Source organism: Chlamydotis macqueenii, chromosome 24 (genome assembly GCF_036417535.1).
Source record: "Chlamydotis macqueenii isolate bChlMac1 chromosome 24, bChlMac1.mat, whole genome shotgun sequence".
In the NCBI taxonomy this organism is placed as follows: Eukaryota; Metazoa; Chordata; class Aves; order Otidiformes; family Otididae; genus Chlamydotis; species Chlamydotis macqueenii.
Window position 1 is genome coordinate 1,191,262 of NC_141579.1, and position 142,044 is coordinate 1,333,305.

Below are 142,044 nucleotides of genomic sequence, written 5' to 3' on the forward strand. Positions count from 1 at the left end.
CACCCAGAGCCTCTTGGATGTCCCCTTAGATGACAGTGCCACCAAGAAGGAGCAGCTGATGAGGCTTTTCCAACTCAGTTGAGGTTTTTTCCTCTCATGGAAAAAACATACAAGAAATATAGCTTTTCCATCATGCTGATAACCTCCTGACCCCCTGCTAGTTTGCTGGCAGTGCCCAGCAAGCCCTTGGTAATTCCTCTAATCCTCCGTACATCCCGATCCCCACTAAAACAGTCCATCCCTTCTGCACGAAGCTGAGACACCCGGGAGACGGGATGCAGCGACCTGTCGCGGCAGCCGAAACCCTCGGTGGCTCCACGTTTCTTCCGTGACTCCTTAAAAGCACCATCCACAGTGGCCGGTGAGACACGGCATCCCTCAAAACCTTTCTCTAAAATGAGATCCAGCAGTCCTGATTCACAGCTCTACCCGCTCCCCTGGAGATGGGGAGATGGGAGAATTAACACATTTGTTTTTATAAAAATTTATTTTTTTTTCCCTTCTGGCTTTTTTCCTGGATCTTCTTTCCCACACAAAAAATTGAAGAAAATTGAAGTAAAAAAATATAAATCCCCTTTCGCTTTCAGATCAGCCAGCTGGTTTGGAGCTTTATTATTAAGACCACAACACGGGAGGACAATTTGATTTGGGAACACGCCTTTGCGATCGTTCAATTCCTCGCCTCGCTGCGGCAAACCTGTACCGATGTCAGCAGAGCAACCTCAATTTTCACGGCCCCGAGCCCAGGCCAAGGACTTCTGTACCTCGAAATAATTTTTACGCTTTCCAGTCTTCCAGCATCCCGCTTGCCGCGGCTCCGCAGAGGTGTTAGATAAATTTCCTGTTTCGCTTTATCAGTGAATATTTAGCGAGACAGCCCCTGCTTCCAGACAATACTGTCTCCATAAAAGAGAGCCGTGAAAACGGCGCTGGAGAGTAATTACTTTCCTGCTCGCCGCAGGCCGGCAGTTCAAAACCACAGCTGGAGAGCCGACAGCGCGTGCTCTCTTGCGACAGACTGGGGATGCTCATAAACGGAGCGCGGCCAGAACGTGTGCACGGCTTTTTTTCCTCACACACACAGATATAAAATGGATTTCTCAGCTCAAAAGTGGAAAAACAAATGTTTTACCTTATGCCCCCAATTTATTTTTGTTACAGATTATCTCTTTTCTTTAAATAACGAAAAAAATATTGATTTGTCGTTTCCTAATAATATTTCCGTTCTGCAGTTGAGGCAAGTCTGTGAAATCTTTTCACTCAGAAAATAAGACAGTATTTTATCATTGCCTTTCTTCGGGGAAAACTTCCAGCCAAAATTTTACGTGTGACTTATTACCTGGCACTTAAAGCGCGTCAGAGAGGCATTTTCCCTAGGTCACGAAGCAAAGCCCTACCAAAGCCAAACCTCAGACTTAGCCCCGCTGATTATTCATCTCTTTCCACACCACGCCTCAAATTTAGTCTTCCTGGCACTGGGAAATACTGGAGGCTGCCCAGTTTAACTGGGCAGGAGACACAGGGGACAGTCTCCCAGTCACTGGGTGCCACTGGGCAGTGGAGGACCAGCAGCAAAGATGCCGAAACATCTGGGTGGCGCGGCAGAAGATGTGACGGAGACGTTCCTGCTCCTTTCTCCGCTGCTGTGTCACTAACATAAGGCAGAGGAGTCTAAAAAATAAACATGCTGCGGCCAGATGTTTAGAACATCTGGTCAGGCCAATAAAGCGAAAAAACAACAACAAAAAATAAATGTGGAAAAAAAAAAAAAGGGAAAGAAGGCATATTCATGAAGCCTGCAGGTCACAGCTTTCTTTTTGACGTGATGTGATGGGGCTTTCTGTGAAATCCTCGTGGCACGCTGACAGCGCAGATGTAAGCAACGTCCCTGCTCCCAGGGAAAAACACTCACATCCCTGGTCAGCAAGCCGTGAAAGCCGAGGGGATTTGGACACTCGCCTGCCAAGGGCAACCTCCTGGAGATCTGCAGCTCTCCTGCTGTACGGGTGTCTCTGATGGACATTTACGGCCCGTTTCATCTGCACGTGACATAATCTTGACTGTATTTATAGCATCCCTGGGTGGTAAGGAAATGTTCTCATCCCTCTTCTGCAAACTCATCCCAAAGTGCAAACAGGCACCACCATGGGCTGTGACCGCAGCTCCACGGAGATGAAATTTGGGAAGTCAGCAGGAGCAAGGCGCCGCAGGGTGTTCGTGGCTCCCAATGCAGCGCCCTGCACAAGATCACCCACGAAGAGCAGGCAGGAAGAGAAACCCAAGTCTTTCAAGCCAAGACTTGAGACCTTGCTTGGATGATCTTCTCTTGGTGGTCTAAGTGTAAGTCAATGTCATGGGGTGTCCTTGGGTCTGCAGGCAGCCCGGCCAGGAAACGCCGCTCCGTTAGCATACCTAAAAAGGACAAATGCCCATTTCGGAGGGCAGGACGACATGTCCCCGCAGAAAGGGAAGCTCGTGGGGTTACACCAGTGCCCTTAGGTTGGTGCAATCCTGTATGGGGACATCCTGATCTGTTTTTCTGCTCTAGTTAACCTCAGCCATACCGAAGTGGGGTCAGTTCTCAGCTTACACCTGGCGCTGCAGCCCACCTTCTGCATTAATGTCATTGATTTAAGCTCAGACACTGAGCTCTCCAGGTGTAAGTCCATGCAAAACCACCCATCTTTTCCCTAGCTTGACCTTGCAAGTCAACAACAGGTCCAAGGACATCAGATCTCAACCTGGCCCATGCCTCCAAGCGCTCACAGCAGCCCTGGCCACGTGATAGGCCTGACTCTGCTTACAATTTTCACATCAGGGCATGCGGTTGCTTCAAGAAAGCCCAGAAATCACAGCTGAAAGGTTGTGACTGGGTCTGGATCATCTTGCGTGACGTTTGTACCTTCGTTGAGCTTTCAGATCTGCTCATCTGTGCGCCACGCTGCGACGCCGGAGGGAGACAGCGGAATATTTTTTCTTGCTCGGTCTAAGCCTTGCTGCCGCTGAGAGCTGAACGCAGTCCTGCAGCTCTGCTCAAAGCTGCTGCATCCCACCAAGAGCGTGAATCCCATCCTGCATGCTCCTGGCTGGGGACAGGGATCCCTGGGAGCAAAGCCAGGGGACGGCATGCCAGAAGAGGGCAGACACCGCCGTGGTAGGTTCCGCATATGTAAATATATGTATATATATAGATATATATAAAGTCTGAAGTCAGGAGAAATGAATCATTTGGCAGAGGTGGAGCTCTTTTGGTGACAGGCGTTGGCTTGCGCGCAGGTCTCCCAGCAAGACCAGGAACCAGCCGTGCAAAGAAAAACACCTCTGACGGTGGCCGGCCAGCGGATAGAGAAGCCAGCAGGTCTTTGGGCAGCGTGTCCCAGCAGCCAGCGAGCGCGACGGGCTGCAGCGGTGACCTCAGTAGGGAATAGAAAGGCAACAGCACTGTGGCTTCCAAGTTAAATAAAGAGAGATATTCCACTCGGTGCCTTTCAGCCGCCCTTTCTGGAGCCTGCCTGTGCTCATTCCTCCGCAGCCATTTGAAAAAGGCCCAGGCAGAAATGCAGAGAGCTTTCTCTGCACCAGCGAACCTGATTTACTTGCCACTCTGCCCAGGTTTGAGCTCTATCCTCTGCATCATTTAATTCCCCCGGAGCAAGGGGTTAAGTAAAATAAATATGGAAAATAAGAGCTCAGGGAGCAAAAATTGGCTTCTTTGCACAAAAAAAAAACCAAAACCATTTCTTTCTCTGGGTGGTGCTGCCCTGTCTCTGGCCAGCATGGGAAGGTTCAGCATCCTTCTCCTTGTTTGTCAAGGTTGCTTGTCTCTCCATCTCATGTTGCCCAGTCAAGTGGAAAATACCATGATGTAGATCTTCCCTTGGCAATTTTGGGATGCATCAGGGCAGTGAACAATGTCTGGCCTTGAAAACTCGAAATCTTCCTGTGCCTTGTGAAACTACCATGAGGAGAAGAAGGAAACATTCAAGGCCAGGTTGGATGAGGCTCTGAGCAACCTGATCTAGTCGGGGATGTCCCTGCTTCTTGCAGGGGGGTTGGATGAGATGACCTTGGGTCCCTTCCAACCCAAACCATCCTATGATTCGATTCTATGATTCTATGATTCTGATTCTGACTAAACCAGAGAACAGCAAGGTCCTGGCCTCACTGAAAATATTTCCTGATATTTCCACATGCCACCAAGTGCAGCAGCTTTCTCTGGGTGATATTGTATTTTCTTCAATACAAAGAAAAATGCAACTCATTACAGAGGGGCAGGACTTTCCGCAGGGACAGGACCATCCATGAAGACAGGACAATCGTTGTGACCGTGGCAGGTGATCTGAAGTGAGCAAAGTGCACGCGTTGGGTGGGGAAACTTAAAGGACCTGTGATGCCCAGTTCCACTCATACACTGGAAAATCTGGAGGTTTAAATATTTCAGTAACTCCAGATTTGGAGTGGAGCGATGTGTTTTTTCCTAAGTTTCAATCCTTTGAGCCAGCTCGGCTGGAAGCTATGGCCATTTTTCTGATGTAGATGGGGAACAAGGACATCCAGGCTCCACCAGTTTGTGGGGCAGCCGAAATTATCACCTTCTGAATTGGCTGGTAATCATAACATCCAGCACAAGGGACTTTGTGGCATCAGGAGCCACTTCACGGGCACACGTACCACCTGTGGTATGCAAGTCACTTCACAGCGCTCTGCCCACGGCGGGTGGTGGCACTCACTCCTGACTCAACTTGTGCCCAAACTATCACAGGAGCCCCAGGGTAAGTGGTCTGGCTGTTACTTTCATAGGACGTTAAGTAATAGGAATAATTCACCCTCCTCCAGCTACTCAGCGTGTGACGTGGCTGTCTGCCCAGAGACGACGTTTCTGCTGGGTGAGGAGGTGTTTTGGATGGCGAGCTTCCTCGGGGAAGGCTCGTCTTTCTCAGGTGTTTAGGAGACGCACACAGCACACTGGAAACTTTAATAAGCACCGCAGTAAATCCTCAGAGGGTTTGATTTTCTTCCAGGACAAAATCTGGGGCATGGCTTCGGAGAGGAATGGAAAGAATTCCCTCCTCAGAGGCAGAGCTGTGGCTTTTTGCGGTGTCACCCTCTCCCCAGGCGAAACAGCAGCTTTCCACTTGCCGCAGAGGTACGGGGCGGAAGGCACGAGGGCGATAGTTTCCCTCACAGACCCATTAATCTGCGGGAATTCTGGAGAGGGATGACTGCCTTCATCCCAACACTTGCCAAGTGCGCCAATGCTAAAGATGCGTTAGGAACAAGCCTACGTTTGGCAAATAGTTTTATTTACGCTAGCGGTGTAAGCACCTTTTGGCTTTCAGGCACAAAACCAGACTAAGTTTCCCATTGCCTGACGGCTGGTTGTATCTTCATCCCGTTGACGCTAACAGCAACATCACAGCGAGAGCAGGAGGAGTAGCCAGCGATAAGCGGGTCCCCCAGGACAGGCAGCTCCACCAAGCAGTGCAAAAATGCGCTTTCTGATTCATCAGTGATTTTGAAGCTTTGACTACTCCAGCTCAAATACGTTAAAAGAAAAGAAAAGGGGAAAGGAGTATTGAAAATAGGAATATTTATGTTTGAAAGAATCGAAACACCTAAATATTGAGCTTTCGTGCTATTTGAAATAGAATCAAAGGGCTCTCTCCAACCAAATGTTTCTAAGGATGGAAAAAAAAATATAAGCATTTGACAACTACCAAAACAGGGCACTTCAAATTGGAAAACACTCAGAAGAAAGTCTCAATTCAAGAGACATTTGCGAAGCCGAACTTCTTGTCTCTACCTCCTTGACCAACTCCAACCAACCAGCCTCTACAAGGCTTGATGTCCCAATCATTTCTACAGATTTTGTGCAAATCAGCAGCTGGGTGGAGGGGAGGAACCCAGATTAGCCTCCCACCAAGGAAGAGGCGGGCAGGGCTCTGATGTGACGCCTTCTGCTCGGTGGCCAGCGCTAATCAGCTCCAGCCCGGCCCTGCCCTAATCTCCGCCTGTCAGAGAGGACGTGGTGGAAGGAATGTGATGAGTTAGGGGACAAGGAACGTGAGCCCACAGGAAACCAGGCTTTATTAATTTTGCTGTCCGCAGAACATATTGTAACAGAGAAAGGAAAAGAAAAATAGCAATCACCATGCAATGCTGTTGCATCCTTCTCCAGGACACTCCTTGCACCCTCCGCCAAAGCATTTGCTGCTGGGTGCTGGGGCAGACGAGGACTGGGCCACCAGCCGGACTCCCCGGCCTCTTTGATCCTCTCTCTGGGGCTGGCTGCCTCCCACTCCCACGTCCCGGTGCTCTGCGCTTGCTTACGTTCTGCTCTTCTGTTTATTTGTCCTCGATTGTGTCACTGTCTTCACCAGAAACTTGGAAAGCTCGCTGGCTTGTGCTGCTTTGCCATCTGGCGGCTGGCTAATGATTACAGTAGCAAACATTTTAAAATAGGCCTGATGAAAGTTCTTTTTTATGAAGAGAATAACGGGATGGGAAATGGGAGAGAGAAACGTGGCTGAATCCTTGTCTCCTCTCAAGTTGATGAGGAATTGTCACCAGGGCTTTCAAATAAGTGGAGGTGCCCAACGGTTTTGTATCTCAAAATTCCTGATGAACAGGGATGGAGAAACTGAGGCACGGGGTGATTTGGTGGCCGAGCTAAATGTCCTGATGCCCAGGAAATGTCTGCATTATGCAGGTGGGGAACCAGCCACGGAAAAGTGGCTCTGAGGAGAAAGAATCTTCTTCCAGATCGTTTAGGTCTTGACTCAACTGAAGACAGTGGCAGCCATGCTGTTGCTCCTGGAGGGATCACACTTGCGAGAACTGGCCAGTGAAAAATGGATTCTGGCTTAAATGAAGCGATCTTATCTTTGACCGCTTTTCCTCCCCCCTGAGGGGAAAATGAATGACCGTAGCTGCCTGGCTTAGCTTCTATTTCCCTAGGTGGTTACGGGTGGTTGGGTCCTATGAATCAAAGTGTCGCTGCAGGAGCCAGGAAATGGGCAAGGATGGAGCACAGGAGCTGAAACCACTCTACCACGAAGGGAAAGCCCAAAAAGACCTTACTTGAATTCAGCTAGGGACTCTGGGGTGGTATTTTAGCAGCTCCTCACACCCTCAGATTTCCAGCTCATATTTTTTGAGGCTGTTTTTTGACGGCTCGGCCATACGAGCTGCGGTTTTGCGGCCACCATCTGCTTTCATTGCCCTTCTACTTCAGTGGCAACGTGTAAACACGAGCAAGATGAAAGACTTTGCTGAGGGAGGTCCGAGACGGTGGTGTGGGGAGGTGAGAGGATGTGATGGAACGGAGAATCCACATGGATGGAGACTGCTCAACAAATAGGAGATAGATGTCCACTTTCTTTCTTCCTAAAATAAACTCATCTGACACTTCAGCCACTCCCCGTGTGAGACCTGCACGCCGTTTCTCTGGGAAAGGACCGATGAAGGGAGGCTCTGCTGGTTTGCTCCATCCTTTCCCACCAAAAGGCCACGCTTGACACAAGCCAGCTCTCTGCCCTTAGCATCCCTTGCTATCTTCAGTATTACACAGCCCTGGTTGCCATAGCGTCTGAGCAGAGTTATCTCCGCAATGGCTTTGTGTAATGGAGCCAAGCTATTATCTCTATTTCACAGATGGGGAACCAAAACACAGAAAAAAAATGAAGGACAGGTCTGCGAAGTAGACTCTAAAAACTGCATGTGACAAAGCACATTAGCATTTAATTCTTTTTGCCTTTTCCTGGGGCTGGAGAGTTTTGTCAGTCCCACTAGGACCCATTTTCATCTAGAGGTAGAGACATTTTTTTTTGCAGTTGACTTGCTGCAAGTTGAGGAGCTGCCTCCATGGAGCGCTTGGTCACCAGCCGAATCGGTGGCTCATATTCCTCTTCCAGCTCCTCGGGCTTCATCAGAGCCTCTCTGAGCCCAGGAAATGAGTCGAGTTTTCCAAATGAGGTATGCCTGGTCTATTTATTGATAAAGAAGGCACCCATGGCCAGTCCGATTTCTTCATTACTCTCTTACGCCTCATAATTTCTCTCAGTTTCTGGTTGTTTCCAACATCTTTGCTCCCAAAGACAATTCTTGAGAAGTAGGTGGTCTGAAAGCTGTTGGTAGGTGCTTCCCGCACAGGCACCTTATATCTGCCTAGATCTTAAGAGAGGAAGATTAGCCCCTCAAATTTCCCTGCCTTGTTTGCATCCCTCCTCTATCCCAGCTTCTCAAGGACCATGTTCCAGAAACTCCAAATTTATCACAAAAGAAGATCTGAATCTTGCACCCGGTGGAGTCAACACTGCGTTTTATTGACTTCAGCCCCATCAGGAGATCAATTCATAAATTTACACTGCACTTTCCACACAGGGATCACAAACTCTCTTTATCATTCCCTTCAGACCTGGGCTGCCCCGGGCCCTGAGTCATTATCTGATGCGGGGAAGCTGGGATATCTTGGTACCTCAAAGATCAAAAGGCAATTTTGCACGGTTCAGAGAGAAGCGTTCTGGGGCTGCTGGATGCGCTCACTTTGAGAAGATTTCTTTTCCTGTAGGAGCCAGTGGGAGCTTTGTCACCATGATACAGCCAAAGGGAGCATCCCCACCTCTTAGGAAAGTGTTGTAGCTCCAGAGTTTTCCTTCACCCTGAGCATTTTACCAGCACAGGAGTATTCACGTACCCCACAACACCCCTAGCCCAGGCAGAGCTGCTCCGGCCGTGCAATAAAACCACCAAATCAGCTGCACCTGTAAAAGGACATTTTTTGGTGACTGGAGCGCTTCCCCATGGCTGGAGCAACTTCTCACCGGGTGCCACTCCAGCAAAACTTGGCCTCGGAGCGCCTGGAGGGAGACGGTCATCCCAGGGCTCTGCTGCGGAAACACCACCTCCCCTTTGGGAACGGTCTGATGTTTAGGAACAGGGCAGGATAACAGAAGCACGTCGTTTACAAGTGCCTGTTGCAGCGGGACCTTCGCTGAACTTCCTTCATCAATCTCCATCAATCCTCCCTGTAACACGACCCAATTTGGTTTCTAAAACAGCTCCCTTCCTCTTTTTCCCTCCCCTCTCCCGTTGCCCCCAGCACACACAGGCACGTTTCCTTTTTCCTTAAGCAAACAATTTTCAGATTTAAAAGCGAATTCTCTGTGCAGGCTGGAAAAAGACAATGTGGCTTCGCCCCTTATCTCCTGATATCTGCTGCTGCTCATAGTCGCAAGAAGCTGTGAGCCTAGATTGGCTTTACAGTAGATTTCAAGTGTTTATGAGCCACGGGAGGGAGGGAGAGGAGGGGAAATCTGGTCAGGGAGATAAGTCCAGGAAATAGGGCTAGTGACTGGAGCAGAGTCAACAAGTTGAGCGAGCAACCGGACACCTCTAAAGACCCAAGGATGTGTGACTCAGTGTCACGACTTCAGTCCCCACAGCAAACAGGAGCGCTTAGAGGGGATTCGCTCGTAATTGTTCCGGGGGAATTCGTGCCTGGGATGGAAAGGGGAAACATCTTGATCTCTTTATAGACTTGGAATATTTTCCAATTAGGAGCCCAAATTTAAGCTCCTCAATCCATAGGCAGGCTCCTAAAATAAACTGCTTGATTTTCAAGGGTTGCGGAGCACATGCGGGTTTCAACGGCAGCTCACGGGTCGGTCTATCACACTACAGGGTTTTATAATGTGTTGTGTAAATCTAGAAGCTCTCTGGGGCCCGGACCATCATCTGGTCTTTGTTCATATGCCACCTAGAGCAATGTGGCTTAGTACCAACAGGGCGAGGTAGTAGCTGTTCACATGGTCACTAGGATATTTTTATAATCACCTTTTATCCCCATGTGGACAAGGTTTGTGATAGTAACTGAAAAAGCGTGTAGGCTTCATCTGTAATGTATTTCAAAGACAAAAATATCTGGGCTGGTTATACCAGAGAATAGTAATTCATATCGTTCTAGACAGCTCAAAAAACTCTCTCTAAGCATGGCTGTGAAATGAAAAAGTGAAGCTGTATACTCTTCTTCTGAAAGCCCAACTGGAAGAAGTCTTCATGCTCTGAGTGTTGTTTCTAAGTGGGAAAAATTTTGCAAACCATGTCCTTCAGGAGAGATAGTCTGCTCTTACCTTAAAATCTGTAATTTATGGCATACCTTTCAGATCTTAGCTACTGAGTGGGAGGAGAGCCTTAGGGAGACTATAGTGACATAGATTTCTGACAGCCATCAGCTGTAGAAGCCTGGACCACCACAGATTTTGTACTGGTTTAGCCAACTGAGTTAACAGTATTCTCAATTATTTGTTTAGGGTTTGTTTTTTTTTTTTTCTCAGGTATCGGTACAGCCTTTCCTTTGGAAAGCAGTTAACGTGCTCCAGCATCTTCAGTCTTCCCCTGCTTGTTGTCACAGTCCTAGCACACATCTAGCTTCAGTAGCGAGCTCCAGTGTCCCAGGGTTTGTGTGCTCAGGCCACCAGAGATGAACCGATGCTCCAGACAGTGCCCCTGGTCCAGGCACCTCTCAGCATATTCCTCAAATGCCATCCATCATTCGTACAAAAGGAAACCGAGCCTTCCCTTCTCCTTCACACAGATTCCTCTCCCACCCACACATGAAATCCCCTTCAAATCCCTCTTTCATCCCCTCCACACTTTTGTTGTCTGAGGCAAATCTGCCTTCCTTCCGCCTCCTTTCCTTGCATAGGAAATATTACTTTCTTCTTCTCCCAGACAATCTCTTTGGCCCATAAAACGCTGGCCAAAATAAAGTCTGTGGAGCTCAGTGCTCTTCGTTGTCTCTGTTCTGGTAGGGATGTCCAGGAGGCCCCGTCAGCGAAGAGGGATGTGCCCTGACATCGAGCCATTTCATGATACAGCAAGCACTTCATAATATTCACCAGGGAGATTTCCCAAATCATCGCTCCTTTCCATATGGGAATAGTTATTCCTCCATAAAGCACCTTTAGACCGAAAAGGCTGCAGCCTTGCTCGGGAGGAGCGGGCACTGAAATGTTTTAATTTGACTGGTATACTCCGAGCTGTCTGATGATAGTGCGTAGACAAGGCCCAAGCTATAAGAGCGCTTCAGGGGAGAGCTTTTTGTGGAAAGGGCCGTAAAACACCATTTTACAGTGTTGTTCTAAATTTCCTTTTTATTTTATGGTTCATCTAATTCGAAGAGAAACCTTCTCTGCAGAGAAGTGGAATGGGAAACATGCTTCCATGTCAAGACACTTGGAATCGCATCAAGCTCCTGTTTTAGCCATTTATTTTTCTTTAATTCACCTTTTGTTTTGGTTTTTTTTTTTCCTTTTTCATGCATTCAGCTGCTTATATTGCCTTTTGGTGGAGCCGACTTCCTTCTCACTCTCTTCCTTCCTGCTCAGCTCCTTTACCGTTCACGCTGGCTCAAGTACCAGGTGAGACGTTTTCAAGAAATCAACCTCTGGAGAGAAATAATTAACATGTTTGCTTAGTTCGTTGGTTTTCGACAAAAATAAGAGCACATGGAGCCCCTTTAGAGCTCCAGATGTGTCTTCACAGCTGCCTGATCTCCCCCTGGGCAGCAGCTACTCCAGGAGCCCAAGCCAAAAAAATGGACAGGGAAACTCTAAGGGAGCTGTGGATTCCCATCAGCACCATGCAAGATTTTAGGGTTTTTCCTAAAAAAAAAAAAAGCAAAGAAGAAACCCCAGAGCAAGCAGACACAAAGGGATCAAGCTGTGGAGCTGGGCTATAGGAGGGGGAGCTGTGCAGAAGACAAGGGCATCCTCGAGTTTTATATTTCAAAAAAAGATTTTGATCCTCTCTTCTCCTAAAAGAGGTGCCTCATATAAAATAATGATGAAAAAGCAAAGTAACAGCAAATCTTGCAGTGAACTTGGGGTCACCGCTACTTCTCTTTTCTTAAGAGGCACAACTCTTGCTGAAGGAAGAGGCTTGCTTTTAATTTCTTTTACTTTTTTCTTCTCTTTTTTCTAGATCGTGTCAGCTAGGCAGGTGTTTACTCTGGTGTGCGAAAGCGAAAGAGAGCGGTGGGGGCTCATTTGGGACGACAAATACTGGTATTATTTACTTAAAAGGGCGCAGTGGAGATATAGGGCAAAAAGGGGTGTGGAAAAGGGGGTCTCTTCCAAATAAGGGATGGAAAAGAGGGAACAAGACAGGGGATTTTGGGGACGAACATGCTGAGTGCCACAGTGGCTGAGGGGAGCAGCGTGACGGCCATTTTGCTGCCCTGTGGAGAGGTGTGAGGCACCCCAGGCTTCCCACTGGCTGCCTGTGGGCCTTGGCCCGCCCTCTGGGAGAGAACAGCCAATCGCAGGGGGATGCTGGCCCTTGAGTGGCTGAGACTGACAGGGCGGGATGTTCCCCCCTGCAACACCTTCCGCCATTTTGTCTGGCGTGGAGAGGGCTGCAGTGCCTCCATCTCCCAGCCCTTTTCCCTCTCCCCTCGCCCCCCCCAAAAGGGCCGCAGGGTCCCCCACAGCCCAAACCCCTCTCCCTCAAGGGCTGTGCCCCCACAGCAGGTCTCCTCACCCCTCAGCAAGCTTGCAGACCCCACAGGGACACGAAGGAAAGGAGGCCTCAGGCACTGCCCGGAGGTGAGGCGTTCACCTCCGGTGTCCCTGCCACAGAGGGGACTTCAGCATGACCCGTCCTCATTCGGGGACCTCAGAGCGGGCAGCAGCCCTGTCACTGGTGGCCATGGCTCAGGTAAGCCTCTTCACGCCAAGCTGCAAAGGTGTGGCATGGCCAAAAGGCATTTTGTCACCAAAGGAACTCTGAAAGGGCTGAATACAGAAATCCCTGGTAAAAAAAAAAAAAGGCGTCACTGGGGACACGTCTACAGTAGTGAGGTCCCAGAAGAGCTGAGGCCCCACACAAAGGCTGCTGGGGATCACTCCGGCACGGCGGAAGAGTTTGCAATGATTTCTGTCCCCGCTCTAACACCGAGATGCTTTTCTGGGGCCTAAGGTCTTCCCACCCTGTCCTTGAACCTTCCGTCCTGCCCTTTTGTCTGTTCAACTGCATTTGGGTCAGGAAATGTCTTTCACTGTAACGTTTATATTCTGCTGAACCTAACCTGCAGGAGGATATCTCTAAAATTTGGTGAGAAAACTAAAAAAAAATAAAACACATGATTGGAGGAACTCACAAGCCCAGTCACAAACCAAAACTGGTTTAACAGGAGAGTTAGGTGGCATCCTATGGACAGTAAATATCTTCCTCAAATGTTTATAAACAACGGGGAGTGGAAACCCCAATGTTTTGTAGATTACTGTGTTTGTGAAAACAAAAACAAAACGCAGGCTTTGCAGTAAACACTAGACAAAATAAATAGTCTGAACAGTAACGTGTCCTCAAATCAAGAGAGTTCAGCAAAAGTGAAAGATTTTTGTTCCGGTTAAACAGAATTTATAATCCTTGGGACATATGTGAACCTTCACCTAACATTCCTTTTTCAAGAATAATACAGCATCTCTCAATAGAGGCAATGCCTTTTTTCCTATCCCCTCATTTTATCTCTGTAACTAAAGCTTTTCTTTTGTTGTGCTAATGATTTTATCAATAATTTATGATTATTTATTTTAATACACTAATCACATTCATCATTAATATTAGGCCAGGGTGAAACGTATTCTATTTCAAAGGTGTTTTTCATGGCAGAGAGTAATTTAGCAAAGCTGAAATATTTTTCCCAAAAACATTTGTAGCGGTTTTGCTGATTTTTCAGTGGAATTTATCAAAGTGCTTTTAGTTACATTGGGTAGTGAAAATGAAACAGCCTGTCTTCACCGAAATACGTCTTTCTGATTTCTCTGAATGAAACCTTTTTGAGATGATCGCTGCAGTTTTCCTCGAAGGAAGCATTACAGAAATTTCTTTTCATGCTGAGATGCTAAATTTGCCCTTCTTGTCCGTTCTAAATGAAAATGAATTTTAACAGGTAGGAATTTCCTATAGAGTTAACATTTTAATTTCAGCAATATGGTACTTCTGTGACTAATGATAATTAAATTCAACTGCTCCTTAGAGCGCCAGCCCTGCACAAGTACCTGTTGTATTAGCTGTTGCTTAAAGATAGCACAGCCTCCCAGGGGTTCTTATCTCATCCGAAAACTCCCCAGCAGTACCCCAGATGAAAAATCAGATGAGCATCTCCCCGTGGTCGTTCTCCGTTCCACCCTTTCTGGCTTGAGGGGGAAATTTATGAGGCTGTTTTTATTCGGTTTCTCGCGTCTATCTGCGAGATACGTTCATACCAGCTAAAGCGAGTTCGAAGACGCGCTCCCTGCTTTGGGAACGGAAAGTGAGAAGGTGTTTTGGAGTCCTTCATGCCTGTATGATTTTGCCCCTCGGTCACAGATGGGTCTTCAAGCTTTCTCCCTCTGAAACACCCAAATTTGGCTGTCGGGGTGGCTGATTTCACGGGGCCGCTCAGAGTCGTCACCCCAGGCTTTGGCCGGTCTTCTTGACCGTGGGCCCAGGCTACAAAGTGCCTTCAAATTTTGGACCAAGGCCGTGAGAAGAGCAGTGGGAAAAAATAGGTGTTGCCATTATTTTCCCATAGCATGTGGAAATGATGATGGCCAGTTAAAAATCACCACGTTTTCCTCTTAGGTAGGAGAAACTGAAGCGCAGAAGTGTGTGTGTGGTTACACGTCGAGCACTGCAACTCCTTTTGACTTCACATACTTTCCCCTTATTTCTAATTAACGTGTTGAGGAATTTTAAAATGTAATAAACATTATTTCTAAACAACCAGAAAGTAAAGCTTGCTTATTTCTGGTTTGATGTAAACATTTATAGCACAGCTCCATCCTTAAACAGTTAATCTTATAGCAACCTATTAAAATAAAATGAATTGTGTTATAATTCATCCTAAAGCAACCTCAGGGTTAGTGTATCAGGTAACTCCTGCTTTTGCGGTCCTCATGACATTTTTAATCAAATTCAGCTGTAATTGCTGGAGCATACACATGCCTCTTTTAATACTCTGCCTGCATTTGGGACTCACATGAGTCTGTTTTCTCTTAACGTATCTAATAAATAGAAAACATGAAAAGAACACATTTTGCAGGACTCTGAGCTTTTTTTCCACCATTTCATTTGTTCTAGCAATTGTCCGACAGCCTTATGAGCATCGAGCACTTGTCAGGTTTCCCCCCCCCACACCTCCTTGGATAAAATTCTCTGTGGGTTTTAAGTCACTGTTTGTGTTGCTAGCACCCTGTTAAAGGGGGCACGGGCAAGAGCAGCTGCCACGGGAGCCAACTGGAAGCGCCTGTGTGTGTGAGAGAGAGCAGGATTTCACAGGCATCTTTAAAAAATCACTGCCGGTGATGAATGTTGAAATGTTGCTTACATACAAGTCACCTAGGGTTTGTTGATGAAAACTTGAAATGTCATGTCTGCGTTGGAGCTATTTGTGTAAACAAAACTTCTGTAACTTTCTCTGGTCAGGAGTGAGGGGGAGTGATTTCTTTTTTTTTTTTCCTTTTTTTTTTTCTTTTTTTTTTTTTTTTGTGTCTCCAATGCTACAGCTGTTTCCAATTTGCCAGCAATTTTCTTTTGGGCTAGTAAAGCTCCCAAGATGACTGCAACTAGCCACATGGGTTTCTCGGCTCGGCTGTGGGGTTTGATTACAAGGGGTAGCAAACCCAGCTCAGGATTCAGGGGCAAGCGTTTCCCCTGAACTTGTAAGTGCTTTATATCCCAACTTTTTGTTAACGCCGACCTTTAAAGTTTATTTCATTGCAGCTTATTGGGTGCGTGTGCTCAGTGGTCCCTGTCAGAGCCAGGCTGAGATTTTTTGGGCACGTTTGCCTCAGCTACGTGTTTTGTGTAATTCACACGTGGAAACGTGAGAAAAGAATGAAAAATGACTTTGAAATGTGATCTGATTCGGTCACCGGCTCGCTCGGTTGTGAGTGTGCAGACAGAGTTGTTCGCATCCCCACAGAATAATGCAATCGATTAAGGCTCGCAAGCAGCATTTTTAACCCCAGTGTACGAGATTTTTTTTTAAAAAGCCATTTAAAAATGACAACACTGTTTTTTTTTTTCCTTCCCCCACAAGTCTCTCCTGTAGTTTTGATTTATTTATTTTTTTTCCTTCCAAGGGAAGTTATCTTTCCGAGATCTTCCTCCTAAAATCCCTGTCACTTTACCTTTCCTAGGGAACTCTCCCTCTTAACACAAACAACAACAATAACAATAACAACGAAGAATCTGAAGAATTTCTATATTAAAAAGTTGCTCTGGCGAGGTCCCTGGTCCCTGGGTACAGGTCTGAGTCTGTTTTCCTTGGAAATTGGGAGGAATGCTAAACCCTTCGTCTACCAGCGAGTAAATTGTGTGCGGAGCTCTAGGCACGGCTCCCAAGTTGCCCTTTCACCCCTTCACTTTATATGTTCCTCTTATTAAGGAGAAAAATGTTTCAATATGTTGGAATTTGGGGCAAAGCCGGGAAGGAGAGAAAGAGAATAGAGAGTGGGAGAACATTTTCCAAATAGTTTTGGTAACCCTTCTGAGGGTTACATTTAAAATTGATGTCGTCCTAAAATCCCTGGAAGTTTTTTCCCCAGGTTAATGCAAAATATTATCTGCGAACCCTTCGGAGATGACAACATGCACCAGAAACCCTGACCCCCTTGGGGAAAATAAGTATCCCTGCACGAAAGATGCCTTTCCTTTCCCTCCCCAAATGCGTTACTGTTCGGTAGAGTATTCTTAAATCGTTAAAAGGATCTGGAGGTTTCGGCTTGCAGAGAGAAAAGCTGAATTCTTGATCCAATACTTTCGAGACGACTTCATCTGGCTTTTCCAGCCCTGTGCATCTGCAGCGTCGGCTGTAATATTTTCAGTTCTGCTTCAGGGGGAAATGGGTTAACTGTTTTCAAGGTAAGAGTCAGGGAAAAAAAGCTCAAAGTTAAGGAACGATGATTTAAAAACGGATATTTGAAACTTCCTTCTTTAAAAAGGGGATTTAAAGTAGCACTTGAGCTCCACTCAGCGTCTCTTTTCGGCTTGACTCCTAAGCAATATTTTTTTAAGAAAGTTGTGATTTTTTTTTTTTTTTCCTCCTTCTTTAAAGTTGCGAGTAGCGCCAGGCGGGCTCATTGGGCGAAGATGTCACATAGCCATGATTAATCTGAGGGAGCAGCTGAAATATTGATAAGGGGGAAAACGGAAATCAAATGAAAAGTCGAGGGCATAGAAGAGAGGGAAAGGAAAGCACGTCCCGGAGCTGCGAGCATTACAGAAGCCCCCTGAGGAAATGCCTGGTTGATGCAGCCTGTCTGGATGGGCTGGGAGTTTTAACTTCAGCGCTGCTTTGGATCTGAGAAGTTTAATCTCTCCTCTTTGCAAAACTGCAGCGGCAGGGTAGTAATCCAGACCTGGTGGGGAGTTTTATTTATTTTTTTAATTTTTTTTTTTTTTTTGTCTCAACCTGGATCTTTACAAACTGGTCTGCCACTGGTTGAGGGGAAAGGGTATAAAAGGTGAGTCACTTAAATAATAGTAATAAGAATAAGCAAGAGGCGAATCTAAAAAGCGGTTTAAGAGGCCTTTTATTATTGCGACTGATGCTGGCAGGGCGATACGATTGGTAAATAATCCACAGCAGACTTCTTAAAACCGGCTCCAGATATGCAGATGTATTTATTTATATGGAGAGGGAGGTAAGCGGGGGTGTGGGGAGCGCTAATTGGAGGTAAAGAAGGGAGCAGGGGAAACCGAGATGTGAATCCTTGACCCCAGAATATTAACTGGCTAAGCAAAATTACCTTGTCCCTCAACTCCGTCTACCCCCACCCCCCGTTGCAAGTTCAGAAGCGAAAGAAACTGGAATGTGTTAGGAGGGAGGACGACAGAAAGAAAGAAAGAAAAAAAAAGAATTGTACTTATCAGAAACACATTGTCGATTTTATAATCGGTTGCCCTCCTGTGCCAGCTGGCTGCGTAATAAATGCTTTAAAAATCAATAAAAGGAGGGGGGGGTACGTGCAGATAGCGAACTTCTATTTTCCAGAGTTTTGGGCTGTGGGCTTTTTTTTTTTTTTTTTTTGCTTTCTTTCTCTATTTCTTTTTTTTTTTTTTTTTTTTTAAATCAGCAGACGTTTCAAAGCAAGGCTTTGGGGGCACGGAGGGAGGTGTTTCCCCGGCTGGGGGCGAGGAAGGGCGCTGAGCCCTTCGCCGGGTGGCAGCTACCGAGATTCGGGAGCAGGCAGCTCCGGCACGGGCTCCTTCATTAATCAAACCAAGGCTATTTCGTGATTAACCAGCGCTGTCTGGGTTCTATTAGATCCGGACGGACTGAACTAGCTGCCAGGTTAGGACCCCACAGCTTTTCCTGAAGAGCTTGCAGGGGAAAAGAAAAAAAAAAAACCCTCCACTTGTGCGCAACTCTTTACGCATATTTCTGATTCTGTAGTAGAATTTTCCTGTAGTAAATTCTGAGTGTTGAGACTTTTTTTCCTTCCCACTCCGGGAAAATGAGGCCGTCAGAAGAGGATCTGCATGCGAAAGGCGGGGGGGAGGCTCGTGCTTCTTAACGACGCACTAATTACAGTAAGCTAATTGCTTTCTGGCCCTTTCCAAAGGGGCTGAAGATAAAAGCGGAGCGGGTAGGAAAAAATAGCGGTCGGATATTTTAGTGACTGCAGATTTATTTTCCCACACACCATTACATTTTTCACGTTCGTTGTTCATCTCCGCATCTCTGTAGTGATGACTTGAGGGGGGAAGAGGCAAAAAAAAAAAAACCCAAAACAACCAAAACCCTGTTCATCAGGAGTTCATCAAGTCTTTAGAAGTAGAGAAAAACAGATTGATGGAAGCCTGAGATAAAGCACCGCTGTGTTTGCGCTGTCCTAAGTGGAAGATTGACAGCCCTGGGGGGGTTTATTGCTGTTTGGAACGATACTTCCGCTCGCAATTTTTATCTTTTTTTTTTTTTTTTTTAATTTATTGTTTAATTATTATTGGTGGAAAAGGCTCTTTAAATCAACGGAGGCCGGCAGGCTAATGGCTGGGAATGGTTTCAGTGAGCCAGGGAAGGCAACTGCCCTTCATTTAGTCAAGTGAAACCCTTGGATACAAGTCAATAGGGTTAACTAGTCTCGACATGAAAACATGAGTATTTCAGCTGGCTTTTAATTGTTGGCTAAGAAATTCCGTTAATCAAATGTCAAACATTTCCCTCTGCTCTGGTCAAAAGTGAAGAAGGCTCTCTTTTTTTTTTTTTTTTTTTTTTTTTTTTTTTTCCTGAGGAGGGGGAGGGAATCCAAAAGCAAAACCACATCGTTGTTGAAGCATAGAAATAAAACCCTGCTTTATGAAGTCCTGTCTATTAATTGACTTTTAGTTACTGTCATGGATGTTTTTCTGTGCTATTTAAAGGGTACGCTTAAACGCTTAATCACTTCTAATTAAATGTTATTACTAATCTTGCTTTTTAAACAATGCTTTGTTTCTTTACTTTTCTACAATATATATTTTTTCTTTACTTTTCTGTATTTATTTATTTATTTATTTATTTCAGGTCGATTTTAGGACCTTTAAATATATCTATCAAACAAGTAAGGATGTTTCAGACTGTACCAGACACTTCGTCTTACGTCAAGGTAAGACATGACAGCATCTTTAAACAGGTAATGTCAAAAATTCCAATCCTCCAAAATTCACAATCATTTGTATTAGTTGAAAATCTCATTCCCATTTTCACTGCGTTTAGCAGGAAAAAATCCTTCTACCTTTGGTGGGAGAGGGGTTAGAGTCTTAACTATCACAGTTACCGTGCTGGAATTATGCAGGGTTGAATCAAAAGTTGTATCGCCAGAGACCAACAGTATGTTAACATGGCCTTGTATTTTGTAAAGCGTCGATGCTCGGTTTGGTGGGTTACCCTATAACTGCTATTACAGTGAGGGTGTCCTGAATTACATTATAGCAGTGGTTTGTTGCTCTGAAACAAATATGATAGTGGTGGTGTGCTACCAATGTTGTATCATAGTGGTTTCTTAAATTGGCTTCCAATTTTCTGATTTCCTAGATACCATTGAGTCCTGAACCAGAGCTAAATTTCCTTTAATATTCCTCTGCTTCTCTGCTGCGCCAACTGCTGAATTCAATACGCCAGATGATACGTGTAGTTATGGGTTTTGAAAGGTACATTTCAAAATGGGTTTAGAGGGGGAAAAAAAATATTTAATGAGTTAAACCAAAACATCTCTTTCAGTTACTGAAGAAATGGATTGTCACACCAGGCAATGCTGTGTAATAGTGGGATTTCTTTCACAGTGTTACTTATGGTTTTCCTTGAGCAGGAGGCAAACTGACTTCAGTTGATTTTATTGATGATGGCTAATGCCAGACGCTACTAGATCTTGCGCTCTAAATAGTTGTTTGTATATAATTTTTTTAAGTTAAAAAAAAAAAAGGATCTTAGAATGTATTTTGATCGACCACTTCAGCCTCTTTGTTTTTCATAAGATTCAAACAAATACCGAAGAAGGGTTGGTACAGCCTTGTCCCTTTATAACTCAATTGAGTACTATATTATATTTGACATAATATAGGGTTTTTTCCACAACAGTTCCCAAGAATGTAAATAAACCAAGCCTGGGACATCTGGGTTACACGTTTAAGGCAAACCCTGCATGCAACAGCACTTAGGGAAAATCTAAAACACAAGCCTCTTCTCTCCCAGGCTGAAGAAACACAGAAGGGTGTTAACTAGAGCTGGGTGGATAATTTGTAATGAATAATTTATTACAGAAATTTCATGTGTGTGTCTTTTTTTTTTTTTTTTTTTCCTTCCCCCCCCCTGCTTAGTCAATTATCCATGCGCCAGTTGTGATTTTCATGTACATACATGTTATTGGAAACGATTCACTGAATGATTTCTGTATACAATCCCTAGGCTATGGCTCATTTTGCGGGCAGCTTGTGAGGACTATTAGCATTTGAAGCGCAAGGTCGGTGGGATGACTCCCAGCTCAGGTGGCATTACTTATATTCCCTGATTGGGTGAATTTGTGTGCCTTTCTGGACCAGCTTTCCGGAACAAATCCATCCAGGAATGGTCAAGACTCCACATCCAATTGATATACCCCAAAACACACTCGTAGCTCAGTGTTTCAGGGATTGCTGGTGATTTAATTTTGCTTACTGAACTCGTATAGCTTTGGACCAGATTCTGTAAGAATAGAAACTCTGTGGAAAACAATGAAATTCAAGTCTTGGGAAAGCAAATTCACTCAAAGTTTAAGTTAAAAGCATGTTAGGCAGTCTGTGCCCAGCTTTAGCATTAATTTCTCTTTGGAGTTGCTGTATGTGGGAAATGATCTGAGATGTGTTCTGTTTACAATGAAGAGATGAAGGCCCTTTGACATCCTATATTACGGTATCATTGCCTTTTGTTGTGAGGCTAGATCCAGCTGCCTCTCCAGTTAGCAGCAAAATTCCTTTTGAATTAAGTGGAACCAAGATCCAGGCCTAAATAATTCAGCATTCCAGCGGGACTGAGCGAGTCTGTCCGTAACTGCGTCGGGATAGCCTTCTCATTAAGTACAGTCCTGCAGGCAAAGTGCTTGGACAACGTTCTCTTCACATAAGTTTGGGTTTTATCCACCAGGAAGAACTCCTCAGGCTGGACTTACATCCAGCGTTTCAGTGGTGGAGGGATAAGTGAGCTGTGTGATGCTGGACTCTCTGCCTTTTTATTACCACCCTTCGTCGTCAGCTGCCGTTATTTTGGGCAAGGACCTTGTCTTTGGTGTTTTGTCTGTACAGCTTCATTCACACCAGCGTCACTGGGGAAATGACTTGTTCCTGTGCTTAAAAAAACTCACCAGGATTTTGACAGCAGTCTCTTAGGACTGATCCGAAGTCCTCTGAAGACAAAGGAAATGTCTCCCATTGACTCTTAAAAGTTTGAAGTTGGGCAGGTCAGTACCAGTGGTGCAAAACAGTGCATGGGTAGGTCATTCAGATCAGTGAGGCTGTTCTTAAAAGTAGGAACATGCTTAAATTCGGGAGGTTCAGAGCCTTGAGCACAGAGGTTAGATCAGTCTCTGGCCCCTCTGAGTTTGGTGACAGTTTCCACTGATTCAAACGCATCCAAGGCTGACAGAGCGCTGTTGATGGTGACTGGCTTATTTGTAGAAGATGTGGGATGGACTAACGACCCAGGCAGATAGTTGGGAAACGTGGGTATGAATCCAAGCCCTGATGGGGTGGGCTTAGTCCTCCTGGGCAGGACACTTTGACTCTGTTCCTCCGTTTCTCTGTCCTTAAAGTGTGGATGAAAGTGCTGTGTAAGAACAAGGCGCTGTTCAGGTTTGGAGAGCACCTGCCTTCCCTTTCCTGCTTCCCCACACTGGTCTTTGAGGACTTCCCAAGTTGTGGTGAGCGAGAAGATTGAAAAGCAGGAGGTTGAGTTCTAATTCCTCTCTCTTCCTAGGTCTTTTTTTTTTTCATTATTTTCTTTCATGTCATTCCTTCTCCAGAAAAACTTCTTTGCTTGTCTTGTGGGAGGGAGAAGTACTTTATTTATTGCTTTTGTGGGATCTCGGATGATGGTGTGTACAGTACCCCCGTTACCCAGCAGAAAAAGCAGAATTGGAATCAGTGTACTATAAATCCTCTTCAACAAATGAATCACGTATATAAACTCGGTTTATTTGTGCCTTGTGCAGAAAAATGCCTCATCTCTGTATGTTGTAACCGAGAGGGGGTTGCTGGCAGGGTATTCCACGAAAGCTCCCAGGAGGAATAAAGTTGCTGTCATACCCCTGGGGTACAGAATGGCCTATGACCACCTTCAGGCCAGCCTGGTTTTCTTACCGTGGCTTTCAAAATGCAGAAGGGGAGGGGTGGGGCTAGGTAGCTGGAGGAGGAAGAGGAGGATTTCGCTTTTCAGCATGGTTTGTTTGAACGAGGATGGTTTATGTTGAGACATTCTGGTAAAGTTCAGCTTCTCGGTGTTGTAACCTTGACTTACATCACAACCACATACGATGCACGGATCTGTATCTAGAGCACTTTTGAGAGATCCTGTGTAACCTCATGACAGGACTACCCATTCTGTCTTGTGCGGGCCTTAACGTGATGGAGGGGTAGGGAACCATAAATGGGAAAAATAATTTTGATCCTCACTGGTTTATTCTACATAATTGAGAAAATATTTCTATTCCTTATACCACTATGAGATGTACTGATCTGCAAGTACTTAATAATTTACAGTATATCAGGCGGTGCTAATCTCATCGAAACACGAGTATTTGACTTTAGAGAATTAAACATGTAATATAATTGGGAAATTAAATTTTAAAAGACGGCACTGGAATCCTGACTGTGGGGTTATGGAAAGAATTAGGGCTATAAGCAAAGCAACATGACCTCTGAGTACTGAATTTTTAATTATTACCATTGCCACAAGCTGCGCTGGGCCACAGCGGTCTTCGCTCCCTTTCTGCACTGCCAGTTTGCGGTTTAATGTGTGTGTAACGGCGGTACAAGAATAATTTTGGGGATGTGCTGTTTGCCCGCGCTTTCCTTACGCCCTTCGGCAACCTCCAAAGGTTTATGTCTTCTACTCTCACTCCCCTCCTCGCACGAGAAAATCGTTGCTTCTGCTTTCAGTTCCCCAGCTTGTAAACGCAGGTCCTGCCCTGCCCTCCCTGAAGATCTTGGGGCTCTGCTGAGCCTCCCAGGGCCGGGATGAACCCCCCTTCTCCTGGAGCCCCTTTTCCAGGTGCCAGCCCTGCCAGCTTGAGGCAGGACCCGCTGGGTACAGTCCCTTGGCCTGTGCAGGAGAAGAAGTCGAAGGAGAGGGCGGTGATGCTCCCCGTCACACGGGAGCGGGTATCCTGGCATCACCCCTGCTTTTCCTCTCCTTTCCTCTGCTGCGCCTGGGGATGGTATTTAAAAAGGGCTCCCGAGGGGGGAACGTTTCAGACAGGTCCCCAGAAACACCTCGCGTAATGTGTTGGGATGCCCTGGACCGCCACAGTTTTGGGGAACACCCACAAAGCAACTGCCTGCTCCCCTTCGCCAGCTTGTGCGGAAAATGGTCTCCAGGCTAGACCTTGGAACGGGTACGAAGATGGACTTTCCTCCAGGAAGGAACCACCATGCGAGCGTGGGACTCCTCGCTTTAAAAATGGATTTCATGCAGCCATAACGTTTGTGGGACCATACAAAGAAGCATATTCATGGAGGCAAAATAGTCCGGGTGGCTGGAAACAATATTTGGTTTGTTCTTGCTTTCACTCTGCCTGGAAAGTTTACAGAAGCCCTAAAGAGAGAGGGGTTTAAATTTTTTTTTTTTTTTTTTTAAAGGACAAAACAGTGAGATTTTCTTTGGAGCAGGCAATAGGAAGGCTGACATGAACACATTACCTTTCCCGCTGAACAGTAGCAGCCAGAGGCTACTCGGGGACAGGCTGCAAGGAAAGAACATCCCATAATTTCATTTTTTTTTTTTTACGTGAGAAATCTGGCAGTAGGGACGGTGCCTGATGAACCAACGGAGGCGAAGGCGCTGCCGAGGGACCTGTGCACCGGTCATCCCACAGGTGCTGAGGGATGCGTGGATGCTGGGAATGCGGCTGTGCGGAGCAGAAATCTGCACCACGCTCTTAAAAACTGCTGGAGAGCCTTAGCCTGGCAGAAATGGGAAAAACAAAGCCTTCAGGGACTGGTTTTCCCCCAGTTCAGGTAGCGTTATTCCTGCAGAGAGCATCCTCTAGCGCATCATCCGCTTTTGCCTCTTTTCTTTTTTTTTTTTCTTTTTCTTTTTTTTTTTTTTTTTTCCTTCCCAGTTCCTCCCACCTGGGCTCGGGAGGAGGGGACCAGGCACCCCCCGAGAAGATGGGAATTGCAGCAGCTTTGTCGGGAGGGGCAGAAGCTGCCGTCAGCTCTTAGAGCTCTTACGTCATTCTCACCCTTTGTGATGTTTAATCTACGTGTACACCGAATCGTTCTCTTTTTTTTTTTTCCTTTTCTTTTCTTTCTTTCTTTTTTACTTATTTTTTTGACGCTCATTTCTTGAGGTCGGAACGCTGCTAAGTTGTTAGATTTTAGCAAGTCGCTGATTAATGCCTTATGACAACTTGGTGCTTAAGGATTTAGTTCTTCTTCGCACCTACCTCTCTCTTTTAAACAGAAAAATCCTTTTCCATTTCCCGGTGTCCTGCGAATCCCGCCTGACTTTTTTTTTTTATTTTTTTTTTTTCCTCCCGTGCTTAACCTCAGCGCTGCGTGGGGAAGGGCTGGCATTGTTCTTTCCCCTTTTTTACCTCCAAGACGCGGTTTGAATTTAGGTGGAAAAGGTGGGAGAAACGTTGTTCGTCTCCTGGAAATGTAGGATGTTGGAGCTTTCTAAAATAAACCAGGCTCTCGGGCACAAGGGACAAGTGTTGTGGTTTTTTTTTGGTTTTTTTTTTTTTTTTCAGTGACTCCCGCCTTCAGACAGCAACAATTCAAGCAACCAACCCCCCTTCCCACCTCTGCGACCTCCTCATGGCTCCATTCTTTGACAATTTACAGAAAAAAAAAGTCCCCCACCAATACGCCGGATCCAGGGAATTTAGTATTCCAGCCTTTCCTATGCTCTCCCAGCCCTGTGTTTAGAAAGAGAGGAGGTGTGGAGGGAAAGGGGAGCAAAAAGAGAAGAAAAAGCAAGTGACTGCTAAGGGGGAAAAATGCTTTAAATCTTTCCTGCAAATCTCCAAATATATGAAGTCTGAGGGAACAAATTCAAAGCAGGCACGGACGCCTGAAGAGAAGTTAGAGAGAAATATTCTGTTCCATTCAAGCGCATCAAGGGTCTAGCTGAAGTCTTGTTTGGCTAAGGTCAGACGAGACTGGGTTCTCCAATAAAAATAAATCTCAAATTAATTATGGCCTCAAGCGAGGGGCCAGACATTTGGAGCTAGTGCACTGCAGTCTGTTTTTTTGGCCTTCGGTATTTTTGTTGGTTTTTTTTTTTTTTTTTCTGCCTTAGCTTTTCAATAATTGCGGGATGGGGGAGGAAGGGAGGGCGGGGGCTGTTTTATTGGGACATGGAGCTCAAATAAAACCAGCCAGGACACTGCTCACCCCGCTCTTCGCCTAATTGCGATGCAGCTTCAAAGCTACTGCATCTTCTCCACACGACTTTTAAACCATTATGTTTTATTTAGTACTGATTAGCAGCGAATAACTTTCCGGCTTCAAGTTCCCAAATCCCATGGGCTGTTGCTGTAGACCAAGAGGTAGGAGGGACCCGATTCTTCAGTCGTGGGGCTGGAAAACTCTACTGATTCCTTTTTATTGCTCTAGCTGAAGAGCAGAGGTTTGCCCAATTAGCTTAGTTTAGAATTGGGATTCGTTTCTGGGGATCAAATCCCAGGGCTGTAGTTTGGGCTTTTTGCTTGTAAGAATGTGGGTTTAGAAAATAAACAAAACACGTTGCGTTTTTCATTCTGCAACCGAGTCCGTGCCAGAGGAAACTCAGACCCGGAAATTTTAAACATTCGCTGAAGTTGGTGGAGATTTTCCCTCTAGTAAAGACTGGAGCAGAATAAACCCTGGCCTGCAAATACAGCTCGGGGCAAAGAATTGCGGTAAATATTGCAAATACCTTTGCAGAGGATGGAATATATAGAAATTTATATATATATATATAATATACACACACAATGTACCTAGCGCAAGGTATGCCAATAGCTGTATAGAGAAAGCTACCTTAAAAAAAAAAAAAAAAGAGGACACCACAGCTCGTGGGAAAAGCGATAAAGTCGGGGCGGGGCTGCTGGTTTTGGGGCTCCCCTCCCCGATTTACCGCCTCTCTCAAAGCGAGAGTCCCAGGCTGGGGCTTAACGAGAGCTCAGCTGATGCTCTTCGGGTAAGAGAGGGGGAAACAAGGCGAATCCTTTTCCCATCCTCCGAAAAGAATAATTGTAACCTGCAGCTGGGGCCCGGGAAGGTTTTCATTATGTTTATTCCTACAGAATAACTAGACGGTTTTAATTACGAAGTGACGACCACTAATCCCGCGTGAATTACGGACAGAAAATCCGTATCTTGGAAGTTCTGTAGTCCCGCGAAGGACTGGCATTGAACTACACCGAGGGGTTAACTCCTTTGATACTGGAAATAGTGAAATAGCTCTGGGCCGAGTTCCCCACAGCGGGTCTTTACTAATTTCGACCGGATTACGCCCAAACCGGCGTTTTCACCTCTCTCCGTGAGGCTGCAGTCGGTGTAACCCAATTACAAGGACGAAGAGAAGAGGTGGGGACATGCCAAGCGCTTGAGATCAATATTGAACTAATTAAAAACTTGGGTCGAGAATTTCGTTTCATTCATAAGCAGAGTGAAAAAAAAAAAAAAAAAAGGAGTAACCGATTTCTACCAGCCTGTCCCAATGTAAGCATTTGAAATCTTCCGTGGTTGCCAAGATCAAATGATTTTCCAGATGTCTGGTGGTAACCACATTAAACAGATGATCATTCCTTCACTGTATATACATGTGCGTCCCAAAATCGAGCATCAGATAAAAAATCGCGCGCATTGATCAGCACCGCTTTCCCCTGCCTGCCTCTGCTCCCTTCCTCCCAAACAGTTAAACACCCAAAGTCACTGAACAATCACCTAAGGATGATTCAGAGCTTGGCGCAAGGAGTTTATGAATATTCCAGCCTTTTCCAAAAAGTCTGAGATAACTTCAAGGGTGTTGGGGTTTTGTTTTTATTATTATTATTTAGAGAGGGAGAAAAAAAAAAAAAGAAAGATGAAGCAAAGGTTCTATTGTTACATTATTTGGGAGAAAACCAGTAGATTGTTCAGCTTGACTGTTACAATGCTTAACAACTTCGCTCATTACCTTATCTCTCGGGCTTTTGGCAATTCTTATTTTAGACCAAACACAAGGGGTAAAGCAGGGAACAACCCTGACGGACCCGACCTGACCCGAAGAGGCTTCGTTTCGAGCCATCCTCAGACATGCAAAATAACCCCCGGGGGTCCCGGTGCCCGTCTGGCAATAAAACGCGGAGCTGGGTTCCTAAAATATCTCTAGGTGGGCTGGAGCGGGGGCGGGGGGGTCTGTTTGACATCTTCGGGAGCGCTGCGGATGTCTTGTTTGTCCCGCAGATGGGAAAGGGTGTTTTGGAAACCTTGGGCTCTTCTCACCCAAACTGGGCAGGTTTTCAGGTGGTTTCTCCCTGCCGCTCCCAGCTCCCCGGCTCTCCCCCACCGCCAGCCCGTCCGAGACCCGTCGGTCAGGCAGCCGAAATCCGAAATGCTCTCTGAGGTCTGAGGATGACAGAAGCTCCTTCCAGGGTATTTTTCCCCCCCCCCCTTCCTTTCGCGGTTAAGATCCTCAGCCTGTCCTCTCCCTCACCCCCACCCCCGTCGTTTTTCGGGGTTGGTAGAAAGTGATGTCTAGAGAGGAAACCATTTGGGTTTTGAAAGGATGCGTTTCACTCTTCCCTTTAACCTCTTGCTTTTCTGGTTGCTGCAGCCTCCTGCCATGCGGTAACGCTGGAGGGGGAGTGGAGAAGAGAGTATTTGCGGCGGGGGGGTGGGGGGGTGGGTGGGGGGGAATAAAGAAAGAGTAATGAGGAAAGCAAAGGGTTAACCGTGATTTCTTTTAATTGAACTCCAGCTCTTGTGGCCCTAGGCAAGGGGGGACCTGACCCCGCTAGCAGCATCCAGATGTGCTGCTCTCCGGGGACCCCAGCGCAGACCCCTGGATTGTAAAGCAGACAGGGGGAGGACGGGGGCGGGTGGGGGGGGGCGGCAGGCGGTCGGGCTGTCCCCTCTGTGTGTGTCACCCCCCCTCCACCTCCTGCCTGCAGACGGCCTCAATCGCTGGCAAGCAGCAAACCCAAACCTCCAGGTCTGGTCACGTTCAGTCCCGTGTCTGCATCTGAACTCCAAAAATTGTAGCTGAATTGATGAGGCTAATTTCAGAGGAGGGGGGAGGGAGGGGAGGGAGGGGCGAGGGGGATCTACAGCTCTCTCCTGCCAGCTTCGGGCTCGGAGAAATGAAGTATTAATAAGGCATCTCTGCCGCAGCCGAGTAGAAACACTAGTGGCATTATTGCGTTTCCCTTTTGGAAGGGGCGGGTGCAGAATAACTTTGGATATCATTTTTATTTCTCCCCCCCTCCCCTCCCCGTGGTTGGACTAAAGACAGGGGGAAACAAAAAAAAAAAAGACTGGACACAACTGGCACTGGACAAGGTAATCCTCTCCACCCAGAGATCTGACGTGCGGGAGTGTCCTCCTGCCCTGACACTTTTCTTTCTCGGCTTCACCCTCCCTTTATTCCACCCTCTGCTCTTTTCCTCGGGCTGCAGCCGTTCGCAGAAGTGGGGAATAAAGGACGCCCAAAGCCTTGCATGATGTGTTCCGCTGGTAGCTGCTTGTTATTTTTGCGAGGGAGGGGATGGGGGGGGGGGGGGGGAAGCGGCTGAGCTGGACAGGCGGGTATTGTCTCCTTTCCTCGGGTCCTTTGGAGGGTTTCAGCTTTTCCGGGAAAAAAAAAGGAAAAAAAAAAGCGCGTTTCTTTTCTGGTGATCGCTCCCGTTTGAATGAAAGAGAGAATTGCAGGTCAGGGGCTCGCCAGGTCTAAAATGAGATTTGGAGGCTGGTAGTTGGGGTTTTGCAGTGCCCGTTCTGACACGGCATCCGGGAACGGAAAATTCAGCAGATCTGACAATTATTGTACATTTTGTTGTTAATTTTTAGCTTATAAGGTGTTTGGGTTCCCCGCCCCGTCTGAGTGGGGTTTTAACAGCGCAGCGAGAAACTTGCCCTGCGAGAGGAGGCAGGGGAAGGTACTCCCAGCCCCCGAGGTGAGAGGGATGGAAATCTCAGTATCCTTGATCCAGAGCCCCATCTCCCAGCCCTCGAGCTGACCGGGAGTGAAGGGAAGGGGTGAAAGTGGAAAAGAGCCTCCGCTTCCCCGCAGCCCCATTTCCAGCCTGTCTTTAATTGCTGGAGTCATTTGTCTTGCATTATCGCACTTACCGCTCATTTCTGGCAGGGACCGGACCCTCGTCTCACGCTCCTTGCTGGGAGGCGTGAAGGAGAGGGGCCGAAGTATGTTTTAAATAAGTTTTAATCGTCAAACTTAAAAAAAAAAAAATCTCTCTCTGCTTTTCCGCGACGGAATTGCATTTACGGTTTTCTCCCCTCAATTTTTGCCTGTGACTGGAAAACGCATTAATAAAAAAATCTGTGGGAAGAGACGGAAATTCAGTGAGTCAGGCTAAAGCTGCTCCAGCCAAAAGAAAAAAAAAAAAAAAATCGCCAAAACCATGTAAAACTAAACCGTGGGATGACACAGGGCGCTCGCTAACACGGTCTGGGGTGCAAGGCAAGGTTTGCGCTAGCGACAAACAAGAGCTGACAAGAGGTAGCTATTGTTCTGCCCCTTATCTAAATGGAGCAAATATCCTGTATGTAAAATATATATATTTTCATCGAGAAGGCAGGACCCGTGGAGAGACGAAAGTTTCCTCCTCGAGTGACTTCACTTCCCAAAATCAGCAGAAAAAAACGTTTCATCCGGTTCACTGTCTCTTTCTCGCTCTGCTGCAACAACCAAAGTTAAAAAAAGAGAGACAGAGAGAGAGGGAGGGAGGGAGAGGGAGAGAGGAGGAGAGGGGCTGCAGAGCGAAAAGCCAAACCGCTGCCAGGGCAGGGAGAAAAGCGAAAAGAGAGAGAAGGAGGGGAAAAAAAAAAAAAAAAAACAACTTCAGGAGGCTTCGGTTGCAGGCTAAACCGGGTCAATGTGTGGAATATTGCTGGTACCGGCTGGAAGTTATTCTAGATGGACGGCACTATTAAGGTAAGGGGGGCTGGGGGACCCCTCCTGCCGGGGGGGCGCTGGGAAGGGGCGCGGGGGCTGGGGTCCGGCTCCGTCCCTCCGCCCCGGAGCGGCCGGTCTCTCCTCCTCCTCCTCCTCCTTCTCCTCCTCCTCCTCCTCCGCCGCAGCGCGTCGGGACTCTCCCCTTCGCCTCCCCGGTGCTCGGTGGGGGGGGGGGGGGGAGCTTCGTACCCCGCTTGGCGAGGCGGTTTGGGGCCAGCACCCCTCGGAGGGGTCCCGGGAAAGGCACTGACAGCTGCCGCCCCCGGGGCTCGGGCCGGCGGAGGAGGGGGTGGGGGGGTGGCTCCGAGCTGGCCCCAGATGTGAGCCCCTGGCTCTGATTTTTCCTCGCCCGGCCCTGCTTGAAATGCGCCGCTGGTTCTGGTGGGTCGGCCGTGCGATTCCACCAGCAGGTTTTTTGGTTTGGTTTTTTTTTTTTTTTTTTTTGGTGGGGGTGGAGGGAGGGAGAGCGATTCGGAGGGCGGTTTGGAGGAGAAACATCACCCTAGCTTGGGGCGAGGCAGGGGGAAGGGGAAGCAAAGAGTGTGGCAAAAAAACCACGAACATAACCAACCTCTGGTGGCCTTGAGCAACCCAGGACGCTGCTGGGACTCGGAGAGCGGTTCCCCCTCCTTTCCCCCCATCCAACCGGCCGGTCCTTCAGATGACCCAGGCCTTTTCCGAGCCCTTTGAGCTGGCTCGCGCTGTTTCTCAGGGCCCAGGCAGCAGAGGGTTGGCTCTCTCGCTTTGGGGGGACCCTTGTGCGATTCTTACGGGTTCTTCTTGAGGGAGCCCTGTAGTACAGAAGCAGCTCGAACAGAAGAGCCTTCAAGCGAGAGACGCTGTGGGTGTGTTTGGGTTGGAGGATTTCGAAAGATGCCTATCGCCTGGGTGGGGTGTTGATCTCTTCTTAAAAGGCTTTTTTTTTTTTTTCTTTTTTTTTTTCTTTTTTTTTTTTTTTTTTTTGCTGACCTGGGGAGAAAGAAGCTGCAAACTGGCAGGAACTGAAACTTTCTCCCTTAGATTGCAGCTTGTGACAAGTGCGCTGTTTGAAAGGGTCTCAAAAAAAGGGGGAGGGAAGGAGATGGGCAGGAAGAGGAAAGAAAGAGAGAATGAAAGGGTGAATGTCAGAAAGGAGAGAAAGTAGGAGCGTTGAAAGCACAAAATTTGGGAGGCATGGCAGGACCGAGACATGTTTCCCCCACCACCTCTTCAGATCTGTAGCAAAAGTAACCCGGGCCTCATTCAGGAGACGTTTAGTGCAGCACAACCTTCTTTGATTTGCGGAGCCCTAAATATTGTGCAGTGAAAGTGCAGAAATTTCCCATCTGTACATTTGCTGCGGTGCACACATGGACTTTGTTTTCCGCACAGGCCACCACCCCCCCTTGCACCATCCTCTGGAAGGTGCTGATGTATTCCCATGACCCACGTAGCTCACGGTGACTACTGGGAGCTCCTCCTCTCCCCAGTCACCCCATGTTGCAAAGTATTATTGCTAACCCCCCACCCCGCCCCAGTTTGGAGATGAGGAACTGCGATGCTTAGCAGCTAGGCCTGCAGTCATGCTGGGGAGGCTGCGGCGAAAGGAGGAACTCAGCCGCATCCCACTTCGCTGCCCAGGCTCCTGGATCTGCCCACTGACTCCCCTGCGGCCTTTTTGTCCTGCTTCGCTTCTAGTCCAGAAACAATTTGGCTGTTCAAGCTAAGAGAGACGGGATCCAGATACACCGGAGTCTCCTCTTGGGTTCATTCACTGAGCAATTCCAGGAGCATCAGCACGTTGCTGCAGGTTCCCATGTCCTGTTTGCCTCCTCCCACAATTTACCCCTTTTCTGTACATTTAGATCAGTGGTCCTGCAGTGCCCTCAGGATAATCTAAGATTTCTTACCAGTTTTCTTACTGGGGAGAAAAAGAGTGGGTTCCCCAGGAAGATCAGACCCAAGGATTGACAGATTTGCTGCAGATCACCTCTGAAAGGAAGGGGTTAGGCCACCTTGTTAGCTCGTCTCAGGTGACGGGCAACGGGAGAGGATGTGGCTTGAGATGCTTAAGTGTTTGTAATGTGCTGAGTCCCATATATAACCTGTGCTTCAGGGTAGATTTTCGAAATTCTGCAACACTGTAAAGCAAACCTGTGCTGTATCCAGGGGAAAGCAATTTAAGAGCAATCGTATCCTTAGGTCTGCTCGGCTGTAGGTTGTATGCATTGATTTCTCTGAAAGCTGTGCATTTAAGTTGGGAAATAATGTGGCAGAAAGATGCATGTAAGTGACTGGAGAGCAAGAAAAACACAGAAAAAAAGGTTCTTTCATTATCTAAAGCAAGAACACAGTGACTGACCGGGTGAAATCTGTGTACCGGTGTGGTTAAGGAGCGCTTCCCTCCCTAAACTCAGAAATATTTATGTCTGTGTAGAAGATCAGTGCTATGCAGCGTGGAATAGGTGTGGGACGGGGTTGCTCATTCCAGGTGACCGCCTTCAATCAAAACAAGTGACTGTTTTTTTTTTTTTCAAGTCTATGCTAAACTATTCTACAACCTAATTGTTTTAATTGAGGCAGAGCACGGTCAGACAATAGGTGTGGTCAGGATGATCCCGGGCATCATTTGCATCCTTTGCAGACATTGCCTGCAAGTGTATGTTGAAGTTGTTTCCAGAGGAATTGGATCACTTACTGAGGTGGCTGGAGGCAATTTTTGCTGCTCAAATCATCTGCTTGATACCTGACACTGGACCTGGGCTGGCTGGCTTGAAAAGTGACCTGTAGAGCAATGGTCTGAGGTCTTTTATGGAGAAAGAAGCGCGGCAGATCTTCATCTTTCTTAGTTCATTTCCATATCCAGTTCATATTCTGTGAATGACACTTGCAGAAGATGACTGGGAGCCAGTGAAACTCATGACAGCTTATGTTTGCACTAATTTTAAATAGTCGATAACATTTTTGTTGTGTGCTTCCTGATACTTCAAATCACGTCTTCTTGGGTTAACGCCCCGCTTTGACTTAATTGACATTGTGTTTGGGGGGGTTTTGGTTCTTATTGCCTCAAATTAAATTAAAAAATGGCCCACCTAATGGCAGCGAGATGCCTGTGCGTGGACTTCCTCACAATAACAAATGGTGCGGTTTCAAACGGGTTTAATTGTTTCAGTTCCACTTTACATGTGGACAGTAATTAAATATGCTTGGCAAAGACTGTCTGTTAGTAAAAAAAAAAAAAAAGCACATTTTGTGTAACTGCTGCCTTCCTTCTGTGAAAACATGTTTATCCTGGTGTTCTGGACATAAGAGACAGACCATCTGAAGGACATTCAAAGGACAGTTTTGCATTACTCAAGCAGATGACAACCATGCTTGTCTCCTTCCACAAGAAGACAACTTGTATGTTGGTGTTGCTATAGCAAAGGGTGGGGTAGGGTTTCTCTTGCAATCACTGTTTCTTGTCATTTGCGAACTGTAGGCGTTTGCTCTCGTCTTGAAACTTGGCCATCAAGATCTCAAACGAAGAACATGTTTCCTTTTTGAGCTAGTTTAAATGTCTGGTTTTGCCATTTTTAAATTGCCCTGCCTTTGGCCCTTTAGAGATGGCCTTTCCTGGCACAAAGGCATTGACTCCTAGGGCAAGACTCTTAATCCCCAGACTGTGGAAAAAGAAAAAAAAAAAAATCCGGGAGATGTTTGTTCACTGGAGACTTCCCAAAAGCAATTTTGAACAAGACTTTCTGACATTTCCAAGGCGTGAACGATGATATTCCCTCATACCCTGGTCCCTATTCAGGTGACATTTCTATTGCACAACGACTTTCTAACAGCAAAAACCTGTTAGAAGTGTTCTGTTTGGGATATTTTTATAATATCACTTAATTTTCCCTCCAGATCTGTATGCAAATACGCGCCTTAGGGTTTAGAATCATGCCGCAGTGCTGGGTGCCATCGGCTCGAGGTGTCCGGTACCGAGTCCCAGTTCCTGTGCAAGTAAAACACTGGAAAAGTTATTTCAGAACTGGTAAACTCAGCAGCTCAGAATTGTTCCTGCTGTGGGAAGGAAGATCAGTCTGAAGCAAACCTAACACACAACAAACCAGCACAAACTGCTTAGCTTTTAGGCACTTGGGGTTTCACTCAGAGGCTCTAAAGAGGTGCTGAGACCCTTGTGTAGTTTCTCTCTGCCACTGTGGATTTTACCCTGACAGGATGTGGTCACTTTAAGTAGTAGCATGCATGTCGTGAGGATTTCATGCTTTTATTTGAGTTATTTGTTTTAATTTGGTGATTCTCCTGCTGTAAGGATGGAGGGGAGGCCCAGCTTCTACCGCTCCTCACAGGATTTGTTCTGGAGAGAGCCTGGTATGTAAGAGTGCAACTATTCATTGGAGTGTTCTGAGAAAGGCGCAGAACTAAAAAGAAGCAAAGGGTAAGGTTGCACCTCGGAGTGAGGTCTTAGATGAATTGCTGATAAGGTGAGATATGCTGGGGGAAGGGCATTTGTAGCAATTTTTGCAGGAAGCAGAGTTTATTCTCTTCAGGTCTCACCCTTCCAGTCTTAGAGCGGGCTTTGCTCTTGATTTCAGTTCTCCTCCTCTCAGAAGGATCAGACCTAGAACTTATGATCGTACAGCCTCATGACAGAGCATCTTCCATGCTTTTTCTCCCAGGAAAACATCAACATACGAAGTTCTTTTACAGCACTCCGTAAGATGCCTTTGAAAAATGAAGATTTCTCACTCTACTTGAGTTTACTTGGCCTTTTAAAGAAAGACCCTATGTCCCATCTCAGTGCAAACTTGCACAAGCATGAAAATTAAAGCAGCCAAGGGAGCCTTAACTTCAGATTTTCAGATCTTTGTGGGTTTGCTAAACACCTGACGTTGCAGGGTGTTAGTACTAGAGCATGCATGAGTGTGTGCATGGCTGGCCTAGAAAAAAAAACGAGTCTAAAACATTAAGCTTAGCTCTACAACTCGATTTGAAGGCCAAATGCAAAATTCTTTCTAGATCTTTTGTTCTGAATTGAGCAGCAGATCTGTTTCCAGCGTCTGTGCCTCTCGTGCTCTCGCGCACGTGTAAACGTGAGCGCACCGTGCGTGTGTGCACTGGCATCCTCGTCTCAGTTATACAACGCCCCTCACGCTGACACGGGTCATACCCAAGAACACTTTCTGGGTGAAGAAATGTTTTCTTACAAGGCTGTGAAGTGCATATTTTTAGCCGGTTTTGAAAATACAACGAAAATACCAGCATGCAAATGTGGTTTTCTGCCTCCTTCTGGAAATAATTCGCCTAAGTCTTTGCTGACCTGTGTGCTGCATCACCATAGACACCCGGGCAGTCAGGGTGATCAAGTAACTTCTCACCAACTTAAATTGTATAAACAGCAGTGTACGGTACAGGACGATGTACAATCTACTCGACTGAGCTCCAAAATACCAAAGCCTTTTCAAAATGTTAATGCATCTACGCCTTATTTTCTTTCTTCCTCTCATTACCCAGGCCACATAATTACTGATGCGTATCTACCCAGCTAGTAACACTGATCTAGAAACCTGTCTCTTGTAGTAAAGCCACAAATGTTGCCTCCCTCCTCCCCCACCTCCGCTACCAAAAGCTTTTCCTTTAGCTGTAAGGCCAAACAAAAGGGATGTATCTTGCTGTGTGTTACTGCTGGAGATGTTGAAGTAAAGCTGTTTCTCCAGTGACAAATAGCACCAAAGGCAAAACTTTGAAATAACGACCTGACGGGCCATCGGTATTTGATAGCACCTAATTCTGTTTTGCTTCCATGTTTTGAAGCCAGAGCCCTAAAAATAGGTGTGTAAGTGCATATTTATCTATCAGCCTTTGCTTCTCCTCAGCATTGGTATGGTGCTGTAAAGAAAATGACCCTGGCTCTTCACGTGTATCAAGCATTCTTTCTTTTCCTGATTTTTTTTTTTTTTCCAAAATACAATCAGAAACACGGCTCAGTAGAGGTTCCTGCAGTAAATGTTGTGGATATAGCTAAGCTTGCTGTTTTATTTGCATGTATCTTGTTCTTCCAGCATAGACCAACCCAGAGCTCAACCCACCACAGGGCTGTAAAGGAGCAAGAAGCAATTTTTAAAATTTTATATATCTATATTTATAGATATATAAAAAGCTGCACACCCAGTGCACACCCAGGAATTGAACGTTAGCGTGCTGGCCCACGCTTGTCAATCACGCAGAGGGAGTGAAAATAACATAACGGCCAGGAGAGTCTTTAATTAGTCATCTGCCGATTTCTCACTCAGCAAAAAAAAAAACCTGCCCTTCTTCACTAATGCTGGTTTTGATCTGAGGGGAGGAGATAAATCAGCAAGAATACAGTTTTTTTTAAGTTGGTCGATGAGTGAAAAAAAGAAACCGGAGTGAGGTATGGCGGGGTCAGTGGAAGGTGTGGTGAGTTTGGGAAACCGATTTTTCTATGATGAGAAAATTCTTATTTAAACATTTTTTATAGCTGGTTTCGTTTAAAAAAGGAGATAAGGAAAAGATTAGGAGAGGTTAAAATACCCTTTTTACAGCTAAGAGCAGAATTTGGCGCTCTGGTTTCTTCTGAATAGCTCTTCTTGTTGTTCCAAGCTTGATTGACTTATAACTGCATCTGAACCAACCTCACATCAGTTCCTTTTTATCAGCCAAAGTGAGACTTCCTGTGCTCCACAGTCTGGTTTCCTGATGTGTTTCCTTTTTCCTTTTAACAGAACAAAGGAAACTGTAACTCCTCCACTGCTCCTGTTCCAAATCTCCTTGGGACTTCATATAATGGTTAGCATCGAACGTTTGCCTTTTTTTTTTTCTTTTTTTTTCCCTGCCCAGTTTCCAAGTCAGGCTGCCTAGAGTGATAGTGCCCTCTTCATATCTACTTGAGTTTTGCATTGCCAGCTGCGGCAGGGCAAGAACTGTGTCCACTTCCAGAGCAGTGGGCAGCCACCGTGCTCCAGTCTACCCAAATGAAGCAGAAAAGGCAAATCTTGGCCAAAGACTCTGCGTTTTAGTAGAGATACAGCATTCTTAATGTTACTCTAAGGCAAATAATCAGCTGTTGAGATCTCATCGATTTGCACAGGCTTGTATGCGTGAACGTATTTGGTGTTTGAACTCTGAGCTGGAATTTTATGTCCTGAAATACGTAGGCCGTTGGCAGAAATGCTGCTCGGGACGCGAATGGCATTGCCCTAGTACATACTGGGACTGGCAGCCCTGTCCATTTTAACGGGAATGATGCTCTCACACCGTTGCGCTGAATGGCAGTTACTCTCTTACGACTATTTGTCCCTTAGCTGTTACGGGGCTGCAGTTCTATTGCTGTCCTGACATCAGGAATATGCTACGAATGTGAAAGATTCAATGCAAAATCCAAATAACGCCGGGCGGTGAGGAGCCTGTCCCTTGGGAAAGCGCCGTTTTTCCCCAGCCAGTGCCTCCCACCCAGCCCGACACGCGTACTGTTTTGCCAGGATGCACCATCCCTTCATCATCTCCACGTGTCAGAGCTGATGCTCTTTCTTTATAATAATCACAAGTTCACTTGTCTTCTTGTTCACATTGAGGAATGTGATCTGGGACCAGTTTATCCATTTATCCAGAGCCCAGCAGGCTTAGAGAGGGAAGGGGAAGCTGCAAGCTGTGCTGACTATTGGCCATATGCATATGGAGGCGAAGTGAATTTGCAAGTTCAGCCTCTCCGCAATAGGTAGTTTATGTCCCAGGTTCGTTTATCCAAGCCGTGAAAATTCAGGAACGGCAGGATATGGAATAGGAAAAAAGATTTACATTGAAAAATGTCATTTTTTATCAAATAGCTTTGGATTACCTAGGGAAAGGTATCTGAAAATTATACCCCTTCTGTAAAAGGCAGGGGAAAATCAAGGAAGTTTCGCCTTTCCTGCTGTGTTCTGTTTATGGAACAATTCCTATACAGTATAATTCAATTTCCATAAAAACTCCATCGATGTAATCCCTATTAAATTCTGAGATTTGTCTGTGAGGGTCGTGTTGCAGATCAGCCTTTAGGACTGACTCCTGATTGGAACCAGAAGTCGTGACTTGTACCATTAATTCCTTGTATTATGGTAGTTGTCCCTGGAGGCTTCCGCCAAGACCAAGCATGACACGTAGATGGAATAAAAGGCCATAATCTAAGCAGGCAAAGGAAAAGAGAACAAAAAAAAAGAACCCCAAAAGACTGAAAATTATTTTGAGAAGTTATCGCAGTTGCTGTGGGTGTCTTTGAGGCATACTGGGAATCTGAGTCTGTGTAGCTCATGGTCCTTCAGAGACGATGTGCCGCAGCAAGAATAATTTTTCTGCTGATGACACCCCTCGCAAAATTCATGTGGCACGCGTGGGAACGTCCTGCCTTAATTAGATGGAATATGCACATGTGTATATCTCCGCTGCACAAATATTTATGTTTTGGTGATATTTCTAAGAGGCATAAACTGATACATCTGACTTCGTTAGAACCAACCAGGCTTTGAAATAAGCACAGGCTGAAGTGATTTGTTAGGCAAGAACTCTCAGTATCATCCTGTAAATATTACCAAAATTGTCTGTAACAGCTTCGCTGTGACGAGAGAAAGAATGATTTTACGTTAAGCGAGGAACTGATGCACAGAGAAAATTAGTGTGTCTTATCAGGACCTGGGGTGTTTTTAATTGCCGATATTTCTTCTGAATCCCGTTTTCCACCAGACAAGTGTGTGTGCAAACTTTGTGTGCGCTACATTTTATCTGAGCGATCGCGAATTCCCTTGTGACGCTAAGATCGTACTTGAAATCTGAGACGTTTCCAGTAAGCCGAAGGGAAACTGCTACCATTCCAACGGCATGTGGCCCGGACTCCAGCTCCTCGCCGGCCCGCTGCACATCGAGCATCTGTGCAGGATCTCACAGTACGTTGTTTTTGCGCTGCGATCTGCTTTCTGCATTGCATGAAGTGGAAGAAGGAGCATGGACAGGTCCCACGCAGAAATTTTACAGAGGAGGATCTGGAGCTGGGCTTTTCCGCGGTACCTTCTAGTCATTTTTTTCTGAAAAGCGGCTCCGTTCTCCCCTTGACAATGATATTGGGTCCTCTGGATTTAGCGTAGTGTTATATGGAAGGTTATGTAAAAAACTGACCCAATATGCATCGCCACACAACATTTTTTTTGCGTAGGAAAAGGGTATATCCACGTGAACTCCGACAGATGGATAGAGTTCATCCCCTTTAGAAAGAGAAAGCAGCGCACTGAAGTTCAAGCTTGCTTGCGGTGAACCCTCTGGATTTGCACCCTTGTATCTGAGAGATGTCTTCTCATTCTCACAGAACACGGGGTGGTCATTAACGGATGGAATAAGCCTGCAGTTAGTTCCCTGCTCTTCATTTTTGGTATTCTCACATGTCATCTCTGCTTCAGGAAGGATGTAATTATGGTTGATCGTTAGTGTTATGAATTATTTGTGCTAACAGTAGTGCCTAGAGACCAGAGTGGTCTCTGTTGTGCTAAGCACTGTATGTAACAAGAGCTTCTTCTTCTGAATTCCTCAGGAGTGAAGAAAAGTTAAGGCACTTAATTTGAACTCCAGAGCGGAAGCGATTCTTGAGCTCCACTCTCTGCTGTCAGGCATGACCATGCTCTATCATTCCTGTCCCAAACTCGTCAAGGTTTCGGTAAAGGATGGATGGATTTCCCTCACATTTAGATCACTTCTTCCACATGCATCTTTCCAAGCCCTCTTCTACCTTGCACATGCCTACAGGAGAGATGGGGAGAGAGACTTCAGCAGGGCCTGGTGTGACAGGACGAGGGGTCACGGTTTCAAAATGGAGGCAGATTTAGAACAGATATTAGGAAAAAAATTTTTACGCTGAGGGTGGTGGAGCACTGGCCCAGGTTGCCCAGAGAGGTGGTGGATGCCCCATCCCTGGAAACATTCCAGGCCAGGTTGGCTGGGGCTCTGAGCAACCTGATCTGGTTGGAGATGTCCCTGCTCCTGGCAGGGGGGTTGGACTCGGTGGGCTTTGAAGGTCCCTTCCCACCCAAACCGTTCTGTGATTCTATGATTCTACGATTTGTAGACCCTTTTCTCTACCTGTGTGAACTTAAGTCTTTAATAATAAGTTCAAGTGTGTGTGTGTGTGATTTTTTTCATCGGAGATCAGCAGGCTTGCCGTAGTTTTAATTCAGGTAGCAAGTCAAAAAGCTGTAAGGAATCTGACTGTGTGGAAGGGGCCGTACCTGAGTGTTCAGTGTATCTGCAAACGAGCTTTGTCTGTGAAGCAGAATCTGATACAGCTGGTGTCAGCACATGCAGTGTTTATTGATCCAATGAATGTGCAACACACTGAGTAAACGAAGTGCTTGTGAGTGTCATCAGCTACAGTGGATAAAAGGAGCGTGGATCTCCTCTTTCTCGGTATACATTGCAAGTTAAATTGGTGGAGTTAACCAAACGGTTGAAAATGTGTCTCAGGCAATGCTAATTTTACATATATATATGTAAATATGCGTCTTTTACACCTTTGCTGTTCCATTGACTTCATCCAAACTGACCCAGATTCAAACCAGGGTGAAAAGGATGAGCAGGTCGAAATGACCGTTCTTGTGATTTCTGTAGCATTGCGCACATAAAGTCATTTTGCAGGACAACTCCTTGGCTCTAGACTTTCATCTGAACCTGTGACTGAGCCCAGAACTGCAGTGATATGGATTCATACAGCTTATGTGCAGAATATTTCATCTGGAGCTCATAAGGTGTTGAAGTGGGGCAGGGTGGCCAACTCCCACATCCTGGGGGAAGCCTACAAAGGAGCTCTGAGAGATGGTTTTGCTGTAAACGCAACAAATATATTAGGGAGGGGAAAAAAAAAAAAAAGAAAAAAAAATGTTTTGTGCTTAAAACATGAGCTTATGATCCAGGACACTTGATTTCCATTCCTGGCTCTGCCAGGGACTTTCTGCACAACCACAGGAAGCCACTGAACTCTCAGGCAGGACTAATCATTCCCTATTTTTCCACCTTGCCTACCCAGACCTTTGGAGCTCTGTGGAATAGGAGCCATCCTCCAGAGCGTATTTGCCCGGCACTTGCACGGGAACAACTTGAGGTTTGCTCATTCTGAGTCAGGCGGTGGAGTATTTCACCAGGAATTGTGCCCAGGATGTACACTTGGTTATTCACTCTTTGTTATGACCGACTTCATGGGTTATATAGATGAGAATACTTCTAGAAGAGAAACATGTTCAGAAACCTGAAATTATCTGTAACGAAGTTTTCTTGGCATCTAAGATCATAATCAGTCAGCTATTATTTAGTCAAAAGATGAAAAGATCTCCCATCTGGTATCTACTCTGCTCAGCAGATAACAATCACGCTCACATGCCCCTTTTTTCAAAAAGCTTGACTTTTTGAAGAATGCTGTTCAGTCATGCAAAAGCCTGCAAGTGGAGTCTCCTCGGCTTTATTGCTCTTTCTTACCCTGAGACCCCCAGGAAATAATTAGATTTTCCTAATTGTGAAATAATAATGGGTAACGCTCTTGGGAGCTAAGGCTGAAACCTGACAAACCTTCACAAAGAGCTTTGTAAGCGCTGGATAAAGACTGCTGTAGGTGCCTAAAACATCGGTAGAAAATCCTCTGTCAAATAAAGTTCAAAGCAGCTGGATGCAAGAGATGGGGTTTTTGCAACTAGGAAAGGAAAGACACTATTTATAGGGCCTACGATATTCTAGTCACTTACGAAACACAGAAAAAAACGGTCTCTGCTCTGAAGCCCGTATAACCTAAAACGATTGCGTTAACAGAAATCTCATGCGACACACGTTGTGTTGCGCTTGGATAGCTGCAGCCCCTCAGCACGAGCTGGAGAGGTGGTGGCTGCACCCCACCACCGCCTTTCCAGAAGCCTGGGAGAGAGCAGTGGCCATCATCTGCTTGGTACCACGCGCTCTCGCAGGCACTTTTTTCTTTCCAGCCCCGATAATCAAAGACACAAAGGCCGCGTTAGCTGTGGGTTGCTATTTCTGAGCGGAAAGGTATGTAACGTGCATGTAAAGCAGACAAAAAAAACCTTTCTCTGATGATCTGATGAAAAGAAGCTGATGAGCAGCAGCCAAGCGAAGGCGTATCGAGGGGGTCTCGCCCACTCGCGTAGCCCTCGCTGCCTGCTAGCCACCTTGCTCTCTCAGCGCTGTTATTGTTTGATTCCGGCCGGCTGAGACAGGTGCAAATCTGCTTCCACATCACACTTGGAGACGTGGCAGGCAAATTTTCATTAGAGGCTGCGATAACGAGCAACAGCTCTTGTCTCTCAATGCCCTATAGAACTGGGAACCTCTTCTGCGTGCACCTGACGGTGGCTGCGAGCAGCGGCCAGCCCCTGGTTTGCCACGGACAAGTGCTTTCCAGCTCGGGGAGGGCAGTTTGCACCATTTTATCTCGTTAGACAGTCATTTAGCAAGCGCCATTTGTCGCAAGCCGATTCTTCAAAAACAAAGAGGAGAGAAAATGCAGTTAAAATGAGTTTTGCCTTTTGAGCAAGCTCAGAGCCTTCCCCCGCTTCGTGGAACTCGAAGAGTGCGGTTGGGTGCGGGGGCGTAGCGGGAGTGGAAACCCTGATCGCAGATGCGAATGTTTCACGTAGAGAGGCTGGGTCTTTACTCACCCGAATAAAAAAAAAAGATGCAACAGGTAAATAAAAAGATGCAGAAGGTAAATAAAAAGATGCAGAAGGTAAGCCAGCCAGGCAAGCTGAGGCATGGGAGGCTTGGTCTCCTGATCCAGTCGTTCATCTGCTCTTCTGGGCATAAACGTTACCCCGTTTTAAATGCATTTCCTCTTTGCCAGCAAAGATCTAAGAAATCTGAGGAGCAATTCAGCTGACGAGAGCTGTCAGGCAGGTGAAAACAGCAAACAAGGCCGGTGCAGTCGTGAGCCGCATTAATACTCTCATGTCACCAAGCTGGGCTCATAATAAACACTCTGTGTGATACGAGTGCACGCGTTGGAAGGCGTTTGGTTCTGGGCACCACATGGCCAGCAAGGCTCTGAGAAATAAGAGCGTACGAAAGAGAAGCAAGAAACAGGACAGTTGGCTTCTGTCGAAGGACTGAAAGAGAAATGCTGGATGACACGGCAATGCTGTTGCCAGCTCTTGTGGTATTTGGTTTTCATCTGGAAAGCCTGAATTGCATTGTAATTACATAAGAATACCAGCATTTATTTAATAAAAGTGAGTTTCTTAGAACTGCAGGAAAGAGCTAGGAATTATGTCCTAAAAAGATTAAAACCCCAGTTATAAATACAATTAGACGATGAAGATTATGTTCAGTTAAAAGGCCCTTGGCGCGTGTCTACACGGGCATTCGTAGCTGCCTCTGAACCAGAAAGTGTGAAGCCTGATGCAGGGATGGCACGGCCGTCAAGCATGTGGCTGTAAACCAAAGCCCCTCATTGCCTGATGAAGACATCCTCCAAATCATCATCATCTTTAAAAGATGAAAAAATAATAAAAAAAATAGATTTAGGGGTCTAGTTTTAGGCTGTGAGTGGTGAACTGGCAAGGAAGGGGACAGGTAGAATCTGTAGATGCTGCCAGGGTCTAAACGCCAAGGATGCGCCACGGTGACTTTAGGGGCTACAAGAAGATCCAAGTAGGTTTATACCTTAAGAGGAGGGCTGTCCAAATCCGAAAGAGTTGGGGGCTGGCTTCTGTTCTACCAGTTTACTCGATGGAAAAAAGAAATCTTAATACGGTGCACCACGCCAGCTTGTCCTGAGAGCAGCCCTGCCAAAGGGTAAGAGTGAGGGGAGGGCATGGAAATAATTTGACAGGTAGGTGATGCAGAGGATGTGTTGTGTGAGCTCGTAATTTTAAAATTAAACCTGGCAAAACCCCAGGAAAGGCCATTTTGCGAGATGAATCCCCCTCAGCCCGTTCCAGTTCTATTATTCCCTCTATCAGGCAAATGATAAAAGGAGGAGGGGGTTGAGTCAGGTTTATTAACTCAGAATGACAATAGGACACCTGGACTAGCACCTGTCGGAATATGATGCTAATTAGCCCAGGAAATCTGGGCTTGATCAGTGCAACCGTAATGAAGCGCTAATAGAACTGATAATGATTTCAGCGGCATTCATAGGAACAAGCTTTGCTCAGATTGCATTAATTAATGTGGGACATGCCGAAATGCAGCGTTGCTCACATTCACGGGGACTTCCTGATGCTTTTCTGCTGCTGTTTGTTTTTTTTTTTTAAACAGCCAAACCCGGGACTTATTATATTTGCAAACAATGGCATCATGGAGATGCTCTGATTTTCGGCGGAGATAGAGGGGGATGATGGTTGAAAGCTTAAATTAAAGCAGGATTTCCTTCTGTTTTCTCAAAGGAAAGGTTAACATTTGCTAATAACTGTCACAGGCTGCAAATGGCCGAAGTGTCATATGATGGATTCTTCTGATTGCTTTTAATCGAGGTTTTTAGAGATCATGAGGTGTAAACAAAGCAACGAGCCGAACGTTCATGAGTTGAACAAACCTCAGGAGATGTGACTAAGATAAGAAAAAACTGTTCTGACAATGAAGTAACAACAGGTTCTTTGCTTCCTGAGTTACATTATTTTTTATCATTATTATTTCATTATTTTAATGTTCCTTATCTCTGAGATAAACGGCTCTGCATAGATGGATATATGCTTTTGTGCATGGGTGGAGGGTTTGTTACCCTACAGAGATATTCCGTTGTTGCGCTATCATCTCCCTTATGTGTGGTTTTTTTTTTCTCTATCAAACTTCAGGCCAAATTTAGATGATGGGAGTGAACTAGACAAAGTCTCTTTACGATGTTCAAATCAGCAGAAAGATGGCAAGAAAGAGGCTGGGAATGTGTAGATGATCTTTCCATGAAAATTATTACATTTTGCTGAATGCCTCCCCAGGAGAAAGAGGTAAATGGGAAGGTATTCCACTACCCTACCTGAAAATAAAGGGCATGGAAATGATTCTCTGAACAAAGAGAATCCCAGGAGTGGACTAATCTGTCCTGAAGATCAAGCCCTGAGTTCTGATAAAAGGGTTTTGGTGCCATCAATTCCTTTGTTCATAGGACCCAAAACGCACAGAAGAATTTTTGTCTCGGTGTAGCATGGTCTGCATTTTTCAGAAATTCAGGACCACCGATGTGTGTGGGTTTTGTTTTGTTTGTTTGTTTGTTTCTCATGACATCTCACTGTGGATTTGTAAATCTGGCGAAACAAATAGATTTAGGCCAAACATACAGGTTACCAGGGTTCCTGTTTGCACTGCCGGGGGGGGAGTGGCCCATCGTGTCAGCCGCGGAGACGGCCCGGTGTACAGCAAACCTTAAAAAAAGCAAAGAAAGGTTTGGGGGGGACTGTGCAAGCTTAGCAGAGAGCGTCTCGGGTGAAGCGCATGCAAATCTCCAGCTGACACAAGCTGTGTCCTCTCCCATGAAAAGCTTCATAATAATCTGTGCAGAACATCACTTCAGGATAAACACAATAATGCTAAAAATACCCCCGGCCGTTTCCTGTTGTTCTTACTGCAGCTTGCACAGGTCTGTGTGAGGGTGTGACCGTCATCCATGTAGTTACACATACATTACCCTTCTCCTCTCGCCCGTTGGGTTGTGGGCTTAGCTAAAAATGTGTTTTTCTTTCTAAACAAATGCGTTATTTGCCAGTTGACCCGTGGTGAGTTTAACATTCATCATGAGTTCTAAGGAACCGAGCAATATTCTTCTTTTTATGTAAATAATTTGGGGCAGCAAAATGGTAAACCCTCGTGCTAGCGAATCGATGGGTTGACCCGAATATAACGAGTGATGGACGTATACATTTATACATTTCTCATCCCACGTTATTTCAATTTATGCACATTCTTAATTTTGACCGTCGCACTGAAAGTAAATTAAGCGTACCTTAAAACATGAATTAAGAGGAGCAAAAAGGTAAAATCTCCCCAGAATGTTTTAGGCTCGATATTTACTGAATTGTATATTTTAAGTGGATTTGTTATTGTAGTGAAAACAGGAGCAAAAGTTACACTTCCATCTGCTTGTTAATTATGTAAATACAATGAGGAGAAAGCAAACAAATTGCGGAGGGAGGCCCCTGACTTCTAACGTGTGAATTAAGACTTCAGAGCTTAAGTTGCTGTAACTATGCAATTTTTAACTCAGCAATCTCATTCACACTGAGAATGTTTCTAAATAATGTTGGCAACGTGGTTTTTACTACACAGAACAAGCTAAAAGCCTGGATTATGAAAGCTTGATGAGTGGCTTTGACTTGCCCTCTAAATTAAGCCAAAAATTTAGGGGCGTGTATAAAAAAGAACACGGGCACCTCCAAAGGAGATGCTGCACTGCTTAAGTCTTAAAAATTTCACTCCTGATTTATATTATCCAGGCTTACTAAGCTCGCGTCTGTCTTTTGTGGTCAGTTTTAATCAGATAGTCAATCCCACCGTCATTCAGCAGCAACAATTATAAATTGTTCCTTCTGTTTATACGAGAAAATGGTTCAAGAAGAGAATTTGGCCAAACTGAAGAGAAACGGCCCTGTTTGTGAAAGGAACCAGGACCCAAGAGTTAATCCCTTTGCTGCTGTCCATGAGAAAAGGAAAAAAACCCTCAGAAGCAGCGTATTTTTAAAAAGATCATTGTAAAACAATTTGCCTGTGAATGTGAACACACGAGGCCGAGTGGGTGTGTGCAATGGATACGTTTCATGTGGAAGGCGAGGAAGGAAATGGGAATAGCAGGCAAGGATGGGGGGAAAAAGGCCTGATGAATGGAACAGAGACAGAACACGGTCCTGCTCGTGCTTATTGAGATTTTCCCTCCGCGAAATTTTTATTTTAAGGCAGAGAGTGGGATTTTGAAAAGCTTTAAATGAGGGATAAAAATGTATTTTGCTTGCCTGATTCATATTTATGCCTTTGAAGACATCCCTGAGGAAATTCCCTTACTTGTGTATCACACTGTGGCTCAGCACCTAAAGCAGTGCCATGAGAATTCAAATAATTGGGCTCTCACCCTGATTTTACTGATTTTTTTAGAATTGTGAATGACGTCTTTGTGCCTTGTTTGATTGCACATTAAAGAAAAAAAATTTCGTAGACGAGAAAAGTGGTGTGAAATATACCCCGAAACGTGACCTTTAGTACGTGAGAGAAAGCAAGGCAATATTTTGACGTATTTAACAACGCCCACCTAACACTTTTATTTGATAGCACTCAGAAAATTGTTTCCTCGGTGATTAACCCTGAGGTCCCCGCCATTCCTAAACATGTCACTTCTACTGTGACATGAGGAAATAGCAGGGAAGAGTGGAGCATCTTCTGTGTGAGATACGTAAACCGCGTCTTGCCGTGATCTCCAGTGGTCCTTTCCAACCTGGGTACCTGGGCCACCATCCAGGCATGCCACTCTAGGAGGGTGAGAGGGACCATCAGGGCACCGGCTGCTTGGAAAGGCCAACCAAGGGTGATAAAACCATGGCCATCTCATTTTTTCAGCTGCATCCCCTACGGTTCGTTTTTCTTCTAAAGTCGGGTGAAAGCAGAAGAGAGGGTGCCCCATGGTCTCTGCTTCCCCACACCTGCATCTCCATCACTGGCACTTTACCACACATAAACTTTTGCCCTACCAGCTCCTGTTGGGAGATGACTCATATCTCCAGATAGGCCAATCTATTCTCACACCTGCAGGTAGCGGTTCAGCGACATGAATATTTATTTTTGATCCCTCGTTTGCTATATCGACTGGTGCATAAGAGGCTTCCAATCACACAGCCTTTTGTGGTTTATTAAAGAGGAACCTCTGGGTTTTCTGCCCCTCTCACCTTCACGTTCCCAACGAAAAGGAATGAGTTTGGGGGAAAAGTGGAATGTGTGCAGCTCCAAGGCACAAGAGAGGCCCTAATATCTCTCAAAATCTCCGGAAGCGTTGCTGTCATGCCATCGTCTGCACTTTATAGCATTCTTCTGAGAACTACAATGGCGAGTAGTGAGTAAGAGTGGCACACTAATCCGAGCTCTTTCTTCCTGTGTTCTCTGGATTGTTCACAGCCAGCTCTCACGCGGCGTTTGGCATCCATTAATTTTGAGGTGCTCTACCCAGAAGGTCACTTTCACTATTACTCCTGTTCTGTTGCAGCTCTGCAAGGTGTTTTGTCACCGAGTCACCCAACAGACCTCAGGTCCCCTCAAAGCTATGCTGTGTGTGAGGAGCTGATCTTCTTTTTTACTGTTCATCCTATGAACAGATGTTTATCTCTTTGTTGTCCCCGTCGAAGAGAAATGGTCTTCATCATCATCACAAACTAACAGGAACAGACAGAGCACCTAACAAAGAGGCACTGCTGAATTTTGCCAGCCAAAAACTTGCTTTTAAGAGGCTGCTGATGAGGAAAGGGGCTGTTAGACCTGCCATGAGGAAGACACGCTTCTTCCCTTGGATGTTCGTGTGGTACCTTTCCAAACCAGTAAGAACCTGTCCCTTATGAGGATTGCCATTGGGCCTGGACTCCTTGAGAAGCTGAGGACTGGGAGGAGAATCAGAGCCCTCCTCAAGCTTGCGAGAGCTGGTTAGCCCAGTCTGTGACCGGTATTCCAGAAAGGGGCTGCAGTTTTTATTTGGTCCTTACCTGTGCCTCTCTTGAAGACCTCCACTTCCCTCTAGGGTGGGAATCTGGCATCGTTTTGATTGCCATGATATCAAAATGCCAAATCTTAGAGATATTGAGGTGCCTGTGTAGGTAAATTAAATCAGAGTTAAGAACTACATAGATTTTCTTAAACTATTTCTAGCTAATTGCTACTTTAGGTGTCTGTATAAAGTCTTAAAAATAGAATTAAAAGTCTACAGGCTGTAACCGCTTAGATATTGACATTTTGCCAGGATAGAGAGCGCATACTTTGTGCGTTTGAGTCAGAGCCATTCATGCGTTCACATTTAGGTGCGCAAATATGCAAACGGCTGCTCAGAAGATGCGATCACGCATCACCCCAAAGATAAAGGCAAAACTTCTGCTGGCTTTGCTGGCGTGGTGGCAAGCCTAAAAAGGCTTACCTGGCCCTGTGTCCAAAAGCTGTAACAGAATTTACTCTGTGTTTATATCACAAACACATACAAGAAGATTCTTACTATCCAATCTTTTTCAATTTAGTGTCTTTTTATAAAAAAAAAAAAATTACCAAACCCCTACCTGTTCACTGGAAAGGTTGATTTTTGTCAGTATTCTCGTTTGCTGAAAGCCCTACTTCGTGCCTTCTCAACTTTTCCAAGTTTTGTTTTGAAACTAGTCTTTATTTAGAAACATAAGCCAATTGCAATATTTTAAGAAAACCGAAAAGGTTAAAACTGCAGGGAAACATTCAGAATGACTGAAACAAAATATTTCAGTTAGCTTAAGGTGGACTTGTCTGGATGATCATTTTGACTTTTTATCCAACATCAGAATTGGAAAATTTCTCACAGCCTCCATAATTTTTTCAGGATTCCAAACTGCTATCTCACCACAATCTATGTTTGTCCGTCTCTTACCCTGTGGCCACTTTTGCCCCTCGTTTCGCACGGAGAACTTTCACTCGAGCTGAACAAACAATTTTGCTGCTTAGATGGTAAATGAGCCCACATCTCCCAAATATCACTCTAGTATTGAAACCACAGGGCCATCTTCTCTGTGCTTCCTGTACGCTTCCTGCTCGCTTGAAAGCCGAGGAAACGAGGTATGCTGAGGTGTGAACATTATTAGTGTATTTGTTTGTGTTGTGAAAGCGCTAAGACGGCAGAGGTGCAGACCGTGGCCAAATATGGACCAGCGTGCCAAGGTGCTGGGCTCAGAAAAGAGAAAAAAAAAAAACAAAAACAACAAAAAAAACCCCCAACAGGCCATTCCCCCAAAGCATTTACAAGCAAAACGTTAAACAAGCAGCGATATATTCCTTGCGCTGCCCTGTCCGTCTGGATGTACGCGCAGGTATTGCCTGAAACTCTTAGGGCAAAGCAGAGTGTTGGTGTTGGTTTGGGACCATGCCAACGTGCGCCTCAGCTTGTTTTCTTTTTTTAAGCCCTCGATTTCACTAACAAATCGGCAATGAGTCTTTGAAGGGTGGTTGGTTGTTGGGTTGGGTTTTTTTTTGGGGCGATGCTTCAGTTTTCTTCAGAAAGAACTGAGCCAAGGCAAGAGCGGGACCGTACCTGGCTTTGAGCCACCTAGAGACAGCTGAGGCCACAGAGATGACACCCAAATTCCTTCGGCCGGGGATAACTCCTTCTCTTGAGCTGCCTGAAAAATTCCCAGCAAGCTGATACTTATTTTTTTTTTAATCCTCCTAAAAGTTTTAATAGCAAGCCAGCGTAGATTCTCACTGCCGTTGCCTCGCTGCAGGGTGGCTGTCTGGTTAGCGCAGCCGGAATGAGGTGGGGGGTGCTTTTTATTAGCCGGTAAAGCTGATTGATTTATTAGAGCAGAAATCTCTCGCTAGCTCCAACGCAGGTTATTCTCCGAATGCAAACTCTATTTCATTTCGCGCACACAAAATAGCCGGAGCGCCTGTGTTATGAATGGGCCCCTTTGTTACCCCGCGAATCGACAAGACAGACTGTTTAGTTCATGTCTGTACATTAGCGAAGGAGGACGGGGTCTGTGAGACAGATGTGGCCTTTAATTGCATGGAAATATTAGAAGATCGTTAAGCCATTTTTGACAGGGTTTTCCTCAGTCGGAGGGAGCGGAGCGTTGTTTCAGGGAAGGCGCAAGGAGCTGCCCTGTCTTACCGGCCCCACAAATAGGACCTTGTCCTACTCCCTCACCCCCGTGCTAAACAAAACCAGAGGAGATTTAGTCAGAAGCCCCGCTTTCCTGCCAGAGCTGCAGAACTACAGCTCAGAAAGAACTCTCTTTAAATTGCATCTGATAAAAGGCTTTTCAACACAGCTCAGGGGACTTGCCCTGTTAGAGATAAGACCAGCAGTATCAGCTCGGCTAAGAACGTGGAGATGTGCCGAGAGGCCTGCCTCTTATTTGTCTTAGCATGGTTTGAGTGTAAGAAACTGTTCAGCAGAAGGAAAACATACTGCCGTAATCTCAGAAAACATCACAAAGCCCAAAGTGAGCTTTTTTTGAGGAGGGCTGGGTTTTATTCTTAGTTTAGCTACACTCTACCAAATGACTTTGAGCAGGGTGTTTGCTTGCTTTGCGTTGGTTTCCGTGCTGTAAAATTGATGTAACGAGCTCACGTCTGTCTGCCTGGCATCCCTGAGATGCTGGCTTTTTCTGTTAGGCACGTTGCGATGAGAGCAGGAGCCTGACGGCTCCGTACTTCACAGTTATCACGCCAGAGCTAATTAATTTCATTAAAAAAACCAAAACAAAAACATGATATTAATTGCTACAGGTGGAGATTTGCTAATGGATCATGTGGAGGTCTGAGCGAAGGTCCTAGAGATGACAGAAACCTGACAGAACCAGCACCCAACTGGCCCTTGGTAGTGTTTTTAGCATCACCTCCGGCAGAGGAGAACACCGGGACGCAGGGCTGGGCCACCCACCTAAAGCCATAGCGCTGAATCGGTCTGTACTGGGATTTGACTGCTCGTAGCCTTGGGTCCCAGCTCCCTCCCTCCCACACAGACTGTGAGCATTTGAAACTCCCTGCCATGAGCTCAGTCATGGCCTCTGCCTCCCTGGTTTGCTTCACCAAGGCCAAGGAGACCTGGGATGAAGAAGCCATCAGATCTCACAAGTCTGGAAAGCTGTCCCTGGGTGCAGAGTTCTTGAGGTGGCCATAGCAAGTGCCCTCGTTTATCTAAGCCCAGAGCCCTTCTCAGCACCGCGCTGATAAAGCCAACAGACTTTCTGTTAATGGTGACTGATAAGAGATTTTGGTAAGGTTTTTTTCTCAGCCTTAGAGGAGAATAAGTCTTGCTTTTGTCTAGCAGTTCTGGCCCTAGGATAACACGTGTCACTTCTATGGCCTTCTACTTCCAAGGACATTGGAGCACTCCACAAAACCGAAGCTCTTTGTAGGGAAACTGAGGCACGGGGACATTAACCCAGCTGTAAACAGAGCCTTCTTATTTTATTTTATTTTTACTCTCCCATCTGCTGTTGAGTTAGCCAGGAGGCAGCATTCACTGGCTGATTCTAGGAGATGGGTCACCAGAGATGGAGTTAGATGTATAGATTTAGTCTGTATGTTTGTCTTCAGCAATGCCTTCACTGCAGCATTACACCTGAGAAGCTGTTTCACGACTGCAGTTTCCTGGAACATGAACGTTGGCAGCGTGGTCTTTTCTCCATGATGTTTGGTGTCGCTAGGAAGAATAGCACCTTGTCAACTCATTTTGTGTTATAAAGTTAACGTTGGGTTTCAGCCCAGGTGTTGGTGTGGGATTTAGACCCACGACTTCTTGTCCAAGAGGTGGGAATGATCTCTGAATCATAGAATCCCAGAATGGTTTGGGTGGGAAGGGACCTTCAAAAGCCATCCAGCCCAACCCCCCTGCCAGGAGCAGGGACATCTCCAACCGGATCAGGTTGCTCAGAGCCCCGGCCAACTGGCCTGGAACGTTTCCAGGGATGGGGCATCCACCGCCTCTCTGGGCAGCCTGGGCCAGTGTTCCACCACCCTCAGGGTAAAAATTTCTTCCTAATATCTGATCTAAATCTACCTCCCTCTATTTTGAAACTGTTACCCCTCGTCCTGTCACACCAGGCCCATCTTTCCTGTAGGACTGGAATCCTTTGAGGACCTCTCAGTGTTTCTTTGTAAAGAAATGAAAAGCCCCTGGGAACCACCAGTGGTGTAAACTGGGTTTTCCTGTTCAAATATCTCGATTGAGATTGACAAAGAAAATATCTCAGTGTAATCCTGCTGAGCTGTTTTCCTTGGAATACCACGAGCGGGCTTGTTCACAAAATCTCTGCTTTTCCTATAGGCGTATGCAGAAACAATCTCGTCACTGGAGCCACAGGGGCTGGGCTCGGTGCGTAAGAAAAACACAGATCCGTGCCATCCCAGCGGGGTGGCAGCCGTCAGTTCCGCTGCCAAGTGGAGGAGACCAGTTGGGAACTGGATAAGGAGCCAGCAGAGGCTGGGTATTCTGCAGGAGGCGTCAACGCGGGGCTTTATTAAGCAGTGGTGGCACCTGTGTTTGCGGCCAGGACCAGTGGGCAAAGGAAACGGAAAAACGGGTCCGGGTATTGTTGCTAGCTGCTCCTCTTTTGGCTGGTCTCTCATGAGTTTTGAACCCAGTGTTTTAGTGGGATTCAAGGGACTGCGGCTCTCAACTCCGGCTAAAGGTGACTGTGGTTTGTGTGCCTTCAGGCTCTTCTGAAAATCTCAGCCTCAGGACTCGATCATCCCAGTAAATGCCGTGTTTCTGGCTAAGATAACAGTTTCACAGTGTCCATCGAGCGTATGCACGTGCTTCTTGGGGGAGAAGCAGGTTCCTATGAGTCCTGAACCATCTCCTCCGTTCCCTCTTATCTCCGTACTTCTCGTGATACACACTTGACAACGAGCCTAAGTAACGAGCTCTGGGCTGAAACACTGAATTTACGCTCTGAATGTCACGAGCACTGAGACTCGGAGCACAGATTTAATCCAAACGTGGCTCGGGGACCGGGGCCAAAACCCAGTGCGCAAATAGACTCAAGCCTTGAAATCTCGAGCCACATCTGGTTTAGGATTCAGCTGCAGGACTGTGTCGGACTTGTATTTGCCCCCCCTGTATGATGTCCAGACCGTGCAATATGCACTGTAGATGTCGGTGATGGATTACGCCTTTTATTTCCTTTTGGCTGAACCTTTCTATCCCTAAGCATTCCCTAGGTAAGAGGCATTGAGCGTTGCGCAGGATTCCTACCCCTGTTTCGGCGGAGAAGCACATACCGCGCTCTCTCCTGGAGACTCCCGCTTTGATTCTTTCATGCTGTTGTTTTTCCTTAGTCTGGAATAAGTCATCTTGGGCTGAAAGTGCATGTTTTGTTCTCTGCGGATGGAAACATAACAGCACCCGATGAACGTTTCCTGATGGGCTTCCTGCGATTGTGAAGGGAATGGTGTCAGAGAACAAAACAGGATACCAGTGCGGTGTTTGTGAATGTAACTGGGACAATGGTATCAAAGTGAGATGAAAAATAATGAATGGGCATTGGTGTAGCGGTGAGTCAGAGCTCGGGGGAACCTGAAATATTTGTGTCTTTCTCAAATGCCACCTCCCAGATCTTGAATTCCTGGGAGAACGCTCTTTTTTACAGCTTCCCATGCTTTGGCAGTAGGAACCCAAATTGAAAAGATAAAATTTTGTGGTTTGCACCTATTCCTTCGTGCTTTTAAGGCTCCGCTTTATGCCCTTTTCTAAGGCAGCCTGTTAAAGAGGAGGCACGTACCCTCTCTCACGACAACCCCCCCAGTACTTTTGGGTTTCTCATTTTATTGTTTGCCTTTCTGGGGCGAATCATTTCCATTGAAAAGATTCAATTGCCCTTTGAATGTGGAAAACAAAAGCAGCAGGATCGTTATATAGTCTCAGTTTCTGATATGAGTAAAAATACCACCAAAAAAACCTCTTTTTTTCAGAGAAACGGTGGCACTACTGCAATAGGCAAACACAGTTTAAAGCAAGCTCAGGTTTTCTGAAACCAAGTGCTTGGTCAGTCTGCAAACTCCTGATGGAGGATTTGCCACTGAAAAGCACCTCTGGCACCACATCGAGGAGAGGAACCAGGCGGTGGGTGCTTCAGGACAACGCTGAGCTCAGCACAGAATTTCTGCGCAGCGCTAGACTGTGTTTGTTCTTCAGGATAGTTTGGGTTTGTCAGGAAGCCAGGCTCTGAAACCATCTTGCAGCTTCCCTCCATGTGTCTCCAGCAGAAGAGGCCATAAAAATGCTACAATAATATTTACTGAAGTGTGTATGTTCGCAGTTACAGCCATGTGTGTCTGTTTACAAACGCATCTGCTCGGTGCAAGTCAATTGTTTTACAAGGATGAGGGAAAAAAAATGAAAAGGAAGGTGAGCTGAAGCTAGGTGGGTTTGACTTCCCAGCTCTGGAGACCAATCACCCTCATGGTGTGAAGCTATTCTTAGTGGGCATGGGCAACTCTGGACCAGAAAAGCTGTAGGCAGAGACCAGTGGTGATACAAGCTCAGTAACCTGGCCGAGAAGAGCAAAGAGTGATTTTCTGGTAACATGACATGGCTTGGAAAAGATCTGGAGAGATCATCTACTCCTCCTGCCACAGCAGAGGTATGCTGATTGATTCATGGAGGTGAATCCTTTTGTAGTGAAATTAGCTGCCAAAAAATGAAACCTGGCTCAAGCCATGTCAACGGCAAAGCTACCAGCACCTTTCACAGGCTTTAAGTTTGACCCTCAAGGTTCAGGACTCATCCTAAATCATCTCACGTGTCTCGGTTGGCAGAGCTGGGCAGGAATTCTCCCAAACCCTCTGGGAACAGAAGCCAGAAGCTGTGGTTTGTCCCTCATCTGCTGATGGACGGACATCTTGTCCGCTGCTCCCGGCGTGCCTGAGCACAGCAGGGTGCGAAGCATCTGAGATGGGTGGGAGTGCTTAGGAAAATCCCTGTCTGGAGGCCCAGGGATGCGGAAAAGCCTCCTGGTCCTGTGCTGAGACCGCGCAGAGGCATCTCTCGGAGACTTCCCGTGTATTTGGGGCTGGTGCCCCTAAGCCTCCCTATCATCAGCCCTAGTGCAGCAACTTGCTGGGGAGGAGGACCGTGGGCTGGTCATTCCCTTTTGGTATTTAGCCTGTTGGAAACAAACCAAAATAGGCTCTGGAGTGATTTATGTGAAGTCTAGACTGAGAAAAAAAGTGGTTGGTCCAGATCCTATAAATGTGTGCATGAAGTCAACTGCTTTTCTGAAAAGTGAAGTACAGAAGCATGATTTATTATTTTTTTTTTTTCTTTTTGAGTCAAGTTTTGGGGATTTGGGCACAAGATTGGATTGTGGTTGTTAGCAACAAAATACCCATGATTACAGTTTTCCGGGGGGAGTTGCGTGGAGTCCCTGCACCAATCGCGTAATACCCCGTAAGGAAGGTAGGGGAGCGCGAGCAAACCTCAAGAGAAGTGTGCTGAAAAAGCTGCGGAGGTCTTTCCATCTTTTTGCTTTGGTTAGGTGTCCTGGAAAGACTGGCTGTGTTAGAGTGTGGGATTGCAGTCCAGGCCTTGCTTTGAGTTACCCGAAAGATTCCTGTTTGTTTTCCAGTGACAGCACTGGACAAGGCTGCATGCCCCACAGAGCAAAATGAGGCGGCCAGGAGAATGCGTCGCTAAAGGTTGTGCCAAAGATCAGGGACGGGAATAGTATTCTGCCTTCCAGCCTCCTTTTTCAGTGCCCGGTCCATCCGAATTTGCAGCCCCAAGGTCAACACAGACTCCGCTCCTTTTTACGTTTTGCATTTGACTCATTTTCTTGTAAGTCTGATGTTATCTCTTTTCTGCTTGTGTGAGATGTTGGCAGCAGAAGTGCTGACTTGTAAAACTGCGGTGCCGAAGTCATTTCTGTTCAAGGAGCAGATGCTCTGTGCTAACCTCAGGCTGTGTGTAAGGTTAGTTGCCGCTGGTACCTGGTAGTTTGATGCTTTGCATTGTCCATCTGGGCTCTTTAGAGGGTCAACTGTGTTGGTAACATTCTCTTTATAAAAACTATTTCAGGAGTGATTTTCTCACAGGACTAAGAGTGGCGAAAGTATAATATTAAAAAAAAAAAAAGAGAAAATAAAAAAGTCACCCCGCTAGAGGTAGAAGTAATCTTTCCATGCATGGCATGATTGTTCAAGTACTCAGCGTTTTCTTCTCTTCTAAGTCAGACTTTGTGGAGGAGGATGAACCTTTGATCTTCAGCAATGCTTTTTAAATGTGGTTATGGCCAGAAAAGTGAATGTGAGGAGCTCAAAGTCAATATTTAGTGAACACGCATTGCGTGCACCTGGAAAGAGCCGTTAGTGTAGACACTGGGTTATACCTGGGATGAAAGCACTGACTGCTGTCACCACACCAGCTCTTGCTTTCATGACCTTCTCACAGTGCTGAAACCAGGGAACCGGGCACCTCTAGCGAGCTTTCCTTGCCAGTGAACTTTGGGTAAGGTTAAAAGCTGAACTTTTAGGGGCCTTGTCCAAGGTAAACCTCTAGAGGCTGGTGAGGACATCAGGGTGTCCTGGGGCTAGATGTATCATTAGTGCGATCATGAATGCCACAAAGACTGTTGGGGACCGTGAAAGGAAGAACGTTGAGGTAAATGATGATGTTTCACATCATATGTCTGCATTGACCCTGATTTTTCCCTAGGGGTTGTTTCTCAGACCCATTCCATTCATATATTGGCTCAAATATTCTGCTCAAGTCATAAACTAAGTGAAAAATTTGGCTAAAGCTTCCATGCCGTCTCCCTTTCGGGATAACTTGCTTGAAGTGTTGGTGGACTGTCAGCCCTCCCCAGCGTGCTGCCTGCGTGACCAGAAGAACAGACGGGTTTTCCTGCAGCACATGGGGACAAAACCAAAGCAGACCTTAGACCTGGGTCTGGGTGGCTCGTCTGAATAAAGGAAAACGGCAAATTCAACCTCTTACAACTCTAAACTGTTATTAATAATAGCCGTGTCAAGTATTCATGTCTAAGGGCTCCAGAAGCGCGTGCCAGCTCTAAGCACGGTTGTTTCAGCAGCCGTAGCAACGTGAGCCTTTCATTTCTGCCAGTTTGGCGGTGGGCTGCCCTTTCGCGGGGCGCTGAACTTGCCTATCGCTGCGCTGCGAGCTGCCTTAGACGGGACTTGCCACATTTATGCCAGGAATGTGATTAAAAGCTGGAAAAACTGAAGCTAGCCTATTCCCAGAGGCAATATAATGTAACGTATACACCAGAATAATACACACAAGACCCCTGTCTCAAACTCGGTCTGGCCAGCTGAAGGACGCAGCCCGGGAGGCAGCGGCATGGGGGGAACCCTGGCGAGCCGTGGCCTGTCTGGTTAGGTTATGTTAGCACCTTCACCGCCTCTGCGTGTTTTCCCAGTTGCCCGTCGCCAAACGCTAAGTAGCTCTTGATTCCAGGGGATAGAAATTAACCCTCTGGTATTCAATTTAACTGTTGATCTCTGCCTCAGCCAGAACTGAAGCCAAACATTTCCCGAACAGACTAGGCCTTCAAAAACGAATCTAGCCGAGCAGAGCCTCTGATAGTGAGTAGAAGGAAGGTTGTACACATTCCCCATCTGGGTCTGTAGCCTACAACTCCGAGGAAGGTTGTACACGTTCCCCATCTGGGTCTGTAGCCTGCAACTCTGGCAGGGCCAGCTGAGCCCTGTCCTCTTCCAAGAGAGTTAACCGGCGTCCCAGGTAGTCCTCACTGCTAGGACATCACCTGATGGTCCTTGTACCCTGATCCTATCAGCTGAAGGCTACCGGTTGCTTGCCACCCCTTAGTTTTTCTCTTAAGCTGTAGGCGCAGACACCGCGGAGAGGCTGATTGCAGCAGGGGCTGGCGGCCTGCCACCCAACTTCCCTCGCATGCCATCGGCAATGCTTGTTTGCTATTTGCATGCACGACCCGAGTGGTAAGCAGGTGTTAGAAGCCGCTATCTCCGTCTGATCTGCTCTGTGTGTCTTCAGTTCCCCCAGAGCCTTCAGTCTGTAGCTTTTGTGGCTGTAGCTCGCTCAGGGTTTTAGCTCAAGCGATTCCTGGTTCAGTCACTGCTTGGGCCTCCTTATCTGAGGAGGCAGGCTTCTCCATCAGATGTTCTGCGTATCGGAGAAAAACGCATGGATGTAAAGACAGTTGTACTTGGATGCAACCCTGATCATTGATCCTAGTCCAGGGCTGTTCTTTGGGGTGAAGTTTGCTGTGGGGTTGGGTTTTTTTGGGAGTTAGGGGAGCCAGAATGGTATCTACAGCCCAATTTTTTTTTTTTCCCATCAGAACCTTTCTTCAGAAGTAAAATGGCTTTAGGCAGAAATATCATTTTCCCAGATATATCCATAAAAAACCCCACCTTTGTGTATGTTTTTAAACTGGAACCCTCCAAAAGGAAGCATATTACAATTTTATTTCACGAATTCACAGCGGTACTCATGGTTTCCCGGCATCTGACCGATAAGATGCATAGCTGAGTCTGAGTCTAGCCAGTCGTAAGTCAGTCCACCCCAGATATTTGGGGTTCACCTACCACCTCCTGCCATAATGTAGGGAACCCCACATTTTTTGTACTGAGAGGAAGCAGAGACTTACAGATGTGTCATTTAGGAACCCTCGCCTGACATCCTGACTTCAGTAAATCAGAGAACCAGCTGACAGAAAGGCTTGCTCTTTCTTAAGAGCTGTCACCAGAAGATCTCATGTTCACGTACCTTTCCACACAGGCAAGGTTTATGGCCTGGAGATCGTCTCGATCCCTTTAAGGAGTTTCTGACACAAGGCTGTGATCATAGGGAATCGCACCACAAGGAAATTCTTCCGAGGGGCACCTCCCACCCCCTACTTTACTCTAATTAAAGCAGAAAAGGAAGGGGGTATTTTTGAAAGGTTGTGCATCCACCAGGAAAAAGCTGCTGGAAAGGGTGAACGCAGTCTGAGCTCCTTGCGACACACACCATTAGGCCGCGCAGGGTAAAAGCTCTCTTTTTTGTTGTTTAAGGGCTGTAGCCTTCATAGTTGCTCATTAAATTTTTACAGCAAATCCTGTAACTTCAGCAGGACTTACGCAGAGGTTTGAGGGTTCCTCCGAATTCGAGCTTAGTCAGGCCCACTTAAATTCTAGGCTGCTCAGGCTTATTTGGTTTTGTTACGTGATCTGAGATCTGAGATCGAAAAGCGCTGATATTTGTAAACGCAGAGCACTGACCTGACTCTTTCTAAGTGGGTTCATTTCCAGCTGAGAGGGATTCTCATCTTTACCCAGTATACTTCCAACTATTGACATTTTTTGTGAAGATATCATGAGCCTGGTAATATCTGATTTGCACTTAGATTCTCCTGTAACCGGAGCATTCCAGCAGCTGCGCTTTTCTAAGTTTTCGGAATTTCTATTTCCCTCCCTGGTCGTGGAAAAAGTTTGCAAAACTAACCTCAGAAACAACTACTGGGGGGAGCTGGGCTGACAGCAAGAATTTATCTGAAGGTTTAGCAACACACCAGCTTTCAAAGCAAAGACAGCGTCTGTACGTTAACGGGTAACTCCCCACTGCGTACACATCGATGTTACGGGTCTTTTGAATGCGCCGTCCCCAGAGTAGGTGACTCTGAATCTGTTGCCGCCTTTGTTTCGGCGGTCTGCTCCATTAACTCCCATTAAAGTAGCGCGTGCTTTTCGTTTGGGAGGTTCCTCCTTCAGTTTCTGGCTTGCCAGCCGTAACGGCAGCTGTGTGATGCGCGGTTAGCTCAGCTCCGTAAAGAACGCGCAGAACCTGTCAGATGCACTTGGAATAAGGCGGGACTGTGCCAAGGCCTTTATGAGCCTGGCACGCTTCGTTTAGAAAACGCCAGCGCATCAACGCAAGAAAATTGATAGTCAAAACTTTTTGTCAACATTTGGAGTTTCAGCAGGGGAAAAAAAAAAAAAAAAAGGATAATAATTTCCTGTTTTTAAGCATTTCTAGAAATGCAGAGTTTGGTAACTCACCAGCCCTACATTTCCCACAAAATAAACAAAAAGCCTAAAGTAATGCATTTTTTATCCCACTACTAACACCCATAACTCTGACCTGTACTGACTGGTAACCTCAAAATATAAACACCACACAAACCCCTTCGAATGAAAACGTATAGACCTTCAAATGACACTCCAGAAATAGAATCACAGGATGGTTTGGGTTGGAAGGGACCTTCAAAGGCCACCCAGTCCAACCCCCCTGCAAGGAGCAGGGACATCTCCAACCAGATCAGGTTGCTCAGAGCCCCGGCCAACCTGGCCTGGAATGTTTCCAGGGATGGGGCATCCACCACCTCAGATGAAGCTGCTCACAGCGAGCGACGAGAACGGTAGAGCACACAGCAGCCGCCTTTACTGTTTGCAGAAGTCGAGTTAACTTTAACTCTTGCCCCACCCAGAGCGACACAGCAGCTAGCGGAGCAACCCGCTGGTTTTGCATACAGGTTAATGGACCCCAAAGAATCTGATTCAATCTGCGATCTTGGCAGATGGCAATTTCAGACAGCGCTGGGCAGCTGTGGGGCCCTTGCAGGTGCTCACCAGCTCAAAGAGAGAATAAGAGTGGAGTTACTGGTTTAGTCATGACTCTGAGAGCTTGTTTTTTTTTTCTCCTCAGGAGGCTCTGTCGGTGGTGAGCGACGACCAGTCCCTCTTTGACTCCACGTACGGCGCTGCCACTCACCTCCCCAAGGCAGATATGACAGCCTCAGGGAACCCTGACTATGGCCAGCCGCACAAAATCAACCCTTTACCTCCTCAGCAGGAGTGGATTAATCAGCCCGTCCGGGTCAATGTCAAAAGGGAATATGACCACATGAATGGATCAAGGTAAGGAAAGACCCTTTCCACATCTACTGAATCTGAAAGAAAAGCAAAGCACGTATTGGCCACTCATGCTCTTGTCCTGCACATCCACAAACTCAACTCTTTGTATAGGACCACGTCCCGCTCTCCTTGGAGTTCCTCTACCGCTCATTTTTTAATGCCCTGAGGGTCTTGCTCTTGCTTTTCTGCAGCATGCATCTCTACCAGCGTCCATGAACGCTGTACAGACTGGGACACGAGACTGCCAGTACAGAGTTCATGCTGCAAACACTGCTGTAAATTACACGTTTCATCACTTAGCCCAGCGTCCCACAAATGTGCCATGGTTCACGGGGCTCCTGAAGATGGAGACGGTCATGCAGTAACAGTCGGTATTTGTACCAGTGCTTCAGAGTGAAGCTGGTGAAGGACACTATGGGCTTCCCTGGAGGGCACTTCTCTTTGCGTCCGTAACTAGATTTGTGCTCTGCCGTTGGAGAAGCAACCACAGGAAACTGGGGAGCTATTCGATGGAGAAGGGGAGGAGCAAAGGTTGAAGACCTTTATGGCAGTCTAGAAGATGTAACAAAACAAAACTCATGTCTTCTGTGAGAGTATATGCAACCACTTGTCAAAAAGAGAGTCCAGGAATAGATTTGAGAGGTGATGTTGGCCATCAAAGGGACACTGGTTATGAGGGATCCTCTACAGCTTTTAGCCAAAGCGGTGGGAGGCCTGGCCCTCACCATTTGTCGTTAGAGCTGGGAGAGAGGGTTAATTTCCCTGTTCAATGAGAAATTTAAAGACTTGAGAATATTTTATTATCTCTTAAAAAACTTTTTTCCAAGTTCAAAGCCTAGGAGAAAATTGCACCCTCTTAGACATAAACTGTAGGTGTAAAATTTCAAATTATTTCAGTTTTAAATATATACAATAAAGAAAAACTATTTTATTTTTTATCATTAGGTTTTGGAGTTCACATTAATTTTTAATTTAATTTTCATTTCAAAGTCACAAACATCTCTAACATTTGTACAATGTTAATACAAGACAGTTACAATCGAGGGGTTTTCTGCCTTAGGGTTAGTTTAGGGCTTCTGTAAGAGCCTATTTTCCTGGTTTCTGAGAACCTAGCAAAGCGTAGAGTTTGAAACAGAAAGCAGCCTTGCACTTTCAGACTTTTATAGTGAGATGGTGGTGTTAAAGGCTTCAAAGAGCAGCATGTTTTTCTTCCTCGTAAGTATACAGTAGATGCTGATTTTACTACAAGATAAAGGTCTTTGCGTCAGTTGCTTCTTGATGGTGATCATTTGTAGACTGGATTTGATCTTGCCCCGGTTGTACCTTAGCATCATTTCTGGTTTTCAGAAGAGCTACATAGATTTTTGCACCGGTGTTTCCAGTCTCAGAATTGAGGTTGAAACATGGGAAAATGAGTGATTTCCAGAAAATCAACATCCTTGGATAACACAGGCAAAGGAATGGGTCTTGAAAGTACCAGCAGGTTGGGGTTTTTGACAGTCATGAGGACTACTTTTGGCTACCAAGTTCTTGAGCTATCCCAAAAATCTTCAGGAGGGCGATGCAGAGTGGGATCCTGGCTGAACGAGCGAGGGTTGTGCATGGTGCCGTGCGGGTCTGAGCTCTCCATCCCGCAGTCGTGAGAACCCAGGCGGCAGAATCAGCCCCGCGTATGGCACGGGCAAAACGCTCCCACGATCATGTGAGGAAGCCCTTTGTAGGGTTGTATCAGTTACTCACACCCGTAGTGTCAGACCAACATACGGAGAGGGTTTCCTCCCGTTCTGCTGCTTGTCTGTCTCGCTCTAGCAAATTTTGGAGGGCTAAGGAAACAAATAGTCCTGTCACATCCGCTGAACTACCACAGGCAGCGCCTATTTGTGCTTTTCAGATCCTGTAAGCAGATGCCCTGTATAGACTCTGCGTGTGTGCGTACTTGTGTGTCCAAAAATCTATCTAACCTTCTCCTTCTACGTGTATTCCATGGCTTGGGAATCGCATGTATTGGGCTGATCTTCCATGGTGATCTTTGTGCTGCAATTTCCTCATCTGTTCAGAAAAAAAAGGGGAAATAACGCTGCTGTGACAAACTGATCCATTAACCACTGTAAGTGCCCTGATAGACACAGCGAAAGGCCCTCCAGAAGTGTGTTTATTCTGGGCAAAAAGGAAATCCTTCATGGGCTTGCTCAAGACAAGAAGATTCTTGGACAGAAACTAAGTGTCCTCAATCTCTCTGGAGAAGGAGTAACAACTTCCCAACCTGCTAGAAAAAAAGAAAAGACTCTTTTGAGTGTCAGAACTGAGCACTGAAATAGCTTCCAGCCCGGCCTTTTGATAGCACAAGAGTTCCCATCCACCTCAGAAACGGGAACATTCATCTGACTTAGAATCATAGAATCCCAGAATGGTTTGGGTTGGAAGGGACCTTCAAAGCCCACCCAGCCCAACCCCCCTGCCAGGAGCAGGGACATCTCCAACCACATCAGGTTGCTCACAGCCCCGGCCAACCTGGCCTGGAACGTTTCCAGGGATGGGGCATCCACCGCCTCTCTGGGCAACCTGGGCCAGTGCTCCACCACCCTCAGCGTAAAAAATTTTTTCCTAATATCTCATCTAAACCTACTTCCCTCTATTTTGAAACCATCACCCCTTGTCCTGTCACACCAGGCCCTGCTGAAGAGTCTCTCCCCACCTTTCCTGCAGCCCCCTTTAGGCACTGGGGAGGCCGCTCTCAGGTCTCCCCGGAGCCTCCTCTTCTCCAGGCTGAACAGCCCCAGCTCTCTCAGCCTGGCCTCACAACAGAGCTGCTCCAGCCCTCCCAGCATCTGCGTGGCCTCCTCTGGACCCTCTCCAACTGGTCCATGTCCTTCTGATGTTGGAGGCTCCAGAGCTGGACGCAGCGCTGCAGGGGGGTCTCACCAGAGCAGAGCAGAGGGGCAGAATCCCCTCCCTCGCCCTGCTGCCCACGCTGCTGGGGGTGCAGCCCAGGATGCCGTTGGCCTTCTGAGCCGCAAGGCCGCATTGCCTGCTCATGTCGAGCTTCTCATCCACCATCATCACCAAATTCCTCTCCCACCGCGTCCATCGCAGTTCATCGTTACGGGCTAGGCCACTCCACTTGCTTGTTCCTCTGCTGCCTGCCAAAACTGAGACACCATCTGAGCGGCAAACGCCGATCTCCGTACGGATTAACTTGAACTGCTGACCGCCTAACAAAACCTATTGCCCCTCCCTCCCCGCCTCTCCTTCTTGCTCTTGTTTTTCAAACACGCTCTTTCACCGGGTTCCAGCTGCCTCGTTAGGGGGAGCAGCCTTTATTCTGTGTTTCACCTGTACTTGAAGCGCCGGCGTGTTCCGCTCATCGAGAGAATGGTTTGTGTACTCTAGGAGTGATAAAGCTGTAGGAAACCCGACAGCGGAGGGAGCTGGATGACGGGAAGGGACAGCGTCCAGCTTTTCTTCTTCTTCTTGGCAACCGGCAGCAGGTCTGGCTGCCGTGAGGTAGAGCGTGATGAGTTGGTTGGTCCTCAGCAGGGTGGGAGGGTTTGTTCAGCTTATAGCCCCATTCTGGGAAAGGTCTGTCTCCTACGGTGTGCTTGTCTGGTTCCCAACGTGGAATTCTGTTGGGACCCTTGTGATATAAATACAATCATTTCTAGTTTAAAAAAGAAAAAAAATCTTCCACATTTTAAATTCCAGTGAATAAAGGAGGAGGATTGTTTAGAAAAATGCTGGGTGAACTTTAACCCAATTTAATGTTCATTTTAATAATACATTTTTCCTTGTATTTTACATCAATTCCAAACACAAACAGTGAACCAAACAATAGACATTCCAAATTTTTCCTGTATTTACTGGGCTACTGCAGATCTGCATTTGTAGCTAAACTCAGAGAGTGATTTTTAAAAAGATGTTAGAAAATTCATCTCATCTTCAGATGTGAAAGAATATTCTAACGTGTTGGATGTGTGCATGGATGCGGGCAAACATTGCTGTGTAATTCCAACCGATGTTACAAATTTTGTCCAGGTAAAATAACGAGGTTGGTGCTTTGGAAATGCTTTGGAGACATTCTCTTGCGTCGGAATATTAAGATAAGGCTGAGGTTCAGGGATCTCAGAACATTTTAGTGCCAGGATAATTTTTTCAAAGCAAAACAAAGGGCTCATCTATGATGTGTGGAAGGATACACATCCCCTTTCAGTAGCTTGTGGGCCCTCTAGTGGGATTTACTGGGTTGGGCCAGTCCCCAGCTACAGCAGCAAACTGGGAACTTGCCTCCTGTCTGTATTTTACCTGTACGTGCTGAACACGGTTCCTTAGACCCTTCTGAGCCTCTCTGCTTTCCTCCTGCAGTTTGAGTTCCATGACCTCTATGGCTTCTTCCAGCCTTTTTACAGCTGCCTTTCCTTTCTGCAGCCTTACCCTTTTCCAGTGTGAATCCCCTCCGAAAGCGTTCCGGAGGGCAGGATGCGAGGCAGGGTTGAAGCGATGTTAGATGCGAGTTTCGAGGTGCTGTGATTCCGCCCTGTAAGAGGAATCCCAAGGAGAATCACAGTGGGTTCTCACTTCCTTCACTGAACCAAAAAAAAAAAAAAAAGAAATTAAAATCTAATTTCAAGTTTAAAGCTGAAATTATTAAATGGGGACTTAGACCAAAAAGTGGCAAATTTAAAAAGAAAAAAAGACAAGAAGAGAGGAGGAATGAAAGGAGAGGAAGAAAGGGACAGAAAGAAGGAGGAAATATCGCGCCGACCGTGGCTGAGTCAGGTTCAGAAATCACTGAAATCCCTTATTTTGCTCTTTCGAATGAAAGCCAAAGGTGATTCCTAGACAGAGGCGCTGGGACAGTAATTCTTTATTTCCAGGTATCTGGAACACAGGCTGAAGCTGTACAGAGGGTTTATTAGGCAATGCCAGGCTAGCTGCTTGTCCATTTTGGCCAGGCTAGCGTAAACTTTCCCAAAACACCAAGCTCTTGGCATCTCCGGAGACCGCTACTGGAGCTGCTGGAACGAAGAGTCTTTGGACAGACAGTGGGAATGAGTACTGCTCCGTATTCCTTGGACTCTGAAATCCCCCGCGCAAACCATTTCAAATAATGAGGAAATCTTTAAATAAATCTTAAGTCTGCTTGCGGGTGGTGCCTGAACGAAGAAAGGAGCTGTATTCCATGAATACACCATTCATGGCTCGCAGTTCCCCGTTCTCATTTGACGCTTAGTTGTTTCCCACACTGAATTCTTCTTTGTCTTGCCCACAGCTACACCTACCTTCTGCTGGGATACTGGTAAATCCCTCCTCTTAAGCTGGGGCAGTACGGTAACGGGCATCCACAAGCGGCAAAGGCGATTCGGTCTGGTAGCGCTACCTCATTTCCCAATAAAACGCTCCGTTTCAATCTGGTAGGAGAAGCTGGGTGACAAAGGACGCAAAAGTAAGGATCTTCTTCCTTACTGTCGTTAAAGATCTCACAGTGTTTTTCGTAAGAGAAGGAGAGTTTGGTCTCCTGCCCAGTTAAATTTTGGCAATGCTGTTCCCGGTTGTGTCTGTCCTGCTATCAGACCAGTTAGCTCTGCATCCAACCATCCTGAAAACTTCCTCAGAGGGAAAGGAGGCATCTGCTCAGCCGCACGGAGACAACCTCCCCAGGTACATGGAACACATTTATCATGTCCTGCGGGATTAACGGAGTGGCTTCTCATCCCACAGCGGTTGGGCTGTCGTGTCTAAAGGAGGGAGAACTCCGTCCCGAAGGCAGGTGGGAATCCATACGTGTGGTCGGATCTGCCCCACCGCCTGGGCAGCCCACGCTGTTTAAAGTCAGCACCCGGGCTCCAGGCGGGGCAGGCGAGGAGGTCAGTCACCTCCGGGGACGGTGAGCGCTGAGCCGAGTGGAGCCTGACACCCTGATGCTCTCGCCGTTTGCACCGAGTCTTCTCAGGACAGCCTGTACTTCAGGAAAGAATAAGACACTTTGTGCTGCTTCAGGGCTTTTTCTCTGCCAGTACAGGCAGCATTTAACACCTGACATGGAGAATTTCAACAGAAAGTTAGAAACGATCGCATTCCCTGTGAAAACCCCGGTGTCCCTGCAGTTGCTCAGACTCTCCTCTGGCTGCCACGGGGACGTTAAACCTTCAGCAGTTTGCCTCTCTGAAGGCGGATTTTGGTTCCCTGCCTGGAAAAACAGTAGGCGAAATAGTAAAACCTTAAATTCGAACATGTGTAAGTTATACATCTTATTTCCATTTTCAAGCAACATTCCCTCAGCAAGACATGAGGAAAAAATTACCATCTGCCTTAGAATATCTCGGTGGAGCATTTATCTCCCAGCCATGATAACTGAATTTCAGTAATTTCTCCTTCCCCCCCCCACTTCAGATTAAGAAACAAATTTGTTTATTGTCCAAACTTGGAAGTCTTGCCAGCTGAACTCGGAGGGTGGGATTTGGTGCGCTGTCATAGTTCTTACCCTTCAGTGAACGGTTTCCTCCCAGGCCACTTTGCTTCTGGCAGGGAAGGAAGATGCTGTGCAGTTAAAGCAATGGACTAAACCGCGCTGGATACGGGCTCTGTGCTCGCTTCGCGTAGAGGTTGCACCCTTGTGAAGCCGAGGGGGACAATGCTGCCCTTTCCTGGGACGTTCTTCAGAGCTGGGACGTGCTGTCTGCCCAGGGCAGGCTGTAGACTGGTATTTTCAGTGACCTCTAGAGCTAAAAGCATGAGTTACGACAAAATCTGTGCTCCGTGTCTGTGGTTTGGAGGCTCATAATTCTCCCAGAGCAGGACAGAGAAAGCCTGTTGCCTGCCAAGGGTCTGCATGTAGTCCAGGTCTTAGCGCAGTGCCACCTGAGTTGCTAAGTGTTCCCTCCTCATCAGTCCCTCACCTCAGAAGTAAAACTGGGGCCAAAGCCTTTTTCACACACAGCTGCTGTGGCCTGAAGTCCTTGATTCAGGCCCAAGGCACCCCAGATTTCTAGATTTCTTATCCAAGTGGAGAAGCCCAGGCAGACCAATGTGACAGGCGCTTGTTTTTTATGGTTCCTGAGTTTTGATATTTCAGAGATAGTGAGTGTGACCTCACAGCTACCGTTGCCTTTGTCCGAAAGTCACTCTGCTTTGCACCTCCAAGTCTCTTTCCTCCAACTGGTTTCATTATCAGAGATCTCCTCCGTGAGACCTGTGATTCGTAGATCATTCATGTGACAAGCCAGCAGTGGCCTGTCCCACATGTAAAGAACCCACCTTTTCACCTTCGGGATACTTGCCGTTTCTGTAACCCAGGCCTCCTTCTGCTGCAGCAGGAATAATGACAAGTCATCTGTTTCCTTCTGCATTTCAGGGAGTCCCCCGTAGACTGCAGTGTGAACAAATGCAGCAAGCTCATCGGAGCAGGGACGGAGTCCAACCCGATGAGTTACAACACCTACATGGATGAGAAGAACGGGCCTCCTCCCAACATGACCACCAACGAGAGGAGAGTCATTGTCCCAGCAGGTACCACCACCATCAAACTCTTTGTGTCTTATTTTCTTGCATTGTCTTAAATATCCAGCTGAACAGATAAGGCTTGTTTTGGTGTGTTGAACCAAATCTATCTCCTGTGATGTGTTAGAGGAGAATCTGCAGTGCTTCCTGGGACATGCGTGGTGTGATCAAAGAGCGCAGTCCATAGGGAAGAATAAGCCTGAAGTGGACTCAAATTGTAAGTCTCGTGGTGCTCTGCAAGGCCCAGATGCACTTTCATGTCATATTGATTCAAAATGAGCTATTTTGTTTTCATTTTTTTGTTAGAAGTAGAACACCAGAAAAAATTCTATTTTGCAGGAACTACATTACCCTTCCAAAAACTGTTACACAGAAACATTCCTGTCCAGTTCTCTGTGTTTGATATCCACATCTGCTATCTGAAATTGGCAGGATGCATTGGATAATCGAGGAGGAGAGCTGCTGCGGCAGGCAACCAGTGAAGTCTGAACCTGGAACGAGGAGTCTTTTCCCTGCAAAGTTTATAAACACCGTAGATCTAAACAGGCTAGCCCAGGAACTTTCCAGATGTTACGAGCCAAGTCCTGGCCCAATTTGCATACCAAAACTTCCACTGATCTCAAGGGGTGCAGCTTTTCACCCGGCGTTGTGAGGGTTTCACCCAGGGTTGTAGCCGATTCAAGCAGATGAACTGTTGGCAGAAAGAAATGTACTCGTGGAATTCAGTTCTGATCACGGCTTGACCGTGAACAGATGACAATTCCCGAGCATTTGTTTGCCATTTAGGATGAAAAGGAAAAGCTTGAACTGAATGTAGCGAAGGGAAGCCAAGAAAAGATTGACAGCAAATCTCAAAGTACTGTTTAAGCCCTTGTTAGGATCTGCTTAGAGAGACTGGCTAACCTAATTGGTGACAGGAGCAGATGTGTTTTCAGCCTCAACATGGCCTAGAAAGGCAGTACCAGCTAAAGAAAGTCAAGAGGGAAAATTTATCCCGCTCTTCACCATTCCATTTCTGCATATTTAAAAAGACCAAAGGTGGGCATTGTTGAAATAAGGGGAAATCATAGATTCATAGAATCACAGAAGGGTTAGAGTTGGAAGGGACCTTCAAAGCCCACCCAGCCCAACCCCCCTGCCAGGAGCAGGGACATCTCCAACCAGATCAGGTTGCTCAGAGCCCCGGCCAACCTGGCCTTGAACGTTTCCAGGGATGGGGACTTTTAGTGCCCTCGGTGGAAGAGAAGGTTTAAAATCTCCTCTTTGAAGGAAAGTGAGAAAAAAAGGACTTTTATCCCCCCTCATGAACATCCCCAGATCAAAACCTCGAGATGCTTGTGAATAGCAGTGATTTACCAGACTTTGGAAGACAATAATGAACATCATCCCAGATCTCTGGCTGCAGGATACGAGGCCAAATTCATCCAAGAAAGGCATTTGGAAATTTTAATATAATCCAGAGTGAGGATTTATAGCGCATTAGGGTGAAGATAGGCAAGAATAATGTCACATTAGGCTTGCAATGGTAATAATAACAAACTCTAAGCCATGTTTCAAGAAGGCAGTTTTTCAGAGACTCCTCAATGTCTTTTGCAGTGATAAATAGGCTGAATGAATATCTGAAATTCAAAAGTGTTTGTTTAAAGGGAGACCACAAATTCACTATGCCCTCTAAATGCTGGGTTATTTTCCAAAACTCAAGACAAATAACTCTTTCAATTAAAAAAAAAAAAAAGCATCCTCTCTTGAATACTTGCATTGTGAAATTTGCAGCCTTTTGCCAGTGCTTAGAAAGCAGAATTTAAATCAGCTATTGCCAAAACATAAAGGCAATCCATCTTTCTTTCCCAAAGCAGACTTGCAAAGGTATGGGGTTGTAAGTTCCATGCTTAGAACTCAGCTTTAAGCAGCCTAACTTTACTAGAAATTCAGTGGGGAAATGGCACCGTTATAATTTCAGCATTCCTTGTTCTTCTCTGTTTCATGCTGTTATTCTGGAACTCGAGTGTCCCGGAATGTACCGGGTATGGCCACTACCTGAGCTTTTGTGTCAAGGGATCCCTGCAGCCCAAGCACACGCAGTCCTTGGCCAACACATTATTTTATTCACTATAAAACGTGTGGCAGGGGCATTTCTTGTCCCTCCCCAAAGCACAACCTATCAGCCGTGTGATGGCCTCATAGTTCTGATCCATTTTCTCAGCTGCTTCAGGACCTGAGGTGTTTGAGGTTTATCTTAGAGGAACGTACCAGCAGCGCTGGACACATCGAACGTCTCCAAAGTTTCAGCTTGACTTTGCGATCCTCTCCAGCTGTAGTGGAACATGAATTTGCAGCTTGAATTTTGAAACGGGATACATGGGGAGAAGCAGCGCAGGAAACGTCTGAAAATGCAGATAGGCTCTGAAAATGACTCTGTAAAAATGGCATTGTGGTATAAATTCTTGCTGGGACTTTCTGATCTAATGCTCTTTTCGAAACTCAAAGGATGATTTCTTTTTTTAACTACTGGTGCAGCAAACCATCACCACGGGGTCTGAAACTCCAGCCGGGATCAATCTCTCTCTTACGTCATCGCCTGCAATAAAGATTCCGCAGCTGGAGCTTTGCTGGCAGTTGATAGTGATGCATGAGACAGTAGAAAATCCACATCACCCTCCAATAGCTGCCTTGGTTTTACGGGGCTAGCGGAGGCAGAACTGTGTTCTTGTCAGCGGGGTGAACAAATGTGACTCAGAGATACACGACAAGCTGCTCTGTTTAAGCAATATATTTTTTTTTTTTTCGGAGTCCCATTGCTGACCGTAAATACCGCCGTCCTCAGACTTTAAAATGCCATCTGTTGGGACTTTGTGAAGGATGGTGTGACTTGTACAGCGCTGATGTAATTATATAGCATCGCAGAACCCAAGCTGTGACAAGTGTACCCTTTCAAAGGGATGAGTTTGCTTTTGGAAGCTTTTTTTCCAGAGGGGGAAAAGTCCCAGTCAGATGTCACTGGTATTGTTCCCAAGCACAGGTGTAAGATTCAGGCAGGTGGGAGACACCCAAGAGAACGTACCCTGCCAGTGGGTCAGGGTGATCAATTTATGTGCACAGGGCTTGTTCATCTTGGCAAAACGCATTGGAATCGGTAAATTAAATCCATTTGATCGCGTAAACAGTGGTTACTGGTGTGACTGAGCTACAGCGAGCGCTAGAGGCTCAAGGCTTGCGTGTAGTGTTACCATCCGTTGTGCTTTCCTGCCAGATCCCACCCTGTGGACCCAGGACCATGTGCGCCAGTGGCTGGAATGGGCTATAAAGGAGTATGGCTTAATGGATATTGACACCACCATCTTCCAGAATATGGATGGCAAGGAGCTCTGCAAAATGAACAAGGATGACTTCCTCCGAACCACCTCCCTCTACAACACAGAAGTTCTGATGTCTCACCTCACTTACCTCAGGGAAAGTAAGTATTGCTCCAACTCATCCCAGCCCTAACGTGATGTGCCGGTAGGATAAGCTTCCATGAGGGTTGAACTTCTAGGGCTCTTCTTGCAGGTTACCTAGTAGTGAGGATGAGGGGAAAAAAAATAGAGAAAGGCAAGCAGAGGGAGCAAACAAGGAAGGGAGGACTAAAAAGTGGGTTGGAAAGTTATTTTTTACTTAAATGGAGTTACTGGTGCTATCAGGGAGGTGAAGAACTGAGCAGGACTCTTAAGAAGATTAGATAGTCTTACAGATAACAAAAACATCTGTGGCTATAAGATAAAAAATACATAAATTTGCTGTGGAGATTAAACCAAGCATTAACCGATGTGTCACGGGCAAATTATTCCGTAATTTTGCTGTTAGACTGCCGTGCAGTTTCCCCTAAGGCTTCTGCTAAAAACTGCTTCAAAATAGAACCCACAACTGGCCAGAGTTGGAGATTTTCCATGTTCCTGGAGGCCCAGATTTGTTGGAAAGAGGCAAAAATAAAAGAGTAATTCCTCAGATGGAAGTGTACTGAAGCAGACGTCATTCACATGATGTAGTACTCAAATGACTGCTGGACCTCTTCATCGCTCCTCTCTGTCCCACTCCAGAGTACGCAATGGATCCAATATTCCTTTCTGCTGTATTAAGCCCCTAAGACAGAAGCTGTGAGGAGTCTTCTGAGCTGCTTCTGGAAGAGGAGTGATCACCTCATGGCTAGCACTTGAGGCTGGCAGTCGCAGATTCAGACCTTTCTAAAACCTCCTACGCAAGCGGGAGCATGGCCATCGCTTCCAAACGTCTCCTCCTCATCTATAAAATGGAGCTAAAAGCATTTCCTTTCCTCGCAAAGGTGTGCTAAGGGTAATTGTGCTATGATGAGGCCAGAGAACTGGAGCTAAATCCCACGCGTTCCAATATTTTTTTCAAGTGAAGTGGTTTTTATGGGTGTATAATTACTTGAGGACTGAAAAATCAGGAGAAGGTGCCATAAAGCAAGGTGGGAGGGCAAGGAGAGAAAGAAAAAAGAGTATTTTCTTCACTGGGAAATCAAATTGTGATGTAAAGGCAGCTGAAGATGTCTCCATCTTGCCAGTGCAATAAAGCAACAGAAATTTATTTAGGGCGTTTCTTCAAAGCTGTTCAGCACTGGTCTCTCCCTGCCTCTGCTAAAATCAGCGGGAGTTTTACAGATTGCAGTGGGAGAAGAGTTAGATCACAGATGGGTGCCTTTGTAAGCTCCACCTTTATTCTGTTTGAGAAGCTGAGCCAAGGAAATGATTCACAACAAATAACCCAATTGTTTGATTTGAACAGTTTTTATTCCTTGCGACTTCACAAAAAAAAAAAATAATTCCCCATCCTAAATCATTTGCAAATTTCATCCGGTTTCATTAGCAAAGAGCTACTGGGTCACAGAACAGTTCTGGGTTATTGCAGACACAGGATGGCTTTGGGACTAAGGTTTCTGTACAGGATTACCTGCTTTTATGGGAAATCGTAAGGCAGTTTTGGTTGCTTTGGCCAAGCCTGCTGACTTCGGCCAGGCAAATCAGACGCTTTGTAACCGGAAATGTTTTGAAAGTCCCGCTAGATAAATACTCAAGTGAGACACTTGACTTGTTTCATCGATAAGACTTGAAAATTGACAGAAGAAGGAGTTGTATGGGTTTGGAAACAAAGAAGCAGGCTGAATTTGAGAAGGTTGGCGGAAGACTTGGATTCTTTCGTTGCTTTGCGTCCAGACAGCATCTTCACTAATAGTCTCACATGTTAGGGGTCCCATTACTTGGGGTGTTCAAAGAGAGCATCAGAGGAAACCTGAAGGCCTGGATTCAATGGCCACCTTTCCCATTTGCTGCTGTCCATTTATCCAAGAAAAAAATTCCCAATTGATCCTACCTACCTTTAGACGCCTGAAATCCCTAAATTAGAACTCTGCTCACACTGGTTTCTCTTTCTAGGAAAGAAGAAACGGCGCACGTTGAAATTCAGGCTAGTAGTCCCCTAGTTCACACATCGCCTTTAAATGCCTGAAATTTCCCGATTATAAATTTCTCTCTGGGCTGTTCTAAGCCGTCGTGCGAGTGCTGTCCTTATTAAAGCAAGCTCCTGTCTGCCTGGAGGTTGGGCAGCCTCGGAAGAGCATTCCTTTCCGTGCAGCTGTTCCTAGCGCTGCCTAATGACATGTCTGGTTTCTGGATTGCTGGTTAACTCCCTCGCGGAGTAACGCCTTCGAAAGGAGCTTATTGTTTTTCCAGACTGATTTCCAGCGGATGTTTAGTGCCGAGCCTCTGAGCTCAGTGCCACGGGGAGATGGTCTTTTTTTTTTTTTCCTGAATTTTCCCCTTTTGTAAGGTTGTTTGTTTCAGAGACATCCAGCTCTGCTCCTGCTTGGGGTGGAGAATACGTGATGGCAACAAAACCCAGGAGAATTCTGGGGAATTGCGGATCCGTAGGCTAGATTACATCTGCCCAGCCTCTCTCTTGAAAGGTGTTCATCCTCTCAGGATATTCAGCTGGATATGTGATGACTAGTGAATCCTCAACTCTGGTCTTTGTTTTTCAAGGAACAAAGCTGATCGGAACTTTCTGAGCCTGTTTGCTGGCCAGGCAAGGAAACCCCCTGAAAATCAGCTTCCTCAGAAGCTTTTCAATATTTTACACTCCCGACTGGGGTGAAAAAATTCTTAAAACTGCCTTTGAAGTGTGTTCGTTTGGCACATCTGAGGCCAGGTTGGAAAAATAAACTCGTAACTTTTGCAAGACCTCAAGAATAGCTCAATCTTAGTTTTGGAGAGAGAAGGTTCACGTGACCTATTTAATATAATGGAGACTAAACCAAACTCTTACCACAGCACCTTCAGTCATCAGGCCAAGCGTAGGTCTGGAGCAGAACGGTGCAGCTGTGTCCTGTTTCCGTAACCTATTGAAGCCGTCAGGAATTCAGACGCCTCTGAAATTCAGGAGATTTCAGACTTGCAGAACCTACTCCTGCAGCACTCTCCATCCTTTGGAATCTCTCAGTAGTTTTTTCAGGGAACTTACCGTCCACCCCCCCAAACGATCATCTTTCTTTTGGTGTTTCCAAAATTGTGAAGCCATGCCTTGACTTTTTCTTCTTCTCCTTCATCCCCCTGCACCTTCAGACTCCAGACTGACTGCTATGCCGATATTTTTTTCAAACAGAGTCTGTCTGGTGCATCTTCTCCAGTCAGTGGGAAGAGAGGTTTGAATGTTTTCAGGCTCCGTTTGGGATGAACATCAGAAGAAGCCTGAACTGTCACCTCCCGTCCTTCTCCTCTCTAGTTACGGGGGGTCGGTTGCGTGTGGTGTGTACAAATGAAAAGAGCCTGAAGGGGAAAGAATGAGACCGTGGTGAGAAGCAGAAGCAGAAAACTGCTGTGTGGTTTCGAGCTGTAGGTTGGTGCCAAACAAAACGATACTGCTACATGCAGCAGAACCCTGAGTCTAGCAGGAGATGTGGAAGGAAGGCCACGTGGCCTTTCAGAAGGTGAGGATAAAAAAGACTTCCAGATGAAATAGGCTTCAAGATTGTGAAACCAAGATGCTCCTGCATCTCGGAAGGATGAGCTGCCTCGTGAGAAGGAAGGCTTTGTGGGGAAAAAAACCTCTCCTACTCTGTTTTTCAGTCCTTTTCCATTTCCTCTTTAATTAATGCAAGGGAAATAAAAGAGGAAAGGAAAAGGCAGGGGGAACCATAAGCTAACGTGTTTAATATTAATTATTGGGAATAACCCTGCACGTTATTAAGAAATACCGGTGTTTCCACAAAGAGCTGATTTAGCCTCAGGTGTCACTGACCCAGCGAGGGGCAGGGGGAATAAGAACAGAAGGAAAATTCAACGCAGCCAAAGTTTTGCCCAAGAGCGGGTCAGGGAGGGAGCAGCCTGGCCTCTGTCTGTCTGTCTGTCTGTGTCTCTCTGTCCTCATCTGCTTCTCTGGCTTTCTCTCTTTTCCTCCTTCATTGAAAACCCTTAATAGGAAACACATTTCCTTTTCTGTGGTGTTCCCACCAGAAACCTCAGACTGTCGGGCAAAGGTGAGAACTTTTAGCAATTAAACCGGGGGAGGCGCCGTCCCTTTCCAGTGGCTTGGGCTGCATTTTTTAGCGTCAAGTAGCTATAGGTTGATAATACGGGCTTGTTCCGTGCTATTCATCACCCCACCCCCACCTCCTCAGCCAGGCAGCACAACCAGGCATTTGCAGCCTATTTAGTCATAGAAAACTGCGTTTCTGAATTCCTCAGCACTTCTCTGTCTGGCGGGGGCAAGCTGGGCTGGGCGTTGCATTCAGGATCTACTTCAAATAACCTGAAAAGGAGAGAGCAGTGGACAGGAGTTTCCTTGCGGATATTCAAGAAAGAAATGCCAAAGCCATTTGATGAAAACATGAGTTGGGTGGACAAAGCTGTTGCTGCCAATTTCTTGAAATATTTCAGCCAATTACTGTGGCTATCTGCAACTTTCACAGTCAAGGTACCCTTGAGATCCCTTTGGACTCTTTCCCTCCTAGTTTACCACGTTATGCATCCCAGTCCTTTGAAACATCCCCTGTCTTGCGGCATCTGGTAGCATCCATCCTCCGCTCCCTATGAGTAGGCTTTGTTTTCCAACACCTTCTGCCTCTGTGTACACGCTGGCTTGTGCACCTCTTGGGCTTTGTTTGCATTTAGGGAAGAAAAGAAATCCATAGGAACCCTGCCAAAGAATCTGGGGATGCTCAGGGGCAGCACAGCACATACACAAATCTATATTGCCTGCTGCGTGTTGCTTGGGACATTAAATGGGACAGAATCTCCCTGAACAGAGGGATGTGTAGATATAAATAGCGGAAAGTGTCTGTAAAAGCACTTCTCATCCATCCCAATCCATGGCAAGATTGCTGCCTGGCTCCAGTCGACATTGCCAATGCCTACCAAGAAGGGCCCTGGGCCTCGTTAGGGATGTCACCGCCTGACGCAGTGGAATCTTTTCCAAAGAGCCGTAGGAAAGGTGAGCCTGGAAGATTATCCAGAGTAAACACATATAACTAGACAACCATGAAATGCGTATTACATGCTGGCTTCCGAGAGCTCATAGGGCCTCTTCCTCCGTTTCCAGAGGAGTTTGCAGGAGAATAAAAGTAAAATGCTTAGAAAGGAACATTTCCACCAAGAAAGCTACTTTCAAACTCCAGAAAGCATGGGACATGCTGGAATACAAGTACGATTTTTGCGGCTTTTGGCCCAAAACCAAGCATGTGACGCTCTAAAAATGTTCAGATCCTGACAGTGCAACTCATGGGACTTCTACTGTGTGTTCCTCAAACAGGAAACTTCTCTGTCACAACGACAGAGAGAAAAGCTTCTTCCTTATCCTGTAAGACAATCTGTGCCATAGGAATTTCTAGAGATCACGGTGGAGGAGGACATCACGGTGCTCAGTGAAGGAGGCAAATGTCTTTATTTTGATTTGCAGGTGGAGAAAGCGTAGCACATGTGTGACATACAGCTACCAGGCTTTTAAAAGGATTTCATATCCATCATAGAAAATGGTCTGAAAATTTTGGTCTTTAGATTCCAGTGATAGCATTTGCTCCCCGTCTGTGTGGTTCCCCCCTGGCAGAGCGCGTTCAAACCGCAATAACTCATTTTCTTTTCGTTACAGGTAGCTCACTGCTGGCCTACAATACTCCATCCCACACAGAAGCTTCCTCACGTCTTGCCACCAAAGAAGGTCAGTCTTTTGCATATAAATGTCATGGCTTCCTCTGCTCTCATGATGGTTTTGATTGAGTTAACTAGACTTTTTACAGAATATCCTTGGCATGAAAATATTCTGATCTGCTGTGCATGCACAGTGTGGTTAAATTAGGTTTTCCAGCTATAGTCCCATTCCTTTTTTTTATTATTATTTTTTATTGAAAAACTGGATTCTCAGTCATGGTAAAATTATGAGAGTTGGTGTGATGGGTATGATGCAGATCCCTTACCTGCATAAGACAGTAAGTCACAGTCAGACAGTTGAACTGCTAAAGGCCAAATAGGATGTTAAAGACCAAAAATCTGGTCCTGTGCTCTATAATTTACTGTGTAGGACTTGGAGCCTTGAGTTTGGTCTTCCTTTCCCTTTGTGTAACTGCAGGAGCACTGTTTTCATTCCCTGAACTTTGTTCAGCTCCTCCATTTGAAAAGCTCCCGGGCAAAGTGTGAAATCTCGTGTCTGCCGTATGAGATAACCCACCTAGGAGCAGCCTGCTCTCGTGCTGAGATGGCTTCCTCACCTCATATCTAAACATTTCTGTGCCTTTCAGGAGGGCATGGCTTCACTGATGAGCTGCAAGTTTGCATTTCAAAGAATAGTGGGGAAAGGCAGAAAGTCTTTTGTTTAAGCAGCTGGAGAGGGAGAAACAACCCCCCTATTTCACAGTCATCTATTTAAAATTAATAAAAGCTAGGCATGCTCCTGTTTGAATAAAGCAGACACACATAGAATCCAAGAACAGTTAGGGTTGGAAGGGACCTTCAAAGCCCACCCAGTCCAAACCCCTGCCAGGAGCAGGGACATCTCCAGCCAAATCAGGTTGCTCAGAGCCCCGGCCAACCTGGCCTGGAACGTTTCCAGGGATGGGGCATCCACCACCTCTCTGGGCAACCTGGGCCAGTGCTCCACCACCCTCAGCGTAAAAAATTCTTTTCCTAATATCTGAACTAAACCTACCTCTCTCTATTTTGAAACCATGCACGTGTTCCTCCACAACTTCCCCCATAAACACAAGTGCACATCCAAGACTCTGCTCTTTCTGTCTCAGGCCAGGTGGCTGCTAAAAATAAAGGGCAGAAAGCCACAGGTTTTTTTTATTAAAGAGAAATGCTCTGTGTAAAATTGCACTTCTTGAAATTTTTTATACCCTTTATCTTTCCAAGTTGGGCCCAGAGTCACTCAGGCAGAAAGAAATTTGAGGGAAAATGTGTTCCTCCCCCTCTGTTTTTACTGCCCTCAAGTGTGGGTTTTTTGAGTGCAGCTGACAGAAGTTTGCATTTGATTTCTGTCAGCGAGGCGTTTGCAACTTTACATGGGACTTTCATCATGTGTCAATAAAGGACTAAGCACACCCATGGGGCCGTCAAATAAAAATTAAGAACTAGCGTAGAAATGTTGAAATCCTATCTATTCCTCTTCCATTTCTTCCTACGATGCGTAAATTTCCGATGCATTTTTTGATGCCTGTAGGATAAACCGACCCACTCCAACCTTCTGTCACTGTTTCGTGCCCCAAGTACTGTTTGTGAGATAAGATGACGGGATAAGAGACACGTGAACATGACAGGCTGACAGATAAGGAGCTGGGGGAGCTGAGTGAAGTGTCTTCTCCAATATCACAGGAGAAACTCATGATGGACATAAAACTGGGCTTGGGATTCCTCAGCCTCGGTCCGGTCTGTTAGGCAACAGGATTTTCCTTGCTTCCTGTTTTTAATGGGCTGGCTTCAAGATGATGATATCATTTTGGAAAAGGAATTTCAGGTTAAAAATAATGATTTTTTAATAAGTATTTTCTTGGCTTCTTAACTTCTCAAAAGATGAAACATTTTTCTTTATGTTATATTTATTAATCCTGTAAATATTTCTTCTCTCTGTGCCTGTGGATAAAACCAGACAAACAAATTTTTCAAACCGCCTTCCCTTGAGGATTCAAAACCAGGAGGAGATGATGAAATAGTACAATACGCATCAGAGACAGGAAAAAACAATACTATTTTCCTCACTCCTTTAATTCTTCTTGCACGTTCTCTAAGATAACATTAGCTGATGCACATAACCTGCTTGGGCAAATTCCATGGGAAAAGGATGCTCTTTGCAAACGCTGCATCCACGTACCGTAAAAAAAAAGAACCTACATGGCAAAAAAAGGGATGGCAGTGACACAGAAAGACGCCAGTGTTTCAGATGGAGCTCGTGGCCCTGCTCTCAGATCAGACAGATAGAAAGCTTGTTGTGTTCCAAGGACTCTTGTTGCCTGAGCTTCTTTGCTTCTCGGCCTCATAAACACTCAGAAGTATGGTATTTAGTGTCATTGGTACAAATTCTCTTCAGCTGCCTTTGAGAAATAAATTGCGCTAATGAAAATCACCGGTATTTTTTGGCTGGGGAATGATTTTCTGGAAAATGAAACGAGGTCGCTCTCATTGCTGAATGGAAAGATTTGTGTCCTGCTCCCAGTGTCCCGCCGGAGAGATGGCCTGTTTCATTTTCCGTGACTGTTTGGAGCTCTGACTGACCTACTGTAGGTACTGGAGACGTGGGAGAAGAACCTGAGACCACATTATCTGCCCAAGACCGTGGAGGTTTTAAATTGCTGGCCTTCAGCATGATCTCATTTAAGTAGGTTTCCATAGGGAAATAAAAGTATATTCACATACAGCAACATTTCGGAGGCCAAAGGGCTGTCCCCTGTACGGTTGGGAGCATTCTGGCCTCAGTCCAACACATTTGTAACGTTCATGCTTACTTTTAAGCACGTTGGGTTCTGCGCAGCTTGCGTGTTTAATGCACAAGCCTAAATGCTGGGCAGGATTTGAACCCAAGCAGGACAGCGCTGGCAGTTTCCAGAGAGGCAGAACCATGACTTGATGTGTAAAATCACACATGTCTAAGCAGGCATGTTTGCGTGTTGTATACGTGGTGCTGATGCACAGGGACGGGGGTGTGTGTGCAGTGAGGCGGCAGAGAGGGATGATGGAAGAGCTGGCCAGTAAGGGCTACACCCGCGCGTCACTGGTGAAAACTTACTGGGGTGATCTGGCATGGCTCTTGGCTTCCAGGTGAGCATACAGGTTGTGTATATCTCGTTTAAAAGGTTGGGTTCAGCCTGGGTCTTTGTCCTCCAGCGCTGTCCTCTGCATACGTTAGGCTCAGCCTAAGGCAATAGAATAGCGTAGAATACTGGTAAACCAGCGCCAGTGGATGCCCCATCCCTGGAAACGTTCCAGGCCAGGTTGGCCGGGGCTCTGAGCAACCTGATCTGGTTGGAGATGTCCCTGCTCCTGGCAGGGGGGTTGGACTGGGTGGCCTTTGAAGGTCCCTTCCAACCCAAACCATTCTCTGATTCTATAAATCCAACCTAAATTCAGGCAGAGCATAGGAAAACTGACGTGCTACTGGCATTTCCAAAGAGGAGAGAAGTTTGTATGTGAATGCATGAATATGGATATAGGAGGCGGATATTATGGATTTACTATGTGGCTATGTGTTTACGTTTGCATTATAGAAGTGTTTGTGTGAACAATAAGGATGTTTGGGTCCCAGGTGTGTTTGCTTGCATGTTTTGTTCCATTGTTGGCAAATTTAAGAAGCTAAACAAATCGGTGAGCTCTGAAACTCACGTAGCGTGGTTTCCCGCGGGTTTGTACCCATGTTCGTTGTGAGCCCTTGACGAAGAGTTTCCTGGTGTCGCAGCATTAATGGGATCTCTTGGATGCAGATTTCCTGGGACCTAACAAAACGTGAGTCCCTGCAGCACAATCTCTCTCCTCTTTCCCCAGCGATTTCCTTTAAACTGGTAGGAACTCTTTAAAACTCACCTTTCCTCCTCGTCAAATCTGGTGACAATTTGGCGTGACAGGTTAAAATGGTTTTGGGGACTGGAGAGAGAGGGGTAAAGAGACCGCAGGCAGCACGATTGCGTAAGCACGGTTCCCACAGGAAAACAGTCTCAAATTCCTGCTGAAATTCTTCTCTTGAAAAGGCCATTTTTCAGGTCTAAAAGGTTGTCATGTGAAAAATATCGACCGGTTCAGTAAACTCTTCTTCCCAGCGTGTCGGCAAGGCCCCTTGTTGGGCAGCAAAGGTTGTAAACCCTCCGCTCTCGGTCGTGTCAGAGAAAAAGCAGTTGCAGCTTTGTGCCCTCTTAATTGTCTGGACACGTTAGAACATTTGCCGATGATATTTGTGTGCCTGGTGATGAAATATCCCATTTTTAGCTCCGTCGCTGGAAAAGGGGAGGCTTTTTTGGTGCTTCTCATGTTGCAATTGTGTGGCCAAACCAGGGATTTACGATTTCGGGAGAGACAGTAGCTAGCGCTCTTGGATTTTTCTTTCTTTTTTTTTTTTTTTTAATTGTTTTCCTTTGAAATTCCAGAGTTAGTGTTTTGTCTGCTTTCTCCCTGACCCTCTTCGGAGGCAGGCGTGTGTTTTTTCACCAGAAAAACTGGGAACAAAGAATCGTTGTCTTTAAGCTGGAGCAGGCAGGAAACCCAACTCACAAGGGATCACCTCGAGCCAGCGCTGTCCCAGAGTAGACTCCAGTTCTCTGAATTCAACCTGACAGCTTGTCTGGAGCACTTTCTAAGTAACCATTATCCTTCCTTTTCTCCCAGCAAAAGAGCTATTATTTTTTTGCCTAGGGTGCCCTGCGAGCAATGTTATTGCACATGTTGGGGAGGGGGTTACGCGTTTGCTGGGGTGCAGTCCCGCCGGTGAAACGCTCTTGGAAGTGCTTTGGCTGTTTCCTAAGATAAGAGTAAAATTGTTTCCTGATAAAGAGTTAAAATGCTGTAAAAATGCTAGCTGCAACGTCCGCGCATGTGTGTATGCCCTTCCCTTTTCTCTTCGGCGCGTATTGCTGCGTCTAGCTTTTTTTTCGCCGTGAACATGCGTTTCTTGTTCCCTACTTCTGCATTTGTGTCTTTTTCAACAAGCGCAGTTAGCTGTTTGTTTTTCCCCCCTCTCCGTGTGCTCCCGCGCCGTGCCGCTTGCATTTTTGTGCACAGCCGTGTGTGTGTTTGGGATGCACGCGCTTGTACGTGCGCGAAGGGCGCTCGGAAGCGCGCCTGTCCGAATATCCAATTGCGTGTCTGCGTTTTTGCTCCCGTCTGCGTGTCTGCAGCCCTTTGTCGCCCAGTAACGCGTACGCTGACTGGAAAGTGACTTTTTTCCAAGCTGGCTCTGGAAGGGATTCTTAGGACACATACTTCACTCCTCATGCACTGTGCATTGGGACTTCTGCTGCTGATACTAAAAGCAGCAACAACAACAACAAAAAATCCTCATGACTTCCTCCTTTTCTTCATAATGTGTCTTTGTAAGTGTTGCGCAGGATAACTCGGCCATGAATCGGGAAGTGCCATCGCTGCACGGCTCTGGGATGTTTTTCTAGCCGCGCTCGCGCAACTGGGGGCTGTCGCCTATGGCTCAAAGCAAACAGGGAACGACTCCAGGTTCGGGAGGCCAGAGCCCTCCTCTGAGCGGAGCAGCGGAGCTCCAGGCCCTAGAAGTGCTTTGTGTCGGCTTGCTGGGCCCGGTCTAAGGACGGAGAAGGATCTCATGGTGGAGAGACCTGCTTTGGGAGAGACCAGGCCCACCATGAGCACGCCCCTGTCTGTGCGAGCTGTGTTTGATCGCTCCGGTCTGTATTTCCATACGGATAGCGATACCTAACCAGGCTCTCAGCTACTTTCAGAGATTTCCCAGGTTAAAACTGTTCTGCAACAGATTTCTTATTTAAATCCAGCAGCCACTTAGTCCCTTGTCACAGGGTTTAAGTTGACTTCAAGTCAAAAATGATCTTGTTCCAAGCCTGGACTTCAGTGTCCGTGTCAGTTCCTCATCTCTCAAACATATTAACAGCAATGTAGAGATGTTTGACTTTTTTAAAAAAAAATTGTGAAATAATCACGGATAACGTGGAGTAGAAGTTATTTTGAAATTATTCTGTGCTCAGCTAGTTGCTTCCTCTTAGTGGAGAGTCTTAGAATTACTTAATTCCACACCCCATCCCTGTGCTGGTGATTCCTTAGCACAAGGAGCAGGACGTTATGGTCTTGAAGCAGAAATGCATGAGTTTGATGCTTGGAGGCACTGGAAAGTCTTACGTAATTGTGAGCGCAGTCATAGTAATGCTGGCCGTGAATGACACACAGCGCGATGTATGGCATACATGCTAAGCAATTGTTTTAATTAGCAGAAACAGTAAATTGAAAAGTCTAGGTGTTATGGGAAACAGGTTGCTGATTTGCTTGGACCATATTTTGTAGAAGTTTGCAAAGGCCAGAGGATTCCTTATCCTCTGCTCCGCTCCTAGTCCTGTTCCACCACCCCTGCCACGCACCGTCAAACTGCCTGCAGACGAGTGATGGCATCCAGAGCCTCCCTAGCTTTGTGCTAGGAAAAATCGTGTCTAAGGAAATCTCTGCTGCTGTTGTACGGTTTTGCGCCCTGTGTATCGAGATTTAGCACTTGGAGCCAGAGCGGGCCTGGGAAGAACCTTGCAGACTCCACAACCTTTATGTTTGCTGCCATCATTTCAAATAATGTGTCTAATGTTTCTAGGAGGACTTTGAGGTGTTTTTGGCTTCCTTGCCCCTCCAGAAACCCACAGTCTAGATTTCTTCTCTCCAACTGGCTTTAAACACAACCCCACCTCTTCAATGCGATCTCCAGGAGGCTGAATGACGGGAGTGTGAGGGCTGGACGCTCAGCAGCTTGGCAGGCCTGTCTTACATGTTTGCTTTGCAGCAGCAGTGTTTTTTGTTCCCGTGCGCCTCTGTTGGGACTTTTCCAAGATACCAGAGCAGTGCCAGTCCCAGCCACCGCACACCACCTCACCTCGGGAGGAAAAGCAGTGAGGTCCTGCACCCTCCTTTCTCTCTCCCTATACAGTAGTTACCGCAAAATAGACCCCGAGTGACCACTTAGGTTAATCACAAGTTTGGATCCCCTAGGACACCTGGTTCTGCTTTCCTCATTTAGAGGAACTAATTTAAATTCCAGCCACCAAGCCAGCATCCTTTCTTCCTACCGAAGCAGAAGGTCTCATTGCAAAAACCAGACCGCGTTCTGCACGGAGAAGCCTGTGGATCCCACAGCCCGCTTCAAATTTGCAGCCTTCTCCTTCCAAGTCACACTCGGTCAGAGGCTGCCTGTGTGTTTCGAAGGGAAACGGAGGTAGTAAGTGGTCAAACAATTCACTGATACTTGGGAAACTTGCCTTTGTTTTCTTCCTGGCTCTGTCCCCATGACTTAGGACAAGCCACTTTCCATCCTTTGGCTTCCTAGGCTCCTTGGAGGTATCAGCTCCGTTAGCCAGAGGTTGGTAGGCTCTTCCTATTGCTTAGCACCTACCGTGCTGGGGAATTTAGACGCCCCCGTGAGTTTGCTCCACGTGTCTTTCCCCAGACACCACCTCCAAAAATTAACCTGGCGTGACACTGCGCATGGGTCTCACGGAGGGAGCTGATGTTCGGGCCAGTCACCCCGCACCTTGACGCTGAGACCCGGCAGTTCATAAAACAACGGGTGCCTGGCCGGAAAAGAGCTGCTGCTGCTGCCAGTGATGCCAAGAATACGATAAATACGCCATGCCTTCCCAGCCTTGCTTGCAGTTAAGGCCACTATGTCAGCATAGACGTCATTTCAAATAAGATTTCCCTAGAGTGTCTATAAATAATTTAGTCCATAAGTGACCCAGCCCCACTGGATCCATCCTAGAACAAAAAAAAAAAAAAAAAATTCCTAAGAACTTTTTCAAGCTTATCAGAGAGGGTTTGCACTCTAATACTTCATATCTTAAACGCAGAATCCCTAATGGCTTGTTCGCTGGATTGCGTTCAAGCTGAAAGGACCGCTCGGCATCCTGGTTGAGCTTTGCTGTGGTGTGGAAATCTGCTTGGGGATTTGAAGGCTGGTTTCCGAGGGAAATGAGTCGCTGTGTGTCTGTCCGCCCGTCCCAGCCTGTTGGTCTGTTTAGACTAAATAAACCCAGAGGCGTGGGGAGCAGGAGAGAAGCAGCCCTCAAGCTGTGAGGTGAAGAGAGGGGGTGTCTGGAAAGGTGCGTTGAGCCTGCCGTGTCTTCCCAACCGCAATGCCATGCCTCCTACGCTTACACAGCACAACGTGCCTCCGTTCTCCTCCTCCCTGTCGCACAGTCTCAACCAGAGCATCCCTGGGACGCGGTCCTCAGTTTCTTCCCACATCAAGTCCTTCCTTTGTTGCGCCAGGCAGTCTGAGATGAATGAATTGCAGAGATTTCATTAATTTAGCTCATCTCAAACTTCCCAGGACAGCCTGCCTAATGCCCAGTCTTGATTTTGCCCATTTTGCTGTGTTCTAAGCCTTTTCTCAGCCTTCTGCGTAGCCTAGCAGGCTGTTTCGCTATTGCTGGTTTACATCTCATTCCAGAGGAACCCGTAGGCTTTGGAAGGGGAGCTGCACGGCGGAGGATGAGAACTTCCAAATGGCACAGAGAGCGGGGAGGTAGGAGGTGAGAAGGTATAGACCTAGGGTAGCAAAGGTCCAGAGACCAAGGCTATGCAGTCTGATTTCTGGGAAAGCTGCTTCGTCTGGAAAAGGCAACCTGAGGAAAATGCCTTTATGCATGTAAATAAATAAAATTATATTTAACCTTCTTCCCAGGTGAGCGTGAATGTTCACGAAGCTGCGAGATCCTTAGTTGAAAGGTGCTGTGAAAGTGGAAAGCGTTATTAATATCCTTTACCTTCCTCGTCATAGAGTGTGCATTCATGCCGGGGAATTTCTGGACATAAACCAGACAGCTGCGGAATGACATTTCTTGAAAGCATCTATGATTTATTTTCTGCTCTTTAATTCCATTTGGTATTGAACACACATTTGTCACAGGACCGTTGTTCCGCTGCGCCTTTTAAGTCTAAAACAGACTCGGGGACCTGATCCGCAGCCAGGATGAATCCGCCCCTAACTTCACTGCAGCTCTTCGCTGGTTTGCACCAGAAGAGGACCTTAGCCCAAGTCTTTTAACTGCCATTCCGCAAGTTTTGGTGTAAAATCCAAGTGGTTTTCACGACACATAAGACTCTCCCTGTAGCTAACCGTCTGGCTGGAGTTCTGTAGGATCTCTCCGAGCCGCTGGGTGTCAGGTCCTGGGAATGATCATGTTTTTGCAGAAACTCGAGTCTCTGGATAGGTTCCCCGAGTCTGCCTTTTCCATTTCATTTTAAACACATTCAGCTTTTAGAGTCTGGGCCTGGAAGCTGGGAGGGCTGGTGTGGTTCTTTCACGTCGCATGGATTTTTGTGAAAACAAAACAAAAATAGCTTAGTGGCTTGGATTTTTTTTTTTTTTTTTTTTTTTTTTTTTGAGAGGGAAAGGAAAAATTGGAAAGTTGCACTAGTGGAGTGGACACGTCGTTTTAATAGCAATGCCTTTACAGCTAACGATCATCTTTAACCCTTCTTAGCATTGCAACATCACACTCAGCCCTACGTCTCATCCTAACACCACGAGCATGGCAGACCTGACGTATGCCCACACTTTACTCTATAATCCATTCTTGCTAGGGGAAACTGAGGCAAAGAGGCTCCTCTGAGGGACGCTAAAACTGGATTAAACCTGGGCTGAGTCCCATTCATCCTTCCAAGCTGGTGTAAAACATCAGCTAGAAGGAAACTCATTCAGAGAGGTTTTGAATAGTAATTTTGAGCAGGTTTAGCCAAACTGATTCGGAGAATCAAGCTTTGAACCAAGCCCAAGGAGCCATAGCAATACGTGCCTGGTCTCTGACTGTAATAGTGTCACTTACCGGTTGAAAAAAGCTCAAGAGAAGCATTTTACACTCTTTCTGTGACGCTGTGAGCAAAGCAGCCTCCTCTTCTGTGACCAAGTTTCTCCATCTGGAGGAGGAGGAGGAGGAGGAGGAGGAGGAGGAGGAGGAGGAGGAGGAGGAGGAGAATCATCTATCCAGATGATGGCCTGGTTGTCTACTCAAAACATACTGATGCATCTGAACCAACCGACCCATTGGTAGCAGGCGACTCACTTCGGTCAATTACCTGACCCGAAAGAATCAGAGGAAATGAAAAATTCTCAATCAGGTTTGCTACTTTTTTGGAAAGTATTTTTTTTTCCCCAATTTGAAAAGAATTTTTCTGTTGAAAAATTAATTGCTGCCTTTCTTTTTAACGGGACCACCATGTAAGTGACATTTCCATTTAAATTACGTAATGGCAAAGCTGCTTCTGATTGAGCTCACAAAAAAAAGTACATTAGCATCTTGACCAGTGAAAGTTTCTGAGGTTTTGCCTTTGTCTCTCAGTTCAGAGCTCTCCGTGTTTTTTTTCCAAATATTTCCCAAAACATTGCTCTAATAGCTGGAGTTGTAATACTTCTGAAGGATATCCCAGGGGAGAAATGAAAGTCGGAGCCTGGCTGCAAAGAGGACATGGGAAAAGCCAGCAACGACTTCAGGCCTCGTCTCCACTCTCCTGATTTCGGTCGCTGATAGAACGGCAGCCCAAGCTCCGCGTGCGCTCAGATGAAGTGAGGATTTATTTGCACGATGCGTTTCCAGCGAGGAAAATGCCACCCGTGCAAACAGCCGCTTATTTACAACAAAGCCAGCTCCTCAGAACTGAGCTTGGGGATAAAATTCCCTGCCTGAGCCAGTTTCCAGCCCTGCCGCTCCTCGCCCGGCTGTGGGAGCGGGGACAGGGCTCCTTTCTGGGGACGGCGTGGCGGGGGTGATGTCCCATCGTGCTCTTTGTAGCGGGCTGAAACCGTAGCGGTTTGTTTTCCAGTCCGATCTATTTGCGGTGGGCTTTGCGGTTTCTAGTAGAAAGGGAAAAAACAAATAAGTAAAATAAAAATAAAAGCAGGCAGATTGCATGAGCTCTGTTTTCCCTCGTTCCCCTCTCCTCCCTCCTCCTCGTTCTCTCCCTCTCTTCCCCTCCCCTTCCCTCTCCCCTCTCTGTTTTCCTTTTCATGCCAACAACTAGAAGGCTGTAATTTCAAAGCTGCGGCGGCTTTCCCAGCGCCGGGAGGAATGTGCAAGTGCCTGGGATGTTTTCACAGGGAGCCGTGCAGCCCAACGGGACGTGGGGCAGTGCCCACTCCTTTCCAGCGGCACGGCCAGAGGGGCATTTTGAATTTCGATGCTTTTTCCCCTTTCCCCTCTCCTTAAAATAGCTCTCGTGCTGTGCCTATCCAGCCCTTGGCCTCTCTGGGTTTCAAAGTCACCGCTTATTTTCCGTGAAATAGCAAAATGGTTCATCTCATCCTCCTTTTCTGGCCGTGGTCTTCTGTCATCTTGGGATAAGAGGAAAGGGGTCTCGTTTTGGCCGGGATGAGTCGCACTCTGAACTCCATTAAGTACAAATTCATGATCAGAACGTGTCAGGCTTGAGCGTTGCCCAAACAGCTCGTCCTAACCGCTGTATTCCCACCCTTTGGCCTTTGTGAGTGGGCCAAGGAGATATGGGAGAAGAAAAATAACAGCTCTGTGAACGCCAAGCCAGTTGGAACCAAGATACAAAGCTAGATTCTTGCAGATTTTTTCTGGGAAGAGTGGATTTCAACCCCTCGGTGTCTTCTGTCATTAGATCCCTGCTATGATGCAGTCGGGAGAACAGGATGGGGCAGTAATGTGAATTCTGGCCTCTCTAAAATTAAGTTGTTCCCATGGGAATCCCAAATTCTGCAATGGCAGAGCAAAATGAGCCTGCGGGAGAAGACGGGCATGGCTGGCTTGTGTTATGAGCATCAGAACAGCGGGCCGTGTTAACCACCTGCATGTAGTTCGGTGTAGTTTTTAGGGGCAGGCACAAACTGCTTCGGCAGATTCGGAGCATTTCTGACTACTTTGCAGAAAGTGGGACTCTACACAAAGCGTAGCAGGCGTCTAGGGCTGTTCTTGTTTCTTACTTTTTTCACAGCATCCTTGAATGCCCAGTACACTCCGTGTGACGTCTCGTGACAAATACCAGTTCCCTGTCCCTAAAAAATGTGTTCCAGCTCACATAACCGGCCGATCCCAAGCCACGCTCTCCCAGTCAGGTTGTACTTCCTTTGCTTTGCGGCTTTCTGAGCGGTGTGCACTCTAAATGTGAAATATTTCTTGAGCTGGAGTTTTCCGTCGCGAGAAATGGTACCAAGAGGAGCAGCAGATATTAATATTGAAGTGATTTATAGAAACGGCCATGATCTTTTCAACAAAATATCTGAGTTGATCAAACCAGATCTTTTTCACATACAGAGGACAGTTTGAAAAAAGAATTCCCGTTTCCAAAAAATCCTGAAAGAAGCTCCAACATGGAAGAAGGGCAGAATTTATACATTTATAAAAAATCCAATTTTCTGTTTGAAACATGGATGTAAGCTAGAATGGAAGTTAAGTTACAATAAAAGATGGAACAATTAATGCAGTACCCGCGTAATATTTTTTCTTGCCTCATCTGCATACTTTCATTTTACAGTGAAATTTTAAATTTCTAGTGAAATCTCTTCATTCTTTAGTGCTGTTTCAAAGCTATCAGTTCTTTAGGATTAGAAAACTTTCCCCATCCCGTTGCTGTTGTTCCTGTTCAACGTATCTTGTACTTGTCTTGTTCTCTGTTCGTTCCTCCTCTTCCTTTCTGGTGCATAAAAGAGTTTTCTCTGTTTTTACAGGCCCTCCTGTTGCAGGGACGCAAAATGTGAATAAGACAACAGAACAGCAACGGGCCCAGCTAGGTAACTGTCGATTTGTTGATTTTTGTCCCTACTGCATTTGCTAATTTATTAAATTTGGACTTGATTGGGTGAATAAATGTGTCAAGCAGCACCAACCGTGAGCACAGGAGAAACAGGCAGCGCCTTACGGGGAAGTCTCGGAATAATGAGTCAACTGTGACAGAGCAGTGACAGCAATTGTTCCACGCTGTTTCTATTTTACTGCGTTGTCCTTTCCCATTCGAAAGAAACATCCTTGTTTCAGCCGAGTCACGTGCTGGGCCCAGCACCCGTCGCACCTCCTTTGAAGCATTGCGACACGCCGTGCGACAGGTCACGGAGCAGCGAGGGGCACAGGGCCGCTTACGCCGCAGCGGTGGAGCGTCTGCTCGTTACCTCTTCACCTCTGCGGCAGCGATGTTCAGTGGAAGTATCTCCAAACAGAATCGACAGGGCTTCCCCTGCGTCAAAGAAAAACCAAATAAGAAAAGCAAACCCTGTTGGGCAGCAAGCGGTGGTGTTTCCTGCTGCTTTCCCAAGGGGCCTGTGAAAAGCTAAATACCACCTTCTCTGCTTTGCACAGCTGCTTTCTATCCCCTTTTTTTTTTTTTAGGGGGTTGGTTCTTTTGGCATCGGTTCAATCCACCAGCAAACGCTATAGATCCAAATCACCAAAACCAGAGAGAAGCAAAGGAGAAGTGTAGAGATTAAGGCTGAGGAGGCCCCACAAAAAGGGGAAGGAATTCGTTCCTAATAAATGTATTGCGGGGTTTTCAAGAAACACTCAGCCTCATCGGAGCCAGTGACAAAACTTCTGTTACTCCCGTTAGCCTAACGCTCTGCTTGCTGCAGTGAGGGAGAGTTGGGTGAATATTTCATTGACCGCAGAGGGAAGCAAGCTGGACGGCTAACAAGTGGATTTTAAAATCTCATCAGCTGTCCAGCTCTTTTTATGAGGAGAAATATATATGCTCTTGATTTGTTACCGCTCTACTGTCCCACACTTCTTCTTTCACGTTTCATGTTTTTTATTGACATGTAAGTGTAGGGCACGTCCAAAGAGATTACCATCCTTTACAGCAGGCAAGTGTGAAACCAGTGCCAGAACCATTGTGCCGTATTAGATTCCATCAATAATTGGTGACGGTTTGCTAAAAAAAGAAATAAAGAACGCATCAAGTCTGTTCCCAGCCCTAGGAGAAGAGGCGGTATGAGTAAAGACACAAAGCGAATATTTGAGCTGGTTTTGAGAATAAACAATAGTGAACTGTCGTTCCCTGTTGATGAAACATTTTTTCAAATAGCTTTTGTTGTGTTTTTTTTTTTTTTTTCCCAGATCCCTATCAAATCCTGGGGCCCACTAGTAGCCGTCTTGCCAATCCAGGTGAGTTCATCTTCAAATTTCAGACCAGCGTTATCAAAGGGGTTAGCTTTCCTTTCTCATCTGTACTGGATGAGTAGCTGCCCTCCTCTTCCATTGGGGTAGGCCGTGACCAACAGAAAAATGAGGAAAGAGATGCAACATCATCTTTGTCAGGACAAAATCAACGTCCTGAATGTTCTTACCCAAAACCAGCATTCCCTAAGAGGAGTTTTATAGGGGACTTAAATGCTTGTCTCTCAAATTTCCAGTACGGCTTAGTTTTTCACTGCCTGCTCTGGACTAGCTCAGTGGAAGGCACAAACCATCTCTGAAAGTCCCTAGCAGGTCATCTGCAGAAAACAATCCCTGACTTTGGGGAATAAGACCTGGAGTAAATCTTGCTTGAACTAAACGAACTTACATACAGTGAATGCTTGTAAGGAAACGACCTCATAAGGCTCTTTACGACTATCCGAATAAAACTAGGAGTCATCTAGTCTTGAGGAGAAATAATCTTACGGAACTCAGGTCACCAACTGGAGAGAAAACTGTAGGTATCCAAGACAACATCCATGGTAAAGAGTAAGCAACTGAGAGTTGAAATATACTGTATCAGCCATTCAGTGACAAATTTTGCAGAACAGTATGCTCGGGAAAAAGGCTGTTTATGAATAGCCCGGAGATTTTAAGGCCAAAGGCGACCATTATGAAATCTAATCTGACCTCAAACTCATGAACAGAACAAAGGGTTGACTAACTTGTTTGTTGGGAACAGTTTATCCATTGCTACATAAGACTTTCTAAGGCTTGAAGGAGCAGTTCCCAGTAAAGATCGAGATAGCCCTTCTGTTTCCTGCCTTTGTCTTTGCTTTTAAGCAGGAAACACAATGTCATTTCCTTTCCTCTTTGGCTTGCTTCTCGCAGGGAGCGGGCAGATCCAACTGTGGCAGTTCCTCCTCGAGCTGCTGTCAGACAGTTCCAACGCCAGCTGTATCACGTGGGAAGGGACCAATGGGGAATTCAAGATGACGGACCCTGATGAAGTGGCCCGGCGCTGGGGAGAACGCAAAAGCAAGCCCAACATGAATTACGACAAGCTGAGCCGAGCCCTCCGATACTACTATGACAAGAACATTATGACCAAAGTGCACGGCAAAAGGTATGCCTACAAATTTGACTTTCACGGCATTGCCCAGGCTCTTCAGCCCCATCCCACTGAATCGTCGATGTACAAGTATCCATCAGATCTCTCCTACATGCCGTCCTACCATGCCCATCAGCAGAAGGTGAACTTTGTACCCCCACACCCTTCTTCCATGCCTGTCACATCATCCAGTTTCTTTGGAGCAGCCTCACCTTATTGGACCTCCCCTGCAGGAAGCATTTATCCAAACCCCAATGTCCCTCGCCATCCCAACGCCCATGTATCACCACACTTGGGCAGCTATTACTAGATGCTTTTATCTTCAAGTGGCCTTTATCAGTCTGGTTGGACTTTTTCTTTACTTCTGGGATTTTCATGGGGTTTTTTTGAGGGACCCTGAGTGGATAATTGTGGCCTTTCTGGGGAAGAATTAAAACTGGATATTGGTTATTCCTGGATCAAACCTTTTACTTTTGTAACTTTGCCTCTTGTGTCTTGAACTGAGAGATGGATGCTTCTTTGGGCCAGTACTCTGCATTTTCTTTGGTTTTTAACGCTTAAGTCCTCTGTAGGAATTGACTATGAAGATTGTTCACCATTACCTGGAGTGATTATTAGCTTTTTGATTGGAGAAATTTTTAAGGATTCAAAGGCTTTTGGCAAGACATAGATCCAACTGTGGGTCTTAGGAAAAGATGACTACATGGGTTTTTTTTCTTGCTGCGGAGAGAGTAGTCAATTTGACCATTAAGCGGAGGACTTGGGGCTGCAGGGGACCGCAACTGGAATCTTAGCTTTAAGACAGATGAGGATTTTCACCCAACTGGAAATTATATATATATATTCATATATATATATGTACATGTATATTTTAAGAAGTAAAGGGCATTGAAGGAACTTTTCTAGAGAGTACAACTTCATTAGACTGTGCATTAACTCCAGAAACATCAGAAGCCAGAACAAAAGGGGACCTAATGTCAAGCACAGACATTCCTTGAAAGCAAAAGTGACGTAAAATAAATGACAGCAGGCCCCTGAGCTCCGCCGGAGTCTTAGGGATCGCTCAATGCTACCGATTCGCGAACGCTGTGCGTTTGTCAGACCGTCATCCAAAGGGTCAACAAATCAGAAGGCAAATTACTGTATAAATTATGCAGAGTTATTTTTCCCTATATCTCACAGTTTTAAAAGAAAGATTAAATAAAACGAGTTGACCTCGGTCACAAATGCAGGTTTGTTTTTTACTATCAGCTCAGTTGTTTGTGGGTTGTTTTTGTTTTGTTTGGTTTTTTTTTTTAATGTAATTTGTACATCTTTTCAATCTGTACATTTGGGCTGTAGCTTTGTACTTTTTGCTAAAAAAAAAATTTAAAATAAGACATGAGTAATGTATCTGTTGGAAATAGCCTTGGTCCTGCAATTGGATTCGTAATTGACCCCCAAAGTAGCCAGAAACCTTCCAGGTTTCCCTGGGTTTGTCTAGAGTAGAGTTTTTTCTTGCATTAATCTGTCAGAGTTGTCTGCAAATTAACTCCACTTAGCCAAGATGTTTGCGTTGAAGCTGATTGAAAACACGCACCACCATTTTAAAGCAATTACTGAAATATTTTGCGATTATTTTTCACCAAAATCTTGAACTTTGGAAAGATCTTAACTTTGTAGAGAAAATTTTCAAATACTTCTCATAACATCTTCTTGAAAACTTTCGCTAGGGGTTTTCATTTCAATGTCAAACGTTCAAAAATTCTCAGCCATCTCCTGATTTTTGCAGATGTTAATTTGATGATCCACAAACGGCGGGTTGGTGCCGTAAACAGAAGGGTAAACCACAAGCATTTCTGGTTTAGAACCAGATGTCATGGGGAGGGGGGGTGAGGCTTCCATGTACAACCCATTAGCTAAGTTGTATTAACTGGCAGCCAATTAACAGGATCACAAATATCTAGTCTAGACATAACCTCTGGGACTCTGCGTGGGTGCAAGATTTGGTCCATGTGCATCTGATTGCAGGAGGAGAGCCTGAAACCAGAACATTATAGTCTGCTCGTAACTTTAAACAGAAGCACTGATGCCATTATTTAACAAAACAGAAAAACCGAGATCGAGCTAATCAGTTTAGGTCTTAGTGCTTTCGGGATGTTTATAAGTAACGTTACTGCAATAATCGCAAAATTTACGTATGAAGAAATTACCCATGGAAATGGGGCTTTTGCTACTTATATATATGCAATGTACTTTTTTGGATATTAAAATATATATAATTTTGCAAGTAATCTTGGTTGGTTTTTTTTAAAAAAATGTATTAAGTGTTACAATGAAATGGTTGTATGAAGAGAATGATGTAAAAAAAATGTGACAAAATAAATCGTGGTTTTCTTCCCTAAGGCATCATATCGTCCCGCTCTCTCCCTCCCCTCTCACACCTGCAGATAAAGCCTGAACCTTGCCTCTAGATTAAATTTAGCTAAAAAGGAAAACAAAGCAGCTCCATGGCAGTGGCAATCAAAATTCTTATCGCTATAAAACAATATTGACCTCTTATTCCAGAAAATTTGCGTCTCTGGAGCCAGTGTTTATCAGACCTGATTTAGTTGTTGAAGTGCCTGAATCAGAAACCTGGGCTCCATCTTTTGTACGTGGAGAGAGCGAGAGAACGTGGTGGAGTAGCCAAAGCTGGAAGAGGTGAAGTGTCTCGCGCGAGGACGGTGGCAGAGCTGGGCGCAGACTCTTGCCCGGTGCCCCAGCGATGGGCTCACAGCACCACGCCGAGTGCCAGGACACGCAGCCTCCCCGCGAGAGCCGTGAGCGACCTCACGGACATCTCCATCTCTTTGCTCTTTGGGGTCCTCAAGAAGTCATTGGCAGAACGTAGATGTGCCACGCTGTGTGTATTACCAGCCTGCTCACGTTTCTCACCTATCCCCAAACCCCAGGGAAAGCCAGTGTTCCAAAGCATTCCGGAGAGGGAGTAAGAGGCTGCAAAAACAAGCACCGCCAAGGAATCTTCTGGTTGTGTCTAAAGGTCAGGCAAAGGCACTTCCTGTATTTTTGCAGACACACGGTGGTCCTGAGAGATAGCTTGATCTTTCTGCCGATTTGATAAACCCTTGGAAATACATAACTGCACAAGCACGCCGTTTCCTTCCTCTGCACGCAACCTTTTGTTGTTAAGTTGCTGGTACAATAGCTTTCACTGGCTTGATTAGCAAGCCTGGGCTCCCAAAATGAGCAACGTTACCGTGTTCAACCACCGCGAAGCTGTTCCCTTCGTGTGTTCAACCGTAGTTGCTCAATTTAGTCATAAGAGTGAGTGTTTTGTGCCTTATCTCTATTTTTTTTTCACTTCAGTGCAATCCAGATTCATTCTGGCTGTGCATCATCGGTAGAAATATCAAGTATTTTCTTTTAATCCAGTTGCCAGCAATAGGAAAATCTGAAGACTGAGATTGCACAAAATCGTCTAAAGGCAGAATCTGAAGGTTATCAGAGTGCAAAGATGTTTTTGATAGCAAAACTTGGGCCGGCAGGATCCTTGGTGGATAAAAAGCTTTTGAAAACACCCAACTATTTCAGAAGAATCTGTTCCTGACTGTCCAATCTGCAATGTCTGAAAGGAGCCCAGATTGAGATGGAAGTTGATGAGCAGCATCCACAGCTGAGGTCCTTCCAGCCTCTTTCCCTCCCTCTCCTCAGGGTACTTGCTGATAGCAATCTTTGCCAGTATTTGCTAATATTGAGCTTGAGATAGAGTTTGCAGGCTTCGTTCCCATGGAACAAAGAGATCTTGGAGCAAAGAGAACTCACACCAGCGTGCCAGAGAGCCTCAGACTGGTGGGGCACTTCCCAGGCACCTTGTAGCGTTTTCGTAAGATCTTAATTATTTATAATCCTCAGGTAAAGAACAAGAAATAACAGACAGATCGGAGCAGCCCATTTGCACCCCCCAATATCAGCCCGACCTTGCCATCTTGGAAGCTCTAAGGGTGACAACAAGAGGGATCTCCCCTCCCAACCCGAGTTTCTGGGACACACTGAGAGAAAATAAACAAGGAATTTGACAGTACTAATGATACTTTTTGCTTTTCCCAGGAGGAGCAGGCAGCTGGAATTCCAGTATTTCAGGCTTAAATCAGAAAGCTGACCAAACAGATGGTTGGGATCACGTGGCTGTGAGCTGTGAGTCAACAGGGATAGCAGAGAATCTTCTCTTCATCGAAGTTCAGAATTGAAACCTCACCAGGAAACGCAGCTCCCGTTGAAATCAGTGGTAATTTAGCTATTAATTTCTAGCGATCTGCTATTCACCCAGTATTTCTGTTGTGCTTCCCAAGTGGGATCTTGCTTAAATACGCCAAACCAGAATGAGCTTTACATTTCACCTTCCATAAACAGATTGTCTATTAAGTAGAATCGGTGATGGTTTTTCAAGTCTCTGGGCTCCAGCTCCTTTAGCTGGGATGTCTGGCACAGTTTGTTTCTACTTGAGATGCACCAGGGTCTGCGTATCAGAGAGAGGGAGAAGAAGGAGGTAAGTAACAAGTGGCTCACAACTTTTCTATACCTAAGAATTGAGGGTGATTTTCCAAACCACGCTGAATTTCGAACGTGCGCCTCATTCCCTTGCAAGGGAGAGGGATTTCCCCACGCTATGACCTTCCTGTTAGTGAAGAGAAGGAAGAGTTTCTCATGCTACCACCCAACAAGCGGGCTCCGGTCCTAAAGAGACAGTAACCACGTGGGAAATTTGCTCTAACTTCTGTTGGTGTGAATATTCGATGCGAAGCTGGATTTATCCGGTAATATTCCACATGCGTTCTTATTGTTCACAGTGACAACAAAAGCACTGATGAACCCAGCTGCTGTTTCCCACACCCATTGTCAGAAGCAACGTGCCATCGGTCCATAAATTCTGCATTAAAGGAGCCAGCCTCACTTTATTATCCTATTCCAATAACAGATTTTTTTTTTTTTTACAGGCTGCTTTGCTGTGCTGATACAGCGTTTTTAACGACATCTGTGAAATTAGTTTATTAGTTTATTAGACTTCAGCCTGCTTCCTAACCAAGTAGGTTCTCCCACACCAGACCCAGTGTGGCTGCATTTGGTGTTAATTAGAGCCCTGGTCTAGAGGCACATGGGGGGCTGGGCTTTCTAAATTCACCTCAAAGATCCTATTTGTATACTTTTGCACGATACCTAGCGTAACATCTACATCATGATTTTCATCTGTAAAAGCAGAACTCGTTGCAAATAAAGCTCAGGTTCTTCTATTTTATCAGAACAGAGTCAGAGATCCTTGGCAAAATTCAGTTCCAAGAGTAGCAAATAGATGCAGACACTAAATCCAGAAAAAGGCAGCCAAGAAAGCAAAGCAGTTTTGAGGCCACCACAATATCCCCCATCAGCTCTGCCTGTCCACAGTGGGGAACGAGCTGCCCCTAACGAAGCACCATGCAAGAAGGTGTGCTGGGCATCACCAGGAGTGCTTGCAGCTGGGTGGCCACTCCACCAGTATAAATAGCAGCAGCAAAGAGGTAGGAAGGGTTTGTTTTTTTTTTTTTGGGCAGGGGGAGGTTTCCTGAGAAGAGAGGATTTAGCTTCTTCTCTAGGAGCAGGCAGAAGAGGATGAAGACCTGCATTTCTTAACTTAAGTTGCAGTTGCTGAAGGAGGAGGAACAACCTGGCAGTTTGATGCACGGCTATTTCAAAACAAGAACTCGCTTCTTCCTTTCCAGGAACTGCTGCAAACTCGGTATTTGCTTTGGCTTTTCGTTAACTTTCTGTCTCCTGGAGCCGTGAAGCCCAATGCTGGATCTACGTTACCTTCCCTGCTGCTGTGAAGCCCTGTGTGCAAGCCAAAGGAGTCTCCTCCGCTCCAGGCCCGCGCTGGCGTACCACGCGTGGGGAGGAACAGCATCTCCAGCCCTTGGGGAGCGCAAGGTCTGTTTTCCAGGTGTCTCTGGGTGGATGTCGCTGTGAAGGGTTTGAAACTTTTCTTGAAGCTCAGCAGAACAGCAGCAGCAGGCTAAACTTCCCAGCCAGCGTGGCTGCAAGCTCTGCAGACACAGCCCCAACCTTTCTGTCGGGGGAATTTTTGGGGCTGTGGGAGCAGCATCCTCCTCCTGGGAGGAGGAGAGGAGGCAGCTGTTGCCCTGCTGCACCCCTGAAATGCTCACACCAGCAGGTTTTGCCCCCTCTTTTTCCCCCACGCATCTTGAGGGGGCAACTGGTCCCTTCTAGAGACCAACCTGAGCCTCTCCTCACCCGCCCAAGAGTGAGGGAGCCCTGTCCTGGGATGACACCCGTGGTCATCCAGCAGCCCAGAGGCTTGTGCATGGTGTGGGGTGTGTTGAATTTGCAGCGGTGTGCCAGGTCTCAGCTGCCTGAAGGGGTGCGTGTGTGCTGGAGGCACTGGTCAAGGGCAACTGTGGCGCTGGCCGGGCTGAGCATGTGTGTGGAAACCTTGCCAGGCTCTGGGCTGGGGGTCTGTCCCTTGGTGTTCTGGAGGAGCAGCCTCGTAGGGGTTAATGGGCTAAAGGTCCTTTGGTGTTTGCAAAGCTCCTGGCGCAGGCACACGACGGGACACGATTTGGACTTCTAGATACTGTCAAGTGATGTCGTGCTTTTACCAACGCTGCTACGGTGGCAGCGCATCCTTTGTGTGAGTTTCTGTAGGCTCTGCAATGCACCAGGAACCCTTCCAGATCTGAGGGGGCTTCAGCTGAACCACTGCTTTTGGGTACTTATGCGAAACTAACAGAGAGTGGGGACTCAAAGCTTCCCCACGGTGGCCTGTGCTGCTGCTTTTTTTTAACAGCTGGGGAAACTGAGGCTCTGAGCAGGGAGTGGTGACTTCCTTGAAGTTACGGAGGGGATATAACTCCCCCCAGACCCAGCCGTGCTGTTACTAAGCTACCCCACCTCCTGCAGACTCTGTTAAAGGTGTTTAGATGCCGCTGCAGACGCGACGTTTACAGCCCCCAACCCTCCACTTCCCCATCGCCTCCCAATTCACGGCCAGGAATGAAGTCTCCCAACACTTCAGTGAAGTGGCTAAATATATCCCGCTAACGGAGCGCGTGCCAAAACCCGGTCACTAAACGCATTACGCTTCGTGCCATAAAATAAGGAACAGTCCCCATAAATTCGTGCTCGGCGCTGTCGAGGTTGCCCCAGTTGGCGCTGGGAAGGTTGCGCTGCCCATGTGAAGCTCAGGACCGGTGCCTGGTTGGAGTTTGGAGGCGGTGATCCGGAGGGAAGGGCTGCCATCCAGCGGCAGCAGGACAAATGGCACTGGGGATCGCTGGGATCCCTCTGAGAGCATCCCTGAGTGCTTTGCAGCATCCCAGCTTTCTCTGGGCTGGGTTGGCAGAACCGAACCATGCGGTATTTTTGTCTCTGCACAGCTTGCTTGGGATGCAGTAACTCAGGAGAGCAAGGGCTTCAAAACTTTCCGCCCTTAAATTTGGCTAGCGGCGTGCAAATGGAGACGTGAAGCGAGATTGTCTCGTTTCCAGCCTCCCCTTGCTTGTCCGGCTCCCCGGAGCAGGGAGAATTTACGTCTGTCTTGAGCAGCAGCGAGTTTGTTCAAGTCGTCGGCTTCCCTAGGCAGATGCTTCCACCGCAGGAATGTCAACTTGGCCTCGGGAAACACGTTGTGTGTTCCAGCAGCCGTGGGGAGAGGGCTTTATCCTTTTTATCCTTTTTCCCGTGATAATGTCGCAGGGTTCCAAGTGATTTAGGGCCACTGACGGTTGTCCTAGGGGTTCCCCAGGCGCGGATTCACCAGAGGGTTTAGGAGCTTGCCCGGCTTCCCCCATCCCTGCTGCGGCGGGGGCTCTGCTGGCATCCCTTGCGATGTGCTGGGGTTTTGAATCAGGCCGGCATCGTGACAGCTCAAGGCAGGGGCGAATTGAAGAAGGCGAAATAAAAGGAAAGGAGGGGAAAAAGGCTCTTCCCAGCTGAATTTGCGCGAGTCTAACCACATCAGTTTGCTGCCTGGGGAGAGGGAAGAGGATGTGACACCTCGGCTGCTGCCGGGGCTTTGCGTGCTGCTGACTTGTTTACGGCTGAGTAGCTGAGTTTACAAGGAAGCGCACACATGCAGAAGCGATCCAGGAGTAGCGATGCTCTGCCACGTTCCAACAACACGACTCAGAATGAGCGCCTAAACAGTTTGCCAGGGTTAGGATTTTAATTTTTCAGGGGTCACTTTTCACCAGTTACTACCAGCGTGTGTGTGGGGACAGCTAATGAGCGCGTGTCAGTTTACTGAAAGCAGAAATTTTAATTCACGGCCCTTTCTCCAGCAGTCAGCGGGATGCCTTATTCATTTGCCAGCAGGAGGGTAAATCTATTTCCAAATGATTTAAATATTACGCACAGCTTGAACTGAATGTTTAAAATAAATACAGTAGAAGAAACATGTTGTTTGTGAAATGAGAAGATAAATTAAGTTGAGTGCAGACACGTTATTCCCAAGCCTTGCTGCTTGGCGAACGCTTTCACAGCTAGATCCTTTAGGTCTTAATCCGGCAATAAGTACGTGGTCTGAGCTCTTCTCCTGAGGAGACAGGACTTTTTCTTTCTCTATTGACTGGGCTGGTGGCCTTTGCGTGTCCCATTTTGTGGGAATGGGGACAGTTTGGGCGGCCTGCGGACTGGATGGATGGACAGGGAGGAGAGAACTTGAGACAAGAGTGCTGTGGAGATGTAAAAATGAAAGTGTCACGGGTCCAGAAACTTTGCTTTCCAGTATCAGGTCTGTGGTTCCCTCCAGCCACTTCTGCTCAGCAAGATTAAATTTATTTTCATCCTCTTAACTGAAGTTTCTTTTAATGGCAGTAGAGGTGACAGCCCCCAAAATAGACTTCCTATGGAGTCTGTCCCGAATGGCACCGCGTGCTGTGTGTCTCCCGATAACCCCGGTTCCCTGCCCCGAGCCTTTATCTCTCTGGTGACAAACAGCCCTCTCTGGACAGAAAGAGGAAATTCCACTCATTGTTCTCCTGCTGCTGGGCTCTGACTACGCTGCTCTATCTCCTGCCCAGTGCACCGCTGGCAGCGGGGACTGGCAGGCGTTTCCTGAAGTGACAATCAGAGGGAGGCTCACGGGAGGAGGGTTTCACTCCTAGGTTCCCATTTAGGTCCCAGTATGATCCCCCTTTAATTAAGCTTCATAGTTTAGCCACGGCCCTGTCAACCTGGGATGCGTCCCCCTTGTATCTTCTCTGTTTGTGTAGTCCTCTCTCTGTAACACCAAAAGAACACAGTCACCCTTCATTAGATGCCTCAGTCACCAAGGCAACAGCTGGTTGTACTGGTGGACGAGAAGCAAAACATGAGCTGGCAATGTGCACTCACAGCCCAGAAGGCCAACGGCATCCTGGGCTGCACCCCCAGCAGCGTGGGCAGCAGGGCGAGGGAGGGGATTCTGCCCCTCTACTCCGCCCTGGTGAGACCCCACCTGGAGTACTGTGTCCAGTTCTGGAGTCCCCAACACAAGAAGGACATGGACCAGCTGGAGAGGGTCCAGAGGAGGCCATGCAGATGTTGAGAGGGCTGGAGCACCTCTCTTATGAAGCCAGGCTGAGAGAGCTGGGGCTGTTCAGCCTGGAGAAGAGAAGGCTCCAGGGAGACCTTATAGCAGTCTTCCAGTGCCTCAAGGGGGCTACAGAAAAGATGGGGAGAGGCTGTTCAGTAGGGCCTGTTGCGATAGGACAAGGAGTAATGGTTTTAAAATAGAGGGGGGTATATTTAGATTGGATATTAGGAAAAAATTTTTTACAATGCAAGTTGTAGAACACTGGAACAGGTTGCCAGAGAGGTGGTGGAGGCCCCATCCCTGGAAACGTTCAAGGCCAGGCTGGATGAGGCTCTGAGCAACCTGATCCGGTTGGGGATGTCCCTGCTCCTTGCAGGGGGGTTGGACTGGGTGGGCTTTGAAGGTCCCTTCCAACCCAAACCATTCTATGATTCCCTTACCGTAGGCAGTGTAGCTAGCTTTGGAGGCAGGTGTAACTGTCAGAAGAGAGCAAACAACAGGTAATCATCGTTGCAGTGAGACCAAGTATCTTCTGTTTGAGCTTTGGTAGCACTTCATCCTTCTAGAGGTGGACTAATGCCTCCTCACGCTTGGTAGGGCAAAAGGTTAAAAAGCCGTGTCATGAAGAACGTAGAGGTTTAGGATTTTGAGGTGGCTTTCCAATGGCAGTGCCTGGAAGCACCTTGTTTTGGGACTTTTTAAACTTTGGAGGATGTACACCACCTCTTGAACAGGCACTGGAGAGTAGTATCTTATTATTATTTCCCACCCCCACCTTCCCCACCCAGTACTAACATCCCAAACCAGCTTTACTTAAATAAAATAGGAATCTTTCCTGTTCTCTCTTTGGGTTTGACCTTTTTAATGGATAACCTATTGACTTGGGGTTTTATTTTGTGCAGTGAAGACTAGCTTTCTACTTCTATCAGGCGCACTTTGGTGCATCTCTTCTCCCAAGGGTGAGAGGTATAACTTGTGAGCCTTGAACACTCACTGTGCTGCTTTCTAGGGAAGTTATACACCGGAAGCCTGGAAAGGAGATGTAGCAGCAGCCATGGAAGGACTGAGCAGCACAGGAACCTTTTGCTTCAGACAAGCTTGGGTCTCTTGGGACTTCATTTCATAGAATCACAGGATGGTTTGGGTTGGAAGGGACCTTCAAAGCCCACCCAGTCCAACCCCCCTGCCAGGAGCAGGGACATCTCCAACCACATCAGGTTGCTCAGAGCCCCGGCCAACCTGGCCTGGAACGTTTCCAGGGATGGGGCATCCACCACCTCGCTGGGTGACCTGGGACAGTGCTCCACCACCCTCAGTGTAAAAAAAAAAAATAAAATTTCCTAATATCTCATCTAAATCTACCTCCCTCTATCTTAAAACCATTACCCCTTGTCCTGTCACACCAGGCCCTGCTGAAGAGTCTCTCCCCACCTTTCCTGCAGCCCCCTTTAGGCACCGGGAGGCCGCTCTCAGCTCTCCCCGGAGCCTTCTCTTCTCCAGGCTGAGCAGCCCCAGCTCTCTCAGCCCGGCCTCACAGCAGAGCTGCTCCAGCCCTCTCATCATCTGTGTGGCCTCCTCTGGACCCTCTCTGACTGGTCGATGTCCTTCTGATGCTCCAGAGCTGGACACAGTACTCCAGGTGGGGTCTCACCAGAGCAGAGCAGAGGGGCAGAATCCCCTCCCTCGACCTGCTGGCCACGCTCCCCTTGATGCAGCCCAGGATGCCGTTGGCTTTCTGGGCTGCAAGGATGCATTGCCTGCTCACGTTGAGCTTCTCATGCACCAGCACTCCCAATCACAAATCACACAATCGCCAATCACACCGCCATTCACTTCCCCGCTCCCTCCGAGAGTTCTCTGGACTTCCACTGATCACGCATGCGTGATTTGGTGTGCCATTCCGGGGAGGATAAAACAACTCTCTGTCCAAACGGACAATGAGACGTGCGAATGGTTGGAAGGGCTCAGCTGCCGTGACTGGGACTGGAAAAATACTTTTACAGTTGCCAACGTTATTTTGCAAGGTTGCAAAAACAGTACGTGTAAGATATTGGGCAATATCTGTGAATTACCCTGAAGATTTCAGCCGGCAGTTGAGGCATTACATAGTTCTGGCCATTTTTAGTAATTCTGATGCGTGATGGGAACAGAACTTTCCGTGCTGACCTTTGCAACTGAAGCTAAGGAGGGTGTAACAATGGTGTATTGAAAAGAGGAAAGATGGAGACAGTTGAGAATTGGCTTTTAAAGTGCTTTAGTGACATAATTGTTCATAACATTGTTCTTTGTACAGCTTAAGTACTTTATGTCTCGAGTTACAGATGGCAAATCTGAGATACGTACTGAAGTGATTTGTTCTGAACCAACAAAGGGGTTGAAGCTACACTGGGACTGAGACCTGGACACTCTTGGTTCCCAGAATCTGATTTCCATACATCATGTTCATGCTCAAAATCACTTTGTCTTGTCATCACTTGACCTGCGTAATGCTCCCCTTCTTTTAAAACCACTTGGTCCAGCAGCTTTTAAAAAGATGCTTCCATTTTCCCACAGCATTGACAATAAATAAGCTGAATTACATCACTGGCATGAGTTCCCCAAAAAACTTTTTGGTCTGACACTTGAACTCTCAGCAAAAGAACTAGCTGGGAAGGAAAAAAAAAAAAAAAGGTTATGAGGAAGTGGAAATTCAAGTTATGGAAACTTCTTGTTGCGCTTGCAACCTAAATGTCAAAAATTGTACCCGGAAAACGTTCACCGTGACTTAGCTACCGCTGAGCAGAACTTGTTTCCTGTAGGGATGCACGTTTTGCTGTGGTGAGATGAACAGTTTGGAAGTAAATCTGAAGCCTGCTGTTGGTGAGAGGCTCCTAGGCTGTGTTTTTGTTTTAATAAGACCTTCATGCTTCAAAGGAAAAGATAATCTGTATTTGCATTGTGGATTTTTTTTTTTTGAAGGCTACATTTAGAGTTGGGAATTTCCTCTCTTCTCCCAGCGGATTGCTTTTCTGCCAGGTGTGAAGCAATCAATGTATTATTCATCTCCCCACTGTGGCTCACCTTCTTTCTGGACAGTTGTCTTTAGATGTTTCCTAATTTCACAGTTGGGAAGCGGAGAGAAGAGTATCTGGAAGGTGAGACAGTTAGGAATAAGCTGCAAAATTCCTCTTTTCCCATAGCGGGTCTCTGTTTCTCCTTATTTTTTCACTTTTAATTTCCATTTGGCTATTTTTCCCTGAAAGGAATCAAAGGCTCTCCAGGAGAGAAGTGGTATTTTAGAGTTCTAGGTGCACCAGGATGGCCCAAGCTTTATCTTTTCCAGCTTCCTAAGCGTGCACCGTCCCCTAACGCTCCATTTCTGCAGATGTACCAGCCTCAAAGAAAGAATCGTTTCAAAATGTTCAAAAGTGCTCAAGTGTTCCAGAGCCAGAAAGTCTGCTTTCATAGAGGACTTTGGCAACCAGAAACATACTTTTTTTTTTTTTTTGAGGTTTTGGCTCCTAAGTCCCTTAGGTTGCTTTAGGTTTGCCTTCTGTCTTCCCCTTTTCATGTTCTCATTCTAACACCTACGTATCTTTAATATGTCCTGAAGTTTCTCTCCATCTTTTCAGGCTTTTTAAGACTTGCACGCCTCTGGGAACTGAAGTCAGTTGGACATTCCAACATAGCAGCTTAATAAAATGTCCCATAGGTATAAAAATAGAAATTCTATGAAATATATATATATAGTGTAGTTAAATAGTGTTCTGGAGATCACTGGTGTTCTGTTCCTCTTTGATTTGAGGCTTTTGAGAAGATAAATGCTGGTTTAGAGTAAAAACAAACCTGTGTTTCTTTTTTGTTTTACTAAGTTTTTAATCCTCTCAAGATTATGAAAAAAAAAGATAAAGTCCCGTGAATATCTGGAACTACATTTTTGTGTCACTGGTTTCGCTAACTTCTGACAGGACAAAACCAGGGTTGTCGTAGCCTTTCTTCTCTTTGGCTTTAGCTTCTTTCTCGTTGTAGAGACAGAAGGCACAGTGAGGGGTCTCCACAGCCACTGTCTTGCTGAAGTTCTGGAAGTCTACTCTGTATTTCCCTTCTTTGGTCTTGGACACGATGGGAGCAAAGCGATAACCCCAGAGCACCTCTTCTGGGATGTAGGATGTCCTCACTTGACAGGTAGCGCTAGTGGCTTCAACGGTGCCATCTAAAAACACCACCAGTTCAAAATCTTGCTGCAGAATGGTTTCTGCTGCCATGTGGAAAAATGGGCTGTTCTTATCTATGATATGATAAATAGTCAATGGGGAAATGAAGAAGAGATTCTCATTGCCAGCATCAACGACAAATTCGATGTTGACCTGATCCAAAATGATTGTCTCTCCTTCTGGGGTGATGGTGGTCTTCAGAAGCTTTCCGTAGATGTGACTCCCAATCAGCAGACTCTTCCTGAGGTTTGCCACCCGAATAAGGAGGCAGAGCTTCCCACCGCGTTTGCTGATGACAGCGTTCTTGCTGAAGGTGATGGTCTTGGCCCGGTTTTTGGACCTCGATATCTTGGCCAAGATGGCACCACACATAAAAGAATTGATGATTACCCCCAAGATGGACTGGAAGATGAGCAGGAAAATGGCAGTGGCACATTGCTCTGTGACGCATCTAAAGCCGTAGCCGATGGTTACCTGGGTCTCCAAGGAGAACAGGAAAGCTGAAGTCAGGCCGTTGATATTCTCAACACAGGGAGTGTGGTTTATGGAAGGATTGAATTCTGGAAGGTCTTTGTGTATGTATGCCACAACATACCAGAGGAGACCAAACAGAAACCAGCTGCCTAAGAATGCTGAAATGAAGATAGTCATTTTGTATCTCCACCTGAGATCCAGGATAGTTGTCCATATATCAATCAAAAAAACAAACCTTGACTGCTCTACATTGCCAAACTCTATGTTACACCTTCCATCTTTAGAGACGAGCCTTGCTCTTCGCCGGCTGCGTTCTCTGACGTGGCTGGTGAAGCGTTTCCGGAGGTAGTTGAACATTCCCTCTGCCGATAGTGTTCTGGAGAGTGAGAAATAATAAAGATTATGGGTAATGACGGCTCCCTTTATACCTGCAGGCAAGAAGTAGGTTCTGACAAAGTCTCAAGACACTCATTTAGGAAAAAGTTATCTAATTTGCATATTTTCCCTCAGCTGGTGGGGAAAAGTTCCCGTAAGTATATGAGGAAACTAACAGTTTCTTGCCTAAGGAGCATTCCAGGAAAAAAAAAAAATTAATCATTTTGGCTTGCTCAGTGAACTTTGAATCAGTCAGCTGTTAACATTGTCCCCTGCTCAGTTGAGTAGGTGGGGGTATAGAGAAGCAGGTGACTTCATCGTGGACATACACTGGGAAAACTGGTGGGGAGCGGCTGGGTTTTGAGATCTTTCTACCTTTTAGAAGACGAAGTGGGGCCTGGCTATGCAAGCATGTGTATGTTGGCATGAGGAGACCCTGGATGTGACCTGGATAGGGAATTTAGGAAGAAACCCATTCTTAAAGGAAAGTCTCTGCATCCCTGTTAATTTTGTCCTCTATGATTGGCCGTGTTACCAAGAGACCCAGGAAATGAGTCACCGATGGGGAAAATACTGTGGATGTATTCAGATGGAATTGGGATCAGCCTGCTTTTGGAAAATCCCCAGACTTGGGAATGCACATTCAGATGTGCAGGCGTGGGGAGAGGTTGAGCCACTGTGGAGTCAGAGGTTGCCTGCTCTGTTCATAGACAGATCTAGGGAGATTTTAACCCAAAACTTGGGAACGTTCTTAGAATTTATTTGAGTTGATCATCCTTCAAGCAGAAAATGTTTCACTGCCAGAGAGGGTGTGTTAGGTTAGTGCTAACCCACTGTGAAAGTGTCCCCTTGTGTGTCTGTTTAGCCTTCGTTAAATGAAATTATTCTCCTGTCGCCAAATTTAACTGTGTACTCCAATCGTCTTTCTGGGGGGCAAAATGCTTCAGAAATAAATGGAGAACTTGAGGGGAAAATATTCTCAGTACTGACTCACACAAAGGATGTTGAGTTTAGTGTCTCTGAGGACATCGTGTCCCTAGCCACACAGACCTGAATGTTTTGGGGACCTGCAGCTGCCATGGGTGATGTTTTCTTTAGGAGGACCTGGACTTGAAGAATGCATCTCCAGTCAGGAGATGCTAGGGGCTTTAATTGTTTACTTAGGAATTATTTATTTTTTTTTAGAGGTAAGCTAAGGTGCTACAACGCTTACCTGAAACCCTCCATCATATCGCTGTCCCACCCACGCATCCTTTTTGGCTACGTTTAAATTTAGTCTTTCCTTCACTCTGTAGGCATCTCAACTAACTTAGAGAAGCTGCCTAATGTTTGAGTTGGCTAAAGCAGAACTTCTTCCATTAGACATAGTTACGGGGGCCAGAGCAAACATTAAATATGATAACCAGTAGCAAAGGGAAAATATTAAATTATCAATGATGGAGTCTAAGTACAAATTAATTACATTTGGTAAATTCTATTATCTCACGGCCTTGTTTCTATCAACAGCCCTGAGAATGAAGTTTTGCCTCACAGTTGCCTTCTTTCTGCACTCAGACTGAAACCACGTTTCTCCTCTGCTCATTCAAATTAGAATGAAAAAAATGAAGGTCACTTTTGTTGTAATGTAGCTTTTCACCGTTTAAAACTTTTGCTGTTGAATTTATTGGTTGTGAACGCAGCTGACAAAGGTTAAACTTTAAGCGTGTACCTGAGGAAGGGGGGGGGGGATGAGGTCACTTTCTAAACAATCCTCCAGTTTTATTTTCCTGACACACTTTTAATACACTCGTGTTAATGCATAGCTTGAACAAAAAAAAAATAAAAGTTTTCCAGTATTTAACTTCTAACACCCCTTTGGCATAGGTGAGCCACAGCAGGCTTGCTCCTTATCCTCCTGTGAATAGATGTGAAAGGGGGAAATCTGAAGAATAATTCACATTTCTAATCGACCCACCTTATGCTACGGGTTGTGATAAATTCCTATCACAACTCCAGTAGGTCTGATTCAGCCTTTGCTGGAAACTTTGGGACATTTCACCAAGGATCTGGAGATACAGTTGAGCAGATCATCCCAGAACAGACGAGAGCAAGCTAATCAGCACAGCCACCAGACTGGAACCTTGGAAATAGATCCCCAACTTTACCGTTCTTTCCCTGCCTCTTTAAATCTTACGCGCCCTTCTCGGAGGCAGTTTTACAAGCCCTGCTTAAGCAACCCCCAAGGAGATCAAAGAGGCAGAAGAATTACGCCCTTCTCCAGGCGGGATGACAAAGGAATTCTCCCGTCAACAAATCTTTCTCGCCTCCCACGCGCGACTGAAGCGTGTTGGTTTCCTTCACCGGGAGAAAAATCCCCTCCTGTATAAGCGTGCTGCGAGTCTGGCGGAGATTATATAAACCGCGTTATATAACGCAGCACTTAAAGCCCTTTCGGCTTAAACGAGCGAAGGTAACCCGGCTCCGTCTTAGCTAATATTTACCATGATACATTTCCTCTTGGGCCCAGAGAAACGCGGCGTTGCTGTCTGTCCCGCTTGGGAAAATCCTTGTTGCAGGAGTTAGCGGAGCTGCTGTCCCCAGGCGTAATACAAACAACGGGGCATTTACCAGTAAAAGCACTCGATGAATAAAGATGGAACGTCAAGGTTAGCTATGAAAACAAGGAGCTTCCACTTCCCTGTTCCAGTCTTGGATTTCCATTCTCCAATTCCTGATCTTTCCTAACTAATCTATCCATCCCTCCACCCAGAATATTTGATAAATACCCAGAAAATTAGCTGTTAACGGATGCACTTCTCCTTTTTCCTTTCTCTGCAAGTAGGTAACAAGCATCATTGCTGTTCCTGATTGCTCCGTACCGGCTGGAGCTCCTCTGCTCCCTCAGAAACGTAACTGAGGGTTCCTCGTTTTGCTATTGCTTGCTTTGAGTTGTTTTGAAAAATTTTGAATGTGGGAGCTAACGACCAGGTGCTTTGATTGTTCTTTGGGTAAGTCCTCTGCGCAGCGCACGTTAATCCGGGGAAACGGCTTTAATCTCAGCCACGCGCCACGCTTGAGGAGATCAGTGAGCGAAGGAAGGGGAAGGTGTTCAACGTTTGACGGGGGCCTGACAAGAACAAAGCCCCATCACCTGAAGTCCTGATATCTGTGGCGTCACACGGATTTCTTCCCGCACAGCAGAAATGAAAAGCAGCCCACTGAACCCGCAGCTTTTGTTAGAAATACAACTTTGTTAGGGATTCAGATGAAGTTCTAAGAAGCTTAGGTAGAAGAAAGGGGAATACAGAGTTAAAGGATTATTTTTTTTTTCAGTTCTGTTCGGGTCTTTACAAAACTCAGATCTTCTTTCAGTCCTTTCTGTGTTTTTCTTTTTGTGGAACTTCCTCTGAGCAAAGTGTCTCAAATACCCAGTTCCTAATACCTTATGAAATCCTTTTTCATTAGAAAAGCAAACCACAACACTTAGCCTCATGGTGTATTATCTGCTGGCTGCTTTACCACTGAGACCTTTGGAGGGTACAGCTCGTTTGTCCTTCGCTAGCTGCCCTGGGCAGAGCAGGAATGTGCCTGCGGTGATGGGATGACAGCTGCAGCATCCTGTCTCCCTCTCCCGCTGCCTGTATCAAAGTTATATCGGAATCGAGGGCGGCCAAAGACAGCTGGCCCTCCACTGAATCATTTGTAAGTTTAGCAAGAATATCAGCTCCCCTAAAGCAGCCAGGTAACCCTAAGTCTTAGAATAATCTTGATTTACACCATCCTCCACACCCACTTTATCTTTTTGATGGACACGTCAGCGAAAGGACGGGAGCTGCTGGCACTGGCAGCTTTCTCCTTGGACCAATGTCGTCATTAAGTATTTATTCCTGAGAGCAGATCTGAGCGCTGAACGCGGTGGCTGGGCCTCCGGAGCGCTGACTGAAATGCCAATGCCATCTGGGAAGTGTGACCCTTCAATCCGGCTCAGTGCGCTAAGCTGGGAGGCTTGTCACGGCTCCAGCCCGAGCGACTGCATTTTCCCAACCTAAAGTCCAACTGGAATTTGTAGTTGGATACACCACAGGATCTTATCCCCTGCCTTGCCCTCTCTCCTGCTAAGCCAAATTCCCCTGAGATGTCAGAGCTGCCCTGTGCCGTTGTAACGATGGCCAGTTTTTCAGCAGCGCTTTTTCCCACGGCTTGAAGAAATAATTCATTCATGAGAACACGGGCAAACGAATGAGTGGAAGAACAGGCACTGCAGCACGGGAGGCTGGAGCAAATCATGTCTTCTGAAAGCTCAGGAGTGCCCGAGATCCTCAAGGGTTAAAATACTTCAGGTGTATAAACAAAGGGTTTACAGCAATGAAGCCGTTACTGTCATCGTTAGTAATTAATAACACTGTAATTAGGGCTGCACACAAAATTAATCCATGACTGCGTTTGCTGTCTAGACAAAACCATTGGCCAGCGCTCTCCAGCAACGATCGCTAAGGAAAACCTCATTCTTTGAGATTTTTGCAGTGCCAGGCCAACCCCACGGCTGGACTGCATCTCCCACAGCACCTTCTGTCGCAGAATCCCCAGGCAGCAGGCGAGCTGCGTTACCTTCGGGGCGCATCACGAGATACGCAGCGTATCTTTCCTCTGGAAAACAGAGAACTGGGACCTAAGCTGGAGGATTTCTATTTCCAGACAAGTAGGTTTCCACAGAAAATACTAAAATTTTCAACAGAGAGTGGCTCTCTGGGAGAAATTATTTCTCAAGCAAGGATTTTTTTCCTTTGGTTAAAAAAAAAAATTCTCATCGCAGTGGACTTGTTGCAAGAGAAAAATTAGAGATTTAACTCAGCAACAATCTTATGCTTGTTTTATATTCTACCTCAAGAAAATTAATTTTGATTTACTGAAGTCTTGCAAAGAAAACATTTTGCTTTTTGTGGAAACTTCCTAAAGGAGGAAAGCAGGTTTTGTCGAGTCGCTTTTCCTCTCTTGCCAGAAAAAGGCATTGCACTGTAAATGTGTGAGAGAAAGGCAGACCATAATAAGTTCTCACCTGTGTGACCCAGAGCAGAAGCTCTCCATAACCACAAAACCGTACTGCGGTACAACGTGGGCTGGGGAGGCGATACGGCATAAACACCAACCATAAAAGTCCCCGGGAAAATGGACGGGGTCATGTGAGCCGATTCTGTGCATTCCCTCGTTTATGTTGTTCTTTGCTGAAGTATTTAAGGGGATGAATCATTAACTCGCAATTTGTTTCTCCAGATTGGCAATGTCAAGTCGCAGTCGCCAGCGTGGTGCGGCAAACGGGCTTTTGGCTGGAGCCCTGAAGGCTGAGAGGCAGCTGACCGGCACCAGAACACAACCATCACCCAAGGCAAAGCCACCTGTGAATGCTGATGGTTCTGACCCTACTTCAGCATCTGATCTCAAGGTATCTCTGTTACCTTGTTGTACGTTCCCGTGCACTCTTTCTTTCCAAGGTGTTGGTAAATTTAACCTGGTAGTGGCTCCATACCACCCTGAAAAGGACCTAGCTCTGGATGTGGGGAAAATTTCTGACAGAAAACATCTAGAAAGGTTGCAACAGCTTTCTGTGTGGCTGGAAAGAGGCTCTTGGTTGCTCATTGCACAAGAAAAGCAATGAAGTTGCCCTCTCTGCACAAAGGAACAACAGAAAGCAAATGTTGCCATGACATAAATCTCATCCTAGAGACAGGATCTGATGTCTGTAATACTCCCTCTGTGTGAACCTGAGGAAGATGAAGGAAAGCCAAGTGAGCACCTAACCTTGGATGCTACTGCAGTAGGAAGAGTTCTTTTGAGTTCTGCCACTGCGGTTTTATGATCTAGACTGTAGATAGCTTGTCGGCGCTCCAACCAGATGCTCGTAACCCATGGCATGCATTGCACGCTGCAGGAACGTTGCTCTGCCGCAATCTCTCACCCGCTTACACCCACAGTGCAGTGGGCGACTGTCCCAGTCAGCAGCTGGGGAATATTTTTTGTGTAGTGCTAAGAGCACTGTCCTATCACAGTCCTTATCTTTGATATCCCAGTCTTTTGTGGTTATCAGGCTGATGTTGACTCCTAAACTGGCAAGAACTTGCCATGGCGTGCTGGTTTGGTGCCAATAAGCCAACCATAGCAGCGTAGGCAGGATTATCACGTTGGTCTTGATAAGCCAGATCCAAATCCCTGCTTTGCCAGGTTCCCACTGGGAAGGTTCACCAGGTTTCCCATTGGGAACCCCAGCCCTGAGCGTTTCTCAGATTGTAGGACTGTGAGAGAGAAGAACTGGAGATGCACCAGGTGAGATAAGAGGTGGGAGCTGCGTTCTGCGGCTTCTCCTGAAATGGTTAAGGATGTGAAGAGGAGAAAATCAGATTCATTGGGCTGGAAACAGGCTGCAGGCCTGACTCCACATCCTGAGACCGTTTCCATTGCTTTCTAACCCATGTTCCCTGTCTGCAAAGGAAATAAGAATAATTCCCCTACTTTACATGTGACCGTGGGGCTATTTTAATGTTGATAATGGTTTTTCGTGATGTTATTTTGTTAACAAAGCAACATTTGGACTGCCCTGCCCTGTTAGAGCAGCTCGTTGCTTCGGTAGTAACCGAAATGATCTCTGAACACAGCTGTCACTCATAAAGTATTTTGAGACCTTCCAGGAGCAATGGTGTGCTACAAATAGAAATTATTGCTATTTTTTTTTCCATATAGAGGGCAGTTCTTTCATACTTTATTGCTTTCTTAAGGTAAACAAAGAACAAAGCGCGGAAGGCTTTCTCTGAAGATAAGTTCTTGGCTCTCTCCTTGGACAGTTTATGTCACTGAACTGCGTGTAAAGTAGTTTTCCGTCTTTGCATGTCTCAGTTGCCAGAGATTAAAGGCATGCTGCATAAATTCTGTACTGTTTGTTACTTAGTGCTTCTCATAGACTCACAGAATGGTCAGGGTTGAAGGGACCTTCAAAGCCCATCCAGCCCAACCCCCCTGCCAGGAGCAGGGACATCTCCAACCAGATCAGGTTGCTCACAGCCCCGGCCAACCTGGCCTGGAACATTTCCAGGGATGGGGCATCCACCACCTCCCTGGGCAACCTTCCCATCCCTTAGATGGGAATATGAACAGACCATTTCCTCCATGAGCACACGCCAGGTTCCTCTGACTGTGTCCTGTCTGCCATTCAGAAGTTTTCCAGCAGATATGGAAAGGTGTATTCTTCCAGACTTGCTTTCCATTAATAGGCATTTTGGACTTAATTTTCCTGAACTTGCTTTTTACCTCACAAGTATAAAGAACCACCCTGGAACCACCCAGTCAGGAGGGGTATGGCGGGTAACAGAGGGAATGGGAGCATCTGGGAAGGAGAATGTGGCCTCTTAATTCTTACTCTACATCTAAAAAGCAAAGAAACCAAGGATGAAACCATGGAATTGTGAAAAAGATAAAGGATTAAGTGTGTTCCTGACAGATGCACATTTTCTTGTACCCTTTTGGCTAATGTAGGCTCTGTCCTACAGCAAGTCCTTCATGTATCTGTCCATCTGATGTGCTGAGCCTATACTGAAGCACTTCATCCTCAACCTGTTGATCTTTCATGCTCTTTTTCTGCTCCCTGCACCTGCAAGCCTGTCATTTAGCAGCTACAAGGTAGATTGGCACTTGCTGGCTGGTGCTGCATGTTTAATTGGTTGAGGTTCAACAATATCAGGCACCGGCAGTTTGGAAGATTTCTTTTCATCCGATCGCAAGTGCTGGCAGCACGGCAGACTTTGATTGACAGATTTTGTCCTACCGCTGGTTCCTGAAGCCTGATTTCTGTGATGTTCAACCAAGCTGTCTGGATACGTCTTGTCCCATTACGGTCTCGTATCAACAGTTCCCTTCCCTCAGCTCTTCTTGGCTGCTGCATCGTGATGTGGGTAAGAGCCATCGTTTCGGAGCCTTTTGTCGGGATCTGTAGCGTAGCCTGCAGCCCCTGCCGTGGCTTTTCAAGTCAGTTTGCAGTCCCAAGACGTGGGTTGTGAAAAAGCCTAACTTCAGAGATTTCCAGCTGAAGCCAGAGGTATTAAAGGCACTTGGTGCTCTTTCGTGCAAGGTCTGAAGGAAATTTTGTCCATCTGAATTAGAGTGCGCTTGTGCCTAGCAGATTGGTTAAAACCTTTCTGTGATTTATTACAACTGAATGCTGTGAAAGCTAAAAAAAATTTGGGAGCAAATCTTTGGGATCAAATCTCGGTAGGCAGCTATTTGCCTAATGTCCTACTTTTTTTCCACATCTCCTGCAGGAAGCAAATTGCTTTCAGTTACATGCGAACTTGATTATTCCCCAAAATACTAAAATGGCCCTTTTTAAGGCTAATTTATGCTTTCCGGGGCATGCACAGTGCCCTTTGAAGGGACGGAGGAACAGCAGCTGCAAATCTAAAGCCGGGGACAGTCTGCTGTCCCTGGGGTATGCAGTATTTCACCAGCAGAGCTTTTTCTTTTCCAACCCTTCAGTTACTCCCGTGTTCCTAATTATTTCTCTGAGCGTAATTGACTTGCAAGACATTCTTGGCTTTCAGTATGCATTGAGTGAATTATTGACCCGTCACATGGGTCATTGATGTGAAGAGACATAGGAACAGGCTGGGTGCAAAACAGCTACTTTGCATTCTTAATAGCAAGTGTAAGCCATTAATAACCGCGCTGCTCGATGCACTCGGAGATCGCACAATTTGAGTGTGACATGCATATGGCTGAGTTCATCCTCAGCGTGATTTGAAATTCATTGGGCATGGACTTCATCTCCTTATGCTACTTGGAAAATGTCTCCTGTGTTGAGATGTGCTATGCTAATTCCTGAGTTTTATGGCTGACTTGAGCTGTTACATTTGAAAAATCAAATCCAATTAAATCAACTTATTACCAAGGTCAGAGACCAGGATTCAGCACATTCTATTCCTTGCGAGTTTGAGTAAAGAGCAAAAACTTAGCGCGCGTATTGTGTCTCAACCCATAAACTACTCTGCCCTAATAAGAAGGCTTCTGGCTGTAGGACCTAGGAAACATAGTCAAGTTTTCCCTAGAGAGTGCAAATAGCTCAGTTCCTGGCTTTTCACATTTTTTTTAACGTACTATGGGACAAGTGTTCTCCCTTTTCTGTCTATTTCCCCATCTACTCATAAGATGGAAGCGAAACTAGGCTGTGGTGTGGATGGATTCAAAGATCACAAAGCTTTGAGACCTCTTGAGTGTTTTGCTGTGGAGTGGCAACGCAGCATCAGCTTGCTGTCGTCAGAATTTTCATGGAGCTCAGATTTTAGGAGAATGAGAGATGCCAAGTTGCTGTCTTAGCAGAAACCTGTTTGTTATCAAAGAAGAAGAACAGCTTCTGCATGTGTAATATCTTCATATTCTCAGCAAGGAGTGAAACAAAGGGGAATATACGATGGCTTTTTGAGGTGGCCAAATATTAAGCTGACTTGCAGACACTTTTGCAAGTGAAAGTCTGAAGTTTAGATTTATTACGAGCTCCCACACTGTGCAAATCTTTGTATTTAAATGACGCTATCGCCAACTGCCCAGTGCCTCTTTCTGCCTCTTACTGTTCAGCACCCAATGCATTTCCTGCAGGAGATCCTTACATTCCAGACAAAACCAGACAGAAAAGTAAAGAAGAACGTTGAATTCTTAGGCACCCTTTACAAATAGCCTACTGTCTCATTTCCAGGGGAAAACATAGTCCAGCCTGTGCAGGCATCTTGCGTCTTTCCCATTCCTTTAGGAGCTTAAGTCTCGTTGGAATTCTTTTCTACGGTGTCGATTCATTCCACCACCCTGAAGGAACTCACTGAAGTGCCCATGTTAGTAGCTCAGGTGTCTCGGAGCTCCCTTCAGTCACCAGGAACCGGCATCTCAAGGTGAATTGCTTCCATCTAATTTAATTTATCTGTATCTCCAGCTACACAAGCAGCTCTAGGTACCAAGATTCCTACTTTGAGTTAAGTTTCTGCTTCTGTTAAGTGTCTAAGTTGAACCTGGCACTAAATTACTTCCAAAAGTGAGGCTCTTACCTCAGTTATTAACAAGCTTTTAAAAATCTTGTGTTGGTTGCTCTAGTTCACGCAGAATTCAATTATGTAGCAAACCTCGGGATGTGATTTGAGATTTCCAGAGTCCTAGTAAAGTGGTGTAAAGCCAGTGAAGGATTTGCTCTCACCTCACTTCACCCCTCAAAATGTGAGAAAAGCCTAGGCAGCTAATTTAAGAGAGAAACTGGAGTTAGACCATCTATGAGGACTGGAGGAGCTGTTCTTCACGGCATCTCATCTCACCTACCCACCCCCAGGTTGTGTGAGCAACCTAGGTGACAAGATCAGACAGAACCTCCAGATTTTGGATGAATAAATTCCTTGTTTTATCTCTTGATATTAGCAAACACTCACATGCAGGGTATAAATGTTTGTTTTTCTCTTTGGGACAGAAATTCCTAGGGCTTCAAATGATATCTTGCTGTTTGTTACCTGTTCCGTGGTAGTTGAGAGAGCTTATTAAAGTACGAGCCAACTTAAATTACTTAGCATTTATCATGGGATACTACAGAAAAAGCATGTTCACATGTCAAAACCCTGCGTTGTAAAATAAAAAAAAAAATGAATAAAACCATCTTACCTCTGTGAGCACTCAGTGTGGGGTGTGCAAACTCATCAGCCAGCCACAGCCCGAATGTGGTCCAGGTCACCTGCTCTGTGGAAAAGAGTTGTGAAGGTATTCAGGGTGGGCTAACAAAATACTCTGAATCTTATCTATAAAGCTCATTTTTGCTGGGAGGCAGGCTGAAACAGCCCTGTTTTGGGGAGAAGAGCTAGAGCCCCAGGTCTATAGTGCTCCTACATCTTTTGGTGGGAACAGACAACCGGCACTTCCACAGCAACGTGGCTTGGAAGGCAAATCTACGTTCCTGTGCCAAACTCCCCTCATTCCTGTAGCCCAGAGACTTCAGGATGCACCTCAGTTATCAAGTGTTAAGCTGATTACAGCCGAAAGGCAAGAGTAGCTTTCAGGTGCAGGATGCTCTGAACTCCATGGCTGGAAAGTGCTTTCACCGTGACCACCTCCCCTTCAAGAACTGCTCAGTTACTCCAGAATATCACTGCTTACCAGCTACAGGGGTGGGTCCACAGAACTTCTGCCAGGAAACGCGAATCCCCAGAGCTGCTCTCTGTTACATTTCTGCTGAAACAGCCAAGGACAAACAACAGATCTGGATGGAGCTGGAAACCAGCAAGCAACTCGGTGAAAGGAAATGAGGCATGAGAGCCCCTTTCCACCACCTGCCTCACCGCCTCCCAGCCCCCTGTCTCCTTCAAACCCAAACACAAATCCATGATTAAGGCTTAGCGCCCTTTGCCCTCCTCCTTCGCCGCTCCACGCATTGCTCCCAGTAAATACGGCTACGTTTAAGTCCTCCTCTACCACCCCCCAGCTGCTTGCCATCTGGTTTTCAACCGGAGAGCCCAGCCCAAGAGTCCAGTGCCCTCTGCTCCTCCATCTCCAGCATACGCCCTCCTCACCCACGTGCTTCGTGCCACCTCATTCGGCTCCCGTGTCCTCAACACGGCAGGGTGGGGATCCAGCAGCCCGAACTGTGCTGGTATGTACCACAGCGAATTACGCCTAATCAGATGTGCCGGCGTGCGCCAGGACTCCTGCGCAAAGAGTCTTGCGCCCAGCACGAGCCGACTATTTCGTCGTTTGCGTTACGCGCGTACCGCTGCTCAGGAGCCTCCGGCGTGATTTTAGGTATTAGCCAAAAGGATCAGTCCCTGGGTGTTGCTGTATCCGCGTTAAAACCGAGCGGGTCAGTCACTGGTGTGTGGGTATAACGCTCGTTAATGGTTAGAGGCTGATGGCCAAAACTCTTTTATACTACAATTCAACAGAATTTGAGAAAACAGTGGCAGTTATTAGATAACCACTGAAGGAAAAAGGCTGTGACAGAGGAAATAGAGGCCATCGGTACAGAAAGGGCACCTGTTACTTCCTAATCACTCAAACTCTTACGTTGTTTTCATAACTTGATTCTATAACGGAGATTTTCCCCCGTCTTGTGCAGTGCCGTTGCGTCATGCAGAAAATTGGTTTGTTTAAGTAAAAACTCTTGGTGGTGTCTCTCATCAGATGTTCTCAGAGAACGGTACTAATAATTCATTGCAGAGGCACTGTCAGCTGGAACACTTTTAATTACCATTTTCTGACAAGCCAACCCTGAAGTGGTATGCCCTGATTTTAAAATTTATTACTAACACATATGCAGATTTTTTCTTTCTCCCTGCTGATGGTTATACGGGTTGAGAAAAGTAATTGACTGGAAGATGAAGGAAGTGAACCATGCACTACATGTTGTCATGCCCAAAATGGAAGATAATTTCAGGGTGGTTACTTTTTTTTTTTTTTTTTTTTTTAACGGTAGTTTTGAGGAACTCGTTACTGCAGCCTCCGAGCATCTGAACGGAGGGAACTTCTGCTACGTGCACGTGAAACTGGAAAGGGAGGTTTTCCTGGACAATGTTTTCTTAAGCCTCAGTAGCCTGTTTTACGGGAGCAGAAACTGAAGGAGAGCGCTATCAAGAGGGTTGCCCAAGGAAAGCTAAGCCAACGAGTGAGCAGGCTAGAATCCAAACATCCTGTTCCACCCAAAAAACGGACTCTCTTCTTCCCTTTCTGTAGTCATTAGGTGACAATTTTGTGCAAGGAAGCAGAAAGGACAATCTATCTGGAAACATTGTGAATTTTCTCAGCCCGTTATCAAGAAAACAATACAGCATTGAGCCTCTTACCTTGTGTCTTAAGCAGGAAAGGTGGGAGGTAGGAGGAAAAACTGCTCGGCTCCGTGTCCCCTAGACCATGGAATTTCCACAGCGCTTTGGTCCAACAGCTTCTGTCCCAAAAGAGGAGAGCCCAAGGCCCTCTCTGGCTTTTATGCGTGGCTGTGTCAGCTCAGACTGGTTGCCAGCTCATCTATATGCAACGGCTCATTAACGTTGTGGCTCGGTTTAGGTATTGTGTGTGAGAGGCAGAGGAATGGCTGCTGGATGGGTAAAAAAAACACAGCAGAAGTGCTGAGCTGCCAAAGTCAGGGAAAGTAGCGCTGACGTTACCCTTACTGTCACCAACATCTGCGTCTCTTGCCCCATCACACCGGTACAAGCTCAACAGAAGTGTCTTGACTACTCGTGAGGATCAAGAACCGAATGCCTCTTGATACCTCCCTTCTTCTGCAGAGCTCTTTGCAGTTTGATTTATTCCATCTGTGCTGTATTAGACACGCATACCCCTCCCCAAATTCCTGCTCAGACTTTCCTTCCTAGATTTCGAGCTGAACCTGAGTCCATCTGAACTCTTTGCAGGAGTTCACCCATTGCTGTGAAGTCGCTGTTACTCTTTCTCCATCGCTGTTTTCTCAGAGTTTAAAGAAATGTGCGTGCATCTCTTGTGTTTCTCAGTCCTTTGGTAGGATGCCTTTGCATCCTGTTGATGAGGGGTCAAGTGATGTATGCCTGGAATCATCCCACTCACCTACAGACATGTAAAAATGCGATATCTGATCAAGCTAATTCATCTTGGAGTCTGGAAGGCAATTCTTCTTGTTCTGAGGCAGGCATCTAAGAACGCATTGCGTTGTAGAGGTGCTCCTCATCAGCAGAGGGAGGACCTAGATGGCTGGAGCAGTTTATATCCCTATCTTTTGGATGCCTAAAATAAATAATTTCTACCTTCAGCATTAAAATCCCCAGTCTGGAAGCCAATCTTCTCTTGGTTTCTACAGCAATAAGACCCAGTGCTTCTGGCCACCTACCAGGGACGGGTGGAGGACGCTCCTCTGCGTCTTAGAGGAGGTTGGAAACAGAATTTGTACCTTAAAAAAAAAGTTATCTACCACTTGGGCAGAGCCAGATCTGCTCACACAGTTGAAACCAAGAGGAACTTTGTGACTCGGCGGCACAAGCGTTTGCCCTGGAGCGTTCTGAAGAGAAAAAGCACTGATACAAGGAATAAAGTCATTGCGTTGTTTTAATAGCTCCATTGTTAATAATAAATTTGATAATGCTCAAGCAGCACTTTTCATCTCCAAAGCACGTAAATCCATCCGTTACACCTCAACATCCTTGCGAGGCAGGTATGCTGTTAGTGGTACCAACACATACACCAGGATTTGGCGATGGACTTGCTCCAGATCCTTTTACCAGGAGCGAACTGATGTCAAAGACTCCGAAATAATCTGATTATTTTTATACCGTGCCTACCACATGGAGGCATCGCATCCTTTTCACCTATTGGCACTTCATGATGGCACAAATTCCTTTTCTTCCGTCACACAACACACTGCAGATTGTTTAACGTAATTTTTCCAAGCAGCACGCTAGTTCTCCTGCGACGAAATGGGATTTTTTTTTTCCCCCACCAGCTTCAAAGAGCATAACCAAGCCCTTAAAGGGATTTACTGCTGTTAAATATTATCCTCAACACCGAGAAATTAAAAGCAAACGGACTTTTCCTTTTTCCTCTAAGACGCGTCAAAAGAATATTATGAAAAAAAATAGCTTTCCACAGCTTGCAGCAACTCCCCAAGCGAATTTCGACAGCGGGTTTTTAGGAAGGAGTGTAATTAACAACTTTATTCAGCCCGAAGCCAGAAAATTCTTTCTATATTTGGCACGAAGAAAGCAGAGCGGGAGGAGGGGAGTAGACGACCTAGATTTTCACAAGCGACAAATGACTCCGAGGTGCTCCGAGGTGCTTTAAATGGCAGGGATTCCCAAAAAATACACCGCAAAAATGACTTTTCTTTATTGTCATTCATGCTGGGCACTCCACATCACCCAAGATGCTATTGTGTTTGTTAAACTAATTCTTTTATTCACCTTTTACTCACATTTCCAAAATTTCAATTCCATAAGTGAGCAATTAAATCCCAGTTTTAGAATTGACCTTGGCATGCCAGCAGCTCTTCTAATTCACAAGGATTTCCCAATTTCTGAGCTTGGTTTGAGGGTATCTCCTGTAAAGAAACAGGGGAAAAGAAAGTGTGACTGAACTAGCATTTTCCAGAATGTCCCTTGCTACAATTTGTAATTTTTTCTTGTTTTTCAGTCCTCTATTTTCCACAAGAAAATCAACAATTTTCTATAAAAAGCAAGTCCTCTACGAAAAGCTGTTTGCCTAATAGCGGTTTTCTAGGTAAATGCTGATGATCTTTGTTTTGTCATAGAATCACAGAATGGTTTGGGTGGGAAGGGACCTTCAAAGCCCACCCAGCCCAACCCCCCTGCCAGGAGCAGGGACATCTCCAACCAGATCAGGTTGCTCAGAGCCCCGGCCAACCTGGCCTTGAACGTTTCCAGGGATGGGGCATCCACCGCCCCTCTGGGCAACCTGGGACAGTGCTCCACCACTCTCAGTGTAAAAAAATTTTTCCTAATATCTGATCTGAACCTACCTCCCTCTATTTTGAAACCATTACTCCTCGTCCTGTCACACCAGGCCCTGAAGGGTCCCTGAAGCTCCTTGAGACACCTGGAAAGGTCTGTGCAGCCCCTATAGGGTCCCTGCCGCCACTCCAGACCCCGGGAAAGGGTCCCTGCAGCCCCCATAGGGTCCCTGCAGCCCCTCGAGACCCCTGGCAAGGGTCCCTGCAGCCCCTATAGGGTCCCTGCAGCCCCACAAGTCCCCTGGAAAGGGTCCCTGCAGCACCTATAGGGTCCCTGCAGCCCCTCGAGCCCCTGGCAATGGTCCCTTTAGACCCTATAGGATCCCTGCAGCCCCTCGAGCCCCTGGGAAAGTGTCCCTGCAGCCCCTGCAGCTCGTTGCAAGGGTCCCTTCAGCCCCTATAGGGTCCCTGCAGCCCCTCAAGGACCCGATAAAGGGTCCCTGCCATCCGTCCAGACCCCAAGGAAGGGTCCCTGCAGCCCCTATAGGGTCCCTGCAGCCCCTTGAGCCCCCGACAAGGGTCTCTGCAGCCCCTATAGGATCCCTGCAGCCCCACCAGACCCAGGGAAAAGGTCCCTGCAGCCCCTATAGGGTCCCTGCAGCCACTCAATCCTCTGGCAAGGGTCCCTGCAGCCCCTAGAGACCCCGGGATCGGTCCCTGAAGCCCCTATAGGGTCCCTGCAGCCCCTCAAGACCCCAGGAAAGGGGTCCCTGCAACCCCTAAAACCCCTGGGGAGGGTCCGTGCTGCTCCTCGAGCCCGTGGAAAGGGTACCTGCAGCCCCTATAGAGTCCCTGAAGCCCCTCCAGACCCCGGGAAAGGGCTCCTGTAGCCCCTATAGGGTCCCTGCAACTGCACGAGCCCCTGGTAAGGGTCTTTGCAGCCCCTAGAGGGTACCTGCAGCCCCACGAGCCTCTGACTAGGGTCCCTGCAACGCCTATAGAGTCCCTGCAGCCCCTATAGGGTTCCTGTTGCCCCTCCAGATTGTGGGAAGTGTCCCTTCAGCGCCTATAGGGTCCCTGCAGCCCCTCGACACCCCGGGAAAGGGTCCCTGCAGCCTCTATATGGTCCCTGCAACCCCACTTAACCCCGGGAAAGGGTCCCACAGCCCCTGTAGGGTCCCTTGTCACTCTCCGATTTCGGACCCTATAGGTGCTGCAGGGACCATTTCCCTCGGCTTGAGGGGCTGCAGGGAGCCTATAGGGGCTATAGGGACCCTTTCCCAGGGTCTGGAGGGGCTGCAAGGACCCTTTCCCCGGGTCTCAAGGGGCTTCTGGGAACCTATAGGGGCTGCAGGGACCCTATAGAGGCTGCAGGGACCATTTCCTGGGGACTGAAGGGGCTGCAGAGACCCTATATGGGCTGAAGGGACCCTTTCCCGAGGTATGGAGGGACTGCAGGGACCCTATAGGGGCTGCAGGGACCCTTGCCAGGGGTCTCGAGGGGCTGCAGGGACCATATAGGGGCTGCAGGGATCCTTTCCTGGGGGCTCGAGGGGATGCAGGGACCCTATAGGAGCTGAAGGGACCCTACAGGGGCTGAAGGGACCCTTGTCAGGGGCTCTGGGGGTTTCAGGGACCCTGTGGGCTTCAGGGACCCTGTGGGGGCTGCAGGGACCCTTCCTTGGGGCCTGGAGGAGTGGCAGGGACCCTACAGGGGCTTCACAGACCTTTCCCAGGGGCTCCAGGTTCTGCAGGGACCCTATAGGTGCTGAAGGGACCCTTTTCCGGGGGCTCGAGGGGCTGCACGGACCCTCTCCAGAGGTTTGATGGGCTGCAGGGACCCTATAGGGGCTGCAAGGACTCTTTCCGGGGACTCAATGGGATGCAGAGACCCTATAGGGGCTGCAGGGACCCTTTCACGGGGTCTCGATGGGCTGCAGGGACCCTATAGGGGTTGCAGGGAGTCTTGCCAGGAGCTGGAGTGTCTGCAGGGACCCTATATGGGCTGCAGGGATCCTTTCCCGGGGTCTCGAGGGGCTGCAGGGACTCTTACCCAGGGACTTGAGGGGCTGCAGGGACCCTATAGGGGCTGCAGGGACCCTTTACCGTAGCTCGAGGGGCTGCAGGGAACATAGAGGGGCTGTAGGGACCTTTGCTGGTGCCTTGAATTTCGGCAGTTACCCTATAGGGGCTGCAGGGACTTTTGTCCACGTCGAAGAGTCCCTACAGCCCCTATAGGTTCCCTGCAGCCCCCAGAGCCCCCAGAAAGTGTCCCTGCAGCCCCTCGATCTCCCAGCAAGGGCCCCTGCAGCCCCTCGAGGCCCTGGGAAGGGACCCTGCAGCACCTATAGGGTCCCTGCAGCCCTTCCAGACCTCAGGAAAGGGTCCCTGCAGCCCCTATAGGGTCCCTGCAGCCCCTTGAGACCCCGGGAAAGGGTCCCTGCAGCCCCTCGAGCCCCTGGGAAGGGTCCCTTTAGCTCCTCTAGGGTCCCTGCAGCCCCTCCAGACCCCAGGAAAAGGTCCCTGCAGCCCCTATAGGGTCTCTGTAACTCCTGGGAAGGGTCCCTGCAGCCCCTATAGGGTCCCTGCGGTCCCCTGGATTGTGGCCCTGTCCCCCTTGGGACCCATCTCTAAGGTTACTTTTGGGATCAACTGACAAGTGACCGTTTTAGCCTTGCCTTTCTCCAAGCTTTTGGAATTCACTCCGTCTGTTTTCCGTTTGTGACAGCCCTCAGCTGCATTTTACAGACTGTTAGACTCAGGTTTTGTTTGTTTGGTCGTTGTTACCGATTTTATTTTGGACAATGCCCCGGTTGCCTAGCAATGTCAATGCTTTGAAAAAGCGTCAGCTTTCTGCAAGTTGGAATATTATATTTTGCTTCACGTTGAGTCTTTTTATTTGCAGGTCTCCACAGACTCCATCAGCATTAATAAATTAAATTCTCCCTCTCTTTCAGAACACAAGGGAGGGAGAGAGAGGAACAGAATCATAGAACCATAGAATGGTTTGGGTTGGAAGGGACCTTCAAAGCCCATCCAGTCCAACCCCCCTGCCAGGAGCAGGGACATCTCCAACCAGGTCAGGTTGCTCAGAGCCTCATCCAGCCTGGCCTGGAATGCCTCCAGGGATGGGGCATCCACCACCTCTCTGAGGTTTTGGGGCATCCACCACCCTTGCTTTTGAAGGTCAACACATTAGAAATAGCCACGTAAAGCATGGCTGTTTTCCAAATGAGTGAACCCATCAAAACGAGTAACTTGGGAGGCAAGCTCCTTCACCTCTTGTAGCAAGACCTTCTGTAGGTCTCCATCAGCCACGCTACCACAAAGCTCCATCTTCCTTTTTAAATTAGGGCCAGTGTCACCAAAAATATATACGTTTTTAGTCAACCTTTCCTTGGATGTCAAAATCATTTTGCAGAGCAAACAGGTGAAACCAGAGGGGCTGAACTTTTGGTCCAGCTGTGGTGATTTTGCTGATTTTTGGGGGGATGGGACGGACACAGAGGGGAGTGCAGTTCTTGAGTTGAAACAAGGGCGATGGAACTACACGTCTGTTGGCTTTGGTAGTTTTATCTCAGATTTAATGTACTTCAGACGAGAACAACATCTGGTCTAGGTACACGAGGGAATTTTCTTGGCATGGGCTCAGAGTGCTGAATAAATCCCTGATAAATCACCCAAAGCAATGACTGTAGCCTTCCTGGCAATTCGGTTTCAATAACTTTACGGTACGACAAGGTGTATGCGAGCTGTCGGAGCAAATGAATCCATTCTCCGTCAACGGGACGGTACTGAATCTGTAAGTTCCAGTGGTTTCGTTAGCGGAAACACCACTGCCCAAGGCAATTTAAGTGCTGGGATGGCATAACCCAGTCATCTTGCTAGAAAATGTTATGACACGGAAAAGCCTGGGGAAGTGAAGGAAGCCTCACCAGAACAAAGACCATGTCCGTACGGCATCGTATTTCCTGGGAAAATGTATTTTTATGCTTTCTGACATGTCTACAATTCTGGCGTTATGCCTCATTTACACTGGTACATTCTGGGAAATAATTCCTTACAACATAGACGGCGTGACTGCAGAGCCATCGGAGTTATCTCTACAGTTGTGTGGTACTCCAAGGAAGTTTAATAACGGTCTGAGATTACGCCGATCTCCTTAATCTCGGGCTCAGATGTATCGGACAGTGGATGATTTTCATGAAAAGTAAATTTCATCCATGTGGGTGAAGCATCTTGTACAATTTTAGCACCAGGCAGAGCTGAAATCTGGAGTTGGTGCCTGAAGCGGCGAAGGCATAAGCCCCAGGCAAATCCTACCGGAAAGAAAAGCTTTGCTGAATGACCGCGGGGTAAATCCAACAATTTTGCTGGATCAAATCACAGCGTGTAAGGGAGCACTCTGCTGAGCACGGGAGTGCAATTGACTTCAGCATGCTTCCAGAGAAGTTTGAAGGTTGCAGAGGACCCAGTTTGACCTTCAGCGGTGCCGTCTCTTTCTCAGGAAGGTCCTCGCTGGTCTGCATCACGGTTCCACGCAGTTGCAAAGCGAATTACAGCAAAACTCATCTCATCGTTCCTCAGGAGGATGGGAAACACTTTGAGGAAGGGTCTCCAAATTAAGTAATTCTGCAGTTTGTGTTCCGGGCACAGCACCCCGTTTTCAGACTGTGTGAAGGGACAGGGGCTGGCAGGTGGCTGCATCGCTCATTTTTCCGGGGAATTCCCATCCCGTGGTCTGTAGCATCATCTGCCGCTGAAAGCAGTGTGTATTTTTAGAGACGGCTTCAAAGCCTCGCTGTCACAGGAGCACCACGGCATCTTAGTCCCCCAGCAAATGCTTAATTTTCTCCGTCTTACGTGAATACACAGCGGTAACGAGCGGCAGGGAGCCTGCCCCATCTCCTCGCGGAGCAGGGAGTACGGAGGGACCCAAGTCGAGGGGCCTCAGCGCATTTTGGCCGTAGTGCTTTCGCCGGTCGCTGCCTGCGGTTTTATATTTATGAACCTGCGCTGAGGGACCGCTTGATAGATCTTTAATTTCCTTTGGTTCTGCTCCGAGCAGGCCTCTCTAGGGACGGTAAGAACATTTTCAGTGTTACTCAACGTCACCTCTGTGCAAAATGAACAGAGGAAAAATATTCTGATAATAACCATGAAATATGTGGTGGGTGGTAGGCTTTCTGGCTGCTGCCTTTTTTTTTATTATTATTTTTATTTTTTCCCCCTCTGACGAGAGTTGCAAGGTCACAGATGCAAATACGGCGAGAACAAAATGTACAGATGCGCCAGGAGCCGGGGACACGGACACGCTGGCACTGTAAGCAGAGCTGGAGCACCTCCAGTATTGTCAGGCACTTTATTACCCTGATACCAAGATTTATCTTTTCTCTCCGTTCTGTCGTTAAACCTGAGTTATTCGCAATTTTTGTGGAAAAGCCTAGATTCAGCACGACCTCAGGATTTTATTTGGAGGACAGGGAAGGGTTTTAATCACGCGCTACAGAATCCTACAGCAATATCCGAGTGCATGATTGACAGTGTGGTTCCCTGAATAAGTGGCTGGAGGAGAAACCAGAAGACTTGTTCTTTTCCTGATTCTTCTGGTGATTTATTGTGTCAAGATAGAAAATTGCGAGTTAGAAAATTGAGTTTTACACTGAGGGTGGTGGAGCACTGCAACAGGTTGCCCAGAGAGGTGGTGGATGCCCCATCCCTGGAAACGTTCCAGGCCAGGTTGGCCGGGGCTCTGAGCAACCTGATCTGGTTGGAGATGTCCCTGCTCCTGGCAGGGGGGTTGGACTGGGTGGGCTTTGAAGGTCCCTTCCAACCCAAACCATTCTATGGTTCTATGATTTCCATCTACTCTCTCCTTTCCCTCCTAGATACGGTTCCTTTTGTCAGTTATTTACGTGAACGAAATATCAACCAGTCAGGCAAAAGCTGGAAATATCTTCATCTGGCAGACTTAAAATATTAATGCATTTTAGAGTGTACTTATTTTTCGTAACCGTCAGTTGTTGCTGCTGCAAGGTCTGGAAAAAAAAAATAAATTCTGGAAATTGGTTCCTTTTAGCTCCAAAATGACTGAAAAACTGCTTAAAAGCTCCCTAATGTTAGCAAATTACGTGGAAATCCAGGACCTCAGAAACTACCTGTTACTGGGATTTTCTAATAAACAGTTGTAGTTACTGAATTTAACCAGTCCACGGAGATTCCTTACTGGACATAGACACTTTGGGGAGGAATGAAACAATTGGTTTTGTTCTTAAAGACTCCCTGGAAGTTGTCGTAGTGAGGTGCATCTCAGAAATTGGCTCGAAGGTCTGTTGCATGTAAAACAATAAAACTGAATCATCGAATCACAGAATGGTTAGGGTTGGAAGGGACCTTCAAAGGCCACCCAGGATATTATTTGCACCCATCCCTCTGCAAAGGCAAGGCCGTACGTTTTTAGGAGAGCCGTTAATGCAGCAAGACTCCCACCTGAAAGAACCAAGGCATTTGCTTTTGTCGGGAAATCTTTTTGAATTCTGACAGCATAGCAAGAAAATAATTTTCCTAAATTCGCCGTTATTAGCAGCGAATCCTGAAGTCAAGATAGCAGCGACTTGGGATGTAGCCCCATAGAGCTGTGGGAAGAGCGGTGTCTCTCCCTAGGTTAGCGTGAGCTCCTCGTTATCATTCAGTCGAGGGCACCGGGGAAGAGCGGAGGTGGACAAGACAATCTTAGAAGCTGTTTTCCAACGCCGGCTCTTACAACTCCATTTTCTTCTAGTGGGTTACCGGTTGACAAACGGGAAGAGACATCTCTCGTTCCAGAGATCAATCGCACAACAAATTAAAACGCTCCCTGAAGGCACTGTTGCTCCCTCTCCTCTCGATACACGGAAAGTCAAAGACAGCCACCACTGATTTCGGAGCAACCTACGGACCCTGTCACTGGTGCTCAGATTGAAGGCTGTCCCTTTGGGTAATAAACGTCTTGGGCCAGTCTGTGCTCATCGATGGGGCAGGGAAACCAGCAAAAAGCCAAACTGTTTGCTTTACGAAAGCTTTTTATATGCATAACATCCTCAGAGAGCTGTTTAGTTATACCAAAATGAGATTAAAGGTTCTTCCACGTCTTGTTGTTCTGTTGGCAAACGCAGGAGCCACCATTTCACCCCAGTAAATAGCCCTGCGCATCCTTTGAACCGCGAAGCACGGCTGTTAGAGCTTGCGAGCACCCCCAGGAAAAATCCAGATGTTGCTCTGAAGTGAAATTTGTATCTGCGCACTCCTGGAATTAGATCATTCCAGCGTAAGGCCCTTCTGATGCCGCCTGTCTCTCTGCACCAGTCAGAAAGGAAATAGCGTGGCTGTTTAGACTCGGACCAGCGCATCCTAAATGGTGTTGCCGAAGGTGAATCCCATCCCAAACGCCAAGAAAACTTGGAAAAGCGATCCCTCTACATTTCCTTCTTTGCAAACCAGCCTGAGAGCGTCCCTGAATCCCACTGCCATTCTGCGTTAAATCTCAGCAGCGAGCTGCTACCCGGCGCTGCCTTGGTGGGCTCTGTGAAAACCCAAATTCTGCTGTAAACCCCGCTTTTGCCCGTGTTTTGTAGGGAACTGGGTGGGAGGACGCGGTGCCAGCAGATGGCAGTGCCTGTTAGCAGAGTTTCCGCTCGTGTCAGCTCCCGACATCGACATGTTTTTATTTCCATCGAGTCAAACACAATGCCATTTCTCGCAACGCAGTGGTGTGGCTTGAGGGGGGCAAACAATTACAGCTGCAAAACGAATTTTTAACGGTCTTAGTCCTGCGGTTACTTCCCTTTCTTTAGCGTGTCTGTCTTTGAATTTTTCCAGTCTAGCTTCCAGAAGAAGTTGTTGTCTGTCCTAGATTTACGGAATCAGGTTTTCTGATCTGCAGGAAGTTCCACCAGGTCAATTTTTTTTCCTGTTCTAAAACAAGAATGCAAATAATAAGTTGCAAAATGTCCATACAATACAATAAAAATGTCATTCCAATGCTGACGTATTTCATTAGCGATAGTGTAACTTTAAAAAAAAAATTAAAAAAAAAAAGGAAAGTCATTCAAAGCAAAACATGGAAAAAATAAAAACAGCTTTCAGATTCCAGCAACACTGACACATTCCTGTGCAGTGCTTTGGTTTTGACAAGTTCTCTTTTTCCTGACCAGAAAATTTTCTGTGAAAGCATTTCTGTGGGCTGTAGAGGGGATGGTCCTGGAACAGAGAATTAGGGAGGACAGGGGGGCAGGATTAGGGGAAGAGGGCACCAAAGCCTGGGGGTAACCTGTAGTCACCAGGCAGATCCATGCATGCGCCTGGCCTGACATTTGCTTTTCAGGAGAGGAAATATTTTACTAAGCCAGGGAGACAGTGTGGAGAAAAAAAAAATGAAGGAAAAAAAAAAAATAAATCCAAATTCCTTGGTCCAGCCTGGAAGAGTTTCTGGAATGCCAATGAATATCTCCACGTGCTCCCTGTGAAATGTGCAGCTTCTGCATTTCTTTCCCTGCATTTTTTTTTTTAGGACCTGCTTTCTGTTCGTGTGATTTTAAAAGAAGACCGTCATTCCTTAAAAAAAAAAAAAAAAAAAAAATTAAAATAAATATGAAAGCCCAGGGAGAAGCCGGGCTGGGGGAGGAGAAGCAAACACGGGAAGGGGCACGGGGGGCAAACCCAGGTGGGGAAGGGGAGCGGGGAGCCCCCCGCGTGTGCGGAAGGTACCGGTACGGCTCCCCCCGCCCCAGCCCCCCCCCCGCCAGCCCTTCCTGCGCGCAGCAGCCGCGGAAACCCCTCCCCTCGCTGCCGCTCGCTCGGAGCTGAGGATGCTCCCCAGCACACGCACCCCTCGCCTCTCCCTCCCCGCTGCCCCGGCCCTTCGAGAAGCTTTACAGCAGCGAAATTCATCTGCGTGGGAGGGAGCAGGGAAAGGCAAGGGGTTTGCCAGGGAAAAGTAGGGCTGCAGCGGTGGAGGGTGAGGGCTTGGAGCACCCCGTCTCCACCGGGGATACCTAGGGACAGGGGCGTGTGCGTTGAAATCTCCAGTGCCATATAAATGGTTTTCACTAACAGGCAGAGGGAAGAAGGAAGGGGACAGCCCAGGGATCAGAAGACGACCCCACCTCTCTGGTGATGGCATGGATCGGACGCTTCTCCAGCAGCTGCTTTCCCTGCCTCTCGGTCCCGTCGCCCTCCGGCACCCCCGAAGCACCGAGGCACAAGACTGATGCAGAGCCGCCCGTAGCAAGTAAGTTACCTGATTTTGTTTGGTTTTCCAGCTTTTTTTTTTTTCTCTGACTTACGGAGGATCAGGAGCCTGGAAGGCAAGAGGACAAGAGGTATCAGGTCCAGGTTTCCATGCCCAACCCTGCCAGGGTGACAGCGAGAGACGTGCTGTTGTCTAACTCGCCAGCTGCTAGGGAACTCTTTGGGAAGCTGGGGATTAAATGTCGATCTTGGGAAAAAGCACTGTCAGATCTAGTGAAAGTGTTGTGCAGGAAAGAAAAAAAAAACCCAACATTAAAAATGATGAACGGCTCAGATACCAGATTAGTGGAGATCCCTGAAATACAGTGAGCGAGGGGAGACTGATCAGTACGCAGCTCTGAAATGCCTGGAGTGACTCCCTAATCCACACCTAGAGTCCAAGATTAAATTATTTTGTAATTAAGATACTCACTAGCCAGCTTGGGGTTTAAAAAGCCCTTGCAGTGTAGTCTCCAGGCGATGGAGCGGCATGTTCCGCCCTCGGAGAGAACAGGCGGTTTAATGCGTCGGGAATCCCTAGGGGTGTTTATGGCTTGGGGAGGTAAAAACACGACTCATTTTTTTTTACCAACGTCCTCCTGCATCGGTCAAAAAAGCGCCCAGAGTCCTCCTCTAGGTGTTGCCACATGCCGGTTGGGAGTGACACGGTAACTTTTCTACAGCGTGTCTTTCGTTTGGTTTTGACCTGAGAGCTTCAGGAACCAACTGAGAATTGGCAGAAGCTGTCCCTTGTCCCAGAAAGCTTACGGTCTGACTTCCAGGGATTTTGTAATCGAGCAGATCCTTCCTCCTTCTCCCTTTTAAGTAGACAACCACCTTGGATTTGTAGCTTGGAGGGAAGCAAAACTGCCTTATCCGGCTAGTTCTCTGATGGATCCAAGTGAACGGCATCTTCTGTAGTATGTGGGAAGTGTGTCTGGCAGTGTTTGTGTGGAGGGAATTATTTCACTTCTGGGGTTCAGTTCTTTCCCCCACTGTTCCTACTCGGAGATAAAGGATCAGGATCATTTCTGGTTCCCTGGAGAAAACATTCTCCATCTCTGGAAGGTTCCAGCCCCGATTATTTACAGCCTCTGAAAAAGGCAAACGAGAGTTTTGGAGTCACGTTCTGAGACAAATCTCCAGACTCTTTTATATAAGAATCACCCACTTTCTACTCAGTTTGAGGTCAGGAGAGCCCCTTCGACATTTGGGGTGAGCACCGTCGCTTAGCAGGCAGTTTGGGAGTAGGTAGGTCACTTTGTGACTCATCCTCCATTGAATGTCTCGGGGCAGAGAGAGCCTGCGTTTGATCCCTTCATCTTTGAACTTCTCGGATGCTAGTTACTGGAGAAGTGTGAAGTGGTATTAACATCCTGAGATTTGACTTGATTTTATTAAGCCAGCTGCAGGATTGCATAGTTATTCTCCGTTGCTATAATGGTGAAATGTCTAAACAACGGAGAGCAGGAACGTTGTTGCTCTTGGGGCAGGGTTTTTTTCTTAGAACTGAGGTTCTTCTTTCCCCATGTATTCAGCGTGTGCCGTGTGTAAGCAGCTAGTGGGTGTCTTATCAGGACAAAAGTGCCTCTTTTTCTTTGTTCAGTTGGGTTGGTTGAAGGAGAACGGTCAAATTCTCAATGACGCCATAAGGTCCCTCTAAAAATAGTCTGGGGTAAAAGGACGGAGGCAGGGAGGCTGCCGAGTGCCTCAGGCAGAGTCGTTTCCTTGGAGGTGGAAGGATCAAATCGGTTTATTTTCAGGCCCCATTTGTTGGTAAAGAAAATACCATTTGACTATTCAAAATGAAGAAAAACACCTCGGAGCATAATATTGCGATTGCATCCTTTGCGTACGGCCTTTTCATGCTCAACTTCGTTAATTAAGTGAAGTACAAGGCAATTGGCTGAAAGCTCCATGGATTGTATCCTCCCATCCACCCGATGCTTTTGTCCGTGGGGTATTGAGCAGTAGACGCCCCTTATATTGTGGAAACTCCATATTCTCCGGCCCTTGTTCTATAACAAATTGCTACAGCCTGTGCACTGGGGTCATTATGATGCCTCATAAGACATTTTCTAGTTTTCATAACTTTTTCTGGGGGGAAAAACAACAACAACAAAAAAATCTGGCTAGGTTATTCCTGCTGATAGTTCAGGCAGTTCAAGGAGTACTTCCTCGTCCACAGATCTTTGTAAGTAAATACAATTTTAAAGCACGTGATACCTGCGCTGAACACTGCAAAACATTTGGATACCCTGGGACCTTGCGGGGGGGGGGTGTCACATTGCTGCCTCACAGCTGACAATGAGAGGGCTCAGGGATCTCAGAACTGCGATTATCCAGCCTTGCTGGGAGAGAAGGATAGACTGAGAGGTAATTAGCAGATAAAAGCACAGCGCAGATGTCCATAAGCTCTGTCTTTGTGTCCTATTAGCTTCCTACCCAGAGAGATTTTCTTACAAGGTGTTTTCTTGAACAGCTTCTTGCTTCGGTGTTTCTGAGCCTGATGAACTGCAGGCTGACAGGCACCGTCATCGTCCCAGCTCCGTAACAAGCACAGAGTCATCCTGGTTCCTCAGGAGCTGCCTGGTTCATCACCAGTCACCCATTTTTGTCTACGGGTGGGTGGGTGTCTCCTCTAGCCCCGGAGGAACTCCGGTGTGAAATCACGCCTGTCGGCGTCTCAGAACAGCAGCGCCGTGACTTAATGAAACCTCAGAGAGGAAACGAGAGGCATCTTCCTACTCCCCGTGCCGAGACGATGCTTTGAAAAGCAATTATTTGGATGAGGGAGCTTTCAACCACATGTTTATTAGTGAAGTGCCACCGATCTCCCTTCTTGTGCTGTTTCCCAAAATGTTTTGCCCTGGTTTTGAGTAGCGTAACTCAAGGAGATGATGTGCCCAGAGGCATCTGGGGACAGTGACCTAGGCTCTGTTTCGTGTGGTACGGGCCAAGAGGCAGCCGAAGAACCAGGTCAAGTTTTTCAGGAAGGATTTTTTTAGTATTGATTGTTTGTTGAGTAGTACAGGACTCTTTGGGAGAAGAGATGACAGAATTAAGTGGAATTTGGGGAAGGGAGAGGGTTTACTAAAGAACAGTCGCTCATTTATTCTCATAATGCAAGAAAACACGGGCATTAGGTTTAAAATAAAAAGAAATTTTTTTTTTTTTTACACAAACGTGATGACAAATTCACGTCTTCAGACTCCTCCTGCCTGCCAGGTTAGACTTCTCCAGAAGCAAATCCTACCCCTAGTGAAACGTGCACTTACGTAAGCGAGACTAGCAGCTATTTAAATTGAAAAAGTCACCGTGGTCAGCGGGGGAAAGTGCCTCTTGCAGCCTTTGCTTGCTTTACCTCCTGCGACGTCTTCGGCGAATTTCTGTCTTGAAGACTCGGAGCTATCAGGAGGTACGCCAGCTCTGTCAGGCCGGGCTTGTAGACGGCTCTGCCTCCTGAAGATACTTAGCTAAGCCCAGCTCAGCTCTTCTTCAGCAAATCCAAGAGCCTAAATGTCACCGCCTGCCCCCGCGTCCGTCGTCTGGGCGAAAGCTGAGCAGCAGCAGCGAGTCTGATAAAAAGCCTCTTTGCAAGGTTGGTAATGCGCTGACTCACGTCTCTTTTCGCAGTAGCCTGTCCAAAAGGAAAGCAGCTTTGGATAAAAGGGACATTTTTATTATCCTGGCCTGAGTTAACCATAGATGGTAAATGCCAAGGAAGCAGGACAGCGCATGTGGCTATAAGAGGCAATTTCACTTCCCGGATCTCTTTGCTGGAGGGAGAGGTGATTTACAAACTGAAGCCTAAATCTCTAATCTATTGCTCAGAATTAGAGAAAAAAATTGAGAAATAGAGAAAAAAAAATCAGTTGGAACAGAAAGCTGGCTAGTCTTCAGACATCCAAACCCGTGCTCACACTGCTAAGCAATGTTATTCCTTTTAAAGGCCGTAATGCAAAGATTCATCTGCTTAATTATTTCCAATAACCACCTACTGAGGTTATGCTTAGACTACGACGGGCGAGTTTAAGATGAAATATTAGGAGAAATTGTAATGCCCCTGAAGCTGTCGGTAAAGTTCATCGAGAGCGGGAATTTTTCTGCTTTAATGGACCACTTGTAAGGTGTTCCCGAAGGTTTCCGGAGAGATTTCACTTGACCTATTGTTAAAGTTCAGTAGCATGAGGAGAGTGGTGTTGCCAGTCCCTTGAGGGTTTTCGATGAAGCAGGTTTGCCTATGCTTTCATTAATGGGCCGTCCCTCTAGGCTGCTTCACCAGCCTGATATTTCGAGGGATTTAGGCTTTTTTGATTCTATTCTCTTCTATTTAATAGGTTTCAAAAGCCTTTTGGTCTCTTTGGAATGAATCTAAAATACGAAACCTTACGCTAGAGATTAACGTCTGGAAATTGATCTCAGCCTAAGCGAAGCTCAGCTGTTAGACCAAAATTATCATTTTAAATTGAAAACATGCAACGCTTGCCTGTTTTGACAATTCGACGCATCAATTGCTCAAAAGCTTTTTAGTCCAAACGGAGTAATTTTAGCTTAATCAAACAATGCAAACAAATGTCAGAGGAAATATTGGTGAGAAGGAAGCGAAGGGGTGCTGCTCTGTACCCCATTCTCTTTAAGTCAGTGGATGGGGTGCTTCTTTCTCTGCTGAACAGGGGGGAAAAAGTGTGTGATTGTTCTGACCTGCACTCGGCGCAGGCTTTCGCGTGTGCGTGTAATTTGACAGCATCTCGCAGACGCTTTGCCCGCGTGTGAATAGACAGGTGCCAGAAGGCAGCGGAGAGATTTGGAATTTGCAACAAGTGGTAGAAAACGGCTGGAGGTGTATTTAAACACACCATGAGCCAGCTCCCAGGAGCCCTGCTTTCAGAAGTGAAAGAAACAGAGCTAGGGATTAATATTCTGCCAAAATCCTTCATGTTGCGGTGTGAGGAAGGGATCCCACGTCCAGGACCGTATGTGGTGGGGGTAGCAAACCTGATTCTCCCTAATGAGATCTAATGATGCTACCGTCCCAGCATCGTTAATCCCTATGATTTTCCCCTTCCTGATGGCTCAGCCCTGGCCCGAACCCTTCAAACCAGATCTGCCAGCACGAAGCAGTGCTGGGACCGCGCTGGGGACAGATGGTCGGGCTCCCTGGTGAACGGAGCCAGCGGGTACAGTTCCAGCGAGAGGCTCTGGCTGCTTCGTTGGAGTAATGATTGATGGTGACTTATACAAGGGCTAAGAGTAATTCTTGCCGCTAACCAGACTTGGCTACAAGCAGAAGTGGAAATTTGTTGCTTCGTTTATTCATCCTGCCTCTGCTTCCTTCCCGCCCACCCTTTGTGCTTTTTAATATCGAGAAGATGAAACTACTTGGCTCAAATCTTAAAATGGTCCTTCCCCAGATACTCTTAGTTGTACCTCCACACCTTTCCTCGTTCGCAGATGCATAAGAAGATTAAAGAGAGAGGGAGCAGTAATAGATTCAGTCAGGTTTTAATAGGATTTGCCCAGGACAATGCAGAGAATTGACCGCCATGGAGAATATTGCTGCTCTGCCTTTGAGATCCCTACGGCTCCGTCGGTAGTCTTGCACGGAGATTTTGTCTGTGCCCTTCATTCAGAGGCAAGACTCTCATTTTTCAATAAAACATGTGTGTTTTGTTTTGTTTTTTTTTTTAAGGAGTATCTAATCATCTTGGTAAACAGGATGTCATGTTATAACCTGGAAAAATCATTGCAGCCATCACTTTGTATTATTTTTTTCTTTTGTATCTTGTTAAGCATCGTCTTGCGTTTCGACAGTGAGCTTTTTAATAGCTGTCTGTTACATTTTTTAAAGTGTTTGCTGGTTTTGCTTAACGTCAGATGAAGTAAAGGGGTGCGTTCTGAGATATCTGATTAACAGTAGGTCTGAATTCATCACGCCTTCAGCCCAAGAGGCTAAATTAAAAGACTTTTTCCACATTTGAAGCCCAGGCTCCCAGGATAATTTGTAGAAGGGGGTGGGGTAGTTCCAGAACGTGATTCAGCACACCTGAAATCTGAATTATGCCTGGAGGTTCTTTTCTCTGCTGACGGGAAGGGAAACCTTCATGCGTAGTTTAGACTTAGGTAGACAGTGATGCTCAAGGTTTTCTATTAATTTCTAAGGTTTCTCTTGGTATGCACCCAAAACCTGAGGCATCAAAAAACTCCAGTCCCTCTGGAAAATACACATTGATACTTTGCTCCTAGCTGTGATCTCAAGCAAGTTTTGAGTGTAAAAAAAAATATCTGAGGACCAAAAGAAAAAAAAAAAGAAAAAACACCCCAAAACAACCGTAACAGGATTTACCCATTTCATGACTCCCAGACCGTGCTCATCACCGTATTTTCTGAGGTTCCAGCAGTGCATTAAGCAAAGCGACTGGCAGCTGGTTCATGCTTGAAGAGACTGTGTGTTATGAATGCAGTTCAACGCAGCGTTATAATTAGCAAGTGGCTCTTGTGAGGCTGAAGCCTTTCAAAGTATTTCCCAAAACAGTAGGAGGAGGAAAGACGTGGCCCTAGCGAAAAGCTTTCCTGATGTAGGATCAGCCCATAGCCAGCCCTGTACCAGCACGGGCCAACGTTTGTCAGTGTAGCGTTAATATTTGCAATATTTGTTGTCCTGGTCTATCGCGATGGTTGAGACAGTAAAATGAAATGGCGTTTGTCTCAGCTCTTTTCCTCCGTCCTTAAACTTCGCTTCTTTGTTCTCCTGCAGCCCAGCCATGGCCAGAGATTCTAGGATCTTCATGAACCAGGACATGGACATCGGAGTTACGTCCAGGGAGCTGAAGAAGATTCCCAAACAGGCTCGGGATGATGTCCCCATTGCCACTGACCGAACCCGCCTCATATCAGCAGAAGGTAAGAAGCCACGGCAGCGTTACATGGAGAAAAGTGGCAAGTGCAACGTGCACCATGGAAACGTCCAAGAAACCTACCGATACCTTAGTGACCTCTTCACTACACTGGTGGACCTCAAGTGGCGGTTTAATCTTCTTGTCTTCACTATGGTCTATACCATCACTTGGTTGTTTTTTGGGTTCATATGGTGGCTCATTGCCTACATCCGGGGTGACCTGGACCACCTTGAAGATGAGAACTGGATCCCCTGTGTTGAAAATCTCAGTGGATTTGTTTCTGCATTTCTGTTTTCTATCGAGACTGAGACAACAATTGGGTATGGCTATAGGGTCATAACGGAGAAGTGCCCAGAGGGCATCGTACTGCTCCTGATCCAGGCTATTCTGGGCTCCATTGTCAACGCGTTCATGGTGGGATGCATGTTTGTCAAGATCAGCCAACCAAAGAAGAGGGCTGAAACCCTCATGTTTTCTAACAACGCCGTGATTTCCATGAGGGACGAGAAGCTCTGTCTCATGTTCCGGGTTGGAGACCTCCGCAATTCCCACATTGTCGAGGCTTCCATTAGAGCCAAACTGATTAAGTCCAAACAGACCAAAGAAGGAGAGTTCATCCCCTTGAACCAAACAGACATCAACGTGGGATTTGACACCGGAGATGACAGATTGTTCCTGGTGTCACCTCTTATCATCTCGCATGAAATCAATGAGAAAAGCCCCTTCTGGGAGATGTCCCGCACCCAGCTGGAGAAGGAAGAGTTTGAAATTGTGGTCATCCTGGAAGGAATGGTGGAAGCAACAGGTAAGGACTTGTCAAAAATCAGTCACAATTTTGAGGGGGGAAGGGGAAAAATGGAGTGCAGTTTGGCATTAAGATTTTACTCTCAGTGTCACCTGGACTGAGAACATGTTGATGTTTGTCCTCCTCTAGGGACTGATTGAGGTGGGATATTGTGGTCTGAGGTAGCTAGCAATCAAAAGACAGGTTCTTTAGCTCACGTTGTAGTGTTTCACGCTCTTTTTTGTAAGTTCAGGATTTAGACAAAGGGCTTAGACGACGAGCTGTCCGTGATTGATCCATTGGAAAAAAGGAATGGACTGAAGGAATTTGTGAGGTCACTTGTGGTCCTGTTCTCTGTGATCGAAATTCATGGTGCAAATCTTTTTCCATTTCTACTCTGTATTAAAAAATGGCCGGAACTGAGCTATTTTAGGTATCGCTGTGGCGTTGTTTTTCAATGGAGGCAATGAGGGAAGTGCCCAGGTATTACTATATCCCATAAAACAGCATATACTGAGGTATGCTCAGCCGATTCCCAGTTTCCTCCTACGGGTGTATTTGTGGCCGGCGATGGGAGAAGCCTACAGCCGTATATAATAAATCAGGAAAAGTTGCGTGCCTCGGCTTTCCGTAGGGTGGAAAAGGGAGGTGGCAATGCGCCTCTCAAGCATTGAGGGGATGGACAGCCACAAAGGCCTCCAGGCTCCTTTCCGCAGGTGGGAGGCAAGTCCCTCTAAGTGTGTTGAAGCACC

General features: G+C 46.6%; 3 protein-coding genes and 1 long non-coding RNA gene across 10 annotated transcripts in view; 2 read left to right on the plus strand and 2 right to left on the minus strand.

Annotated features, from left to right (window-relative positions):
- The first annotated feature begins 16,877 nt into the window (after positions 1-16,877).
- FLI1 (Fli-1 proto-oncogene, ETS transcription factor) lies at positions 16,878-96,735 on the plus strand. Of its 7 annotated transcripts, none has more exons than XM_086766071.1 (9): positions 16,878-16,908; positions 19,553-19,634; positions 62,214-62,425; positions 69,771-69,925; positions 73,167-73,370; positions 79,049-79,117; positions 91,799-91,861; positions 93,177-93,224; positions 94,128-96,735. In XM_086766071.1, exons 2-9 carry the CDS (start codon positions 19,596-19,598, stop codon positions 94,655-94,657), a joined length of 1,320 nt encoding a protein of 439 aa, XP_086622197.1. In that variant the 5' UTR covers positions 16,878-16,908; positions 19,553-19,595; the 3' UTR covers positions 94,658-96,735. The 7 variants fall into 7 exon arrangements, with proteins under 7 accessions (XP_086622197.1, XP_086622195.1, XP_086622194.1 ...); XM_086766069.1 differs by having other exon boundaries at positions 16,893-16,908; positions 19,553-19,661; XM_086766068.1 differs by lacking the exon at positions 16,878-16,908 and adding an exon at positions 17,143-17,510 and having other exon boundaries at positions 19,553-19,661.
- LOC147597865 (uncharacterized) lies at positions 28,355-30,100 on the minus strand. The gene is made up of 2 exons (XR_015261030.1): positions 30,037-30,100; positions 28,355-28,930 (listed from the first exon to the last, which is right to left on the minus strand). It is a non-coding gene; the product is annotated as an uncharacterized LOC147597865 (long non-coding RNA).
- Positions 96,736-107,256: 10,521 nt separating the features above from the next.
- KCNJ1 (potassium inwardly rectifying channel subfamily J member 1) lies at positions 107,257-108,915 on the minus strand. The gene has a single exon (XM_010124183.2). The coding sequence runs from the start codon at positions 108,913-108,915 to the stop codon at positions 107,800-107,802; it is 1,116 nt and encodes a 371-aa protein (XP_010122485.1). The 3' UTR covers positions 107,257-107,799.
- A 24,301-nt stretch (positions 108,916-133,216) lies between these two features.
- KCNJ5 (potassium inwardly rectifying channel subfamily J member 5) overlaps positions 133,217-142,044 on the plus strand; it is a 17,428-nt gene continuing 8,600 nt past the window's right edge. The window contains exons 1-2 of the mRNA XM_010124378.2: positions 133,217-133,610; positions 140,367-141,313. Of these exons, the coding sequence (XP_010122680.2) occupies positions 140,374-141,313 (940 nt within the window). The 5' untranslated portion in view covers positions 133,217-133,610; positions 140,367-140,373. The remainder of the gene's footprint in view (positions 133,611-140,366; positions 141,314-142,044) is intronic.

Bases quoted from the DNA above. Each gene is read 5' to 3' on its own strand.
- FLI1 (XM_086766069.1), top strand. From the start codon at position 19,596: ATGTTTCAGACTGTACCAGACACTTCGTCTTACGTCAAGGTAAGACAT. The intron at 73,371-79,048 runs GTAAGTATTGCT...TTTTCGTTACAG, and splicing joins CCTCACTTACCTCAGGGAAA to GTAGCTCACTGCTGGCCTAC. The intron at 93,225-94,127 runs GTGAGTTCATCT...TGCTTCTCGCAG, and splicing joins TAGCCGTCTTGCCAATCCAG to GGAGCGGGCAGATCCAACTG.
- KCNJ1 (XM_010124183.2), bottom strand. From the start codon at position 108,915: ATGTTCAACTACCTCCGGAAACGCTTCACCAGCCACGTCAGAGAACGC.